This window comes from Mobula hypostoma, chromosome 3, assembly GCF_963921235.1.
Source record: "Mobula hypostoma chromosome 3, sMobHyp1.1, whole genome shotgun sequence".
NCBI lineage: Eukaryota > Metazoa > Chordata > Chondrichthyes > Myliobatiformes > Myliobatidae > Mobula > Mobula hypostoma.
Window position 1 is genome coordinate 30,911,996 of NC_086099.1, and position 144,179 is coordinate 31,056,174.

The following is a 144,179-nucleotide window of genomic DNA, read 5'->3' on the forward strand; positions in this document are numbered from 1 at the left end:
TTACCTCCTTCTTCTTGGATTCACTGCCTCACTATACAGACCTAGGATTCCTTTTGCCATCTTTTAAGCCATGATCTAATAGTGCCAGCTTTTTATTGACTTCTGCATCTGCGAGCCTCTAGTCTTCATGGGTTCTTAACTTGCCTTGAAATCTTATTGCTTCGGAAAAAGACCAGATTCAGATTAATTTATTTATCACATATACATTGATGCATAGAGCAAAATGTGTCATTTGAGCTAACAACTACGACAACCCAAGGATGTGCTGGGGGCAGCCAACAAGTTATGCCAGACATTTTGGCACAGACGTAGCATGCCGACAATGTTCGGCAGAACAACATAAGCGACAACATTAGGAGAACACCAGGAACAAAATAACAGCAAAGCAACACCCTTTTCTCTCACCCACCCACTCTCTTTCTCACATGCACACACACATACACACACAGTCCTCCATCCCCGGGACAGTCCAGTGGACTCATAGACGTTGGGTCTCTGACTCCCCCAGCAGACTCACAGACTCAAGTTCAGAACTGACTAATGATTGACACTGAACTCCAGGCTTCAACTCTGGACTCGGCGACTCATCATCACAGGCTACGGATGTCCTTTGTCGCACATCCACACCACAATGCACAATGTCCAAATAGGCAAGTGTAGGAAAGAAAGCATCACGCATAGTTTATATTTCATTGGATTTTGGGGCATGAGCTGGACAGGCTGCCTGTCTCTTTGAAAAGGGAGTACGAGTCTCTCACATCTAGCAATGAGAATGATGCTAGATAATAATGAACAGATTTCTGGATTTCAAGTTCACAACTTGCCACGGGGTGGATTTGATCTTGCAACCACTGGGTTGCTAAGCTACAGTCACCAATTACTACTATTTGCCCTTTGCTCACACTGTAAACAAACTTATAAAAACATTAACCAGGTATTCTTGGAAATGTATATTAAGTACTGTGACCGTGATCAGTCAAACTGAAAGCATGCAGGTTGACTAATGCTTACTGAGGAATTAACTCATTCAAAAAAGGGATTCATTATGAAAATGAAAATTAGGGTTTAAAGAAGAAATGGTCAAAGACATATGTAAGAAATTGAATAACAATTTTCTGTCATCCTTCACTCATGAGACTCATCTATATATTGCTGTAAATGACAGCTTAGATTTTTGTACTTAAGTATCTGGAATGGAATTTGAACACAAAGATAAATTAAGGCTGATTCTCCAATGAAGTAATGCAGTACTGGCAAACTTGGATTATGGATTTCCCCCCATTGTCCAATGAAAGTTGGGTCAAGCTGCAGTCCATGTTTGGTTGGGGGAGTAATTATATATAAAGTCTAAAACACCACTGCTGGTAAAACAAGACTCTGAAAATATTTAAAATAATGTAGATGTTGGAAACCTGAAAAGAAAATGCTAGAGTTGTTGCTGAAAGAGTGTCTATGAAAAAAGATACAGAGTTAGGTGACTGATCCATGTTCAGCAAATCAAAAGAAAGGTTAACACTGCAACTAGTACGGCCTAGACCGGCTAATATTCCCATTATTTTCTGGTTTCATTTCCTAGTTTTTTTTTAATGTGCATTTACAACAATGTTCCCTCTAATTTGTAATGACTAGTGCGCACAAAAATCTTGTCCTGTGCAATGTTTTGCACAGTGACAACAACATATGCACTCTGAATAACTTCTTCAATAAAAACAGTATAAATAAGCCAGTTCTAAAATCAGCAGACAAATCATTGTAAACTCCACTTCGTAAACACTGTCGCATCAGAAACTGGAAAAGGAAATGTGATTGTGCACAATCGTGAAATATACTTAACATGCCAACAAGGTACAGGGTGGCAACCTTTTGTGTGCAGTTTAAATTCCTTTGTGCACTAGTAGCAAAAGATGTGTGTGTGTGCACATGTGGACACCTTAGAGGAAACATTGATTTACAATGTATTGCATAGTCTTCAGCTAGCTGGACAAACATGTGCAAGTTGTGCATTTGGGAGAAAGTCAAGGAAATCCTATCATAGCTTGTCCCAATTTGCCACTCGTGTTGGTCAAAATTGGTAATTTAGATTACAAGTGTAAGATAATTTGAGGAAAATGTGTCCAAATCATTTTTTTTTAAAGTTTTCCTTAAAAGTAAAACCACTTTTGCAGTCCTTAGACCATAAGGCCATAAGACATAGGAACAGAATTGGGCCATTCAGCCCATCGAGTCTGCTCCACCATTCCATCATGGCTGATCCTGGATCCCACTCAACCCCATACATCTGCCTTCTCACCATATCCTTTGATGCCCTGATCAGGAAACAATCAACTTTCACCTTAGATATATGCATGAACTTGGATATGGCAGAGCACTGTCTGTGGCAGAGCATTCCACAGATTTAGTACTCTCTGGCTAAAAAAATTCCTCCTCACCTCTGTTCTAAAGGGTCATTCCTCTGTTTTGAGGCTGTGCCCTCTAGTTCTGGATACCTCCACCATAGGAAGCATCCTCTCCACATCCACCCAATCTAGTACTTTCAACAATCTGTAGATTTCAATGAGATCCCACCCCATCCCCCTGCCTTCTTCTAAATTCCATTGAATACAGGCCCAAAGCTTGTTAACCTGAACAATTTTATCAGAAACACTTGGCCCACCAGTATAACTATTTATGTAATACTGACTGTGTTTCCAATTTCTTCCAGCTTTTTTTGTGTGTTGCTCTGGATTTTCAACATCTGCAAACTCTCTTGTGTTTATGATTTGTAGCTCACTGTGAAGTCCCTTCAAGGTATGCTTACCCTGAAGAAGATAAAATCTTCTCTTTGACAGAAGTTCAGTGAAATCCCTATCTTACTGCTCCCCCTCTGGGATTTCTGCTGCCCTCTGACTCTTTGATCATTTGTTCAGGTTTTCCTCCTTCCCTTCCCCACACCTTTTTACTCTGCATCTTCCCCCTTCATTTCCAGTCCTGTTGAAGGGTCTCATCCCGAAACATCGATATTTATTCCTCTCCATAGATGCTGCCTGACCTGCTGAGATCCTTCAGCTTTTTCTGTGTGTTGCTCTACAGAATTTCTTGTGTTAATGATCATTTGTTCGATGAGACTGCCACATCGATGCAGACAATAATAGAAACATAGAAACATAGAAAATAGGTGCAGGAGTAGGCCATTCGGCCCTTCGAGCCTGCACCGCCATTTATTATGATCATGGCTGATCATCCAACTCAGAACCCAGCCTTCCCTCCATACCCCCTGACCCCTGTAGCCACAAGGGCCATATCTAACTTCCTTTTAAACATAGCTAATGAACTGGCCTCAACAGTTTGCTGTGGCAGAGAATTCCACAGATTCACCACTCTCTGTGTGAAGAAGTTTTTCCTAACCTCGGTCCTAAAAGACTTCCCCTCTATCCTCAAACTGTGACCCCTCGTTCTAGACCTCCCCAACATCGGGAACAATCTTCCTGCATCTAGCCTGTCCAATCCCTTTAGGATCTTATACGTTTCAATCAGATCCCCCCTCAATCTTCTAAATTCCAACGAGTACAAGCCCAGTTCATCCAGTCTTTCTTCATATGAAAGACCTGCCATCCCAGGAATCAATCTGGTGAACCTTCTTTGTACTCCCTCTATGGCAAAGATGTCTTTCCTCAGATTAGGGGACCAAAACTGCACACAATACTCCAGGTGTGGTCTCACCAAGGCCTTGTACAACTGCAGTAGTACCTCCCTGCTCCTGTACTCGAATCCTCTCGCTATAAATGCCAGCATACCGTTCGCCTTTTTCACCGCCTGCTGTACCTGCATGCCCACTTTCAATGACTGGTGTATAATGACACCCAGGTCTCGTTGCACCTCCCCTTTTCCTAATCGGCCACCATTCAGATAATAATCTGTTTTCCTATTTTTGCCACCAAAGTGGATAACTTCACATTTATCCACATTAAATTGCATCTGCCATGAGTTTGCCCACTCACCCAACCTATCCAAGTCACCCTGCATCCTCTTAGCATCCTCCTCACTGCTAACACTGCCACCCAGCTTCGTGTCATCCGCAAACTTGGAGATGCTGCATTTAATTCCCTCATCCAAGTCATTAATATATATTGTAAACAACTGGGGTCCCAGCACTGAGCCTTGCGGTACCCCACTAGTCACCGCCTGCCATTCTGAAAAGGTCCCGTTTATTCCCACTCTTTGCTTCTGAACTGTCTGAACTGTCAATGCAAAGTAGCTAGAAAGTTGAATAAATGGGCTACCTGCTTGTCACTTGACATTTTGATCTGGGGACATAAATCCAAAATCCATCTTGGTGATAATTAACTAAAACAAAAATAAAAAATGTGTTTATTTATTACTAAAAAATTACTTTATTATTAGAAAATAAATTTGTCTTCAATAACCTTTAAGCTTTCCATTACTCCATCCAAGACCTACTGCAGTATGGTTAATGGTAAACTCAAGCAAGCAGGTCCCTCAGTTGTACCAACATGACTATATACTGTGAGAGTATCTTTACCACATGGGGTGCATGGGCTAGAGAAGGCCACTCATAAATTTCCCGAATTGACAATAAACATCTGACTCAAAAATAATGTCTCAACACTGTGAATAAATTTAAAAAGTAATTTAAATTTTGTGCCATCAATCCTAATCATAAGTTAATTTGTCAGTGATTCTTATCAAAGATCATTGATCTAACACATTAATTCATTTCTCCCTAAACAGTTATGGCCTCCAACCTGATAGCATGAACATCAACTTCTCTAACTTTTGCCTGGTACAGAGATACATATGCAGAGAAGAGCTCCTACCAGTTTCAATTTGACTTCCCATTCCCATTCTGACATGGCCTCCTCTACTGCCATGATGAGTCAAAATCTGGTTAGAGAATGAACACATCATATACAGTCTGGGTTCCCTCAAACCTGATGGCATGAACATTGATTTCTCCAACCTTTGGTCATTTCTCCCACCCATCTCTCCTACTCTCTTTTTCTATTTCCCATTCTAGTCAATCTCCAACCCCTTCTCTTCTCCTCATCTACCCAACACCTCCCTCTGGTTCTCCTCCTCCTTCTCTTTCTTCCGTGGTCCATTGTTCTATCTTATTAGATTCCTTCTTCTTCACTCCATTACCTCTTCCACTTATCACCTCCCAGCCTCCAACCCACCCACCTTCCCACTCACCTATCACTTGCCAGCTTGTACTCCTTCCCCTCCCCAACCTTCTTATTTAGGCTTCTGCCCCCTTCATTTGCAGTCTTGGTGAAGGGTCTCAGCTGGAAACCTTGACTCTTTATTCTCCTCTAAAGATGCTGTCTGACTTCCTGAATTTCTCCAGTGTTCTTTGAGCATTGCTCACCTGGATCCACCCTTTGCTTGTCTGCTCTTGCCCCACTCATTCCCCCACCTCTTCATTTCGCCTATCTCCCCTCTTTCAGTCCAGATGAAGGGTCTTGACCTGAAACATCCATTGCCCATTTCCCTCCGCAGATGCTGCCTGACCTGCAGATTTTCTCCAGCACTTTTGTTTTTCCACACAAAACACCTTTTCTGTGGTCTCCATGTTCCTTCCGCCTATTGGCCTACTTTGGGGTTTCGAGGACAACCTGCATTTCGGGTTGTGGTATATACTGTGTTTCAATGTATTGAACTGGAACTCTGCTCAATGAACTGAGGCAATTTTAAAGCGTGTGGTTTGCTTTACTAATGAAATGATGTGTTGCTTCCAGCCAAAGTTCTGTGACGATATGTGGGGGCTTTCCTGCATCTGGTGACTCTCAATACCGTCACTGTGTGTGACAGCACCATACTTCATGTGTCAGTCCTTCGTAAGGTTAGTTCAGAATTTGTTTCATTTTCTGCGATGAAGTGCTTTAAGGTCAGCACCCTTTCAATAAAAATGTACAATCGCGGATCGGGGAGAGCAGCATTTACAAGCTCCAGGCTGGCGGAGGAACAGATTCCATCTGTTTGCAGACGTCGGTTTATGCTGCAGGGAACTGGAGGTCGCCTGAGGGAACGCGTGTAGAGCAGCGGTGACTGAAACCCTGTGCCACACACATCGACAGATGGCGGTGTTCTGAATTCATCCACGCTGCGGTTTACTCTAAGGACTGGATTTTGCATAAACGGGAACTTTGTCACTGATCGTGTCACAAAATTTTCTGAATTCTTCTCACTTTACTGAAGAAATTTCCTCTAGAGAGGGAAAAAAAGTTTTCGTCTCTGAAACAATAAAATAGAGTAAATTTAAACTAGGCAGAGGAATTTAAACCTTTCATGTCGAACACACTCCCACCCTCAAAAGTCAAGCCGCCAATACTTTAATTCTTTTGGCTGTGAGAATAGATGTTGCACTGTAAACAAAAAAAAAGCCTTTGAACAGGGAGATGAATCCGGGCTGACGCAGGGAACCAATTGGAACATCAAGCCCTCCTCCCTGTGGCTCCCTGTGGTACAGTCTTGGCTAACCCGCTATTTAAACGGCGGCTTTGCCACTCTCAACACGAAAAGCAACCCGTTTTTCCGCGGTGTGCGATCGTGTTCAAGAGAACAGATCCCAACCACCTCCTCTCAACTTCTGCAAACTTTCGTTTTCCTCCCCCGTTCAACTTTCTGGCTTGCTTTTGGCTCGCCCCCTCTCCTCTCCCCATCTCTCGCACGAGTAAACCACTCAACTGCTCCCAAAGATGATATTTGCTTCAACCGGTCGAGCCTTGCTGTACTCGACATGGGTCTCCCTCGTCCTTGGCAGCACGGTGGATGTCAGCGTGCTGGTGCTGTTGCCCGTGGAGAGCACGTACCTCTTCTCCATGAACAGAATCAAACCTGCCATCGACTACGCCATCCAGAACCTGGCGCAGTCCAAGCTGAACTTCAGCGTGCGCTACCTGGACTCTGAGTGTGGCAACAAGGCTCTGTTTCATCTGGTGGACATCAGCCTGCTACAGAAACCCGATGTCATCGTGGGTCCCGTGTGCGACTACGCGGCGGCGCCGGTCGCCCGGCTGGCTTCCCACTGGAACATCCCAATGGTGTCAGCCGGTCCTTTGGCGTCCGGCTTCGCTCACAAAGTCCCCGAGTACTCGCATCTCACGCGGGTCTCCCCGTCCTATTCCAAGATGGGCGAGATGTTCCTGGCCATGTTCCAGCGCTACAGGTGGAAGAGGGTATCCCTGGTGTACGCCGAAGATTTCGAGGAGAGGACCTGCTTCTTCACAGTGGAAGGGGTCCATGTCGCTTTCCTCGGTGCAGACTATCACATGCATTCTGTTAGCTTCTTTGATAAGGACGATCAGTTTGACGACATCGTGCAGGATATCCGGAACCATGCCAGGAGTGAGTGTACTTTTAAATAACAACTTTACGAAATCCATTCATTCCTATCTTTTCACTCCTATCACCTGACCGCTGCTAAGAGAAAGATTAATTCGGGCGTAAATTCAACAGGTTAAACCCAATGTTAGATTCTGATCTGAACAGTACGTTCTGTTCGTATAGGTGAGTCTGGTGAGAGAAGAGAAGATCGGCTTGTACATAGTTGTAGATAATAAAGAACCGATAAATTAGGATACTGACTGGTTAGATGGGCAACATGAACGAAGCTCGTATACCCGGAAGGAGGACCACCCTACTCCTTTTAAACACCCATTTTTAAAAAAACTTTATATTCGGTTTCTGAGATATAAAATTATCGGGGGGCGTATTTAAAAAAAACTCAGATGAGAGAGACGGAAAGAGAGCGAGCGAGCAAAAGAGAGAGAGGGGAAGGAGAGAGGGAGAGAGAGAGGGGAGAGAGAGGAGAGGGGAGATACTGAGAGAGAGAAAGGGGGAGAGGAAGAAAGAGGGGAGAGAAGGGGAGGGAGAGAGAGGGGAGAGAGGAGAGACTGAGAGAGAGAGAGAGAGAGACACACACAGACAGACAGACAGACAGACAGACAGAGACAGAGAGTTTCTCCTGCTAGGTTGCAGTACTCAAGCGGTTCCATTACAGCATAGCAAAGTAAACAAGTTTAGACTCGTTTCTTTAATGTAATGAATATCTGTTTTGCCATAAAAGAGCGTGGGAGAAGTAATTAAGAATTTGTCCAAAGTGCCTACTCCGACGAACCTGTCTACATTTTGTTTGAATACGCATAAGTCACGGAACATTAACTTTTGCCAGCGATGGGTGATTTTGATATCCCTGGGTCCAATTTATTCCAGTGTCTTAAGTTAATGGAGATTTATTGAATGATTTCATCCGTGTTGAGTTTGAAATCTATAACCAGTTAAAATAATAAACCCTGTAAAATACTTGGGAGTGTTTTGAAGGCTTCCACTCCAATCTTCGATATCTGTGGTACAGGCATCGCAAAACTTTCAAGGTAGCACTAGACGCCCCTGTCGCTTCATGTATCAAGAATGACAATACATTAAACCAGATCAATAGAATGCGGCAACGTGATCGTAGAAATTTACTGAATCCGACGTAATTTAGTAAGTGCATGTTAAAAAATAAGCCTTGTAAGACCCAGCGATCTGGATAAAACTGCTTGCCAGAACAGATAGGCGCATAATGATCTGACTTCGTTCAATTTACTGAATGAAAATAATCTGAATATGAATTTCTGGGCCACGCAACAGTTTGTAAGCGATGTAGCACCGTCTTAGGCGGAAGCATCTGAGTCCACACTGCACGGTTACAAAGCAGGATTCGAAGTACCTGGACTGGAAAGGGATCATGAGAACAAGGCAGGGTAGAGTGCAGATTATGCAGGTTTGGGCAAGAGAGAATCTGACTGAGCAAATCTTCTGTTAAAATTGCTCTCTTAGTTTCAATGGCTAAAGCAAACTTAGATATTTTCCACAGTGCCTTGTCAATTTTCATTGTTTTTCACTCATTACCTAAGATGAATTGCATATCAGTATAACTTCTATTCGAGAGATGTCCATTCTGCATCATGACAAATATCAAGTTCTTCTGAAAATCCATCTTTGTAACATAATACTTGCCTTCAACTCTTTCTCAACTGTCCACAGTAAGGATGTAACTGTTTTATTTTCGAATTGCATAAGGTGTAAGGGAGTATGTAACATCCAACCACAGCATCCAGTTGCTTTGTTATGAAGAGTTGTGCTTTCATAAGCACAAGAGATTCTGCAGATACTGGAAATCCAGAGTAACATACACAAAATGCTGGAGGAACCTAGCAAGTCAGGCAGCATTTATGGAGAGGAATGACAGTTGATATTTCAGGACTAGTCCCTTTTCACGACCTGATGAAGAGGCTTGTCCTGAAACATTGACTGTTTATTCCTTTCCATAGATGCTGCTTGACCTGCTGAGTTCCTCCAGCATTTTGTTTGTGTGTGTTACTCTGTATTTTCATAAATTAGCTTAATTATACAAACCAAATCTTTCTATGGCACATCAATAAGAAATGGTAAGTATCAAAGGGCCCTGTTTTTTCCTGTTCCAACAGTGTCTCGATTTTAACATAGAAACATAGAAAATCTACAGCACATTACAGGCCCTTCGGCCCACAATGTTCTCATGTTATATCTCAAATTTCTTTGTGGTCTTGCTCTCCCCTCTCTCTGTGATCTGTCCAGTCTTAAGACATTCTGAAATCTGTCCATTTTCCCAAATTTGGACCTATGCCCTTTCCTAATATTCACTGTTCTACCATCCATAATCATACCTCCTGGTGCCCAAAATCTGTTATTTTAAGCTGATAACTCCTGAACTGTCTCAGTATTAGATTCTGTTTGATATTGTTGCTGTGACATACCAATTGAATGTAAGTTGTGCTTGAAACGAAAGCTAACTTCTGCAGTATTACTGACACTACTAATTCTGTTAAGGGATGACAATCAGGTGGGCTCGTATAAAATTTAATTGCCTCTTTAATTGTTCTGTTTGCTGACCAAGGTGTAGTGACAGCTGCACTGGACTTTGAGTCCGGTCGTCCTGGATTCAAATCCAGCCAGATCCTTGCACGCTTTCCATCTGTGCTGGGTTGAGTGTTGAGCTGACAACTCGGCCTCATAAAAAAACAGACAAAATTGGTAGAGAAATGGCAAGGTTGCCACCTGATATGCCAGTAGGCGTGGAGAGGAGCAATGTTAACTTCTTGAGGAAGGGAATACTACTGCCATTGCTTCATAGACAATAGGTGCAGGAGTAGGCCATTCGGCCCTTCGAGCCAGCACCGCCATTCACTGTGATCATGGCTGATCATCCACAATCAGTATCCAGTTCCTGCCTTATCCTCATAACCTTTGATTCTGCTATCTTTAAAAGCTCTATCCATCTCTTTCTTGAAAGCATCCAGAGACTTGGTCTCCACAGCCTTCTGGGGCAGAGCATTCTATATATCCACCACTCTCTGGGTGAAAAAGTTTTTCCTCAACTCCGTTCTAAATGGCCTACCCCTTATTCTTAAACTGTGGCCTCTGGTTCTGGACTCGCCCATCAGCAGGAACATGCTTCCTGCCTCCAGCGTGTCCAATACCTTAATAATTTTATATGTTTCAATAAGATCCCCTCTCAGCCTTCTAAATTCCAGAGTATACAAGCCCAGTTGCTCCAATCTTTCGACATATGACAGTCCTGCCATCCCGGGAATTAACCTTGTGAACCTGCGCTGCACTCCCTCAATAGCAAGAATATCCTTCCTCAAATTTGGAGACCAAAACTGCACACAGTACTCCAGGTGTGTTCTCACCAGGGCCCTGTACAGCTGCAGAAGGACCTCTTTGCTCTTATACTCAATTCCCCCTGTTATGAAGGCCAGCATGCCATTAGCTTTCTTCACTGCCTGCTGTACTTGCATGCTTGCTTTCAGTGACTGATGTACAAGAACACCTAGATCTCATTGTGCTTCCCCTTTTCCTAACTTGACTCCATTTAGATAATAATCTGCCTTCCTGTTCTTACCACCAAAGTGGATAACCTCACATTTATCCACATTAAACTGCATTTGCCCACTCACCCAGCCTGTCCAAGTCACCCTGCATTCTCATAACATCCTCCTCACATTTCACACTGCCACCCAGCTTTGTGTCATCGGCAAATTTGCTAATGTTACTTTTAATTCCCTCATCTAAATCATTAATATATATTGTAAACAGCTGCGGTCCCAGCACTGAACACTACGGTACCCCACTGGTCACCGCCTGCCATTCCGAAAGGGACCCGTTAATCGCTACTCTTTGTTTTCTGTCAGCCAGCCAATTTTCAATCCATGTCAGTACTCTGCCCCCAATACCATATGCCCTAATTTTGCCCACTAATCTCCTATGTGGGACTTTATCAAAGGCTTTCTGAAAGTCCAGGTACACTACATCCACTGGCTCTCCCTTGTCCATTTTCATAGTTACATCCTCAAAAAATTCCAGAAGATTAGTCAAGCATGATTTCCCCTTCGTAATTCCATGCTGACTCGGACCGATCCTGTTACTGCTATCCAGATGTATTGTAATATCATCTTTTATAATTGACTCCAGCATCTTTCCCACCACCGACATCAGGCTAACTGGTCTATAATTCCCTGTTTTCTCTTTTCCTCCCTTCTTGAAGAGAGGGACAACATTAGCCACCCTCCAAGCCACAGGAACTGATCCTGAATCTCCATGTGGCTAATTTGGGACTCTGATCCAAGCATTGTGGTTGCCACTGTTTCGCCTTCTGAAGCGGCCAAGCAAGCTCCTCAGCTGTCAGAGGACAGCTAATTCTGGGCAGTAAATCCCAGTTTTGCCAGTGAGACTGAATATGTGGAACATCCTAAAGGTTCAGTTGTATTGTTTAGACCCTGCTGTAAATATCATACAGAGCTTTATTCATTCACCTTATCTCAATGTGGTTTCTATCTATGTTTGGCATAATTAGTAGTATCTCAATTCTGAGCGAAATGGTTCAAAGCTAAATGTTAGATTCAATTCCCTCTCCAGCATTAGCAATCATATTCTCAGCAATTACAGGGAGTCAATAATGCTGCAATATCTAAGATGCAGAATTTAAATCAAATATTTAATTTGACTGTCAAATAGATATTGATATTTTATTTCATCATTTAAAATGCATGACATACATAGGAGCAGAATTTGGGTATTTGGCCCATCGAGTTTGCTCCACTGTTTCATCACAGCTGATTTATTAACCCTCTCAACCCCATTCTCCTGCTGCCTTCTCCCGTAACATTCAACCTCCTTATCAATCAAGAATCTATCAGCCTTCGCTTCACTTATACACAATGACTTGGCCTCCACAACTTTCTGTGGTAATAAATTCCACACGTTCATGACATGCTGGCTAAAGAAATTTCTCCTCATCTCTGTTCTAAATGGACATCCTTCTATTCTGAGGCTGTGCCCTCTGGTCCTCATCTCTCCCACAACAGGAAACATCCTCTCCACATCCACTCTATCTAAGCCTTTCAGTATCCAATTTCAATGAGATCCCCTCCCCCCCCATTCTTCTAACTCCAATGTGTTTACAGGAAGGAGTTCTGATGTACTTACAAAACTTCGATGCTAACAAATCAAAATAAGCACTGATATATGTATATTTTTATCTCATTGTTGAGGATGTTGCATTCGCTTACATAACTACTCTGGCTGCAGTTCGCAATTATTACATGCAAAGTTCTTTGAAACATGATAACATCCCACAAAAGTTTAATCCTTTTGATCCCGCTTCCTTTATTGCATCTAAAATTATTTGCCAAGTTCCAATCTGCCTCAAAAAATTGCCCTCATTATTGATTTACACAACATTGGCTGTCCATCCATTTCCAGCAGATTGTGGCTCCTGTCTCATTCACTGATAACAGATTGATTCTATTTGTTGTGGTGCTGAGCAATTAGCCCTGTATTGGGTACCAAGCGAAGTTTTTCTCAAAACTAATTCCAAACTAACTATCCATGATTTGACAATGTTGTAAGATTTCTTCCTAATTTTAATTCTGTTTCCTGTGAATGTTATACTCTTATGGCTTGATTTCACAATACTTTGCTTCAATGAATAACAGGCTTTATTTTAACCTCAAGCATTAAAGTTGGAGCCAGAGTCAGGCATATGGTCCTTCAAAATTGTTTTACTCTTCATTAAAAATTTGTAATGAGATAACCATCAAGATTGGTAGGCCCAGGCCCAGGCCCAGGCCCAGGACCCAAACAGTAGTACTAGAAATGGAACTCCTACAATTGAGCACTGAGTGCTCACCGTGAGGCCTTTAAGTACAGACTTTCCATGAAGGAATGTCGCAGGCAATAATTGGCAGTCTGAGTCTAAAAGGGACAGCAATAGCAGTTCCCCATACTCTGGGGAATTGGAGTGCTGAAACCAGGATGCCTGCCACTTTTCAGTGGGAACCATGACAAAAAAGTCATGTCCACAAAATATTTCATTCCTGCTTGCCTCCATTATCCATGCCTCACTTGTAGTCTAAAAGTCTTTATCTTAGTTTTGAATTTATCAGTGACTTGGCCTCCAAAGTTCCAAGGTACTAGCTTGTTCCACACTTGCTCCACCCTCCGAGTGAAGTAGTTCCCCCTCAGATTCCCTTAAGTATTTCACCTTTCATGCTAAACCTGTGACCTCATGTCTAGTCTCACCCAACCTGAGGGGAAAATGCCTGTATGTATTCACCCTATGTATACCCCTCATAACTTTATCAAATCTCCCTTCATTCTCCCATTTCAACATTTAAGACAAGTTTGGATAGGTACATGGAAAGTAGGAGTATGGAGGGCTATGGTTCCAGTGCAGGTCGATGGGAGTAGGCTGTTTAAATGGTTTGCCACAGACTAGCTGGCTGAAAGGCCTCTTTTTGTGCTGTACTTTTCTATAACTTTGTCTCTAGTGCAACAAAGGTCAGGGAGGAGGTTCAGGAACTTGAAGATGCACCTTCAACTTTTTAGAACAGCTTCTTCCCCTCTGCTGTCAGATTTCTGAATGGTCCATGAGCCTTTGAATAATACCTCACTATGCTTACTCTCTTTTTGCACGACTTATTTTTTATATTTCTTATTGTAGCTTATAATTTTTAAAAAATTCTGCAGCAGAACAGCAAATTTCACAACGTATCTCAGTGATAATAAACCTGATTCTGAAAGTGTTCATGAGCCCATGGACGATTCCGAATACCGATGGCGGAAGGGAAAAAACTGTATACAGGAAGCTCCTGTATCTCCTCTCTGATGGTAGTATTGAAAAGGGGGACATGTCCCAGATGCTGTGAGTCCTTAATGATAGATGCCACCTTCTTGAAGCGCCACCGTTTGAAGATGACCTCAGTAGTGGAGAGGGTTGTTGCCATGATGGACCCTCTTCAGTCTCTTTCAATCTTGCACACTCAAATTATCTTGCAATAAAGGTCATCATACCATTTGTTTTCTTAATTGCTTACTGTAGCTGCACTTTGGTATGGCCATCAGGAGATCTACCTCGGTGAAGTGCCATGGCGTCTTCTATGTCTACTTGAGCATAATCCCTCATCAAAAAATGGTTGTCGGTGATAACTCAATATATAAAAAAGTTGTTTTTTCATGAGATTTATTGAGGCATTCACCCCTTTTTTGATCCTTAATCTGAATTTATTAGGGATGAAATTTGCCTCAGGCAGTGGAGCAAACGAGCAATGGAGGAAAGCTGTCTTTGTCACAGGTGGGTGGATTTTAATGGAGAAGAAAATCAGGCAGAGTATAAATCCATTTGCCGAAACACTGTCATTAATTTTCTTCTGCCACATCAACTTCCTACTACTCTGTCAGTATCTTGTATTTCCTCCTAAAGAGTAAATACTTGCAGCTGTCAAATATATTTTGGGCACCACAGTAGCATCGCAGTTAGTGAAATAATATTACAACTCGGGGCGTTCTTTCAGAGTTCAATTCCAACACTGCCTATAAGAAGTTTGTGCATTCTCCATGTGAACAGCATGGGTTTCCAAAGATGTACTAATTAGTAGGTTAATTAGTCATTGTAAATTGTCCTTTGATTAGACCAACGTTAAATAGGTAGGTGCAGCTCATTGGACGTGTTCTCCACTTTATCTTTAAATAAATAAAAAATAAAAACAAATAAAATATTGTCCGAATAATCTTGTCCTTTAGATTTCATTTGATCCACATTGCATCGTATTCAAATTGATAGAAGTCATCCAGTATCTAGGAGACAGAGTTTTAAGAATTAGGAGGAGGACAGAAGGGAAGTTGAAGAGAAAATTATTTCAGTCAATAGGGAATGGAAGTCTAGAACTTACTGCTCGAATGCGTGATTGAGGCTGAAACCTCAATTACCTATAAAAAATACCTGAATGAGGATCTAACAAGCCATGACCCATTGATGAGGAGGAGAACTTGGCTGAGCCTTCAGCCAAAGGAGAACAGAGATTAGAACTGGCCCTCAAATCTCAGTTGTGGACCAAAAGTACCACAGTAGGTCCTGAGATGGAAGGTTTTGGATTGATCTCTTAGATATTTGAGCACAAAGTTCAGTTTAATCTCCCACGTGGACTGAGGGAATGCTTCAGTGGTGGAGATTTTTTTAAAAATTTATCCATTTGGGCATTGCTGGAAAGGCAACGTTTGTTTCCCAGCTCTAACTGCACAGGAAAAAGTAGTGGTGAGTCACTTCAAAGTACATTGCTAGGGTATTTAAGAGTCAACAGTATGGGTTGGCTCTGGAGATGCATTGCGCCAGACCAGGTAAGGAGGGCTGAGTTCCTCCCAGGAAGGACAGTAGTTGTTCAGTTAGGTTCTGACTTTTAATATGAGACTTTAAATTAAGGCTCAGTTGCTCACTTCGTTGCATGTAAAAAAGGCAAAATGTCTACATTTTAATCTAATATCCTAGTCAATATTTACCTGTTGACTCCTTAAAGTTGTCATAGCTGGAGGTGCTATAGTGGGGAAAAGCTCCCACCACCTATTAAATGCTCTATATTGCTTGCACCTCAAATAGTCTCCGATAACCAGGTATAGCTTCTGGCCTTGACATGTAGCTTAGCTACTAAGTCCGGCAGAAGCGTTTCTACTAAAAGGAGAGGGGGCAAAGGAAGGTTACAGGTGTCTTAAAACCAGTCATTTTGGGCACATGAGGTTCATCAGCTCACCTGGGAGAAAGAAAACTCGGATCCCAAACCTCCGCCAACTTGCGGCTATACCCACTCGTGGGGAAGGCTCCGAGAGTAAGCCCTGAGGAAAAATCCAAAGGTGGAATCCATAAGGCAGCCCTACACTGAGTACAATACTGACTGGTTTTCCCTGCAATGCCACTGGTGCCAGACTGTATTGGTCTTTGCTGTCGCTTTGAATTCATCAGCTGTAGGGAGGGGGGAGCCTGCGGCATGGGCAACAGCTTGCTCTCCATATTGTACTGCCCTGTCTTGCATACTGGCCTGCGTATCGCATAGACAGCTAGGATGCAACACTCATGGTTGACCCCGACCAACAGAGGCAATCGTTTACCTGTCAGTCAACATATCTGAAAGAAGGCTTTCTCACCACATCACCACTAATAGCAAGGTCGGCTGCTATGTTCCTCACTTAAGTAACTGAAGAAGCATGTTGGCTACAAAGCACTTTGGAACGTTCTGAAAAAGAAGTCACAGATAAAGGACATTTACCATTTGGTGCAATTAATCATGGTTTGTCAAGCCTTCTAATCTGCAACATAACAATGTAATTCATTACTTATAGTGTCCAAAGAGAGTCCAAAGAAGATTTACAATGATGGTGCCAGGCACATTAATCGGACTGGGTTTCCTTTCTCTCAAGAGGGAGAAAAAAGTGATTGGTGGACATCTTAAAACCCATGAATATTTTGATAGACTGGACAGAACAATGTGGGGAAAGAGCACCACCAGAAGGCAGAGAGAAAAGATAGCCATCAATAGATCCAATGGGGAATCCGGAAGAAAATTCCCTATCCATAGGGTGATGAGAACGTGAAACTCACAATCTCAGGGAGTAGTTGGAAGCTAGCTACATAGATGTAGTACAAGCATATGAGGGAGAACAGAATAAACAACTACGCTGGCAGATTTAGATAATGAAAGATGAGAAAGAACTTGCATAATGCCAGCATGAACTGGCTGGGCTGAATGGCCTGTTTCTGGACTGTATACTTTATGTATAGTACTTGCATCACCTGGAAACTAACAGTATGGAATTATTGGATACTTGCTGAAGATGCAAAGTAGTAAGAACATGGTCGTCTATAAGATTCAGAATATATCCTGGCAAATCACTCTGAAAGGCAAAATGTATATGTTTAATAGCTGAAGTTTATTAAAGAAGGAAATAATTTGCTTCTATATCTTCATTACTTTCAAAGGAATTTCCCTGTAAGTTAATTGAAGCAAATATGAAATGTTGCTAACAGTTCAGGAACATTTAATCTGTTCACATTGAATGACATCTAAAATTAAATAGAATCTTTCCAAATTATTACCATGCATTTCTCTTAAAACTGAACAAATAAATTACTGATACTTAACTTTAATCACTCAATAGAACACATTTGTTACCAAAACAGACTTAAATGTTTAATATACAGGAAAAATGGCTCACTAATTGTTTCCATCAAACCTATAGCTTAAAATCAGGTCCAAATTATTATGCAGATTATCCAACACATTATTAGCAAGAAAGGCAATTTGTTACAGCAATGGTCTTTGCATGGTTCAGTGATATCAGGAGAGAAATGGAAGTTATGTTATTCTCCATTTATACTACTTCACTATATAAATATATATATAGTGGCCACTTTATTAGGTACACCTGTATGCCTGCTTGTTAATGCAATTATCTAATCAGCCATTCATATAGCAGCAACTCAATGCATAAAAACATGCAGATATGGACAAGAGGATCAATTATTGTTCAGATCAAACATCAGAATGGAGCAGAAATATGATCTAAGTAACTTTGACCATTGGTGCCGGAGTGATTTGAGTAATTCAGAAACTGCTGATCTGGGATTTTCACGCACAGTGACCTTTATAGTTTATAGAGAATAGTCGAAAAAACAAACAAAAAGAATCAGTTCTATGGGTGAAAATGCTTTGTTAATGAGAGAGGTCAGAGGACAACGGGCAGACTGGCTCAAGCTGACAGGAAGGCGACAGGAAGTCAAATAACCAAGTGCTACAACAGTGTTGTGTAGAAGAGCATCTCTCAATGCACCACACGTTGGACCTTGAAGTGGAAGGGCTACAGCAGCAGAAGATCACACATATACACTCATGGCACTTTATTAGGTACAGGAGATATCACAGAAAGTAATTATCTTGGTTCTTGTTAAGCTCCATTGAGCAACACTTCTTTATGACCCAACACCAGGATCTTAATTGTCAAGTTCAAATACACCCATAGCTGTGTCTTCAAAGAATCCACCCCTTAAAAAAATCCACTTAAAAAAAGAAGGAACTGAATGAGATATTTTAAATCATAAAAAGTATAGACGAAAAGGTAGAGCGAAACTGTTCCCCTAGGTAGAAGTTGTTTCTTGATGCTGATGCCATAAATTCAAGGTTTGATTTGATTTTCTTTATTATTATAATCAAATATATCAAGATGCAATGAAAAGCTTGTATAGCATTTTGTTAAAACAGATTAAATCATTATAAGTGTGCAATAGTAAGTATCGAGTTAGAATAATGTAGTAGGCCCTCTGTTGATTGGAGTTGCCTATGGATGGTGCATCCTAGCTATGTACGCAAGCCATATCAGTACAATATAGAGAACAAATTGTTGCCCATGCAGCAGGTTCCCCCTCTCTATACATCTGATGAATCCAAAAGCATGGCAGAGACTGATATAGTTTAGCACCAGAGGTGTTGCAGGAGTTGCCAGTCAGCATTGAACTCAATGTAGGACTGCCTCCAGCTTTGGATTTTTCCTCAGGGTTTACTCCTGAAACCTTCCCCAAGAGTGGATATGACCTCAAGGCAGCAGACGTTTGAATTCAAAGTTTTCCTTCTAGATGAGCTGGCAACTGCAGCTAATGAGCCCCACCTGTCTGAAGTGACTACTGGTTTTAGGACACCAGTAACCTACCTTTGCCCTTTCTCATGTCAGTAGAAACAGTGCTGCTGGGCTTAGTAACTAAGTCAATGTGAAGACCAGGAGCTGGACTTGGTTGTCAGAGGCTATTTGAGATACACACCATTGGGTGCATTTAATATGAAGTGGAAACTAATGACTAATCCCCACTACCGTCCCCCACCCCCGGCTATGACAACCTTAAGGAACCAGTAAGGTAGAACAAAAACAATGTAAAATTAAGTCCAAACGATACTGAAAAAGTGCAGTGCAGGTAAACAATAAAATGTAAGATCATAATGTGGTAGATTCTGAGGCTTAGAGTTTATCTTATCGTAGAGAGGTCTATTCAGGAGTCTGATTACAGTGGGATAGAAGCCGTCTTTGGGCTTGGTAGTACGTGCTTCTTGGTTTTTGTACCAGTGAACTTGTTCCCTGGTATTGTACCATATGAAAAATGTGTATTCGGACCTTAAAATTACTGAGCATGGTAGAGGGTCAGATCAATGCTACTTCAAATTTGCTGCTAAATAAGTGTAATTGTATTTATCTGGCACCTCCCACAACTTTAGAATTGCACAAGGTGCTCTGCAAGCAAGTAACCTCTTTCCAATAAGTTTGCTCTATTGGTGCAGAATGTAATATGCTCTTAACTGTATAGTACAATCTGACTCTGATGTTATTTTGCAAGTGCATAATGCATTTTTGGATAAATACAAATGTAAAACGTATGCTGTATTTTAAATAGAATGCAGACTCATGGTACATGATGATTGTATCAGGTCCATGTTCAGAAAATGATTTTTATCTTGTCCTGTAATCTGTACAGTTGGTCTTTAAACACCTTCTACTTGTCAGATGTGAACTTGATCATAATCAACTGTTCTCAATTAACTCTCCGTAGTCCCTACCTAATACAATTATTATTTGCTCTGCTCCAATTTAATGCTTTCCTGTAAGTCCAACATTTATCCTTATCTAAATGCATCTTAATATTTGAGGAATCGTGGGCGCAGTTTCCTAACTGTTCTCCCACTGAAAGCTCTGTCACCTGGTCAAACTCATTACCCAACACCAGGTCCAGTATGGCTCCTTCTCTAATTGGGTTATTTACATATTGATTTAAGAAACTCACCTTAGAGGGAACATTGATCGAGAGGGATAATAAGTCAGCCATGATGGAATAGTGGAGCAGACTCAATGGGCTAAGTGGCCTAATTTTGCTCCTGTGTCTTATTTTACGAACTCTAGAACGAAGTACTGTGGAGGCTGGAAACAAAATGAAAATAGAAACACCTAGCAGGCAAGGTAGTATTTTTGGCAAAAGAAGCAACAAAATTTCTGGGTTTCTTATGAAATGGAAAAAGGTAGCCAAGGGCAATGATGAAATGTTATCTGTTAACTCTGTTATGAAATTTTAATTCTGTTAGCACCTTTTGTCAATAGTTTTGGGCCCCATATCTCAGAAAGGTCATTGGAGAGAGTCCAAAGGAGGTTCACGAGGATGGTTTTGGCAATGAAAGAGGTTAACATATGAAGAGCATTTGGCAGCTTTGGGCCTGTACTCACTGGAATTTAGAAGAATGCAGGGGGATCTCATTGAAGCTTACCAAATGTTGAAAGAACTAAATAGGGTAGATGTAGAGAGGATGCATTCTGTGATGGGGATATCCAGAACCAGAGGGCACAACTTCAAAATTGAGGGGTGACCTTTTAGAAGAGAGGTAAGAGGGATTTTTTTTTTAGCCAGAGAGTAGTAAATCTGTGGAATGCTCTGCCACAGACTGCGGTGGAGGCCAAGCTCATGGGTATCTTTAAGGTGGAAGTTGATTGTTTCCTGTTCAGTCAGGGCATCAAAGGATATGGTGAGAAGGCAGGTGTATGGAGATAAGTGGGATTCAGGAAATGCCATGATAGAATGACGGAGCAGACTCAATGGACTGGATAGCCTAATTCTGCTCCTATGTCTTATGGTCTTATGCACGTAACAAATTCTTCTCCAACAAAACCCGTAGCAGTCTATAGTTAGGGAAGTTCATGAGCTTCAGCCACAGTGCTATTGACTTGGCTGCTGCTGCTGCTGTGCCCTGACATGACATTAACCCAAAGGGGCAAGCTTATTGCTAAGGGGAATAGCCACCGGGTAACCCTGCACTGACTGCCTATTCCCGTTACTTACCTGGTTTGGCATGGACTAGATGGGCTGAAGGGCCTGTTTCTGTGCTGTACTTTACTACGACTATAACTCTATGAAGCTTTCAGCTTCCTGGATGATCCAGAGATTTGCCAAGCTGTCAGATTTGTCAATCTGACGTTTCATTTACTGAAACCACAGAATCTCCTTAAAATGTATCATTTCAACTCGGGTACTGATCAGTTCTAACAATCTCAGTTTAGCTTAGTGTAAATTCCCAGTTGCTGGCACTTTGAGGCATTTTGGAATGTCTCACCAGTTTAAAGTAATTGTTGAAAACTATTTCATAACAAATAACAGGCAGGTAGAGTAGAAAATTGAATGAGTGTGGATTGCTTCAAAACAAGGGTAGTACAAATATCTTGGGGTAAACATAAACTTCTGTTCTGAAATTGTAATGGTTTTTAGTCATCTGGACAATATATGTACCCAAGATACAATTTTTGACCTCAATTCTGACCATAGCTGGTAGATGGTGAAGGTCAGCCTGGTTATGAGTATTATGCTTCATTGTCCTTATAATTATTCAGAGACCATCCTTGAAAAGGTGCAGAGGCATTGAGGGAGAAGACATTCAGGCTTGCTGTGGTAGTTACCTTGATTGACATCTTCCTCTACCTATCTCTTCATGTGAAGATTGTTGTTTGCAGGAGCTATCAGCATCTGTGGCAAGAGTTAGCACCATCAAGGTGAATGTTGCTTCACTTGGTATTTTCCAACCTAACTTTGTGGTGGCATTCTCTTTGTTTCCACAGTTGTGATTATGTGTGCAAGTAGCCACACTATCCGCAAAATCATGCTTGCAGCACACCGCCAGGGAATGACCAATGGAGACTATGTATTCTTCAACATCGAGCTCTTCAACAGCAGCCTATATGGTATGTAACTATTTCCCCTAAGAATTCCTGTTCATCTATATTTACTGATTTGCTGTGGTAACTCAATCCTCTCTTACCTCATTCCTTGCAAAACTAAAGAAAGAAAAGCAATAAATGTGAACTAAATATTATAATGCTGTTTTTCCTTAATGACTTTTCACTTTTTACTTGGATATATTGTGACCGATCCAATCCATGCTAGCATTTCCAACTTTCCTCTTTAAATTATACTTTCACTGATATGTCTATTTAGTCTTCCCTTAAGTACACTTATAAAATTTGTTTCAACCACTTTCTTGTGCTACTGAATTCTTGATCGTTATCACTCAATGTATAAAATGATTTTCTCAGAATCCCCTATTTGATGTTTCTTTTATGACTGACTTACCGTTTTGCTAATAGTTTCTGTGTTCTTCACAATTCTTAGCATTCTCTCTGGACGGACAGTGATTATCTGGATCAGAGTGATGGAATTACATTCAATAATGGCTTTTGAAGGAAAGTTGGATAAATATTTGAGGTGGAAAATATTACAGGAAGAAGCCAGACCAGATGTTTTTGCAGAGAAACATTGTGAACTCAATGGGATAACTAGTATTCTTCAAAACTTAAACAATTCTGTGCCTCAAGATTCGGGATGACATGTTAACCTTCCCCTTTTCAGTGAAAGGAGTTGTAAACTTTTCATCTCATCCTCTAATTTCTGATTTACCCATTTAAATCAGCTTTGTACTTACTGCTTCCATATTGTTTATTCCTGATTGAGACTGTGTAAGACAATCTATGTCTTACCAGAGTTTAATATTCTGTAAGTTTATCATAAATTCTTTCTTTAGCAATTCACAGCCTTTAGAAATAAATTGCTCTTAATAACTTAATTACTTAAAGGTTTAATAATTTAAACCTTTACATTAATAGATGGAGAAATAGTAAAAAAAATCACTAAATATTGTAACTTACTGGAATATCTCCAAATGAAATAATTTACAATATGCACCTTGATAGTGAAGCACTAAGCAATGGATTTTTTATTCAGATGGCAGGTTGCAGCCATTCACTCACTTCCTGAAAATGTCTACAGACAATGGTCTGCTTTCTCTTCCTCCTCCCATCTTCAGGTAGTGGCTGTAATTTCTTTGCAGCCCCATCTTGTGGAGGAAGAAATCCTTTGCTCTCTCAAAAATTCAAAAGTAAATTTTTTACCAAAGTACATAACTGTGACCATACCCTACCCTAAGATTTATTTTCTTGCAAGCATTTACAGGAAAATAAAAAATACAATAGAATTTATGAAAAAATCCTATACATAAACAATGACCGACAAACAAGAGCATATTCGCAATTTGCGAACAGATTTCAGGAGCATAATCTATTTGTACATTGTGGAGATCCTGTATTATCTTGTGGTGATTTTCATAGCACTCCTCAATTTCATTATTGTCCACAGGCATGAATATTTTATTGATTGCAAAACTGTAATTTAAATGGCTAATACAATTGTAAATTGTCCCAGTACCGTGGTTTCAGGAAATTCTTATTCCACCTTTAGCTCCCCTCTCACCTCTTTTCACTTTGATATGGACCTATTTTGTTAGTTATAGAGCATAGAACATAGAATAGTACAGCACAGTACTGGCCCTTCGGCCCACATTGTCGTGCCGACCCTCAAACCCTGCCTCCCATATAACCCCCCACCTTATTATTATCATCCACGTCATTGCTATAGATAATAAACAACAATGGACTTAGCACCAATCCCAGTGGCACTCCACTAGTCACAGGCCTCCAGTCAGAGAGACAATTATCTCCTACCACTCTCTGGCTTCTCTCACGAAGCCAATATCTAGTCTAATTAACTACCTCATCTTGAATGCTGAGCAATTGAACCTTCTTGACCAACGTCCCATGTAAAACCTTATCAAATGCCTTGTTAAAGTCCATATAGACAAAATCCATTGCCTTGCTTGTTGTCTTCCCATGTTGTCTGCTCTGTTAATCCTAATTTTCTGAAAACATAGTGCAAGCTTTTGAGTTCCTTATTCAAATGCCTTTTCTCAAAGTATGAATTTAAATAACATGTACATGTTCATGTATCATCTATTTTGGAGTGAGGAAGACTACCTGAGAGCAAAATATTAAGTGCATTAAAGAAGCTATTTAGTTGAACCTTCCAAACAGAAGCAATTGTCTCTTTTGATGCACACTGGAAGCCCATTCAATCTCATACAATAGATGTCCAGCAGGCAATAGACAACTCCTTCAATTTAAATCCAGTTTATGTCTACACACTTGTGTACATTGTGGAAGGAACTGATGAGAAGGTTAGAGTCAGAATCAGATTTAATATCAATGCAAAAAATTGTTGTATTGTGGCAGCACTACAATGCAATACATAAAAAAACTATAAATTACAAGAAGTATATTTACAGATAATTCAATAAATAGTGCAAAAATAGTGAGGTAGTGTTTAAGGATTGGTTCATTCTCCATTCGGAAATATGATGGTGGAGGGGAAAAAGCTGTTTCTAAAACAGTGTGTGTCTTCAGGCTTCTGTAATGAGAACAGGGCATATCCTGGGTGTGGCTGAAGCAGAAATTATATTCAGTATCTGCAAGGAACTTGTAATGATAATCATCTGTATTGAAAGTTCTATATGGGTATTTTAATAGAAGGGCCAAAATTTTAATTCTATCCAATAAATGACAGTACAGGTATAGACAAAACTAGGTATTAAGCTGTTAATCAGCCTTCACAAAAAGCATCTCTTCTCTATATGCTCAAATGGGTCTAATTATAGACTAGTTATTGCACTGGGCTTATAGTCAAGGGATCTGGACTAATGATCTGGAGGTAGAAATTTATGGCAGCAGAGGAATTTCAAATTTATCAGTGAATTAAATCTGGGATTAAAAAGCTTGGACCAGTAAAAACAAACTCATCTGGTTTATTACTGTATTTTATTTCATCTGGCATATAACTGCTCTCCATTCAGTTCAAAGACAACTGCAGAAGAGCAATAAAAACTGCTCTTGCCAAAGTTACCCTCATTCCACAAATCAATAAAAAAACTCATTTCCAGATCTACAAAATATTGTCATAATATATGTCTGTAGCAGTAGAGCGCTACTGTGCAGTCAGTATCTCTGTTTAATGCATTGCCTGCTAATTTTAGTATACTCTGGACTCCATATTTAAGCAGATTGATGTGAGTTACCAAGTTGCTCCTTCTAGACTCCTGATGACTGTATGATAAAAAGACATTGCAGCAGAATTAAGCCATTCAACCCATTAAGGCTGCTCTGCCATTTCATTATGGATGATTTATTATCCTTCTCGAACCCTATTCTCTTGCCTTCTCCCCATAACCATTGACACCCTTAATCATCAAGGACCTATAAACCTCCACTTTAAATATAAAATTCTAAGAGTTCAAGGTTCAAAGTCAAATTTATTATCAGAGTACATACATATGTGTCACCACATACAACCATGAGATTCTTTTTATATGGGCATACTTAGCAAATCTATAGAACAGTAGCTGTAAACAGGATCTGTAAACTGCAAAGATCAGAAACTATAAACTGTAAACAAACTGTGCCAATGTAGATAATAAATAAATAGCAATAAATAATGAGCATGAAAAGACAAGATAAAAGAGTTCTTAAATGAGTGTAGTTATCTCCTCTTGTTCAAGAGCCTGATGGTTGAGGGGTAGTAGCTGTTCTTGAACCTGATGGTGCGATACCCAATATATTAAATGACTTGACCTCCATAGCTCTTTGTGGGGATGAATTTCACAGATTTACCACTCTCTGGCTAAAAATTCCTTTCCAAATCTGTTTTAAAGGGACTGATGCTAGCAGATAACATAAGCAACAAATTGATGTGGTACTCTCAAGCTGCAGCTTTTGTCAGTGAAGGCATTATGCTAATAGATCATGAGGCGCAAATTTGTCATTGGAAAAGCAGCAAATGCAGTAATATGATTAGCACCAGGAAATAGTTGACACTGATTCCCAGTAGGTTCTGTTTCACCTGGAAGTGATTTCAAGCTGGCATTAACCTATTGTGGTCAATTTGATTCTTGAGCAATTTGCACAAAAAAAGACACAAATTGATCTAGTTCTCCATTACAATAACCAAGGTTTTGGTTCATTATTGTCACAGATACCAAGATATAGTGAAGTTTGTCTTGTGTACTATTAATACAGAATAAATCATACACAATGCATTATGCTAGGATAAGTTAATACAATAACGAAGCAGAATAAACTGTAATTTTTTTAACCAAAGAAGTACAGTGCAGGTCAATGATAATGTGCAAGATGATAACGAGGTAGATTGTAAGGCCAAGAGGAAGATTCTGAAGCTCAGAGTTCATCTTATTGTACAGGAGGTCTTTTTAATAGTCTGCTAACAGTGGGATAGAAGCTGCCCTTGAACCTGCTGGTATTGGCTTTCAGGCTTTTGTACCTTCTGCTTGATGGGAGATGGGGGAAGAGAGAATGGGTGAGAGGGTGGGTAAGGTCTTTGATTATGCTGGTTACATCACTCAGGCAGAATCCACAGAGGGGAAGCTGGTTCCTGTGATGTGCTGAGCTGTGTCCACTTCTCTCTCTGCAGTTTCTTGTGGTCATGTGCAGAGCAGTTGCCATGCCAACTGACCTTCTGTAAGATAATGTGATACACAGAAGCCTTGTTATTACCTTCTATGTCTATTCTATACCATTAAAGTAAAACATTTACTTATTGTAATTTTGTTGCTAGCAGTAATAGTAATATCACATTTATAGTTAATCAATTTCTTGCACTTTTTTTGCCAGCTTTAGGTGTAACACAAAGCTGATTTTAAATAAATTAGTATTTATATTAATTAATTGTTTTAAGTAACTGAAGTAGATAATTATATTCAAACAGTAAAATAAGATTGTATTATTATAAAGTAAAATCTTTTATTTTCTTCTTAGGAAATGGCTCATGGAAACAAGGAGATAAATTTGATCTTGAAGCAAAACAAGCTTACCAGTCACTTCAGACTGTGACTCTACTAAAGACGGCAAAGCCAGAGTTTGACAAGTTTGCTGCCGATATGAAAAACAGATCTCTCCATCAGTATGATTTGACATATGAAGATGATAATGTACGTAAGTCTGTCATTTAATTTAAAGAAATTTAATTGTTCTATTGTTCTAACAGACACTTGGTTCTGGAAGGTGAATGATAGAATCAATTTAGGTTGATTTGTGAATGTATCCAGCGGCAGACTAGGACAGTGAACCAGACAAAACAATATCTGAGAGTTACTTCATCATTTTTTAGCACAGTGAAATAATTTCTTTAATAAATTAAATGTAGGGCAGAGTGTATGGTGACTGCAAAAACAATGCTGATTTATATTATAAATATATACTTTGGAAAAATGATGAGTGTAATCTTGAAAATTTTTGATAACTGGCAAGAAAACTTAGTTGTCCAAGACCCTCAAATTTAAAATATGTCTATTAAGGCCATCAAGAATGGAAAGCTAGAAAATAGTGTATGATTTTAGAAAATTGCCTGTTTGCAAGTTATAATTGTCTGTTTGAAGATTGATTCTATCTCAGGTGATTGATACAGACTGTTGTTTGCTCAGAGTCATAGAGTCTTTCCTCATAGATTCTCCAGATGATTGATATCACCCCACATATGTAAAAAATTCATTTTATTAAAACAAAAATAAAATAATCAGTAATAACTTGTGCTGTTCATGGAAGATTTTATGTTTGAGTATGTGGGTGAATTTTGACTGGAAACTGAAGAGCATGCTGACTTTTTTTAAGAATAGCTAAAGCAGAAATGTTATGTCAGTTTGTAAAGGATACCCTCTGAGCTTCATCTTGCAGTGTACATGGGGTTAGTGCTAAAGCTCTTCACCACGGAGCTGGATTTAGACTTAGTTATTTTTTAAGATTTATTGCTCCTGCTATCTTTCGTTTCTTTCTTGCTTTCATGGCTACCCAGAGAAGAAGAATTCAAAGTTGTATACTTTGATAATGAATGAACCATTGAAATACTGCACAGAATGACCCCTTCGAGCCATGCCGTCCAGCAATACTTGATATAACCCTAGCCTAATCACAGGACAATTTATAATGTCCAATTAACCTACCAACTGGTACATCATTGGACTGTAGGAGGAAACTGGAGCACCCAGAGGAATCCCATACAGTCACAGGAGGTGCAAACTCCTTACAGACAACAGCAGGAATTGAACCCAGATCACTGGCATAGTAAAGTGTTGTGCTAACCACTATGCTACCATGCTACCCTATGTAATTCCAATGAAATTCTTATGTTGGATCTTTTCCAACGATTGGAGGGGCATTCAAATTAAGCACTAATTTAGGGCTATGTACGAGGGGTTAGATTAATCTTACAGTAGGTTGTAAGATCAGCTCAACATCAAAGACCAGAGGGCTTTTAATGTGCTGTAGTAGTCTATGTTCTAATTAGAACATCCAGAATGAGAATCAGGTTTAATATCATTGGCATATGTCATGAAATTAGCTGTTTTGCTGCAGCAGTACAATGTAATACATAATAAAAATAACTATAAATTTATGACTATAAATAAATTATGTATATCTGCTTATCAGAAGTTTGCTTAACAGAATACAGACTGATAAGCAGGCACTGGTCAACCAAACAGACATAGTAATACTGGACAAGGAACAGTAATAGATGAGGCAATCCCAAATGACAGTAACTTCAGGAAGAAAGAATATGAGAAGCTGGAGAAATACCAGGGCTTGAAAGAGCAGATAGAAAGGATGTGGATGGTTAAAGCCAGAGTAATCCTGGTGGTGATAGGAACACTTGGAGCTGTGACACCTGGACTGGGAGAGTGATTCCAACAAATCGCAGGAACAACATCTGAGATCTCGGCCCAGAAGAGCACACTACTAGGAACTGCAAGGGTACTGCATTGACTCCTCAAGCTCCCAGGCCTCTGGTTGAGGACCTGAGATTGAAGAAAAAAAATACACCTACACACCACCCATAAGGGATGAGAAAAGAATATATAAATTAAATAAGTAGTTCAAAAAGAGAGAGATAAAACTTTGAGGCAGTGTACATTGGTTCATTATCCATTCAGAAATCTGATGGCAGAGAGGAAGCAGCTGTTCCTAAAATGTTGAGTGTGTATCTTCAGGCTTTTGTTCCTTGTCCCTGTTGATAGCAATGAGAAAAGGGCATGTCCCAGGATAAATCTTCAAAAATATTGACACCAGGAACTTGAGACTACTTCCCCCGCATTCCAAAGCTGATCCCTCGGTGTGTGATCTCTTGACTTCCCCTTCTTGAAGTCCACAATCAATTTTTTTGGTCTTACTGATGTTGAGTGCAACACTCACAACGCGCTGGAGGAACTCAGCAGGTCGGGCAGCATCCGTGGAAAAGATCGGTCGACGTTTCGGGCAGGAACACTTCGTCAGGACTGAGGTTGAGTGCAAGTTTGTGTTGTGACACCACTCAACCCACTGATGTATCTCTCTCCTGTACACCTCTTCATCACCATCTGAAATTCTGTCAACAATATTCTGTTAACATTGGCAAATTTATATCTGGTGTTTGAGCTGTGCCTAGCCACAAAGTGTAGAGGGACCAGTGCAGTGGATCCTTGCGGTATGCCACTGTTGATTGTCAGCAAGGAGGAGATGTTATTTCCAATCTGCACAGACTGTGGTCTCCTGATGAGGAAATCAAGGATCTAGTTGCAGAGAGAGGTACAGAGGTCCAGGTTTTGGAGCTTGTTGATTAGTACTGAGGGTGGGATGGTGTTGAACGCTGAACTGTGTTCAATAAACAGCAGCCTGATGTAGGTATTGTTGTTTTGAGGTGGTGAAAGGCTGAGTGGAGAGCCACTGATATTGCATCCATAGTAAACCTATTGTGGTGACAGGCAAATTGTAGTGGATCCATGTCCTTACTTAGGCAGGAGTTGATTTTAGCCTTGACCAACCACTCATCACGGTAATTGTACGTGCAGCTGGGCAATAGTTGTTGAGGCAGCTCACCCTGCTCTTCTTAGGAACTGGTATGATTGTTGCCCCAATGAAACAGTTGGGAACCTCCCATTGCAGCAGTGAGAGATTGAGGGAAAGGAAATTATTGGCCAGTTAGCCTGACCTCAGTGGCTGGGAAGATGTTGGACTCTATTATTAAAGCTTAAAGTAAACTTATTATCAAAATACATATATGTCAGCATATACAACATTGACATTAATTTCCTTGTGGGCATACTCAATAAATCTAATAACCATAATATAATCAGTGAAAGGCTGCACCAACTGGGTGCACAACCAGTGTGCAAAAGACAACAAACTATGAAAATGCAAAAGAAGAAAAAATAATAATAAATAAATAAGCAATAAATATTGAGAACATGAGATGAAGAGTCCTTGAAAATGAGTCCATAGATTGCAGGTACATTTCAGAGATGGGGCAAATGAAGTTATCCCCTTTGTTTCAAAAGCTTGAAGGTTGATGGCTAATAACTATTCCTGAGCTTGCTGGTGTGATCCATGAGGCTTCTGTACCTTGTTCCTGATGGCAGCAGCGACAAGAGAGGATGACCTAGGTGGTAGGGGTCCCTGATGATAGATGCTGCTTTTCTGTGACAACGCTACGTGTAGATGTGGTCAATGGTGGGGAGGGACTTACCTGTTATGGACTGGGCCGTTTCCATTACTTATTGTGGGATTTTCTGTTCAAGGGCATTGGTGTTTCCATACCAGGCTGTGATGCAGCCAGTCAATACACTCTTCACCACACACGTACAGAGGTTTGTCAAAGTTTTAGATATCATGCTGAACCTTCACAAACTCCTCAGGAAGTAGAGGTGCTTCCATGCTTTTTTCAAAATTGCACCTACGTTGTTGGGCGAGTACAGGTCTTCTGCAATAATAACACCACGGAACTTAAAGTTGCTGAGCTTCTTTACCTCTGATCCCCGATGAGGACTGGCTCATGGACCTCTGGATTCCTCCTCCTGGAGTCAATAATCATCTCCTTGGTCTTGCTGACATCGGGTGACGGCACCATTCAGCCAGATTTTCAGTCTCCCTCCTATACGCTGACTCGTCACTACTTTAGATTCGGCCTACGATAGTGGTGTTGTCAGCAAACTTGAATATGCCATACAGTCATAGGTGTAAAGCAAGCAGAGCAGGGGGCTAAGCACATATCCTCACGGAGGAACACCTGTGCTGATGGAGATTGTGGAGGAGATGTTGCCAATCCAAACTGACTGGTGTCTGCAGGTGAGGAAATTGAGGACCCGAGGAGATATTGAATCTGTGGAATGCTCAGACTGCAGTGGAAGCCAAGTCTATGGGTATATTTAAAGTGGAAGTTGATAGTTTCCTGATTGGTCAGGGCATCAAAGGATATGGTGAGAATGCAGGTGTATAGGGTTGAGTGGGGTCCAGCGTCAGCCTTAATGGAATGGTGGAGCAGACTTGATGGGCTGAATGGCCCAATTCTGCTCCTGTGTCTTATGGTCTAAAGGATGTGCCGGCCTTGGGAAGAGTCCAGAGGAGGTTCATGAGAGTAATCCCTGGATTATTCGCTGTTGGCTCTGGGCCTGTACTCACTGGAGTTTAGAGGAATGAGGGTGGAATCTAATAGAAGCATATTGAATATTGTAAGGCATTAGTAGATTGGATATGGAAAAGATGTTTCCTATAGCAGGGGAGTCTAGGACCAGCATATGCAGCCTCAGAATAGAGGGTTGTCCATTTAGAACAGATAGGGGAAAAAATTCCTTTAGCCAGAAGGTGGTGATTCTGAGGAACTTATTGCCACAGACGGCTGTGTAGGCCAGGTCATTGGGTGTACTTAAGATGGAGGTTGATAGGTTCTTGATTAATCAGGGTGTCAAAGACAGGAGAATGGGATGGAGAGGGATAATAAATCAACCATGATGGAATGGCAGAGCATACTCAATGGACCAAATGGCCTAATGCTGCTCCTTTGTCTTCTGGTCTTATAGACTGGAAAATTGCAAATGTCACTGACTCCATCCTTCAAGAAGGGAGGGAGGCAGAAGAAAGAAAATTATAGGCCATTTAGAATGACCTCAGTTGTTGGGAAGATGTTGGAGTCAATTGCGAAGTATGAGGTTTCAGGGTACTTGGAAGCAGATGATAAAATAGGCCAAAGCCAGCATGGTTTCCTAAAGGGAAAATCTTGCCTGACAAAATCTGTTGGAATTCTTTGAGGAAATAACAAGCAGGAGAAACAAAAGAGAATTGTGTACTTAGATTTTCAAAAGGCCTTTGCCAAGGTGCCACAAGGTGCCAGATTGTCTGGCTGGTTATTAGAAGAAAAACTATAACATGGATAGAGCAAGAGGCAAAGAGTTGGAATAAAGGGAGTCTTTTCTGATTGGCTGCTGGTGACTTGTGGGGTTCCGCAGGGGTCAGTATTGGGACCGCTTCTTTTTATATTAGAACATAATAAGAACATAAGAAATATGAGCAGGAGTAGGCCATCTGGCCCGTCGAGCCTGTTCTGCCATTCAATAAGGTCATGGCTGATCTGGCCACGGAATTATCTCCACCTACCTACCTTTTCCACATAACCTTTAATTCCCCTACTATGCAAAAATCTATCGAACCTTGTCTGAAATATTTTTACTGAGAAAGCCTCACTGCTTCATTGGACTGAGAATTTCACAGATTCACCACTGTCTGGGAAAAGCAGTTCCTCTTCAACTCTGTCCTAAGTCGACTCCACCAAATCTTGTGTCTATGTCCCCTGGTTCTAGTCTCACCTACAAGTGGAAACAACTTTCCTGCCTCTATCTTATCTATCCCTTTCATAATTTTATATGTTTCTATAAGATCTCCTCTCCTTCTTCTGAATTCCAGCAAGTACAGTCCCAGGTGACTCAACCTCTCCTCATAGTCTAACCCCCTCATCCCTGGAATCAACCTGGTGAACCTCCTCTGTAACGCCTCCAAAGCCAGTATACCCTTCCTATGTTGCATGTTAAGGATCTGGATGACTGAATTGATGACTCTGTGGCCAACTTTGCAGGTGATACGAAGATAGGTGGAGGGGCAGGTAGTGTTGAGGAAGCTGTGGGGGGGGGAGCTGCAGAACGACTTGGACAGATTAGGAGAATGGGCAAAGAAATGGCAGATGGAATACAGTGTCGAAATGTATTGTCACGTAGTTTGGTAGAAGGAATAAAAGCCTAGACTATTCTGTAAGCGGGGAGAAAATTCAAATATCTGAGGTGCAAAGGAACTTGGAAGTCCTTGTGCAAAATTCCCTGAAAGTTAATTTACACGTTGAGACGGTGGTGAGGAAGGTAGATACAATGTTAGAATTCTTTTTGAGATGACTAAAATATAATAACAAGGATGTAATGCTGAGGTTTTAGAAGGCACTGGTGAGGCCTCACTTGGAGTATAGTGATCAGTTTTGGGCCCCTTATCTAAGAAAGAATCTGCTAATATTGGAGAGTGTTCAAAGGAAGCTCACAAAAATGATTCAGAGATTGAAAGTCTTATCATATGAGGAGTGTTTGATTGCTCTGGGCCTGTACTCACTGGAATTTAGAAGAACATGGGGGGGGGGGTGGGATCTCATTGAAACCTATTGAATGCTGAAAGGCCTGGAAAGAGTGGCCTAGACAGATTATTTAGCCAGAGGGCAGTGAATCTCTGGAATTCATTGCCACAGGCGGCTGTGGAGATCAAGTCATTGAGTGTAGTTGAGGTGGAGGTTGATAGATTCTTGATAAATCAGGGTATGAAAGGCAGGAGAATGGGGTGGAGAGGGAAATGGATCAGCCATGATCAAATGGTGGAACAGGCTCAATGGGCTGAATGGCCTAATTCTGCTCCATTGTCTTGTGGTCGAAATTACACAACAATTTTTCTTTGGAAATGTTTGTTTACACTATCGTAAAAATGGTCAATAAGAAACAAATCTGTTGCAAATGTTTTAAGCCTGTGGACTGGTTTTGCTATAGATGTGGCAGTACAGTGGTGTAGTGGTTAGCATGACACTTACTGTACCAGCAACCCGGGTTTGACTCTACTAGTGTCCATAAGGAGATTATACATTCTGCCCGTGACCATGTGTTCCTCGCGGTCTCTGGTTTCTTACCACATTCCAAAGGCATACGGGTTAGTAGTTTATTGAGTCTGTAGGTGAGTAGGTTACATGGATGTAATTGGGCGTTTGCAAGCTCTTTGGCCCAGAAAGATCTGCTGCCATGCTGTATTTCTAAATAGATAAAAAAAGTGAAGGACCTCTGGAAAACTGAGTGTGTGGTAGCTTACATTTTTTTTCCCATCTATGTAAATTGATAGCAAATAATGGCACAGCAAGGATAGAATTTCACAGTCTTCTATCCCATGTGTTTGTAGGGGAGAGATTAGAAGATTTCTTCATGTGGAAGGTAGTGACGTAGAAAATATTTTGCATTTGGGTAGTAATGGAGTCATAGATCATTATTAATTTGAAGTAAAAAAGTTAAATGAACGTCTGAAGTTCAGCTCTGTCTGGGGAATTTACTTCATTCTAGTTTTCATCGCTGAAGTTTAGAATTAAGTGCACATTTATAACTGAGCCTGCTTTTGACATATGTAATGCAATGTCTGCATTAATAAAGTCTATTAATATGAGTGTAATATACATTCAAGTACAAAAAAGATTACAAAGATAGTGTAAACTTTCTTAGTTCTTTGGAGCTTGACATATTCAGCACAAAGTTAATTTTTCAGATTATAAGGCAATTGTCAAAAATTCCAGTGAACAATAAAGAGTGTTTATTTTTAATATAGTGAATTCATTCATCATCTGGATGGAATCATTGCCTGAAAAGTTAATGCAAGCAGATCACATGGTGACTTTCAAAGAGAGTTGGAACTAAGTTTGAAATAGAGAAATTTGCAAGGCCACTGGGCAAGAGAGAACAAGGGACCCATTGGATATTGCTTTCAAAGACTACATAGACACAATGATCAAATAATGTCCTTCGACCCTTTATGACTGTGCACATGGAATTTTGTAATTGTATATGCAGATCTTTAAATCAAGCCGTTTAAAATACATAAAGTAAAATAACTGTTTGAGTGGTCTAGGGATACTGTACGTTTCGTAAGTCCAGAGAGACTACATGCAGGTTAATATTGACAAGGGGTTAGCAACCCCTTGTGTACAACTGTGTGGTTGGGAGTTCAAACAGCTAGAACTGTTCACTTTATCAGCAAAAAAGCATTAGTACGTCTCACTATGTTTGCCTATTTAGGGTCATTCTACCCATTACTGTATTAGTTTGTGAGGTTATCTGTGCAACTACTCACAGTTATAACTCTCCGGCTCCAGATGATGAGTCATCAAGACTGGCTAATCATTAATGGTGACCTGAAGTGCTGCAGAACTGCCGAGTTTTGATAACAGATCATCGAGTTTGCCAGAGCTCAGTGGCGTAGCGGTTACAGCACCAGTTGAAAGGTCGGGGTTCGATGCCTGCTGCTGCCTGTGAGGGGCTTGTACAATCTCCCCGCGACTGCATAGGTTTCCTCTCACATTCCAAAGAAATAAAGGTTAGGTTTAGAGAGCTGAGGGCCTACTATGTTGGCACTGGAAGCGTGGCAACGCGTGAGACCGCCCAATGCAGTCCTTGCTGATTTCATTTGACCCAAGCGACACATTGATGTACATGTGACAAGTACAGCAAATCTTAAAAAGAGAAAATTTATAGAATTACATAGAATTACACAGAAGTTACACTCGGGGAACAAATCATTCAACCCAAGTAGTCAAAGCACCATACAAGCCTTCCTCCCAACCTGCTTCATCTAGCCTTGTTATTATCATCAAAAAAAAGTACAACAAATACTGGGAATCTGTTGGGAACTAGTGTATGACTCTATGGGCTCCGGTCCAGGTGCTGGTCAATGGGACTAGGGAGAATAATAGACTCACACAGAATAGATGGGCCAGAAGACTTGTTTGTGTGATGTAGTGCTCTGCGACTCTCTGCTGGAAATATCTAGCTCCATAAGCAGTAGCAGCAAAGAAAGACGTTTAATTACTGTTTCAGGCTGATCAGAACTTTTGAACATGTCCTTCCATTATAAAAGTAGACTATGCAAGGAACACTCAGCAGGTCAGGCGCCATTGGTTGAGGACAAAGGTTGAGGTGTGTGGGGGGTTTGGTTGAGAGAAGCAGGGCCAATGATTTTGTTCAAGGACCCTTCACCTGAAATGCAGAAGTGAAAAAAAAAAGATTTCATAATCAATTCATAAAATCTGTAGATGCTGGAAATTTGTGCAACGCACACAAAATGCTGGAGGAACTTGGCAGGCTAGGCAGCATCTAGGAAAAGAGTACAGTCAACGTTTTGGGCCAAAACGGTTCAAGGTTTGATTTTAGTTTGCTGGAAGGCAGAGCAGTGGAGCGAATGGAGGGAATTCCTGTGACTTCCTGTCAACTTTGGTCTCATCCGAACTGGAAATGGGATAACCAATGAAGAGTTTTACAGAGCACAATTCATTTTTAATATCAAGAGATTGCCTTCAGTGTGAGAGAGTTTATTTATTGCGGGAGGAGCCTATGCCATTTCAAGAAAGCTTTGGAGCACAATGCTACATTTTTGACGGTAGAACAGTGGGCTGTCACATTCTACCCGCATGTCGCATGGTTTTTACTCGGCAGGTCAGGACATGAATATCTTTGTGATATTGACATTTACATATGTTGTGACTCACACAGTTCAGACAGACTATCCTGGTAAGCTGTTAGATGGATCTCCTGCAGAGAAAACTGGTAAAAGCTTCCCTGATTGGTAATTAGTTTCCTCGAGCCCCTGAATCATGCTTCAGTATGGCAGTCACTCTTGCTTTTATTTAGTCAGTGATGTAATAGCTTTTATACTCTATTCTGTTGTTATTTTGTTCATATCTGTGTCCCTCTTCTACTTTCTTCCCATCACAAAGTAGCCACTGATGCTGGATGGACCTCACCTTCTGTCTTTATTAACTACAGCAATCTGGGATCTTAAATTTTTTAGGTTTCTGAATAAATAAAGAGATACTTAGAGCCAAATAAACTTGAAATTACACTCAGTAGCCACTTGTACCAAATAAATGGCAACTGAGTGTATTTTGTGGTCATCTGTTGTTGTGGCCCATCGGCTTCAAGGTTCAGTATGCTGTGCATTCAGAGATGCTCTCTGCACACCTCTATTGTAACCCATGGCCATTTCAATTACTTTCACCTTCCTGTCAACTCGACCCAATCTGACCATTCTCCTCTGACCTCTCTCATTAATGAAGGTGTTTTTGTCCACAAAACTGCTGCTCACTGCATTTTTCTTTGTGTTATTTGCCCCATTGTCTGAAAACTCGAGAGATTGTTATGCATGAAAATCTCAGGAGACCATCATTCTTACCTGATCGGTATTCAAAATTGTTTAATTTAATTTCCTACACACAAATGTAAAGGGAAATGAAATAATTGTTACTCCAGATCTGATGCAGTGCAAAAAAACCCACACAAGATAAAGTAGTGGAGTTTGGGGGTGTGGCGGTGTGGGTTAGTGGGTGGAGGTATTGATCACATTACTGCTTGGGGAAAGTAACTGTTTTTGAGTCTGATGGTCCTCCCTGATGGGAGTGGGACAAATAGTCCATGAGCAGGGTGGGTGGGATCCTTTATGACATTACTGACCCTTTTCTCCGGCACCTTTCTGTATGTGGGTCCTTGATGGCAGGTTGGCTGAGGTCAGTGATGCGTTGGGCAGTTTTGACTGTCCATTGTAGAGCCTTCCTGTTTGCCACAGAGGGGTGAATATGTGCCGCCGTATTCACCAATTCAGGGGAAATTAGTGATGTACAATAAACAATTAATAAAAGAAAGCCTTTGATGCTACCTAGAGATACAGTAATGAGTTTATCAGGTTTGATAGTATCAAGGAAGGGCAGTACAAATGAAGTGCTGAAGTAAGGAGTATTGATACAGTAAACACGACGGCTTTTTCCGCTGAAGTGAGGCGAGACCAAACCTGGAGATCATAGGTTAAGGGTGAAAGATGAAATATTTAAGTGGAAGCTGAGGGGGAATTTCTTCACACGGTGGGTAGTGCAAGTGTGGAATGAGCTTCCAACAGAAGCAGTGAATGTGGTCTTCAACATTTAAGAGAAGTTAGGAGAGGTACGCTGGTGAGAGGGGTATGGAGAGCTGGAGTCCAGGTGTGGGTAGATGGGACTAGGCAGAATAATATTGACATGGACTAGATGGTCTGAAGGGCCTGTTTCTGTGCTGTAGTGCTCTATGGCCTTATGACTGTATCAGTTAGGGTCAGTCCAGCAATTTGGATTTGAACCAGTTAAGAAAGGAATAATCTCTTTGTTTTCAGGGAACTCAAACATTTCACTACAAATGATGCACTTTTCATTTGCAAATATTGTTGTAACAAATAAGAAGTCAGTAATGATCAGACGTAATCTATTTCAATGTCAATGATTAAAGAACTAAATTGGCTAAGATGTGTGGTGATGAATTTCCTCCATTTTTCCAAAAGATTATCTACCTAAGTTGAATCTACCCAAGTTGACAAGCATTTAATTTACTGTCATATCCTAAAGTCAGCATCTCAGCAATGTAAAACTGAACTGACAGCTGAGATTTTAATATCCAAGCTTTGCCATGAGGTTTGAGAACATTTTCTTCTGACTCATGGGTGATCATGTTACCATTTACACCACAGCTGACATATTAAAACCCACAGTACTATAGCTTGTTTGACCAGAATCAAAAGTTCAAAAAACTATTACCACTCAGTGAAATGGAATAAAACTCATTCATTCTATGATTTGGTCCAGAATTGCAAACCTGTGCTGCCTCCTTTTTCTTTAGCTGTGGGCCACGCAGAACCATTTGATTTGTAACTTTGTTTTAATTCAGCAAAACTCAGTAGCTGAAGTAAGTACTTAGAAAAAGAGCAATATGGCAAGGATTAATTAAGACCATTTAGAATGTACATTTCAATTACACTCGGAATTCTTTAAAGAAGTACAGTTTAACTGATACATCCAGCCATTTCATTTCAATTCGATTTAAGTGCATTAGCACACAGATGGAGGGGGTTTGTGACTGCCTGCAGCCCTGCAGTTGACGCATGACAATGACAATTATATCAGAATTATTCAATATAACCTTTACTTATCTAACATCCCACAGATGTCACAAAGCAATATGCTGGCTGGCACAAATGGAAGAGCTGAAATATTCTCAACCATAGAAAAATGCTTTTCTTTTTTTCATTGCACATAAAAAAATTGTGCTTTGGAGGCTAACGTCAGGTGGCTTCCAAAGACAAATGGGTAACACTCACAACACGCTGGAGGAACTCAGCAGGTCAGGCAGCATCCGTGGAGATGATCAGTCGACGTTTCGGGCCGGAACCCTTCGTAAGGACTGTAGCGGGAAGGGGCAGAGGCCCTATAAAGAAGGTGGGGGGAGGGTGGGAAGGAGAAGGCTGGTAGGTACCAGGTGAGAAACCAGTAAGGGAAAAGATAAAGGGGTGGGGGAGGGGAAGCAGGGAAGGGATAGGCAGGAATGATGAAGGAGGAATAGGGGAAAGCACAATGGGTAGTAGAAGGAGGCGGAACCATGAGGGAGGTGATAGGCAGCTGAGGGAGGGGGCAGAGTGACATAGGGATAGGGGAAGGGAGGGGGAGGGAATTACCGGAAGTTGGAGAATTCTATGTATATACCAAGGGGCTGGAGACTACCTAGACGGTATATGAGGTGTTGCTCCTCCAACCTGAGTTTAGCCTCATCATGGCAGTAGAGGAGGCCATGTATGGACATATCTGAATGGGAATGGGAAGCAGAATTGAAGTGGGTGGCTACTGGGAGATTCTGTCTGTTGTGGCGGACGGACCGGAGACAAATGGGTGACTTTTCAGAAGGACTTCTGTTTCTTGCAGAAACATGTCTCCAGGACATCATTCCATGCACCACTAATTTTCTGGTCATACCAGTCAGGGACCTGTGCTAATATTATTTTGTGACTGTATGTGCCAGCATAACAATATGTGCTGTGTGACTGTATTTGCCTGTGTGTACGGCGTTTCGCACCTTGGCCCTGAAGGAACACCGTTTCATTTAGCTGTATACATGTAATGGTTGAACGATGATTAAACTTGAACTTGAAATATGGTGAGAGCTCAAGAAAATCAGGTATATTTTAAGGATTAAATTAGCATTCAGATAGCAAATATAAGTGGCCAGATATGGCTGGATTTTAATAAGAGGTGTTGTGATGGTAAGCATTTATACTACTCATTTGCAGTAGAGAATAAGTTCATAAAAGAATGACATTATGTTGTCGATAGTGTTTGACATTACAAATATTAAGTTATAAGTGCCTTTAAATACATGCCAAGCTAAAGGATGCAAAAGCCGTGAGATCCAGGATGTGAGGAAGAGGCTGCACTTATTCAAGTGTTTAGCTAAGTGAGTCGTTAATCTTAGTAATGTGCAAGTTGTTGAGGCTCAAGAGAAGGCCAATTACTTTCAGACAGGAAAAGAGGAAATGTCAGATGGCCAATAAATCATAAGCAGCCTGGCTTGACTCCCGTTGGCTGTGATAAGGTCCTCAATATGGTGAAGGTGCATGTACGGATATAAACTAGAACAATAAACAAAGCTAACCAAGAAAAAAAAGTTACACAAATTCCTTTTAATCTGACTGCAATAGGTAATTTTATCAAAAATTCCTTGATTGGTTCAAGTGCTTGTCTACTTGGGCTTGTACATTGGAAACTACAACAGCAACTCCCAAAAGCTTCCATCTAATGATTTCATTTAAAAGTAATGAGTGGAAAATGAGCAGAATGGTTTGGTCGTTCTTTTGCACATTGGTTATTTGTCAGTTATTATGTGTAGTTTTCATTGATTCTGTTATATTTTTTGTTCATCTGTAAATACCTGCAAGAAAATGAATCTCAGGGTATACACATATGTACTTTGATCATATAATTACTTTGAACATGAACTTTTTGAACTTTCGGAGTGCTAGATTTATCTAAAGCTTCTGATTGGCGCATCCAGTGAATGATTCACCAGTACAAGTGAGAACATGAAGTTCTGTAGGTGTTACATCACACAACCCTTTTTCAATCAACATAAGTCAAAATAGATTAACTGGGAATGTCATCTGTGGGACCACATCACGCAAAATAGCTGTAATTGCCTTAAGTGGTAATACATCATAAATTGAAGGACAGTTTTTGCAGACGGTATGAATTTCAGAGTTAGAGTATAATTCTCCGATGCATTTATATACTACATTTTGTGCTAATGAATTTCTAAGAAAATGATACTGCCTGTGGTACAAAGTCTGAATCTCACAAAGGTCGGGTAAATTTCATTCTTGAACTATTTGGGTTTAATAGCTGTCCAGCAGCTTTCATGGTCAGCAGATGTATTTTTAACTTCTCTTGGTGAAGTAGGAATTCAATTTTTTTTGGAACTTGCTCACAAGTTCTCCTTAACCACTCCATTACTTTTGTACCTGTGCTTAGAAGCATGATAAAAAAAAAACAAGATTAAAAAAATTAGTCTGACATGCTGGGCCCTGGCTACACCACTTTCCCCATCAACAGAGATATGCATATACAACTCAGCAAATTTAGTTAATCAAATTTGTGTCGGCAACACAAACAGAATCTGGAGGAACTCAGCAGGCCCGGCAGTATCTGTGAGAAAGAGGAAGCAGTCGATGTTTTGGTTCGAGACCCTTCATCAGGACTGGAAAAAAAGATGAAAAGTTAGAGCCAGAAAATGGGGTGAGGAGAGGGAGATGTACAAGGTTGTAGGTGATAGGTGAAACTAGGAGAGGGGAGGGGTTGAAGTAAAGAGCTGGGAAGCTGATAGGCGAAAGAGATAAAAGAAGGGCTGGAGAAGAGGGAATCTGATAGGAGAGGGTAGAAGACCACGGAAGAAGGGAAGAGGGAGGGGCAGCAGAGGGAGGTGATAGGCAGGTTAAGGAGATGAGGTGGAGAGGGAAATGGGAATGGTGAAGGTGGGGCATTACCGCAAGTTTGAGAAATTAATGTTCATGCCATCAGGTTGGAGGCTATCCAAATGGAACATAGGTTTTGCCCATCCAACCTGAGAGTGGCCTCACTGTGCTTTGGCGAAGCGGTTTGTATGTTCAGTTTTAAAACAAAAAAGTAAGGTAAATCAAAGCAGAAAGAAAATGTAAATCAGAAATCATTTTACTATTGAAGCACATGTTTTCTTTCAAGAAAAGGTTAGCTGTAAATGTACCCAAGTTTGGGATGTGACTTCCGTCATTCAGCAATGAAACTCTCTGGAATCTGTGGAAAACATTACATCATGCTGATCTCTTGTTGCCCTCTGTGATAAATGGGGATTTTACAGGTATGCTAATAAGTTACAACCCCATTTGTAACTAATTTGCTGCAAAGAATGTCGAAACATATCAAATCATAAATGCGTGACTTGTTCTTTCATATATTTAAGGCAAGTGCTGACTACTGATAGACAGGCTTTTGTGCCTCCTGCAATTATAATAGGAAGGAATTCTTCAGAATGACATTGGATAATTTGTCACAGTGAATAGCTCCTTTCAGTGGTCAGAGTGCCATTGAAGCAGGATTATACCAAATTAACTGAACAAAGTATGGTGCTGCCTAAACTGCATTTTCAAGAGCATAGTCTAAGATGATTATTCTCATCCTTTCATCCATAACTTAAGCAGAACGCTTGAGTTAAGCATTTGCATTGAAGCACAGAAAAGTGTCCTAAGGGTTGGAGCGATTTCTTGTATTAAAGCATGGTTAAGGAATGCAGAATTTTAATTTTTATTTAACCATGCAATACTGTAAGGAAAGCATCATAAAAACATAAGGCGAAGAATGAAATAAAGCGGAGAATCTTGGAAACACTCAGCAGGATAAAGAGCAGCGGTGGAGCGAAAAACAGAGTCTACATTTCAGTGAACTTAAAACAAAACAGTCATTTCACAGATGATAAGTGCTTTCAGAATTTTGTATTTTCACTTCTGAAGTTGTGGTAGTTTGTTTAGGAGGACCATTAATTTTTGCATCACATCTACATGGAGCTCTCAGCGCAACCATCCAGAATCTATGCAGGATTTTGTATGTATGCTGAAGGGCCCCATCACTTTCTCACCATCTCAACACATCAACATTGACACTTAAAATTTGTTGTGTATGTCAGTGAGAAGTTCCTATGCACCTCAGTTTAAAATGACGGTAACTATTGTATGTCTCTTTGTTCAAGACTTTCTCACTAATAGAAACATTTTACATCTACCCTCATCCAGGATCTTACTGTATATGTTTCTGTAAGATCATTCCTCATTCTTCTAACCTCCAAAGAATCTAAATCAAATTTTTCACCACTTTTGAAAGGACAATTCTAAAACCCAAACTTGTGAATCTAAACTGCCTCTGGCACCAGTATATCGCAGTGATACTCTTGGCAGTTTTTACTATCCGCTGTAGGGTCTTGAGGCAGCTTCTTGATCACATAATGATGCAGCCATACAGGACACACTCGATGGTGCTCCTGGAAAAAGTTGTTAGAATGGGGGCAGGGCAGCCTTGCACACCTCAATTTCCTCAAAAAGTGTAGTTGCTGCTGTGCCTTCTTGACTAATGAGGAGGTGTTGTGGCACCAGATTAGATAGTTTGCTATGTGCACACCAAGGAACTTTGTGATCTTCACTCTCTCCGTGGCAGAGCCATTGATGTGCAATTGAGAGAGGTCGACCTCCACCTTCCTGAAGTCCATAATCAACTCGCTTTTGTCTTGTCCACATTGAGACACAGGTTGTTACTCTCACACCATTTGACAAGCCTCTCTGTATGCGACTCATCGCTGTTGCCAATGAGGCCAACCACTGTTATATCATCAAATGAACTTAATGATGCAGTTTGAGCTGGATGTATTAGTGGAGTCATGAGTCAGTAGCATGAAAAGTAGTGGGCTGAGCACAGAGCCCTGGGGACACCAGTGCTCAGTGTGACAAAGCTTGAGGTATTGCTGCAAACTCAGAATGACTGGGGTCTTTCTGTCAAGATGTCCAAGATCCAGTTGCAGAGAGGAGGATTGAGTCCTAGATTGGAAAATTTCCCTATCAACCTCTGAGGGATGATCCTGTTAACTGCTGAGCTAAAGTCGATGAACAACATCCGAGCATATGAGGCATCATTTAGGAGGGACAGGACCAAATGGAGGGCTGAGGCTACAGTTTCATCAGTGGATCTGTTTGAGCAATAGGCAAACTGGAAAGGGTCCAATGTAACTGCAAACAAGAGAAAATCTGCAGATGCTGGAAATCCAAGTGGCACACAGCAGATGCTGGAGGAACTCAGCAGGCCAGGCAGCATCTATGGTAAAAGGTATAGTTGATATTTCGGGCCGAGACCCTTCAAAGCTCTTTCCCACTGAAGTGTCTTGGCTCGAAATGTCGACTGTACTTTTTTCCATAGATGCTGCCTGGCCTGCTGAGTTCTTCCAGCATTTTGTCTGTGTTGCAAGGTAACTGGAAGGTAGGATTTTATAAGATCCTTTACCAGCCGCTCAAAACACTTCATGGTTGTTGTTGAGGTCAGTGATTCTGGGTGGTAATCGTGTAGGCCAGTTACTGTTGCTCTCTTTGGCACCAGAATGATGGTGGCTGCCTTGAAGTCTGCAGGGGCAGTGGATGGCTGCAAAGAGATGTTAAAGGTTTTCGTTAAGGCCCCTGTTAGCTGGGCCACAGTCCCTCAGCACCTGACCAGTTACGGGATGTTGTCTGGTTCCACAGCTTTACGTGAGTTTACCCTGGCTTAGATTCTCCTCACCTCAGCTGTGGCCTCATATGATGCCTGCTTCTCATAGGAGAGAGGACTTTCCTCAACGTCGCAACATTTATTGCGTCAAATCTTGCATAGAAGGCATTCAGCCTTTCAGGAAGGGAGGCTTTGTTGTTGTTGATGCCTAGGGTGGAATTGTCATCTTTTGTGGTTTGTATGTTTGTACGTGCACCGCGTGTCACAAAATTTGCTGTGAATTTTGGGTGAGTACCCACACTTTGCCTTCCTGATGGCACAGACCAGCACGGCTCTTGCTGGCCTTACAGTCATCTTATCCCCAACCTGAAGAAAGCACGCTGATCCCTAAGCAGTGCACGAACCTGTGCAGTCAGCCGTGCTTTCTGATTTGCACCGACAACGCAGTATTTAATCAGGGTAATGTCCTCAATGCATTTTCCTTTGTGGGCAATCCCTGATCTGACATATTCACAAGAGAACCTGCAGATGCTGGATTTCCAGAGCAACACTTGCAAAATGTTGGAGGAACTCAGCAGGTCAGGCAGCGTCTATGGAAATGAATAAACGACTGGCGTTTTGGGCCGCAACACTTTATCAGGACTAGGTCTGATTAATGAAGTGTCTCCTCCTGAAATGTCAACTGTAAATTAATTTCCATAGATGTTGCCCGGCCTGTTAAGTTCCTCCACTATTTTATGTGTGTTATCCATCGATGTTGAGGTGCTGATCATAGGTAGCTGCCTCCATGAATATGCGCCATCCATGTGTTTGAAACGATCCTGCAGAACTGAGGTGGCACCTTCTGGCCAGGTCCTGATCTCTCTGTGAACTGGTTTGGCTCGTTTAGTCAGTGGTCTGTAGGCAGGGATGGTAAGAAAATAGTTATGTAGTTTGAGTATCTTAGTGGGGGCAGGGGGCAGTCTTGAAGTCAACATTCTCCACGAATGTTGGTATAGACCAGATCTAATATATTCTCTCCTCTGGTTGTGAAGATGACATGCTAGTAGAACTTTGGCAGGACTGTTTTTAAGTTGGCATGATTGAATTGACCAGCAGCCATAAAGAAACCACCAAGGTGAGAGGCTTGGAGGTCGCAGATGGTGCTGTGGAGCTCCTGCAGTGCTTCCCAGCACTAGCATGGGTGTGGGAGGGATGTTAACAGCAACAGTCACAATGGCAGCGAACTCCCTCAGTAAGTCAAGGAGACTGCACTTCACTATTGAAGATTCTGTCTGCGGTGAGCAGTGGGACGTTACTACCAAGGCATTCACACACTAGCTGTTATTGATGTAGACACACAGACCTCCTCTACAGGTCTTATCGGAGGTCTGCACTGACACATTCAAACTCCCTTCATAAATTTCTCCATTCATGGATTTCCTTTCATGATTCCAATAGTTTTCTCAAAAGCCACTATTTTGTTTTGACTTTTAATAGTTTTTCTTAACATTTTCTCCAGTGGATGATGTGCACTAATTACATTACATTTTACAGTTCATAATCAATATAAAGATTTCAAAAACTCAGAATCAGAATCACGTTTAATGTCACTGGCATATGTGGTGAGATTTGTTAACTTTGCAGTAGCGGTACAATGCAATACATGATAATACAGGAAAAAAACTGAATTACATTAAGTACATATATGTATATTAAAAAGTTAAATTAAGATAAATAGTTCAAAAACAGAAATTTGAAAAGAAGTAGAGAGGTAGCGTACAATGTCCATTCAGAAGTCGGATAGCTGTTCCTGAACTGCTGAGAGTGTGCGTACAGACTTCTGTACCTCCTTCCTGATGGTAACAATGTCCTGGGTAGTGGGGGTCCTTGATGATGGAAACCGCTTTTCTGAGACTGTGGTTAATTTTGATGAATTAGGGTTTATTTTAAAGAGCTCTTGGGAGAGATGCCCTGGCTATGACTCTGACAAGTGCAGCAAGCTGTATGTATATTGCTGAATCATAAAGCCCAGCATAACAGAGTTGAACCCAGTGATGTCTTTGATGTACAATGACTTTTGAAGTGTTATTGCTTCTCTCAGCACTCTGCCCAAGGAAAGTGTTCTCATTCACAAATACTGTACAATAGCTATTACGGAAAATGTGTAGGGACACGGGGTGAGGAAGAGGAGAGTTTGGCGGTTCTCTCTGCTCAGCCTGTTAACTTCAATTGTCCTCATTTGTACTTGAAGAATACCACTTGGATATAGATCTACACCTGCTAATTTCATGCAATCATGATTCAAACTGAGCACAGGCTTATTTTTTTATTTATCCGACATATAGTGAAAAAGATGCAGAAAAGCAACAGAATTAAAATAAAAATTGTGTGGAGCATTTTGGCATACAATTTTGAAAACAGAGTAATTTCACATAATTTGAGCTATTAGCTTGTGCTCTTTAATCTTCCATAAGTCACATACAAACTAAATATAAAACTTCCAAGATTTAACAGATGTGAAATGTTTTCTGTTGTCTTCTGTTTGTTTGTTTAATCAGGGCCAAAAACAGCAAGGATAGAGTTCACTAAAGCAAGGAGTTCGAGTTCAAGTTCAGGTTTAATCGGCATTCAGCATACACATAACTACAGCCAAACAAAACAAGTGTTCCTCTGGGGCCAAGGTGCAAAATACAGTACTCCCCATCAGACAAAGCACACAACACATAGCACATGTAGTTACAATAGCAGAAAAACAGACATTCCCAAGAAATAATATAGCCCCAGTCCTTGAGTGGCACAGCCTGTAGATTGATGGTGCATGGGATGTTGTCCGGGAGCTACAATTCTGCAAGAACAAGCGCACAGCAGTTCCTCATCACACGTTAGTGCAGTTAGTGCAGATGAACACAATCCAACTTGTCTTCCACTGACTGAACACTAGGGGGCAGCACCAGTGAGAGGGGCCACCCTATAATCAGGCAGATTCCAGTATGCCCGCAGAGCCCTCTGCTCTCACCCACACTGCCTCTGGTGTCTCCTCTCCTGGGTGGCAGCAACAGGCTACATTCATTGCAGCATGAGGGCCTGGGCCACTGTGGTAAACCATGTATATATGTTGTAACTGGGTTAACTGTCTGGACACGCCCCTCGGCTGACTGCCCCTGTGGCTCCTCCCACATTCCTGTATAAAGGTGTTTCGCCTTGCCCCCCCCCCACCCCCCTCAGTCCGGGGGCAGACACTCACCATGGAGGTCGTATTGTACAGCGAATAAAAGCCTTTCAGTATTTTACCAAACCTCAGTCTTTTGGAGTTATTGAAGGTACTTCAGCTGCACTGCAACCAAGGCAATGCAGCTCCCCTATCATTGGTCTGGTCTCGTGAACCAGACTTGCAGTATTCTACGTTGCCAATGTCTAACCGTGTCCTTACATCAGAATAAAAATGCCTTAGACCATCAATTGCACCATTTCTTGAACCGGGTGCCGTCTCCGCACAACTGTACGCAGCAAGTCCAGGCGCCTCAACGAGCCCAGCTCCATTGCTATCCGGCTACTGGCTAGTGGGGTAGGCCTGATGTTCTGAATATCCAGCAGTGTCTTGTGATTGTAAAAAAAGATGTAAAGGATAAACAATTACACCCTTGGTTGGACCCGGTGAAGCTGCGGCAGCCGTGTGTGCTGCCATCTTAGAAATGAGCGTTACAGAGCGGTTACACAAACTTTCAGTAGTATTGACATCAAACTAAATCCAGACTATTTTGGCATGCTCTTGCTAAAATTACAATGGAATATTGAGTCAGGACTGAATGTTATGTATGAAGATGAACATCTTTTTATTGGCAGTATGATTTTCAACAAGGAGATACAGATGTTTTGGGAAAAGACACGAAGAACAGTAAATGCAGATGCAGGAAATGCTAAATTAAACCAGACAGAGGTCAACAGTCTGAAAGTTGAATTCATTTTCTCCCTCTACAGATGCTGCCTGACCTGCTGAGTATTTCCTGCAGGTTCTGTTTTCATTTCACAGACATCCCACCTTGCAAAAACTCATTTCAGGGAGGTAGCACCCCCAACCCCCCGCAATAACCATATCCCCCCCCCCACCTCCAAGGGTGTATGTAATACTTTGTTAGTGATTTTGTCTAATCTGTAAACCAAGTTGGGTATATGCAGCAAAGGTGACATTAAAATATGTACTTATATTATATCATATTATCATGTTTATTCTATTACAACTTTAAGCAAGTCTTCAGGGAGTTTGGCCTCATCATGTAGGACATCAGTAGCGTAGCTCCTTAGCAGCCAGCCAGCTAGTTTAAATAACGTTAGCTATGCTGTAATGACACCTGTTAAACTCACCTCAACATGTCTTTTACATTTTAACCCACCATGGCAATAGAAAAGTCACTGTTGCAAACAATTCAGCAAGCAACACTGTCATTATTTTTGAGGTCGACTGTAAAGCCCGTCCACAGAGAAAACTGATAGGTCTACTTAGCAGGGGTCCCCAACATTTTTTGCACTGCAGACCGGTTTAATATTGACAATATTCTTGCAGCCCGGCCGACCGGGGGTGGGGGTGTGTTGTTAATCACAACCGGAATATAGGTGATAAGTCAATAGCATCATAACATTTTAAGTAACATTTGGATATTAAACACACAGCGCATATTTTCCCCGTATGAACATATAAAATCATTGCAACACGCCAATATCAGTGGGAGCCCTGGGCTTGTTTTCCTGCAACAAGATGGTCCCATCGAGGGGTGATGGGAGACAGCGATACTCGAAGGGGGTTCCTTATGTCCAGTCTATTCCGCAATTTAGTTTTCGTTGCATTCATTGCAGAAAACTCCGCTTCGCAGCGATATGATGTTGGAAATGGAAGCAACGTTTTCAGTGCTTTCATGACTATCTCAGGATATTTAGCCTTGACTTTGATGCGGAATGCTGGCAGAGATGTTATGTCAAACATACTTTTCAGCCCACCGTCATTTGCAAGCTTAAGGAGTTGATCTTTTTCCCACGTTGACATGGATGACCCGTGGGTAATGACCTCGCGTGCATTCAGTTCAACAGTGAGCGTGACAGGGAATGAGGAAAGGTGCAAATGACTCATATCGTTTCATATCGCCAAATCATATTGTTTCCTCATGGCCCGGTGGTTGGGGACCACTCTTAGCACGAAGGGAGACCAATCAGGACGCTCGCTCTCCCTCTCCCTCTCAAAAAAAAATCTATTTCCGGGATATTGTATATAATTTCCGGGCATCAGGGAGCCACTATCGATATGCGGGAGACTCCCAGATCTTGCGGGAGAGGTGGGATGTCTGATTTCACTGCTTGACCTCTTCTGGCTATGACATGTATTTTGAAGGGTTGGTTTAAATTGCATGTGTTGACTGTGAGTTATTTGGCGGGTGCTAAAAGATTTCAGGATTTCTGGTTTCTTTATACATGGAGCATTCCCAGCTGTGAGCAATTGCAGGCATTCTTCTGGAAAATTTAACTGGGGAAGTGAAGAAAGGCTATGAAGAGCAGGACAAGCTTCCACGAGGAGAAGGGCGGAGAGAAACCTCTCCTGATATCTGTACAAAGGCTTCAGGAATCATATCTACTGCCTGAACTTTGTGGAAGAACAATGTGTGAGATGCCTTAAAAAGGACTACCACACTGAAAAATGACAGCTGCTGCAGTCACAATTGCAAGCTCAGAGCTGGGCAGGAACCAGTTGCCAGGGGTTGCTAAGAAACCTTGCCAATGTAGTTTCGTGCATCTTGTTGAAGCTGAAAATATTTGCAGCATCTCACAGTTTGATATCTACTGTTATGCAAGGGAAGTCACTCTGTTTCAAGAAGCCCGACTACACTTCATCTCTCTTGCCAAAGACACGGCGTAGGATTTGACACATTCCAGGCTTTCACGTGACGCTAAGAATGGACTGCTGGAGGAACTCTGTGTCGAGTAGCATCTGTGGAAGCAAAAGGATAGTTGGGATTTTGGGTCAAAATCTTGCACAAGATACGATGCAGGGTCTTGATCCAAAATGCTGATCATCCCCTTGCCTCCACAAGCGCTGCCTGATCCACGGAGTTAGTATGAGCGTTTGGTGTAATGGTCTAGACTGCAGCATTCTTGAGTCTCTATTTCTTATGATGCTCATTGTCTCCTGTCAGTGGACTATGCTGAATGGCCCCTACTCAAGGAGCAGGCTAGCATTTAGATCTAGCACTCACTATATGCACACCTGTTCTATGTAAGTCCTCACCTGTGACCTTATCACCTGAGAAACTGACATTCGAGGCAATTTCTTCCAGGCTCCTGTCTAACCCCGCCCAACCCTGCCCAGCTTCTCACTATTCGTTGATCTCAATTACAACGAAGTGCTGGATCCTAACTTCTTGCCTGTGATAATAATGTTATGTAACAGTTTGTATTTCTCATTGTTATCTTTTTGTTCCTCTTTTGGCTCTTGTGGAGGGGCAAGAAATGAAATGTGATTTCTTTTGGATGGGGAGGTGGGTTGCGAGGAAGTTGATTAGGAAACCGTTATCTTGACTGGTGAGCTCCACTGATCGTCCCAGTCTTGGCAATGACATCCCAAAAAATGGTGAACGATGTCTTCTCTATAAGAATGTTGAACTGTGGGTAAGATTATTATTCTCCAGTTAGCTCTTTTAGCCTTCAGTTTACGACCACCTTTCCCCTCAGGAAAGGGAAGTTTGCCAATGAGTATTATGCCATGTGTTCTGGTGTTGTGTTTTCATTGTTTAATAGATGAAGCGGGTGTACATTGTGAGGTGTGAGGCCTGAGATGGTGTCTGTATATTTGAGGGTGATACAACTCTCCTCACCCTTAGAAATTATTCTTTTGGCAAGTGAGTGATGGACGTGTGATGAATTGCAACACACATCAAAGTTGCTGGTGAACGCAGCAGGCCAGGCAGCATCTCTAGGAAGAGGTACAGTCGACGTTTCAGGCCGAGACCCTTCGTCAGGACTAACGCTGCCTGGCCTGCTGCGTTCACCAGCAACTTGGATGTGTGTTGCTTGAATTTCCAGCATCTACAGATTTCCTCATGTTTGTGTGCTGAATTGAGCAGTTTGAGTTTGATGATACAATTGATAGGCAGTGGCTTCAATTGAGTAAGGTCAGTAAACTTCTAGAGGCACTGCAGACTGGTCCACAGAACTGGGTTGTGTTTATTGATCTCTTTATCTATGAAGCTCAACTCCTTCCAGAGCATGTATCTAGGAACCCTGACGATGTCCCACAGTTTTAAATATTCCTTCATTTCTTCATCCCCTCCACCAAGCCCTCCAAGTGGAGTCTGTGAATCCTTGAGACATTTATCTCTTATGTTCTGCCATTCTTCAATGTCTGTCAGCAGATCTTCTTCCTGCCCGACTGACACCAGCAGCTCATTCTAGAGCTGCAGACCCGCTTGAATCAGTGTGGACAATGCCCAAAATGCTAGTCAGGGAGCATCTGCGTAGGGGAATAAACAGTCGATGTTTTGAGCCTAGATCCTTTATCGGGACTGAAAAGGAAGGGGGCAGAACTGAGTACTGACAAAGGGTCTCGGCCCAAAATATCGACTGTTTATTCTCCTCCATAGATGCTGCCTGACCTGCTGAGTTCCTCCATCATGTTGTGTGTGTTGCTCTAGAATTCCAGGATCTGCAGAATCTCGTGTTTTTGAATTATTGTGGAATGGCTTTCACTTGAGTTCACTATTCAGATTTGTATCGTCAGTGACAGAATATTAGCGTATGTGTTTGCCCATCGTCTAAGTGCACATTAAAAAAAATCACACATAAAATTAAGGTTAATACTCCTGCATTTTAGTCACTGAACTACAGGTGTATGCATTTACATAGTTCATAGAAAATATTGGTCATCTCATTTACCTGACTCGGCAGCTATGGTCTGCAGCAATCAGGCTCCTGGACCGCCTGCAGTGCTGAACTGGCTCCATTGGCTGTGGATTCACTGTTGGGGAGTCTGAGTGTCCTGTTCTGTGTATTATTTGCTTACTTTTCTTTTTTTTTGCACATTGGATGTTATGGCTGTCTTTGTGGTGTGGGGATTTTCATAATTCTGTTGTGTTTCTTTGTTTTATGACTGCCTCTCAAATTGTATATGGTATAGATACTTTGATACTAAATGTACTTTGAACTTTGTATTTTGATTGTAAAGTGAGGGCTTGTGATTTTAAATTAGAAATGGGGAAAATGATGGCTGTGCATGTTGGTTCTATTCACATCCAATTAGGGATTCATTCATAAAGCTGACAAATTAGTTTTTATAGGGAAACATCTTTAACCCACTGACTGCCCATATTTATTGTGGTTGCGTGAATTAAGTCACTGGAGTAAAGTACTGGTAGATATGAAGCAGCCTCGTTGTTTGACAAAACAAGATACAGCAAGCGTCATATTGAGACCCTTTCTGGAAAAAGGTCTGCTTGGCCCAGCAGTACATGTCATTTATGTGCTAAAGATCAAAGAAAAATCCAGGGCAATTCAAACTAATCCTGTTCCCAAGAAAGTAGCTGGAGAGATTGTGGAGGCATTAACAATGATCTTTCAAGAACTGATAGTTTCTGGCATTGTACCGGATGACTGGAAAATTGCAAATGTTACTCTGCTATTTAAGAAGGGTGGGAGGCAGCAGAAAGGAAATTATAGACCTGTTAACCTGACATTAGTGGCAGGGAAGTTGTTGGAATCGATTGTTAGGGGTGAGATTATGGAGTACCTCGGGGCACAGGACAAGACAGGCCAAAGCCAGCATGGTTTCCTGAAAGGAAAATCCTGCCTGACTGACCTACTGCAATTTTTTGAGGAAAATACAAGCAGGGTAGACAAAGGAGATGTAGTAGATGTTGTGTACTTGGATTTTCAGAAGGCCTTTGACTAGGTGCCACACGTGAGGCTGCTTTGCAAGATAAGAGCCCATGGAATTATAGGGGAGTTACTAGCATGGGTGGAGCATTGGCTGATCTGCAGAAAACAGAGAGTGGGAATAAAGGGATCCTATTCTGCCGGTTACCAGTGGAGTTCCACAGGGGTCGGTGTTGGGATGGCTTTTTATGATGTATGTCAATGATTTTGACTATGGGATTAATGGATATGTGGCTAAATTTGCTGATGATACAAAGATAGGTGGAGGAGCACGTAGTGTTGAGGAAACAGAGAGCCTACAGAGAGACTTGGATAGTTTAGGGGAATGGGCAAAGAAATGGCAAATGAAATACAATTTTGGAAAGTGTATGGTCATGCACTTTGGTGGAAGAAATAAATGAGCAGACTATTATTTAGATGGGAAGAGGATTCAAAATGCAGAGGTGCAAAGGGACTTGGGAGTCCTTGTGAAGGATACCCTAAAGGTTAACCTCCAGGTTGAGTCGGTGGTGAAGGGGAATGCAATGTTGGCATTCATTTCCAAAGGTATAGAATATAAGAGCAGGGATGTGATGTTGAGGCTCTCTAAGGCACTCGTGAGACCACACTTGGAGTATTGTGTGCATTTTTGGGTTCCTTGTTTTAGAAAGGATATACTAACATTGGAGAGGGTTCAGAGAAGATTCACGAGAATGATTCCAGGAATGAAAGGGTTACCATATGAGGAACTCTTGGACTACATTCCCTGGAGTTCAGGAGAATGAGGGGGGATCTCATAGAAACATTCCAAATGTTAAAAGGCCTGAACAGATTAGATATGGCAAAATTATTTCCCATAGTAGGGGACCCTAGTACAAGAGGGCTTGACTTCAGGAATGAAGGACCTCTATTTAGAACAGAGACACGGAGAAATTACTTTAGTCAGAGGGTGGTAAATCTGTGGAATTTGTTGCCATGAGTGGCTGTGGAGGCCAAGTTACTGGGTGCATTTAAGGCAGAGATAGATAGGTTCGTGATTAGCCAGGGCATCAAAGGGTATGGGGAGAAGGCAGGGGAGTGGGGATGACTGGAAGAATTGGATCAGCCCATGATTGAATGGCAGAGCAGACTCGATGGGCCGAATGTCCTACTTCTACTATATCTTATGTTCTTATGGATTATTTACAATGCTTCCTTTGAAATACACATCCCTTTCACACCTCCCTCCTTCACACCCATACTACAGACACCAAATGCACACAAATAATGAATTTAAATCAACATTGTCTACGCATTGTTCGGAGTTGCATTTTAGATTTAATCTTCAATGCATATTCAGATCTGAAGGTTTGGTCACTGAAATCAATATTCGCTTTATGTCCTAACCCCAAATCTGCCCTATCATTTATAGCCATCAGTCTCCTCCATCATTCGCCTCAACACATTGTCTCTGAAAGTCAACCTTAAGCAGCAGCTGGGAATTTCTCTCTCACCTGAAGCTGTGCGACTGAAGGAAGCACTCATTCTCTGCTCAAAGCTTACTGATTAAATGGGCCAAAGATTTGGTCTGTCTCCTGATCCAGGTATTGAGATATAGGGTGGAACTAATTCTGTATGTCCCATAACCAGATAAACTTGTCCTCTGTTGACTGCTATGAAAAGCACTGGTTTAGAATAGTGTCTGACATTACTGTTAAACCCAGCCTTAGCCACAGAGAACAGGCTTTGTGGAAGAACTAGGTAAAGGGTAGTATTTGTGTTAGTCTCTATTGCTTCATTACACATTTTTACATGTTTCTTCTTGTTTGACAGACTCATGCCATTACAAAATACAATGGTGTGGAAGGAAATGAAAATAAAAAAAATGTATAATGTATTTTTCTCGATGAAATAATTCTATAGAGTTCTCAGGTTTGAATTTGGCATGAAAGTTGCACAAATGTGGAGACCATGTGAAAAGAATGTGCGCAATGTCATTGTAGATGTTCAACATAATTGCTAAGACCTAGATTTATTGTAAGAGGCTTCCATGTTGGCCATTTTTCTCTGTGATTTGTGATTAGAATCAGCATTATGAGCAGCCAGGGAATTAAAGGTATTCCACCAATTTCCAACTGAGAGACTTTACTTCATAAAACTGAATGAATTTCCCTAGATTATATTATTATAAAAATATTGGAGGAAAGCCTGGCTTTAGTAATAAAAAAAACTACCCCAAACACATTAAAACAATTCTTGGATTCTCTGTTGCCTTGATTTTTAAGAATAAACTCAGTGGTAGGTTTTTCACACATTATTGATCCCTCTAATGTTTGGCTAGTGGTTTGTGGATTTACAAGAACGTAAGACCCTAAGAGATAGGGAGCAGAATTAGGTCATTCAGTCTATTGAGTCTGCAGGAGCAGGGAGGTACTACTGCAGTTGTACAAGGCCTTGGTGAGACCACACCTGGAGTATTGTGTGCAGTTTTGGTCCCCTAATTTGAGGAAAGACATCCTTGCCATAGAGGGAGTACAAAGAAGGTTCACCAGATTGATTCCTGGGATGGCAGGACTTTCATATGAAGAAAGACTGGATGAACTAGGCTTGTACTCGTTGGAATTTAGAAGATTGAGGGGGGATCTGATTGAAACGTATAAAATCCTAAAGGGATTGGACAGGCTAGATACAGGAAGATTGTTCCCGATGTTGGGGAAGTCCAGAACGAGGGGTCACAGTCTGAGGATAAAGGGGAAGCCTTTTAGGACTGAGATTAGGAAAAACTTCTTCACACAGAGAGTGGTGAATCTGTGGAATTCTCTGCCACAGGAAACAGTTGAGGCCAGTTCATTGGCTATGTTTAAGAGGGAGTTAGATATGGCCCTTGTGGCTACGGGGATCAGGGGGTATGGAGGGAAGGCTGGTGCAGGGTTCTGAGTTGGATGATCAGCCATGATCATAATAAATGGTGGTGCAGGCTCGAAGGGCCGAATGGCCTACTCCTGCACCTATTTTCTATGTTTCTATGTTTCCATCACGGCTGATTTATTATCCCTCTCAACTCTGTTCTCCTGCCTTCTCCCTGTAACTTTTGACACCATTACTATTCAAGAACTTATCAAGCTCCTCTTTAAATACACCCAAGGACTTGGCCGCCACAGCTGTTGGTGGCAATGTATTCCCCAGATTTACCACCCTCTCACCAAAGAAATTACTCTCATTCCTGTCCTAAAGGGATGTTCTCCAGTGCCCTCTAGTCCTAGACTTCCTACAATAGGAAACATCCTCTCCACTTCCACTCTATTTAGGCCTTTCAATATTCGATGGGTTTCAAAGAGATCCCGCCTCATTCTTCTCCTGACTGACCTCTTGCTGATGTGTGTCTTTTAGTGAACTGATCTCTTGTTCATTCAACTCTTTATTTTACTGACAGATTAGCTGGTCATGAAAAACTAACGAGTACCATGAATCCTCCCCATAAGATCACTTGTCAGTGAATGTGCTCCATTTAGAGAGAGTGGATTCGGTTCAGTTCTCAAGACTCAGTTTTTCTGTGCAAATTGGCATTGGCATTCCATACTGAAATGTAAAAACTTGTGGCACGTCATGACCTGCGATGAACATCATAAGTAGATGATAAAAGATGGAGAAAGCCATCAATAAACTTTTAATTTAGTAATCCAGGAGATCCTACCTTCTTGTCTCTTATTGTTTGCCCATTGATTCATTTTTTCCGTGTTTTTTGTATGATCTACAATTCTTATGGTAATTACTCTTTGTGATTGTAAGAAAAAAAAGATTAGCTCAAATGCAGTCATTAGCAGTTTTTACCCATATTTCCTTGTTCCACAGTATAAATATTTTTTAAAATCAATTTTAATCAACCATTGGCAGATTTATATATTTCTTTAAAGCAAGATCTGTTTTAACATAAGCTCTTAGCAGTTTTTACCCATATCCTCTAGCACCACAGTTTGTAGTTCTAAATCAAATTCTTACCTCTGGCAGTTTTATATACTTCGTTTAGGCACTTTTTTTCCCGGATTCCAAATGGAAAAAGCCCCCTGCTATTCTTCCTTTGTAAATCAACACTAGGGGTCAGCCTTGCGACTTTTCTCCGCAAAGCCTCCAGTGCTAGAATGAGAACAAAAGGAAAAGAAGGCCTCTTATCTTCATGACCTTGTATTCCCATTCAATCAGGTATTGACTGATCTGCACCTCAGATCCTTTCTTCCTTATTCCCTTGATACCTTTACTCAACAAAAGGTGACTCATCTTAGTTTTAAACATTTCATTTTATCTCCCAGCCATAGTCTTCTAGCCTTTCACTGCTCTTAAATGTGAAAAAGTATGTCCTTATTTCACTCTGAGATAGAAATTTTCTGCGTTCACCAAGCATGCGGTACTGCTGTAGAACATTCCTGAAATTCATTTCCCTTGACTTCAACGACTTCCCGATTTCCTTACAATGTAGGGGACGCCATTTGGCCTATCGAGTCCATGCCAACTCCTGTCAGTTCAATTCCCTAACTTATTTCCCTGTACCCTACTCTCTCACACATGTCCATTATTATCACCTCCACCTATTTACAACCCCCCCCCCCATGCTTATTCCCCCAAGAGCCAAGTATACTTGTGGTAATATGTAGCTGCAGTTAACCTAGCATCTGTCACATCTTGTGGTGTGAGACAGAACACCCAAGGAAAGCAGGCAGCCGCAGCAAAAGCATGCAAGCTGCACAAAAATAGCTCTAGAGATCAGGCCAGAGCCCTGGTTGTTGGAGCTGCAAGACAGCTGCACTACCTGCACCAATTCACATCCTACTGACCATGAGACATAGCAGCAGAATTAGGCCATTCCGCCCACTGCTCTGCCACTCCATCATGGCTGCGTTATTATCCCTCTCAAACCATTTTTCAGCTTTATCCCCATAACCTTTGGCATCCTTACTAATCAAGAACCTATCAATTTTAAATATACATCAAAACTTGACCTCCTCAGCCATCTGTGACAATGTATTCCATAGATTCATCATGCTTGGCTAAAGAAATTCCTCCTCATCTCTGTTCTAAAAGGGCATCCTTGTATTCTGAGGCTATGCCCTCTGGGCCTAGATTCCATCATGATAGGAAACATCCTCTTCACGTCCACTGTATCTAGACCTTTCAACATTCGATAGGTTTCTTTGGCTGGAACATTCGATATTCGATAGGTTACTGCTTTGGCTGAATAATACAACGTGTTGTTAATTCTTGGGTTAATTTTATCACTGAAGCCACTTTTCTCTTCCAGAATCATCATAAATTGTTGTACAGCTGTATTGTCACTCATGGACTGTATACATACTGTACATGATTTCCTTCCTACATGGGTTACATTTCAAGTGCCTTCTTACACATTTCATCTTACCCAATCTATAACTGTCTGCCCCAGCTAATTCTTCTTAGTGAATTAGAATAGTCCCTTTGAACCCTGTGTAAATGGAATCATTGCAGGAGCTTTGATGCTTGAAAGAAAATCTTCAAAGCACAGAATCCTCTGATGGTTGCATTTCAGAAAGTCATGTTACAATAATATTCCCAAACCAGGAAAAAGAAACTCTTATTGATCTCATTCATATAACCCCAGCACTGTTTCATTTTAAGGATTGATGACAGGATATTGTATATTATTATGATAACCCATAAGAACTTCAGAAATTAACCTTAATCACAGATCATAGCCATCTCTGCTCTATTCTAATATATTTCCTATGACCATTTTTATAACACTCTTGACTGTGTTGCTTTAATACTTCTATTGTGTCAGTTAAAGTAAAAGGTCAGAATTTCTAACCTTCATTTTGAGGAAGTTCCTCATTTAGATAAATCCCTTGAATGGCAGACAACATTAGTGCAGCCTGCTGGAACTGGGCCCATGTGATAACTGGAAAAGTAGAGGTTTTCATGCTTGCTGTTGGATAATCAGAATCAGAATTAGGTTTATTCTCACTGACGTGTTATGAAAGTTGTATTGTGACAGCATATATAGTGCAAAGACAGACAATTGCTACAAGCTACAAAAATAAATAGATTAGATTAGATTATGAGAACACTCAGTCCTCTTTTTATTGTCATTTAGAAATGTATACATGCATTAAGAAATGATACAATGTTTCTCCGGAGTGGTATCACAGAAAACAGGACAAACCAAAGACTAACACTGACAGAATCACATAATTATAACATATAGTTACAGCAGTGCAAAGCAATACCATAATTTGATGAGTTATGGTACGGGCACGGTCTAAGTAAAGTCTCAAAAGTCCCCAAGTCAATCGACTCCCGAGTCCCCGATAGCAGGCGGCAAAAGGGAGAAACTCCCGTATTGTTAATCTGTGTAATTTTGGGACGTCTACTAACTATGTGTTACCTGACTGTATACTTTTATAATATAATTATTATTAATTAATACAATCCCAATTGCTCTGTACTTATTTTTTGTAACGTGTATGATGTTGAAGCTAATAAAAAGATTGAAAGGAAACTCCCTGCCATAAACCTCCAGGCACTGTCAACTTGCCAATGCCTTGTAAGCAGCCGACCACAGCCGACACTGCGTCCATCCGTCCGAAAACTACGAGCTTCCGACCAGCCTCTCCGATACAGCTTCCCGAGCGCCATCCTCTGCCGAGCGCCTTCGACTTCGCCGTGGCTGTTGAAACACGCAAAGCCGAGGATTTCGGGGCCTTCAGCTCCAGAGATTCCGGTTACCACACAGTAGCAGCGGCAGCGAAGCGGGCATTTCAGAAGTTTTCCAGATGTTCCTCCGTGCTCTCACGTCTGCCTCCATCAAAACAGAATTGTGCATGGTCCCCTACTTGACAGATAACAGATACTCATCACCGGAGAGGCCTCCCGCACTGCCGTCACACCGCCATCTTCTCCTCCCATAATAGTGCAAAAAAAAAACAAGTTAGTGTTCATAAATTCATGGATCATTCAAAAATCTGATAACATGGAGGCTAAAGCTATTCCTAAAAGCCGTGTGGACCTTCAGGCTCCTGTACATTCTCCCCAGTGGTAGTAATGCAAAGAGGGCATGTCCTAGATGGAGAATGTTAGATGCCACCTTCTCGAGGCCCCGCTTCTTGAAGATGGCCGAGATGGTGGTGTGGGTCGAGCCTGATGAAACTGGCAGAGTCTTCAATGCTAAGCAACTTCTTGCAATCCTGGGCATTGGAGACTACAAACCAGGCTGTGATTCAGCCAGTCAGCGTGTTCTCGAATGTACATCTGCAGAAAATTACACTGAGGTGTTGATACCCAGGAAACTGAAGATGCCCATTCTTAACACTGCTGACCTCCAGATGAAGACTGGTGTGTGTTCTCTGAACTTTCTCTTCCTGAAGTCCACAATCAATTCCTTGGTCTTGCTGATGTTGAGTGCAAGTTTCTTGTTGCAACACCACCCAAGCAGCTGATCTATTTTATTCTTGCGTGCCTCCTCGCTGCCATCTGTGATTTGGTCAATGACAGTGGTATCATCAGCAAATTTACAGATACGTAGTGCTTAAACTGTGCCTATCCACACAGTCATGAGTGTAGAGAGAGTGGATTACTGGGCTAGGCACACATCCAGATTGCTCTTGTATGTCCTGTTCCTCCTACCTTTCCAAAATCGTGAGGATCAGTTCAGATTTATCAGCTGCGAAGTTAGTTGGAGCTTTTATAACACCGATTTCTATATATTGCAATCATTCCTCAGAGTAAGCCACTGAAGTATATGTGCAGATAATCTGATCATACCAGTATCACTTTGAAGGGTGAGGCTGAATATTTATCTGGAAATATTATGCATTCACACCGAGAAATTCAATCATGTGATATTGCCTCCTTTGGTATTATATATAAATAGCTTGTTTCCTGGAATTAAACACAATTTTGATGTCTTTTGGGTTGCATTTTTCCACACTGAACATTCAGCTGGACATATTGCTGTTACAAAAAACTCCTAAATAGATGATAATTTTATGATTTAACACATATAATAGACAAGCAAATCACAGAGAAAGCAATCCCTTCCTCTTTACCTTCCCTCCCATTCTCTGCTTTCTGCAGAGATTGCTCTCTTCATGATTCCCTCCCAATTTATCTTCCTACTGGCACTTATCCCTAACAAGTAGAGGAACTGCTACACCTACCCATTCACCTCCTCCCTCACCCCCATTCAGGGTCCCAAATAGTCCTTCCAGGTGGGTCAACACTTCACCTGCAAATCTGTTGGGGTCATCTACTGTACCGATGCTTCCAATTCAGCCTCCTCTACAGTGGTGAGACCCAAAGTAGACTGGGAGGGACCACTTGGTCAAACACCTTCGTTCCACCCAGAATAAGCAGAGTTTTCCAATGGCCAGTTATTTTAACTACAATCCCCACTCCCATTCCGATATTTTGGTTCATAGCCTACTCTACTGCCACAGAGAGTTTAAACTAGTTTTGCAGTGGGCTGGGAACTGGAGCCCCAGGTCAGTAAGGGAAGGTAGATGTCAGGAAAAGTATTGAAAGGCAAAATCGATGGGTCAGATAGTTTGAAGTGTGCATATTTTTAATGCTAGGAGTATTATGGGTAAGGGTGATGAACTTCGAACATGGATCAGTAAACGGAACTACAATGTTGTAGCCGTTACTGAAACTTGGTTGAGAGAGAGCAGGAATGGGTGATTAACATACCAGGTTATTGAAGTTTTAGAAAAGATAGAGGAGGAGGTAAAAGAGGGGGTGGAGTTGCACCACTAATCAGTGACAATATTACAGCTGCACTCAGGGGAGACATAGTGGTGACATAAAAGGATTAGTGTAGAGAGGCAATAAGATCACCAGAGACAATGTGGCCCATTAAACTGCTCTAAAGCTCTTTGACTCTAAACAGTGAAAATAACATTCAAATTAACAAATTGTCATGTAACTTCTGATGTTTTGATAAAGTATATTCCAAAAAGGACTGTAAATTAATTTGGCTGATGGTATTAGTTTTCAAATATTTCTTTATGCATCATTATTTTACTCCTTTGGGTTGAGTTTGCATTTAATTCACCCTGTTCCATTTCATCAACTGCTTCTGTCTTCTGCAGGTAAACATGTTTGTTGAGGGGTTCCATGATGCCATTGTACTTTATGCCAATGCACTTCAAAAGGCTCTGAAGCAAGGATACAGTAAAAGCAATGGATCAGAAATTGTACAGATGATGTGGAATACAACCTTTGAAGGTAAGGAAGTATACATTTCCGAGGACCTATGTCTATCTCAGTACACCAAGCACACAATTTTAAAGACGTCATCTGTATTCTAAAAGCTAGAACTTTGGTAAAAAGCAAACACGAGGAAATCTGCAGATGCTGGAATTTCAAGCAAAACACATAAAAGTTGCTGGTGAACGCAGCAGGCCAGGCAGCATCTCTAGGAAGAGGTACAGTCGACGTTTCGGGCCGAGACCCTTCGTCAGGACTAAATGATCAGTTAGTCCTGACGAAGGGTCTCGGCCCGAAACGTCCACTGTACCTCTTCCTAGAGATGTTGCCTGGCCTGCTGCGTTCACTAGCAACTTTTATGTGTTTTACTTTGGTAAAAAGTACTTAATAACCTGACCAAATCAGACATGTAAATTGAAACAAGCATAATATAAGTATATCTGGTTGAAATTAGACAATTAAAATGCATTGAATTAGTTTGGTAGCAATGTGGCACTGATTATTTCTGAATTCAGATTAAAATACATATTCAAATAGCAAATTGAAAGTTCAAATCTGTTCAATTTCTTTCCCCTCCCCCCAGTTTATAACTCATGTCTGAATTCAACTCTTTTGGATGTGTAATAAATGGTGAAACAACAACTGAAAATATTTAAATAGTGTGTCATACCGTAATATATATGTCATTTCACAGTATGATGTACTCCCACAGAGTAAGTTCGTAAATAGATAGCAACTAGATTTAAGAAAATACTTAGTCTATTAGAATACTAAAAAAGTGTAAATGATGACAGTAATTTCAGTTTAATAATAGAACCACAGAATTGTACAGCTCAGAACTAGACTTTTGAGCTCAACTCATCCATGCTCATTGTGGTATCTTTCTACGCTAATCACCTTTACTTGGATTTGTCCCATATCCCTCTTCACTTTTCAGATCCAAATACCTGTCCAAGTTTCTTTTAAGTGTAGTAATTATATCTGCTTCTGCCACCTCCTTCAGTGGCTTATTCCATATAACCACCATCTTCTGTGAAAAATTGCCCCTCAGAACTCCATTAAGTTTGTCCTCTTCCCACCCCCTCACTCACTTTAAAACTATATCCTTAGTTTTAGACTCCTCTACACTGGGGAAAAAGACTCAAAATATCGGCCCTATCTTTACCTCATAATCTTAGAAGCCTCTGTAAGCTTACCCCTCAGTCTCCCAGAGTCCATTGAGAACAAACACAGGTTATCCGGTTTCTCCTTGCAACCAAAGCCCTTCATTCCAGGCAACACCTTGGTGAATCTCCAACGTACTCTCTCTAATGCTACCACAGCATTTCTGTAGTGTAGCAAACAGAAATTACACAGAGCCACAGGAGATCCTGCAGGTGCTGGAAACCTTCAGCAGCACACACAAAATGCTGGCAGAATTCAACAGGTCAGGAGGCATCTGTGAAGGGGAATAAACAACTGACATTTTGTACAGAGACCCTCCATCAGTACACACTTCTCCAAGTGGTCCCTAACCCATAATTTTTGGGTAGCTGCTCCCAGACATCCTGACTCTTTTAATCAATGTTTCTGTTTATGAAGGCATGATACCAAATGAGTACTTGCCTACTCTATCCATCTATGTTGTCATTTTCAGCAAACTCTGAGCCTGTGGACGGCATGATAGTGTAGCGGTTATTGTAACACTTAAAGAGCACCAGTGATCACCATTGTTGCTGTCTGAAAGGAACTTATACATTCTCCCTGTGGCTGCATGGGTTTCCTCCTGGTGCTCTCTTTTCCTCCCACATTCCAAATCCATACAGGTTAGCGTTAGTATGTTAGGGCATGTTATGCTGGCACCAGGAGCATGGCAACACTTACGGGCCAGCTCCAGCATATCCTCGGATGCGTCTCACTGTATGTTTCAATGTTTTGATTTACACGTGACAAATGAAGCCAATCTTTACTTGCACCCCAAATTCGCTCTGTACATCAATATGGCTAAAGTCTCTACCATTTGCTGCAGAAGTCACAGCACAATTTGACCTCCAAAATGCATCACTTCACACTTGTATGGATTAAATTCCATCTACAACTACTCTGCCAAAATTTCCAACTGACCTATATTCTCATGCACGCCATGTGTGTGTGTGTATATATATATATGCCAAAAAGCAAAGTTTCCAGGACCTACCCCCGTGGTACACCACAGAGTGAAGCCAGAAAAATAACTCTCCACCATAACCTTCTGCCTCCTATCACCAAGCCAATTCTGAATCCTGTTTGCCAACACATCTCAGACACCATTTGCTTAAATCATCTGGACCATGCTTCTGTGTGGGACCTTGTCAAATGTCTTGCTAAAGTCGAAGTGTATCACATCAAATGCCATGCTTTCAAAGATTTTCTTAGCTACTTCCTCAAAAGAAAACTTGATCAGATTTGTGAGACAGGATTTTCTAAGTGAACATGAACTCTGTCCCTTAGGTTTTATTTTCAATGATTTTCCTACTACTCGTACAAGAGGGTGGCAAGGTAGAGATATAACTCTACCAGAGGAAGTGTAATGTGCTCCTTCCCTGTGCTATCCTGCAGGTCACTTTGGGCAAGGTTTAACACCTTCTTAGCCCCACCGCCCACTGTACCCCTGATCAGGGTCACATGAAGCCATGGTTGTTTGAGCAACTGGTGCATTTCACAGGTCCTAGTTATGTGACAACTGACATCAGGCAGACAATCTCTGAAAAGTATGGCTGGGGTCATCTGTCTTGTAAAGACACTGGTCAGAAGAAGGCATTGGCAAACCACTTCTGTTGAAAACTTTGTCAAGAACAATCATAGCCATGGAAAGACCATGATCACCTACATCATATGAGACAATACACAATGAACAAACCCATGGAAGGTTCTCAAGTTTCTAGGCCTATCCCTACTTCCCTTTTTTAACATAGGGGCATTTGCTATCCTCTGGTCTTCTGAAGCATCATTCAAGGTTAACAAAGATAGAATGTCTATGCCAGAGCCCCAGCAAATAACTCCCTCGAGAGGGGAATTAAATACCCACAATAAGTGTACACAATTTTACACACAAAGTCTCTTGGCAGCCTGGTGAACGATTTTCAGTATGGAAACTTATAGGAAAGTCACAGCCCTTATCTTAAAAAGCAGTTCATGACACTCTGTACATGTAACCTACAGCATTTTACTACTGGTTGAAGAAAAAGTTTATTGATTAATATCATTTACACTCTTTTAAACTTAACACAGTAACAGACATACAATGGAAGAGAAAGATTTCAAGCAATTCCTTTCTTGAGTGATAGCAATCAAGGTGGTACAAAATACAGAAAAAAAAATGTGCATAAATGCGAGTAAAGATGTTTATAATTGCCATCCCATAACAACAGTAAGAAAAGTGAGTTTAATGTTTCTACTCCATAAAATATAAGTTCAAATATTTCAATAGGAGTGTTTCATCTTTGACTAAAAATCCTTAGACATCCTTATCCGACAATATGTTAACAAATGTTTTAAATTGGGATTCAGCAGGTCAAGTTGCAAGTTAGAATCAGAATCAGTGTTATCGGATAAATAGTGCAAAAGAGGAAAAGCGACTGGACTGTTCAGAAAGCTGATGGCAGAAGGGAGGAAGCTGTTCCTATAAAATTGGTTGTGGGTCTTTGGCTCCTGTACCTCCTCCCTATGGTAGCAATAAGAGGACATGTCCCGGATAATAAGGATCCATAATAATGGATGCCACCTTATCCTCAGTAAAGCAATTACTAATACTTGTTTCTTAAGCTTCTTGTTCTGTTGCCCTAGCAATGTTTTGGTCCTCCTTTTCTGAATTCTGAAACCATATGGATATCTGTGCTTTCTTCTCTTTTGGAAACAATTTATATCTTTTCTTATGAGCTAATACTACCTTCAGTTTCTTACGTTCTAACCTATTATAATCACTGTTTCCTGAAGGCCTGTATTTATTAATTAACTCCCACTTATTGCACAATTAAATAGCCAGTTCCCCTTTTGGTTCTTTAAAATCATTCCAGCGCTGAGATCCATTTTTGTTGGATATAAAAATCAGATGGAATGGACCTTTTGAGGCTAATGTCAATAGTGATCTAATTGAAATGCTAAGGAGTTAATGGTGCAGAACTCCTTCTAAAGCTTGCATATGGCTGTGTATGCACCAGATTCTTCTTGCAGGGAAGTTGGGTGAAGTTCTATGGTGCTAATGAGCTACACAAATACGAAAAGAGGCAAATATTACTGTGATTTAGGCATTTGGAAAAGAAATATCATCTGGCCGATCTGGCGACATGGAAGTAACCAAGTTGTTGAGTTGTTCTGTGTAGCTCTTGGTGAACTCTTCAACAAATGAACTTTGGAAGGGACACAGTTCATGGCCTGTTTGAGAAACACATCACGGTGCACCAGAGGGAGTGGTGTGGAATTTTCTCTGTCTGTCCAAACACATTTCAGACAAATCTATGTTTGAATTGGCCCATATTCAGAGTCCCTTTGCCTTAAAAAAAAGCAAAACCAAAATTATTTTAATGACTCTAATATTAATTGCTGTTAGGAAAAGTCATGTATTCTAATAGCTGGAATTATCCAGCATTCTATTAACTAAATTAGAAAATAATATGGCAGCCAGAGTGAACACAGACATTAGAAAACAATGGCAATTTATTTGGGAACGCCAACAAAAATGTTGGAAGAAGAATGGGATTTCCTGTTCTATATTTCTTCATGAATCCATTGAATCATCTCTTGTTTCATTTGGAATTGAAGAGCTTTCCTTAGTTAATTGATTTCATCATTTGGCGCATTCCATTTATCAGGCATAGCAGGCCAGGTGTCAATTGATGCCCATGGAGACCGATATGGAGATTTCTCTGTGATCGCAATGACTGATCCTGTAACTGGCACACAAGAGGTAATTAAAATAGCTGCTTTTCAATGAAATTTTTTGTGATATTATCATAAATATTTGCATAGGAATGAATTAGCAATTTATTGTGAATTGCTGAATATGCCTTTCAATGGTGTAATAATCAAACTTTATTATTATTGTATTCAGTTGTATTTATCTGTGCATGATTTTATTTAAATACTTGAAAGCTAAAGGTTGAGGAATGCAAATTTGCATTTCGTTGTCTTTGCATGTAACCAACAACATTTCAGACATAGACCTAATCTGGATGAAAGGAGTAAATACACATTAATCTTTAATATTGCCATCAAAAAAGAGGTTTTGCAAGGTGGTCAGAAAGTGTGCAAATTGTGTATTATCTTATATAAGTTATTGCAGCAGCTGTAACAAAACACATTCTTTTCATCTCTTGGGTATCATGCTCCTTTGGTTCCAAAAGCACTGAGTTCTTTCCAATAATATCCACTGTGTGCCATAGGAGAGATTTACTTTTCTGCTTCCTGATACTTGGTAAATAACAGTTAATCTTACATTACTAAATTTATGAATTGTTTTTTGAGTTACTATATACACTGAAGGATTGCACATGCTTTCAAACCACTTACAGACTTTTAATTATTTTATCTCACTGTGTATGTAGCTTATAGTACGTATCTTTGAGATAGAGGTTACTGAAATTGGTACCATGTGCCAAATGGTACCCTTCTTTATTGAAACATACAATGACTCTACAGAGAGTGATGAAATCAGTTGTCTTTCCCAAACCTAACAATTATATATTGCTCTCCAAAATTCCTGAGTCCTTTCATTGGTTTAATTTTCAATGGTCCCAACCTTTCCCAACACAGCCACTTTTCCCAATCTAGTGGGCAATACTTCTTCTGAAAACAAATAGTAACAAGTAACATCTGAGGTTGCTTATGGCACTGAAGTTGGGCTTGTTGGTTTTTAACTCCAGATAATAAAACAAGGAAATTATTGATAAAGTGATTTGAGGAAATGCACAGAATCTGTCTCAAAGGGGCGAAGAAACTTTCAATTGTACATATTCTTAATCTTCCTGTGTTTACTTGATTACAGGTAATTGCTGATTACTATGGCTTGAATGGAACCTTTCAGCTTAGGCCAAACGTGAGACTTCCCTGGGCAAATGGAATTCCACCTCCAGATGAACCAAGCTGTGGTTTTTCCAAGGACAAACCTGCCACCTGTAAATCATGTAATTTTTCTTTCAATATTAAACTTTCTCTCATTTCAGAAAGACTTGGGAGAATATAAATGAGTAAGTTATACTGTATGTACAGATGCTGGTCCTTAGGTTCATCGTATCTATACTTGGTCTAAGCAACGCATATTCCCATCAACTTGCCTTAGACTTTTTCCACTCCTCGAAGAAATTTAAAGTTTACAATTAACCTGCCAAACAAGAAAGCTTTGGAATGTGAGACGCCAGTACTAAACTTGGGCTGCTGAAGATCTGAGCTGCTGTGCCACCTAATATAACTAGTAACACTAATCATTGCAATCTGACATGGTCATTCACTACCAATGAGCAAAGTAACAATAATGGAAAAAATGTGTACTAGCAACTAAACAGTGGCCAGCACCAGATAGTTTTAAATCTAAGTAGGCATAACTATAATCTTAATAAGATCTTGTGGCTTGCAAGCCATTCCTTTGGATTTAAAAAGCTGCAAATGTCACAGTTAATTAAGAATGACAAGTAAGGAAAACAGGGAAATTACAGATGATAGCCCCACATTTGTTGTTGGGAAACTAGTCTTCACTTAAGAGTGACTGAACACTTCAGAATTTACTAAAATGACAGTAAATAATTTCGGCAGTCAACAAACATGCAAATCCCAGTGAAACATTCTGCACTTAAAAGTCATAGACAGAGTTTATTGTTATATGCACAAGTACATGTATGCACAGGTGCAATGAAAAACTTCAGCAGCATCACCAATAAGCAACATTCATGAGAAGAAAACATAGATTAGACAAAAGTTATATATAATCTTTCCATGAAAAATATAGACAGAAGATCCATTCTAGTGCAAATTGATCCAAATAGAGCTCACCTATCTTCTCCATTTCCATTGTCAGTGTCATTTATATTGCATTTCACAGCTTTTGTTTACTATGGGCACCACAGTAGTGTAGTAGTTATCACGACGCTAATACAGTTTGGGGCATCAGAGTTTGGAGTTCAATCCAAGTGTCCCCTGGAAGGAGTGGGTTTTCTCTGGGCCTTCTGGTTTCCTCCCATAGTCCAAAGAGTCGGTTAATTGGTCATTGTAAATCCTCCCACGATTAGATTAGGGATAAACTGAGGTTAGTGGGGCTTGCTGGGTGGTGTGGCTCAAAGGGTCGGAAAGGCCTATTCTGCACTGTATCTCTAAATAAAATTTCAAGAATATCAAAACTGGGTTCCAAGGATTAAATTAGAAAGCTTATTTATACATAGTCAGAGTTATAGTCTCTGGGAAAATTGAGTTATCTTGTGGAAATAAGAATTGAAGCTGAATGCAAATGGGTAAGGGGGAGATGGTGGAAGATCAGGGTCTACAAATTAGTGTACAACTGACAAGTATTTATGGAAGAAATTTTTAATAATTCCATAACAGGCAGTTGTTAATAATAAATCTGTGACTGTTACATTTTTTTTTAACCAGGTATGATTAGCTGATGATTTCATTGCAGAATTTAAATTGGAGTCGAGGTAGTTATTAAACAGGTTTATTAAAAAGTAGTTATGGAAAAATCAATTTTAAAATGGCAAAGTTTAGTTAGGGAGGTGCACCTTCTGAATATTGGCATTATTTAATCTGAATAACTAATCGGTACGGACAATAATGGCTTGTCTTGTTCTGTGTAGGTGGTCTTGGAGAGTCCGCGATCACAGGCATTGTGGTTGGCTCACTGCTGGGGTGTGCCCTACTGCTCGCTTTTTACCTGTTCAGGTAGGAATCACCGTTTGGGGAATTCAGCCTGAGTGAAGAAAATAAACGACATTTTCTTCCACTGGGTATTTGCACAGTTTATTCTTCAACTTCAATAGAATGGACATTTTAAGAAACAAGTCTTTTACTCGGTTTTAAAAAAATGCTGTCAGTATGCATCTTGGCATTTTGTTAGATTCTATGTGTCTAGGGTTCACAACTAGTAGGACATTGACAGGGCTCATGGGGCTCTACGCGGGCTACTAGCTTGATACAAATTAATGAATAAAATGACTGCAGCATGCAGAGGTCCTCCCTGACACCACTAACATCAAGCAGTTGGTCTCACAGCCTCTAACTGAGGTAAATAATCAGCTGTTGTCGAAAGAAACTCAAGGCATATTTTAAGAACCAACTCATATATCACTGCACAAAAAAGTCAAATTGAAAAATACAGCATGAAACGCCTCACTCTCCCTGGAGCCTTTTTTCTTGGTAATAGGTTATTTCCTAAGTTTTATTTAAAGCTTTAACAGCAAAAGAATTTTTCAGCAGAATTGTTTCTGTGACCTTTCAGAGGTTCTGTTTCACACATAGGTTTGACTGTATGATTTCATTTCCCCTGTGGATATCACATTCTAGTGCTAATGGTAGAAGATAAACTGTATTGGAATGCAGCATAGCTGACTGAGGTCAGAGTACTGTAGCCCAAGGCAGGGTCTATAATTTTGAGTGCAAAGGGTAATACAAGGGCAGCACTAAAAACCAAAGGTTGCCTGTTCCCATTTATCATAACTACTTCATAAGTTTTCTATGCCTTTATTCTTCCTTCAATAATGTAGGCGTCATATAATCACCCATATCCATCGGAAGTAGGGGCCCATGTCTCCTGACCTGATCAGTAAATGTGCTACTGTTGGTGGCTGTTATCCTCTCAAGAAGCCTGAATTTAATGCCATTTCCAAATCTATCTGTCTAATCCTTTCAGTGACAGTGGTTGGGGGCGGGGGAGCCGGCGATAGCGATGTTGATGCATGGGCATTGTTTCAGAATGACACCTCTGACTTCGAAGTCACCAAAATATTTTCACATTGATATTATTCCCACAAATTTAAAGAATACAGAAAACACAAGGTAAGAAAGATGGTAAATATTGTGGCATTGAAGCGCATGGATAAATCTCTGGAGTCTGACCAAGTGCATTGTAGAATATTGTCAAAAGCAAACAAAGAAATTGCTGGCAGAGATTTTTGTATCGTTCTCAGCTACAAGTGAAATAGTAGAGGACTGGAGGTTGGTTCATGTTAATGTTGGGCCCTTATTTAAGGAGAGCAGCAAAATAAGAACACTATAGGCTGGTGAGCCTTAGAATCACCTCCAGTAACGTTTCCACCTCTATAAGAGATAGGATCTATCTCCATTTAGAATGGCAAGGGCTGTTTAGGGATAATCAGCATGGCTTTGCTCATGGGAAATTATGTTTTCTGAATTCCAGTGAAGATTTTGAAGAGGTGGCCATAAGGATTGACAAGGGCAGGGTAGTAGATGTTGTCTACATGGATGTTTGTAAAGCTTTTGGCAAACTCCGACATGGTAGGCTGGTCCAGAGAGTGAGATCTTATGGGGTTCTGTGTAATCTAGCCAACTGCATATTTATTGGCCTGGTGTAATGAGACAGAGTGTGGTAGTGGAAGGTAGTTTCTCAGGCCCATGATCGGTAGTGTCTTGCAGGGATCTGTGCTGGATCTACTGTTGTTCATCAAACTTATTAATGATTTGAACGGGAATGTTAGTGGAATGAATGTTAAGTTTGCAGAAGGCACCAAAGTGAAGGTTGTCTAAGGTTACAACAGGATATAGCTCAAGTGGAAAAGTGGACAAAGGAACGGTGGATGGAATTTGATTCAGACAAATATGAAGAGATGTATATTTGGAAATTAAAGCTTCCATTCACTGGCAGAAGATTCACAGTAAATGACAAGACTCTGGAGAGCATAATGGAACAGAGAGGCCTTCATGTATAAGTACAGAGTTCCCTGAAAGTGGTGACACAAGTAGACAAGGTGGCGAAGAAGATGTCTGGCGTGCCAGCCTTCATCAGATGAGACACTGAATTCAAGAGTTTTTATTATTAGATTAGATTATGAGGGCACACAGTCCCCTTTTATTGTCATTTAGTAATGCATGCATTAAGAAATAATACAATGTTTTTCCAGAATGATATCACAGAAACACATGACAAAGTGACTTAAAAACTAACAAAAACCATATAATTATAACATATAGTTACAACAGTGCAAAGCAATACCATAATTTGATAAGAACAGACCATAGCACAGTAAAAGTCTGAAAGTCTCTCGAAAGTCCCATCATCTCATGCAGACGGTGAACCTCCAGCGCCGCCAACTTGCCAATGTAGCATCCTGGAAGCATCCGACCACAGTCCGACTCCGAGTCCATCCGAAAACTCCGAGCCTTCGACGAGCTCTCCAACACCAAACACCAAGCACCATCTCTGCCGAGCGCTTCGACCCTGGCCCTGGCAACAGGCAATAGGCAAAGCCGAGGATCTGGGACCTTCCCCTCCGGAGATTTTCGATCGCACAGTAGCAGCGGAAGTGAAGTGGGCATTTCAGAAGTTTCTCCAGGTGTTCCTTCGTGCTTCCCACGGCTGTCTCCATCAAATCCGGATTGTGTACGGCCCCCTAGTTAACACATGCAATATTTATTCGGAACGGCTGTGCGCACTGCGTCGTGCCGCCATCTTCTCCTCCCTCCTTGTTGGGACATCATGTAACAGCTGTATTGGACATTAATGGGATCTGGGCTGTACCCTCCAAATATCCAGACCTGCCTCTCATCTTTTTTTGCACTACCTTACTTTCCATTTTTCTATTTTCTATTTATAATTTATAATTTAAATTGTTAATTTTACTAATTTTTACTATTTTCAATATTTAGTATTTGTAATCCAAGGAGCGGGAAGCTCAGAAACAAATATCGCTGTGATGATTGTACGTTCTAGTATCAATTGTTTGGCGACAATAAAGTATAAAGTATAAAGTAATGTCTCAACACTTGGAGAACGGTGTGCATTTCTGGTCACCATACAATAGAAAAGGAGGATGTGTCTAAGCTAGACAAGATGCAGAAAGGGCAAAAAGGGGTGTTGCCAGGGGTCAAGAGCTTCAGTTATAAGAAAAGAATGGATAGGCTGGATTGATCGAGGCTGTGGGGTGACTTTATAGATGTTTTATAAAATCATGAAAGGTGGATGGTCACGGTCTTTTTCCCAGGATAGGGGAGTCGAAAATTAGAGGCATGGGTTTAAGATGAAAGGGGAAAAATTAAAGGGTAACTGGGTGTCAGGTTTTTCACAGAGAGGGTGGTGAGAATATGGAATGATCTGCCAAAGGAGATGGTAAAGATTGGTACAATAACAATTAAAGTCATATTGCCAGGTTCATGGAAAGAAAAGGTTTAGAGGGATATAAAACCAGTACAGGCAAATGGGACTAGCTCAGGAAAGAACTTCAGTCAGCAAAGACAAGTTGGGTTGAAGGGCCTGTTTCTATGCAGTATAACTCTATGTCTTCATTACTAGAAATCCTCTGGAACAGGAAAGAATTTATTTGATCACTTCCTCTGTCTGTGACTAGCCAGAAGGATGGAGTAGACGGAATGGGAAATCTTAACTTCGATGACTACAGTAGTGTTGAAAGGTTACGCTTTGATCTCCAGATGTGCTTAAAAGTTAGAAATTGACAGGGTACTTATTCGATTTTGCACACACAGGTGGGAGGCAGTCTCACCCTTTGAATGTACAATCAGAAACTTACCTCTTAGAAGCATTAATTCCTTTATTCACAGAAGAAGGCCCATTTAGATTCTTCAAAGTGTTTAAAGGAGATGGAAACCTAAAAGGAGCTCATTGAAAATAAATCTTTTCTGTGAATGAGACCATTGAAGTGTATGAGAGGTGGAACAAAATGCAATATTTTAACTTTTTCTGACAGGCCAGATGGGCTGCACTGGTTGGTTCCAGTACTGCCAATGAAATTTAGAATGTCACGGCCAAGAACAAGGTCATACAGCCCATACCTGTATCGGCTTTACCGTAGAACCATTGAATTAATGCCACCTGGCTGTTTGTTCCTCATATCTCTGTAATACCCACTGAGTCTGTTTCCATCAGCTGTAGATTATTAACATAAAAGGGCCTGTGACTCCCAAGTCTCAATTATCCCAATTGCAGAAATGCTGGACAAACTCAACCAGACAGGCAGCACAGGTAGAACAAGAGGGAAGTCAGTGATTCTTTGCATTGACTGGTTTTCTTTTCCACATGCTGCTTTACTGGCTGAGTTCTTTTGATTCAGATTACCAATATCTGCTGTGTTTTCTGTTTTGTGTGATTAACCCCTGTTCAATTTCATCACAACAATGCACAAGGTTCATCTAGATTAACTATTATACTGCTTCTGTCAAGTAGCCAGAGATAACTACCTTGCCCTTTGGCTTATTAGGAATGATCATTTGGCTTTAGACCATAGTCATAGTCATAGTCATACTTTATTGATCCCGAGGGAAATTGGTTTTCGTTACAGTTGCACCATAAATAGTTAAATAGTAATATGTGAATTATGCCAGGAAATAAGTCCAGGATCAGCCTATTGGCTCAGGGTGTCTGACCCTCCAAGGGAGGAGTTGTGAAGTTTGATGGCCACAGGCAGGAATGACTTCCGTTGACGCTCTGTGCTGCATCTCGGTGGAATGAGTCTCTGGCTGAATGTACTCCTGTGCCCAACCAGTCCATTATGTAGTAGATGGGAGACATTGTCCAAAATGGCATGCAACTTGGACAGTATCCTCTTTTCAGACACCACCGTCAGAGACTCCAGTTCCATCCCCACAACATCACGGGCCTTATGAATGAGTTTGTTGATTCTGTTGGTGTCTGCTGCCCCAGCACACAACAGCAAACATGATAGCACTGGCCACCATAGACTCGTAGAACATCCTTAGCATCGTCCGACAGATGTTAAAGGACCTCAGTCTCCTCAGGAAATAGAGATGGCTCTGACCCTTCTTGTAGACAGCCTCAGTGTTCTTTGACCAGTCCAGTTTATTGTCAATTCATATCCTCAGGTATTTGTAATCATCCACCATGTTCACACTGATCCCCTGGATGGAAACAGGGGTCAGCGGTACCTTTTTTATTGCTGTTTTATTCAGCACGACCAGGCCCAGTCTACTGACAGGAGGTCAACTCACAATCAATGAGTTTCCAGTTATGAATGGCCAATTCCATCCCTGAATGAATGAGACCAATGGATTTTAAAAAAATATATTAATGAATTAAAGGACAGAAAGTAGTAGACACAGCCCAGCGCATCACAACCTATAGGCTCACTTTAGAAGATTCTTTACTATTCATGTTCTCACTATGTTTTTCTTTAAATGCACAGTTTGCCACCTTTTCCCCATGATGGTTTGTCAGCCTTAGTCTGTTTATGTGTATTTTTCATAGATTCTATTGCATTCCTTTATTCCCTGTAAATGCCTGCAAGGAAATATATCTTAAGGCAGTACACGGCAACATATACATACTTTGCTGAAACTTTACTTTGAACTTTGATTAAGGGATCTGAGATTACTGCAGGAAGATGGTGCTGACGTAAAACATCTTAATAAATAATGGAGCATGCATGAGAGGTTGAATGGCCTTGTCCCACCTCTAATGCTAATTTTGATTGCCAAGTGTTGTTGGCCTATGTTAAATTTCAAGTTAACATTTCTAATGAACAGGAATATTTTATGGAATGCTGCGGACTGGTGAGATATAATTCATGCCATGATGTCATGCTTTTAGAAATAAGATTATAAGTGTCAAAACAAAATGGAATCAACTAAGAGGGAAATATTTAATCTTGGGTATATCATGCTGGAATGTTCTAATTCAAGGGTTTAATTCAGATTCTCAATTTCTATATTACTTCTCCAGCATTGCTTCAGCCAACAAACATACGCTCTGAATGCCCACTGATGTATTCCCAATTATTCATGCTTAACTACTCAGCAGTCTTAATGTTACAATGCTGAGGAATGCTTGCTGTTTTGAAAAATGCAGACTTGTAAGTGGACTTTCTGTAGGTGAACAGTTGAGTGAGATACCCTGTATTTTAGCAAACTTGTTCATTATAATTGAACTAATCCATCTCAGTGTAGCCAAAGAGGTTATTAGCAATGAACCCACGATTTGGTTATATGATCATTGGTTCAATGTCTCCAACAGTGCCAAAAATATTTGATGAACCAGATTAAGACCAATGGCAATTATCATGCATTGCATTTGAGTATTAGGTTGGTCCAGCTGAGATATGGCTGTTTAAGTGTACCAAGCAGTTGAGTCATCAGGTAGGATGCAATGGACAGGTGTTGGGAAATGGAGGCATCCACTTGCCTTCCCACTCTCCTGGTCCTGCAGTTGTGCTGATTTAGGCCAAGGGCCTAAAAATGGAAGTGACAGGGACAGCCTAAAGGCTACAATATTACACAGCCACACAAGCTCTATAAAATGCCAGGAAGCGGAGGCTGTTTTGCAGTTGTAACTATGAAGGCATCACGACTACTGCCGGGGCAAGAATCAGAGACCAGCATGATGCATTATGTATGGGTACACACATCGACTAGATAGTGAAGGCATGGAATCCCTTCTGGTTCTATGCCGGCAGGTGCAGTCTCGAAATTGATATTCAATGACAAATTACATCAAAATCAAGACATTAAAGGTAACTTTTATGAATAATGATTTGGAATCTTTACACTCATCTGAAGGATGACACTATGACTTGTTTTAAAATAGTATCCCCAGTATACTGTACATGTATGACCATTCTACAGTGAAGTGAATTAGGTGTAAACCACAGCCCCTCTCACTTGTATTCCTGTATCTAATGTGATTATAGCTGATCTGATTGTAACCATATCCTTACCTACTCTAGCTAATCATTCGCTTCTTTGCTTCTCAAGAATTTGTCCACCTCTTCCTGAAAAATATACAAAGACTCTGATTCCACTGGCCTTTGAGGAAGAACATTCCAAAGATTCACCATCCCCATAGAGGATAAATTTCACTTCACTGGTTCGATTCCCGCCACTCTCTGTAAGGAGTTTGTACATTTTCCCTGTCATCGTGTGGGTTTCCTCAGATTGCTCCAGTTTCATCACATATTAAAAAGATGTACAGTTAGGTTTAATACATTGTGGGCATGCTATGTTGGTACCAGAAATATGGTGACACTTGTGGGTTGCTCCCAGCACATACTTGGACTTTGTTGATGCAAATGAAGCATTTCACTGTATGTTTCAATATGCATGTGACAAATAAATTTAATCTGCAAACTCCCACTGCTCCTATTTATTCATATCTCTTTCCTTGACTTGCACTTTCTCCAGATCTCACTCGTTCACTCTCTTGTAGCTTCATTCTCTCTCTCTCACTCTCTCACTCTCTCTCTCCCACCCCCCCCTCACTCTCTCGCTCTCTTCCCCTCTCTCTCTCCCCCCCCACTTCTCTTTCTCCCTGCCATCATATTCTGCATGAACAGGAACTGAAGATGCACGTTAATATGTGCAGCTGCTGGGTTTAGCCAGACTAAATGCACAGGCTGTTTGTGCCTTAAGGTTGTGAGGTATAGAGAGAGACAGAATGGAGAATACCATTTTGACAGCAGGAGCTCGGTGAAGTGGCGGGAGCAATCAGATTGTTTTAAACAATGAAAAAGTTGGGGATCAGATGTCCATGGTAATGTGGCAGGCAGAATATTGTCTGCTGAGTGGGGCACAATCAGTTAATCCTGTGAACCTATTTGGTGTTGTGACCCACAATTCAGGAAGCCTCCACTTTAAGCCAGGAGAAAACTGGAAATCTTTGGAAAGCTATTGATTTGCTTCAGACACTGCAAGAAAGAGTTGCAATGGCTAGCTCTCTTAAATAGAGTTGTTCAGTGACCTCCCTTGCATAGCATCAGATGACAACTGTGAGATGGTTGCAAATATCACTCAGTAAGAAATTTGGAGTTGTAGTAGCAGCAGCTAAGACCTTCCTACTGCAATGGGTACACTTTACCAGGAGAATGCTGACTAATGCATGCAGATCTGTGATCAACCATTTCAAAGATCAAAGTGAATTTATTATCTAAGTATGTTTGTGTCACCATAAACTATTTTGAGATTTATTTTTTGCAGGTCTTCACAATATAAACAAAGAAGTACAATAGAATTAATGAAAAAATACGCAAACAAAGTCTGGCAAACAATCAATGTAACAACCAATGTGCAAAAGAAGACAAACAATGCAAATAATTTTTTAAAAAGTAAATAAATAATACCTCGATCCTAAATTGCAGATTACTTGAAAATGAGCCCATAGATTTTGGAACCAGTTCAGAGTTGAAGTGAGTGAAGTCGGCTGCTCTAGTTCAGAAGCCTGATAGTCGAAGGGTAATAACTGTTCCTGAACCTGGTGGTGTGTGTTCTGAGGCTCCTGTACCTTCTTCCTGATGGCAGCAGTGAGAAGAGAGCATGGCCTAGATGGTGGGGGTCCTTGATGAAGGATGCTGCTTTCTTGTTTTGCAGATCGATCATTTATCATGATATGTCTTCTGGAAAGCAACATCAATTATGATGTTTCCAACACAATATATAAATTCAATTTCTTTAACTTGGTAACATGATTAATTCACTGATCAAAACTGGACGTTCAGCTTGTGGCAAGAGCTTTACAATCATTTTCACCTATCTCCTTGCATTTGGAGTGAGGATAGCTTTATAAGAGACCTGTGACTTGATTATAAGCCATCCACTTAGTCAGGTTATAATATGCAGAATCAAAAGATAGAGTTATGGAAGAGAGGGGAATGAGAAATGTTTTCCTCAAGACTTGTTCTGCAAAATTATAAGTACATTTCAAAGGGACGTGCTTTGTAATCTGTTGGGAATAATGTGCAGAGTACATCTAAGTGAATGCAGTTAACAATGTTACCACACTTAATGACCAAAGAAACTATACTGTGGAGAAAAGAGAAACACTCTTCTTGTTTTCATTAATCTTTATTTGAAATGGCAATAAATATTTCACTATAGTAAATCATTTTGTTATTGAGTATCAAGAAGTAATTCTCCTAACGTGATTGTGACAGATAATCCTGACTATACCATAATACAATGAACCAGACAGCGTGTTTCAACATGTGTTAGTGGCGAGTTCCCTGCAACAAGTTTTCACAGGAAAATTACCCTATTATTTGAAAAATGTGGAAAAAAAAGAAACCACACAATTTGAAACGTCTCTATAAATTAGGCATGTCCTGTAGCATTCCTTACTGACTTTGGAAGTGTTCTAGTAAAGAAGTCTAGCACATCAGAAACAAACACTGTCAAATATTTGTTCTGGAATGTTCTCTGAAGCCATTTCAAATTCAGATTGATCTGAAAAGAAACTAAGATGGATCTGTTTAGAATTATTCCAATTTGTCCAGTTTGGACTTCTGACAATTGTAGACACAAATCACTGTCTGGTTCAGCTAAATGCAGCTTCACATTTTTATAGCACAGATGTTAAACCCAAACAATCTGAAACTGGCTGCAGAAAGCTGATCAGAATCTGAAATCTGACCAGATTTGAATCGAACTTACAGGTTTAAATTGTTTAAAATCATAATTTGATTTGTCCTTCAGTTCAAATTTTCATTTACTCCTCAATTAAACATTCATGACTCCACCTTCTGAAATAGTGGCACTTTGCAGTAGATTGTGCCGGAGAAGTTCATTAGAATAACGTGCAAAGAAGCGTACTCTACTTTCCTTGAAAAGAAATGTTAGACTTTGAATTGCCTAAAAAATAGTTGCTCAGCATTGTTGAGTAAAACACATCTTTAAAACCTAGATGTTTTGGTGCAAATTTTCATTCTGAATAATCTTGTATAAGTCATCAAGTTTTTTGTCACAGAGTGAGCACCCACTAATCTTTGCCATGTTTCTTCAGGGATACATGTAGAATTTTTAGATAAATCAAGATATTTATTTTAAGATATTTCTTTCAAAGCTTTTTAGACTTCAGGCATAGGATTCTTATTAACTTCAGACGTACTGTCAGTTTCACAAAATTGACAACGATCATCTGAAGCTGTATGCTTCACTGTCATTAATGCCTCAAAGTTGGGCTAGTACGTCGCCAGGTGTATTTTCAGTAACTGGACATGAGACAGAAGAGCATGAAGATGAAATGGCGAATTTAGATCTGCATTTATAGGCATAATTATTATCTATTAAAATATTAGATGATGCTCATTGTATCTGGGACAATGCTGAAAGTATACAACCTGAAAGAGAATGTGATCCTTTATCATCAGCCGTGCTGAGACACGAGGGACCACAGTTGCTGAATTCTGGAGCAACAAGCAATCTGCTGGAGCATCTCAGTAGATCGAACAGCATGTGTGGATGGAATAAGAATTGTTGACATTTCAGATGATGCAGATCTTCAACCCGAAACATTGACAATTTACTTTCACGCACAGATACCACTCAGCCTGCTGAGTTCCTCCTGCAGATTGTTTGTTGTTGCCAATATCTCCTAGTTAAGATGCAAAATAAACCACTTGTGCATAAAGTAAACTTTGTAACCTTGCTACCCTTTCTTTGCAGGAAGAAATATAGGATAACTGTTGAGAGACGAGCTCCAGTGCATGAAGCTGAACCTGGTAAGCACCACCACTTGCGAGAAGATTCTGTTCGATCCAGTCTATCAGCAGCTTAAACAGTAGAACCAAATGTTCCTTTATAAACTTTCAGTCTTAGGGGAGTTTACCAAAGGTGTCACTGCAAAAAAGAATGGCTAATATGAAATTAATTCTTTTGAAGCATAAGCTATTAATTTGTCACAGTTCCTTTAGCTTTGGAAAACTCAGGAAAATATCATTTATTACATTGCTGCATGCTACTGGAAGCGGGATCTCTGTGAAGCTTATAAAATGTGATTCAGCCTGTTCCATTAGGTCAACAGTGACTCACACTGGCAACTGAAGAGAACCTTCGAAAGAAGATATTTTGTATATGATCATTTATCCTAATATACATTTAATGGGATCTGTCCCATTTGCCTAAAAATGGAAATATTTGAACACTACAGAGATAGGGATTAATCTTAGAGGTGTGGTATTAAACATTACTGTTTCATGGTAACAGTTGTAAATTTTTTAAAAAGCTGTGGTGAATTAAATCAGTAGGTTAAAAATTACATTTGCTGATGCTATTCTGTGAACGTCTGATGCATTTCACATAGCTGTTCATCAATCTGTTTGCTTTAATTTGGTACATGTCTTCATTGAAATAGTAGTAGAAGAATTTGGTACAAGCATTAACATTCATTCACTACTGTTATGAAAGAAAATTTGACCCCCTGGCTGCATAAGCATCTGTGCATGACTGTTTGTTTCCTATTTCACTTGTACAACACCGCAGTTTGAATTTTCCAATTACTGCTTACACTAGAGAATGCTACCTGGAACTGTGCTGCTCCTAGCTGCTTTAAAACAACTTGCTTTTTTTTTTCAGAGATAATTTTTAAAGCTTCAGTGATAGAATACTGACAATAGCTTGCATTTATGTAATGATTTTAATCACCAAAGCTCTTCAAAATTATTAATCTTGGAAAGTTATTGCCATGTTATATTCTTAAGACTATAAACAGTGATTTGCTCACTGATAAGCTCAGATAATTTTTCTTACACACAAATTGTTGGCATTATGAACACTCCACCTTTGAAAGCAGTAGTGAAATGTTAGGGCTCAGTTGGAATTAAACTACATAAACTATACAGTGAATTAAGTCTTTCATCTTGGACCAGCAAAAATTATGTATCTATAAAACTTTTAGGATATTGTTTTCAAATAAAGGACTGCAAATAAGTCAACTTTTTTTCTAAAATATAATTGTTAAGGAATTGCTAATATTTTAAACAAATCATGTACATATTAAATATAATAAATATACCTGTACAGTATTTGATCAATTAAGACTTTCGGGCCTGTTTTAAAAAGGTTCTTGAAAATAATATGTTATTATGCAAATTGATTATTTAGATGCTGCTATTTGTATTTTAGTCGGCACCTGAGAATATAAAATCATATAGGAATGTTCCCAGTAAAGCTTGTGTAAAATCGGAAATTGGTAACACATGTTGACAAAAGAAATGAATATACATATTATATATGTATATATATGTGTGTGTGTGTATATATATATGTGTGTGTATATATATATATATACTCATAACAGTGGAAAAAACATTGAATATTTTAAATTAATTGTGCCTTGTAATTTCCTCATTAGATAATAGTTGCAGCAGCAAGATTAGAGCACATTGTTACATTAACTCATGTGCCGTATATTAACATCTTCTGCCCCCATTAATGTGATTAAATTTATTCACTTAGTAGTGAAAGACTTAGTCATTTTTTTCCTGGTGTATTTCTACACACAAATAATATTGCAGTTGCCATGGGAATACTCTATACCAGTGTAAATATGTATGTGAGTTTATTGATGGATTATGTAATGTATTTTCTGCCATCTGATTATGGCTCAGAATGTATTACATAACTCCCAACCCAGCTGTAAGAGAATTAAAACTGCCTTTTTAAAATGGAAGCTCATTATGAAAAAACACAATGAGACGTCCTCTTAATATTTGATATGTGTGATACTGCAATTGAATAACGAATTCGTTGTATGAACTTTTGCAACAGACTTTCTTCAAGCAAGATCATTGTTTTGAAATGAGTAAATATTTACTGAACTGACTTTTTTTTGTTTTTTTATATATATTTCTGTCACTTCTAGCATGTACCACTAGAGACAATGTTAACAACTGATGCTATGAATAGTTAATTATCCATTTGCCAGTGCTGTCAATGTTTAGATTGTAAGCTGCTGTTTCAGTATGTAATTAAAGATGGAAGTAATGTGTGTTTTAAGGTGGAATGATATGAGAATACTGGGAAAAATGAGATTTGATAGATATGGTTCTTAAGTGCAAATGCAAGGTGCCATATAGTATGACGGTAAATACTGGCGTAAGTTAGAAATATCTGCATATAATGTGATATTTATTTAAAGGTCATCTTGAGTTAATATTCATAAACTGTAGATAGTTTTTAAATACATTTTATTCAGAATGAATTGGTCAGTTTTATATTATCTATATACTGCATTGTTGCATTTTTCATATCTGTGGACCTTGAAGATGTGTAAATGTCTTGTAAACGATTTTATTTTCTGTAAACTGATGTCATATTCTTCACAGAATATTAAATCAAGGCAGATACTGGCAATAAAATAATGAACAATAAAACCCTTTGCTCCTTTTCTGTGTAATTCTGTTAAGTACCTGATGCACACACTTGATGTTTGCAGAATGCTTAGCATGCTACCTCTGTTACTATATCTAAGTAAGCTCCTTGGCCAGATGAGTAATGCTCATGAACAAGCAAAATTTAATCAGCCAAGCATGTTTACCAGGTTTTGTGGTGCACTCTGGGATAGCAGTACCTACACCCCTTTTAACTGCATGGACAAGTATGCTGTTTTGTATTTAATTTACACCTAAATTTTCGACTGCAAGTAACCAATATTATTATGATTTTTTTTTAACTTCTTTACTGATGATCGTCCATCAGAAATCTCTCTTTGAAATGTGATAGTTTTTGCAATATCTGTCACTTGTAGGAAGGGAGTTAACACATGCTTCCCATTTTATCCCTCAGGTCCCCACTGCTGCCACCCACTGCTATGCTTCCTCCTTCAGCTGAGAGCACGGGATGACCTGGGTCACAATCTACTCCATTGTCACCATTAATGCCACACTATACATGGTCAACGGGAAGTGCACGCCTGCAGGACAGGGCTGGTCCTGCCAGTTCGTCCTCGAGCTGAGACGGAATATACTATTGCTTCCAAGCCTTGGCCTACTCAAGCACCCACTGATGTATAACTTTCATTATTTTGTTTTCATGTAGAATGTGAATATTTTTTAGAAGAGAAGTGTAACTTCTCCCATGCATTAACATATTTGCTGTGGCTTCCTACATTACAAAACAACCTACCCATATCTTTCAATTGAAAAGATGCCCTCCATTAGTAGCATCACAGATATTATGCACAATATTAGGTTGAACAAAAATGTACGAACAAATTCTGGAGATTTTAAGAACATATATCTTTAGCTAAACCTCTTTTCAAGAAGTACTTTATTAAGAACCTTGCTCCAGTTCTTTAACAGGATTTGGTAACTAATTGTTGACAGGACTCTTGGTAAATGTTAATGTACTGATAATTTCTACAAGCCAATTCCCATTGATTTACATGATGTTAATTAAAGACTTGCATGAAAAACAACCCATGTTTGGGCAGTAGTACACTATGCAAGCTGTAAATAAAGGCAGATGTCTAATACATTAGTGATCACTGACATCATAATTACAGGAATAAATTATCAAAATAAACTAGATTCAATTAAATATCAATTGACTGAAAGCTTTAAAAGGTTCTGAATAAAGTATCTTGATTTTCAGTGTATTCCAAAGGGCATTAAGTGAGTTAAAGTTTACATTAAAGGGAGGTCTGAGATGAAAGCATCTGAATCCAATTGTCAGTAATTAAATCTAGAAACAGCAAAGGCATGGATGAAGGTATCAGCAGGAGGCAGAGGTCCCCAACCTTTTTTGCATCACGGACTGGTTTAATATTGACAATATTCTAGCGGACCGGCCGACTGGGGGTGGGGGGTGGGGAGGTGTTCAAGTTCAACAGTGCGTGACAGGGAATGAGGAAAGGTGCAGCTTGACTCATATCGTTTCATATCGCCAAATCATATTGTTTCCTCGTGGCCCGGTAGCACATGCTTTGCATGCTTTACCCGGTGGTTGGGGACCACTGATCTAAGGGACTGGATGTAGCTGATAGTGAGGAGAGGAGATCAGAGGTGAACTGAGCATCAGATGCCATGACTGAGAGCAACGCTGATGATTTCATTTAATCATTAGGAAGAGGGATAAAAATACAGAACAGAAGGAAAAAGAGGTGCTGTTCGTAAACACCTCTGATCCATTTTCCAGTAAAATTATGATTGATCTGATATTTAATCTCACTTTCTTGCCCAATTCCAATATCCTTGATTCCATTCTCATCAACTTTCTTCCACCTGGATCTCAGACTTTGTAGATGGAAGACAAAGGTTTTGGCCCTCACAGTTTTGAACAATGAATACTAGATGTGTTATACCACCAGCATGGTCAACTGGAGGCAACTGAAAGTTTGCGACTGGTAATAAAGTAGAATGGGGAATAGTTAGTGTATACAGGGAAGTTGCCAATGTGATTTTCAATGAAATTCCTGGGAGATGAGATATAAAAATCTAGGACTAAATCTTCAGTTGTAATTATTACATGTGTTTTCAATACTTTTCATTAGGTTTGACATTCTTCTAATTGTCATTGATTTTTTTTTACTAAACTTGTGTGACTCTCTGGCTCTATCTTATTTATCTTCGTTCTTTCAGAATGTATTCCTTTTAGGATATCAGAGAACTTCCTCTGATGTGGGAATGAAGAGCTGCAATTTATGCATGTTTTGACCAACATTTAATAACCCTAGAATTTGTTCTCATCCTCTGTTTTCTCTCCTGTCTCCTTCATGCTAAATCTAAACCCAATTTGTGAACAAGGCACGCTGCCTGCCACTCAACACTGCTTCCATTATACTAGTCATCACCCAACTCCCTTTCAGAATGTCAGGTTAAATAATCTCATAGAATATAGACAGGACAGTACAGAGCAGGCTATTTGCCTCCCAATGTTGTGCTGACCTTTTAACCTACTCCAAGATTAACCTAACCCTTCCCTCCTACATAGCTGTCCATTTTTCTTTCTTCAATTTGCCAATCCAAGAATCTCTTAAATTTTCCTATTGCATCCGCCTCTACCACCCTCACTGTGTGGTTGGTATCTCCCGCCTTGAACATTCTGATGCTTGCCCCACTGGCTTCCAACTTTGAATGAGTGGATGCTACTTAAAATGACTGCAGCTCTCATCAGAACTTGCTCCTGGCCTCGTTCACCTATATGTATTTAGTCAGGTTTACTCCTGCTCCAACTTTATTTATTTATTTAGAGATACTGAGCAGAACAGGCCCTTCTGGCCCAACTCAGCAACCCACCTATTTAACAATGACCAACTAAACTACCAATCGGTATGTCTTTGGACTGCGGGAAGAAACCAGCGCAGCTGACGGAAACCCATGCAGTTTATCAGGAGAACATACAAATTCCTTACAGATGGTACTGGAATTGAACTCTGAACTCTGAAACACCTTGAGCTGTAATAGCGTTGTGCTAATGCTACCGTGGTGCCCTATGATTTGAAAATTTCATCCTTGCTTTCAAATATCTCAATAGACCCAGACACTTCAAACACTCCACCCTGGCAACCTCATGTCTCCTGGATTTCATTGATCCCCAAGCTCTGGCCACTTATCTCCTCTTTATATTAATTGTTACAGAGTTTGGGGCCAAGCCAAGTGCACATGTATTGGCTTTGGTCCCAAACTCTACAAATGTCCACCTTTTGCTTTCCATCTATCTTCTGTAAAAGGCTGCTTATTCTCTCCGACTGAGCCTTTGGCAATTTACCCTGATGGTCCTCTCTCCTCTGTAGCTCAATGTAAAGTTTAGAACATAGAACACTACAGCACAGTACAGGCCCTTCAGCCCAAGATGTTGTACTGATCTTATAACCGACTTTAAGATCTAACCCTTCCATCCGACTTTGCCCTCTATTTTTGTATCAGCTTTGTGCAATGTTCCCCTCACAAACCTTCACTTTTCCTCATCTGCCCATCTCCTCCCTCTGGTACCCCTCCTCGTCCCTTTCTTTCATGCTTGATATCACTGTTATACTCCTTGAGCCCTTTCACTGTGCTGGAGTGCTACATAAATGCAGTTGGTACTCGTTGTGATGAGGTAGTTGTAAATTGGAGTGGAAACTAAAACAAGGATTGACAAAGCACGTGATGGCACTTCGGTAGTCTATCAAAAGCATTAGGTGTCAAGCTGCCCTGCTGCAAAAGCCCCTGATAAAATCTTGCTCACACAAACTATGTGCACCTTCTGTATAGGTGTAAGTGAACACTGCAACAGGTTTCATGTTCTTCTTGGTTTCCTCAAGAACTTTGGCTCCCTCTCTTCAAACTCTGCCTCAGGATGTTTTATCTTCTTTGGCTGAAGTGTGTCTATGAAGATCTACCGATGCATTAAGTAGGTCAATGCCTCAGATTTGGGATAGGATTTCTGTTATATCTTCCATATGAATGAAGTTTGGCTGTGCCACAATTTCATTGTGTGATAGAATCTCATACTTGCATAATTATTCATAAACTGTAAGGAATTTTGCAATTCGAACAAATCTATGTGGCTGTTGCCCTGTCTGAAACGTGAGCAGCTGCAGGGTGTGAGTAAATAAATCTCGTGATATGTTTGATATCTGTCATTTTATGAATATTCTAAGAGAATATTAGTAGCATGAGTTTTCCCATGTGTACGGACGGAAAGCTTGGATGGATTTTTTTTCAGAAAAGAAAATTATGCAAACAAGGCATTTGAAGATTATCAATAACAATGTGTACTGGTGAAGCTTTGTTTTTGACTTTTAAAAATGAAAGACATCCATGCATTTTCTGTTGCTAATATTGTAAATAAAAAAGCTTTTACTTTGGGGCAATCACTTTAAGCACTGTTGGTTCAATGTATGATTTTTACACTTCAGAAATACCCTTACTTTCAGACCAAGATCCTACAATAGCCTGAGTAATATGCATAAAATGCTGGAGGAACTCAGCAAGTCATGCAGCATCTATGAAGAGGAGTAAACAATTGACATTTCAATCCGAAACCCTTCATCAGGACTGGAAGGGAAGGGGACAGAAGCCAAAGTAAGGTGTTAGGGGGAGGGGGAAGGAGCACTGTACAAACTGACAGATGATAGGGGAAAACAGATGAGGGAGGAAGTTAGGTGGTGTGAGGGGGGTGTGAAGTAAGAAACTGGGAGGTGATAAGTGGAAGGGGATTGGAAAAAGAGAAGGGGGAAGGGGAGAAATTTCTGAAAATTGGAGAAATCAATACTCATTCCATCAGGTTGGGGACAACTGGACGGAATATGAGGTGCTGTTTCTCCAACCTGAGTATGGCCTTATTGTGGCAGTAGAGGAGGCCATGGCTATAAACATCGAAATGGGAATAGGAAGTTGAATTGAAATGAGCAGCCACCGGAAGATCCTGCATTTCGTGGTGGATGGAGTAAAAGGGCACAACAAAACAGTCCCCCAATCTACATTGGATCTCACTGATGTGGAGGAGGTGCACTGGGAGCACCAGATACTGAACAGGTTCACATGTGAACTGCCCCTCACCTGAAAGAACTGTTTAGGGCCATGAATGTTGGTGAGGGAGGGGGTGTAGGTATAGCAGTTGTCCAGTTTGCAGGGATAAGTGCAAGGAGGGAGAACAGTGGAGAAGCATGAATGGACAAGGAGTAATCCCCACAGAAAGTGGAGAATAGGGGTGGGGGAGGGAAGGATGTTATCAGTGGTAGGATAGGTGACAGACATTATGGAGAATGTTATTCTACATACAAAGGCTTGGGGGGTGGTAAGGACAAGGGGACACTACAAGACCATAAGACATACAGTAGGAGCAGAATTAGGCCATTCAGCCCATTGAGTCTTCTCTGTCATTCCATCATGGCTGATTTATTATCTCTCTCAACCCCATTCTCCTCCCTTCTCACTGTAACGTTTGATGCCCTGATTAATCAAGGACCTCAAACTCTGCCTTAAATATACTGTATCCAGCAACATAGACTGCAAAGCCATCTGTGACAGTAAATTCCATGGACTTGCCACCCTCTGGCTAAAGAAATTTTTCCTCACCCTTGTTCTAAATGGCAGTCCCTCAATTTTGAGGCTGTGCCCTTTAATCAGACATTTCTATATTTGATAGGTTTGAATGACATCCCCTTTGATTCTTCTAAACTCTGGCGGGAACGGGCTCAGAGCTAAATGCTCCTCATGTATTAACCCTTTTATTCCCTGGATAACTCTCATGAACATAGAACATAGAGAATAGTACAGCACAGTACAGGCCCTTCGGCCCACAATGTTGTGCCGACCCTCAAACCCTGCCTCCCATATAAGCCCCCACCTTAAATTCCTCCATATACCTGTCTAGTAGTCTCTTAAACTTCACTAATGTATCTGCCTCCACCACTGACTCAGGCAATGCATTCCACGCACCAACCACTCTCTGAGTTAAAAACCTTCCTCTAATATCCCCCTTGAATTTCCCACCCCTTAACTTAAAGCCATGTCCTCTTGTATTGAGCAGTGGTGCCCTGCAGAAGAGGCGCTGGCTATCCACTCTATCTATTCCTTTTAATATCTTGTACACCTCTATCATGTCTCCTCTCATCCTCCTTCTCTCCAAAGAGTAAAGCCCTAGATCCCTTAATCTCTGATCACAATGCATACTTTCTAAACCAAGCAGGATCCTGGTAAATCTCCTCTGTACCCTTTCCAATGCTTCCACATCCTTCCTATAGTGAGGTGACCAGAACTGGACACAGTACTCCAAGTGTAGCCTAACCAGAGTTTTATAGAGCTGCATCATTACATCGCGACTCTTAAACTCTATCCCTCGACTTATGAAAGCTAACACCCCATAAGCTTTCTTAACTACCCTATCCACCTGTGAGGCAACTTTCAGGGATCTGTGGACATGTACCCCGAGATCCCTCTGCTTCTCCACACTACCAAGAATCCTGCCATTTACTTTGTACTCTGCCTTGGAGTTTGTCCTTCGACAGTGTACCACCTCACACTTCTCCAGGTTGAACTCCATCTGCCACTTCTCAGCCCACTTCTGCATCCTATCAATGTCTCTCTGCAATCTTTGACAATCCTCTACACTATCTACAATACCACCAACTTTTGTGTCGTCTGCAAACTTGCCAACCCACCCTTCTACCCTCACATCCAGGTCGTTAATAAAAATCACGAAAAGTAGAGGTCCCAGAACAGATCCTTGTGGGACACCACTAGTCACAATCCTCCAATCTGAATGTACTCCCTCCACCACCACCTCTGCCTTCTGCAGGCAAGCCAATTCTGAATCCACCTGGCCAAACTTCCCTGGATCCCATGCCTTCTAACTTTCTGAATAAGCCTACCGTGTGGAACCTTGTCAAATGCCTTACTAAAATCCACATAGATCACATCCACTGCACTACCCTCAGCTATATGCCTGGTCACCTCCTCAAAGAACTCTATCAGGCTTGTTAGACACGATCTGCCCTTCACAAAGCCATGCTGACTGTCCCTGATCAGACCATGATTCTCTAAATGTCTATAGATCCTATCTCTAAGAATCTTTTCCAACAGCTTTCCCACCACAGACGTAAGGCTCACTGGTCTATAATTACCCGGACTATCCCTACTACCTTTTTTGAATAAGGGGACAACATTCGCCTCCCTCCAATCCTCCGGTACCATTCCTGTGAACATCTTCTGGTCCTTCTCCAATGACAGCATATCTTTTAGATGAGAAGCCCAAAACCCCTCGTGGTATTCCAAGTACAGTCTGACCAATGCCTTATAAAGTCTCAGCATTACACCCCTGCTTTTGTATTCTAGTCCTCCGGAAATGAATGCTAACATTGCATTTGCCTTCCTTACTACCAACTCAACTTGCAAGATAACTTTTAGGGAATCCTGCATGAGGACTTCCAAGTCCCTCAGTACTTCTGATTTTGACTTTTCTTCTCTTTTAGAAAATAGTCCACAACTTTATTCTTTGTGCCAAAGTTCATGACCATAATATGTCATCTGCCTCTTCTTTGCCCATTCCCCTATCTGTCTAAATTCTTCTGCAGACACCCTGTGTCCTCAGCACTATCTGCCTCTCCACTGTCTGCAAACATGGCCACAAAGCCATCAATTCCTTCATCCAAATCATTGACGTACAACATGAAAGGAAGCAGCCCTGTGACATGCCGCTAGTCACTGGCAGCCAACCAGAAAAGGCCCCGTTTATTTCTACTCTTTGCCTCATGTCAGTCAGCCAACCTTCTATCCACACAGGTACCTTTCTTGTAATACATGGACTCTTATCTTGTTAAGCTAACTGATGTGCTGCACCTTGTCAAAGATGTTTTGAACATCCAAATAAACAATATTGACTGACTCTCCTTTTTCTATTCTGCCTATTATTTCCTCAAAGAACTCCAACAAATTTGTCAGGCAAGCTTTCACTTCAGAAAATTATGCTGACTTTGGTGTATGTCATCATTTGCCTCCAAGTACCTCAAAGCTTCATCCTTAAAAATAGACTGCAACATCTTTCCAAACGCTGAAGTCAGGATAACTAGCATATACTTTATTTTTCTTCTGCCTCCTTCCCTTCTTAAAGACTGGAGTGACATTTGTAATGGTCCTCAAGAAGCATTCTAGAATCTAGTGATTCTTGAAAGATCATTACTAATGCCTCCAGCTACCTCTTTCAGAACCCTGGGGTATAGTCTATCTGGTCCAGGTGACTTAACTACATTCATAAACGTTGCTGGTGAATGCAGCAGGCCAAGCAGCATCTCTAGGAAGAGGTGCAGTCAACGTTTCAGGCCAAGACCCTGGCATCCTGACGAAGGGTCTTGGCCTGAAACGTCGACTGCACCTCTTCCTAGAGATGCTGCCTGGCCTGCTGCATTCACCAGCAACTTTTATGTGTGTTGCTTGAATTTCCAGCATCTGCAGAATTCCTGTTGTTAACTACATTCATGCTTTTTAACTTCCCAAGCAGCTGCTCCCTACTAAGAGAAAGAACACTAAATTCTGCCCCTGATATTCTTGCATTTCTGGCATCCTGGTAGTATTTTCCACAGTGAAGACTGATGCAAAATGCTTATTAAGTTCCTCCACCATCTCTTCCCCCCCCACCACTGCCTAATTTTCCATTGGTTTGATATCCGCTCTCACTCTCTTTTACTCTTTATATCTCTGAAAAAACGTTTTTGTATCCTCTTTTATATTATTGGCTTGCTTACCTTCATATTTTAGTTTTCTCTCTTAATGGTTTTATGGCTTATGTCTTCTGTTGGATTTTAAAGAGGTTCCCAATCCTCTACATTCCCATTAATTTTTGCTATATTATATGCCCTCTCTTTTGCTTTTATGCTACCTTTGACATCCCTTGTCAGCCTTGTTTGCCTCATCCTTACTTCAGGATACTTCTTCATTTTGGGATATATTTTTCCTGCACCCTCTGAATTTCCCCCATTGCTGTTCTGCTGTCCTCTTCCAAATAACTTTACCCAGCTCCTCTCTCATGCCTCTGCCATTCCCTTTACTCCACTGTAATAATGATACGTTCAATTTTATCCTCTCCCTCTCAAACTGCAGGGTGAATTCTATCATATCATGTTCATTCTCTTCTCAGGATTTACCTTAAGTTTTCTGAGCAAATCTGGGTCACTGCATAACACCCAATCTAGAATTTATGTTACCTCAAGGGCTCAGCCATAAACTGCTCTAAAAAGCCACCTCATAGCTATTCTACAAACTCCGTCTCCTGGGGTGCAGTATCAACTAAATTTTCCCAATCTACCTGTATATTGTAATCCCTCATACTTATTGCATCATTTCCCTTCTTACATGTCTTTTCTGTCTCCCATTTGTAGCCAACATCCTGCCTACTGATCGGAAACCTGTACATAACTCCCATCAGAGTCTTTTTACTCTGGCAGTTTCTATCCACAAGGATTCTTCCTTTCCAATTCTATGTACTTCTTATTTTGTTACTTTTAGTTTTAAAATTTGGTGATTGGTTATATAAAATGATAGTTTCACTGTGGCAAAATACTTTGAAATGCTGTAAATGATCAAATACAAATTTTTTGCAGCAAAATATTTTGATCCTTTAGAACTGTAATTTACCAAAAATGTATCAAGCACATTAAATAACACAAACATATCCTTGAGCATTTTGTATGATGCTTGAGATTTATTAACTTAACAATACAAATGCAGGTCTAGCAACATTCAAGATGCTCATGCAATAATGGACAGCACAAACTATCTGATCTTGTTCACCACTGGAGCACTGTCACAGTAGTGTGCACCATATCCGAAATGTGCAGCGCTTTTTACTAAAGTTAGTTGAACAATGTTCCTATACCTCTTATTCACAGCTCATAAAACAAAGTAAATTTATTATCGAAGTACATATATACCTCCATATTCTACCATGAAAATCATTTTCTTGCAGGCATTAACAGTAAATACAACAAAACACAATAGAATCAATGAAAAACTACACACAAAGATGAACAAACAACCAATCTGGAAAAGACAACTTGTCTTGTTACATACACCTATTAGGGCGCATTCTCCAGTTACCTTATAAGGTAACCGTAGCCTTCAGCTAAGAGCAGATGTCATCAGGTGGTTCCCAACCTTCACCGAGTGTTTCGACCCTTAACCACGACGCTCTCCAGTTGGTGGGCCGGCAGTGGTGGCCAAGTCACTGCCCATCTGCTCCTGGCTTCCAGCTCACCTCCATTCGCCTACTCCAAATCCAACAAGAGGCTCGTTCTGCCTCTTCCCCTATCCTACGAGCTGCTTGTTTTTTGTAAATACAAAATGTATATAATTAAATAAATATTGAGAACATGATTTACAGAGTCCTTGAATATGAGTTCATAGGTTATGGAATTAGCTTAGTGTTGGTGTGAGTGAAGTTATCCACTCTGGTTCAGAAGCCTGGTGGTTGAAGGGTAATAATTGCTTCTGAACCTGGTTGTGTGGGATCTCACACGCCTGCAGCACCATGAAGACAACATGGTCTGGATAGTAGGCTCCTTGATGATGAAAGAAGACAAAAGCAAGAAGGTCATGGAATATCATCACATTTAGGCTCCCATCTAAATCACATGATGTTCTGACTTGGAAAGATATTGCTGTTGCTTCATTGTTTAGAGGCCTAAATCCTGGATCTCACTACTCAAAGACTGGGGGAACAACTTGTCCTGAAAGTGCAAGAAACAGGGTCAACACCACCTTCATGAGGACAATCAGGGATTGTCAATAAATAGCAGTGATGCACTCAGCCAATGAATAAATAAAAATATATTTATTTTTCCACATTAAATTCCTAACAGCTGCTCAGTTTTAAATTTTGGTTTGAAAATTTAAAAAAAAATTGGCTTGACCGTGCTGTAGTTCTAATAGTCGCAGATTGACGCCAGTGCACCTGCAGTCAGACTGCAGATCCTGCACAACTATGAAAGGGGAATGACGTATGGATGACATTAAATGTCAGTAACACTATACAAATCACACCACATTTTACTTATTTTGACATGAGGCCAACTGATGCCAAGAGCCATTCTGTATAAAATTATGGAGATATGAATTCTTTTTCAAAATATTATAGGAATTGTTTTAGTTGCAAAAAAAACATTGTTTATTTCATTCTTCTGAAATGGACATCCATTTCACATTCCACATTAAGAAAGAATACTCCTATGGCAATAACTTAAGCCAATGATTGTGACTGAGAGTGGTGATTCTGCAGTTGAATGGTAAAATAACCCTCATTGCTTGTGCTTATAAAGAAATAAGAACCAGTTAAGTGGTGCACCATAGAATGGTCCACTAAGTGGATGCACGAGAGTGGAAGGAGAAAACAAGTAAATGATATCACTGTATAATACATATGCCTAAACTTAATTTGCAAATATATCTGACAGAATCTTTTCAACCAAACTTTATTAATTATTTTGGCAAAAATGATGGATTTTCCCCCTTTTTTATGTGATAACAACTTTCAATGGCTTATCATGGAATAAAATTGAAACCGTTCAATGTTTGCATCTCAAAAAATACCCAGAAGGCAAAGTTGTAATCGTGTACCAGAGTTGGAATATGAATGCACAGAGAAAATAATAATGAAGAGATGATTGGAGTTTGTACGGACTGCTGAGGTAATGCTACATTTAAAATTGCATGTGGATGTCAAATGATTAAAAATCACAATTCAAAATAATTTCTACCAATCTGCAAATAAGCTTCAGTAAGAATCTATAATTACGTTTTGAAAATCAAGCAACTCAGCGTAGAAAACTACAGCTATACATCAGTCGGAATATAAGATTTTGCTTAAGAATTCCTCACAGATTTACAGGCTGCTGTGGCAATAATTTAAGGGCTTTAAAACAGATTTATACCTATTGGCATACCAGGCTTGAGAGTGATAATTTGACAGAGCCAGTGTAACAAAGAAACTTCTTATCCAAAAGAGTGAACATTTCGTCACATAGCCGACTTGCTATCTGACACTCCTATGTGATGTTAACTGTTGCAGAGGAAGAATTAATCAATCTTGAACTGTGTTTGCATCAATCAATGTTTGTTGAGATAATTTAGATAGCACATTTAAAGTTGTTCAGAAAACTCTTACAAAGACACACTCTGTTTAATGAGATTTTCTGCTCTGGAATGGTTTCAATTAATTGGGATTAAATTTCAGTTTGGATTTGATGGAGTTATGCTTGCTGTCTATTGTGCCTCACAATTTTTTTGTTCTGGATTCCCAGGATTTGCATTTTTGTTTTGCTTTCTGACATTCTGAATTGATATCACCCATTTAACAGCATCTGCGAAGTTCAGTCTAAACCTTATTACTTAATAAATTTGGAATAAGTTTACATTACAATACAAAACAGTGCATAATTGATAACAGTTTCCAAGTAAAAGTCTGATACCATTTGGAACACAGGAAGAAAAAGTTTGGACAGTTCAGAAATGCAGGCTTTGGGAATTACATTGCAATATTTAGAGTCTATTATAAATTAATTTTAATTGTGAAAATAATCCAGCCTAGAAACACATTTGGTTTACAAATGAGCATCCCTCAGAAGTTTGTGCATAAACTGTCCTCGATAGGTCTCAACACTTCTCTCTGTAATTGGATCCTAGACTTCTTGACAGAAAGGCCACTACCAGCCTGTGTTGGCAGAGACATTTGTAGCTGTATCATGCTGAACACCAGTGCTCCCCAGGGCTGCGTGCTCAGCCTGCAGCTATTCACTCTGCTGAAGTATGACTACTCTGCAAGATCCAGTTCAAAGTGAATCATCAAGCTCACTGATGACACACTAGCGGTTAGCCTCATCAACAACGATGACAAGACAGCGTCAAGAGAGGAGGTAGAGTGGCTGGAAGAAAAGGGTGAGCACAATGAGTATCAATGTGGAGAAGAGCAAAGAGATGATGGTGGCTTTAAGAAGGTGCAGGCTGACTCCTCTCACTGTATATACTTGGCTCTTCCATGGAGAAAGTTAGGAGTACAAAGGGAGAGAACATAACGGATGATCACATCTGATCCGTCAACACCACCTCTTTGATCAAGAAAACACAATTGTGTCTCCATGTCCCAAGGAGATTGAGACAAATGAGGCTCCCACTACGCCTCATTTTAACCAATATTTACAGGAGCACCATCAAGAACGTCCTAACCAAACTTCAAATTTCAGAGTAAATTTATTATCAAAATACATATATGTTACCACATACAACCTTGAGATTCAATGTCTTGCAGGCATATTCAATCAGTCCATAGAATAATAACCATAAAAGACTCAATGAAAAACTGTATAGGTTGTGGGAACATTTCAATGATGGGACAAGTGAAGTTCAGTGAAATTATTCCCGGTGAACCATGACGACGTCCTACAGGCTGTGGACCACCTGCTTGGTACGGGAATCGCAAGGCATCTGAACACAAGTCCCTACAAAGGAGTTCAAGGACCCCATCCTCAGTACTATCACTCCGGTTCCCATCACCCTGCCTAATTAGTTTAAAACTTCCTGAAAACCTCCAGCAAACCAGCTCGCAAGGATATTGGTATTGGTCCCCATCAGGTTCAGATGTAATCCACTCCTTTTGCACAGGTCATATCTTCCCCAGAAGAGATCCCAATGATCCACAAATCTGAAAGCCTGCACACTGCACTGGTTCCTCAGCCACATATTCACCTGCCAAATCATCCTTTTCTTACCCTCAGTGGCGTGTGGAACAGGCAGCAATCCAGAGGAAGACATTATCCCAAAAGAATAAGAAATCCTCTACAGCATTTAATTCTTAAGGCCTGAATGGGGCAATTTAAAATTTACTTTGCTGCGGATGTCTGTAAATAGTAGTTGCATTAAATAATATACTATGTATGTACAGTATATATTTGGGATGCATTCTCTATTGAACTGGAGTTCATAGCTAAGCAGGGAGGAGTATTGTGTGTTTAATATTTCAATAATATTTGAGTATTCATGTATTAGATTAGATTAGATCATGAAGACTCGCAATCTTCTTTTATTGTCATTTAGTAATGCATGCATTAAGAAATGATACAATTTTTCCTCCGGTGTGATATCACAAAACACAGGACAGACCAAGACTGAAAAAAACCAACCAAAACCACATAATTATAACATATAGTTACAACAGTGCAACAATACCATAATTTAATGAAGAAGTCTATGAGCACAGTAAAAAGTTCAAAGTCTCTCAAATGTCCCATATCTCACGCAGACGGGAGAAGGAAGAAATACTCTCCCTGCCATGCCAACCACAGTCCGACTCTGAGTCATCCGAAAACTTCGAACCTGCAATCAACTCTCCGACACCGAGTACTGAGCGCCATCTCTGTCCGAACGATTTGACCTCAATCTCGGTTGCCAACAGCGGGCAAAGCCGGGGATTTTGAGGCCTTCCCTCCAGAAGATTCCTGACCGCGGAGTAACAACAGCAATGAACCAGCAATGAACTAGCGTTTCAGAAATTTCTCCAGATGTTCCTCTGTGCTTTCACGTCTGTCTCCATCAAATCAGAATTGTCCACGGCCCCTATTTAACGGATACAATATCTTATATATATATATGTATGTCAGTTGATTAAGCATTCTTGCTCATTTAAATAATTCATTATGGGTTATGTATAAGTAAACGAATTGCATACGTCATCACGCTACCAAGTGATACGTGCACACCTTGATAAGGTAAACATGAAGTTAGACCTGCATTCGCAGACTCCTGCATCTTCCTTTGAATAAGTTTAATATTTTGAAGTTATAAAACATAACAGCTTCTCTTGCTCATAATGGTTTTCTAGATTCTTTTGGAAGTTCACAGTGCATCAGATAATAAATGAACCACTTGGAGTTGAACTAAGCTGCAGAAGAGAGCATTGGCCTTTGATACATCTTTTGGTTGCCTGGGATATTTTCTTTCAATTGCTTTTGTGCTCCTAGCAACCATTAAAGAGATAAAGTATTTGTCTTAATTATAGTTACCTTTGGTGCAATATCTTTTGTCGTACTGAAATGCATTGTGAACTTGTCAGAATTAGATAAATTGTATCCATTAAATTAAAATTCTGATTCTCAATCTCTTTTAAAAAGAAATACAAATCTAACTCTGCTAATTCCCATAAGAACCAAAGGTTCTTCATCACATCTGATGGAAACCATACAGGATTCATTAGGCAAGTAGAAAAGTGAGACATGCGATTGAAGGCTGAGTTCTGAGTTGGATGATCAGCCATGATCATAATAAATGGCGGTGCAGGCTCGAAGGGCCGAATGGCCTACTCCTGCACCTATTTTCTATGTTTCTATGTTTCTATGAAATGCCACCTATGTATTATAAAAAAAAAGTAGGTACCTTGGTTACCATAGCTTCAGACACAGGTAGCAGCAGCTCATCTGCATGTGCACTGTAATTGCAAAGAAGCACAGCAAAATAGCCAAAATAATGGGAGCCAATACAGCTATAATTTAGCAAAATCTGCATGTTTACTTGGAAAGGAGCAATTTAACTCATTTTCTGTCATTGTCTTTGATGGCTGTACTTAGTGTTACATTTATTGAGGCAGCTAACTACGTTGACATTTTTATGATTCAGATTATTTTTTGTGGTAGCCTAGAAACCTGAAGGGCTATTTATTTCTGCATCTCATTACTAAATGTAACGTTTTTAGAAGTTGCAGTTCAATTTGCATATCTGAATCTCATTCTGTTGTTGGAAATATCAGATACTAATGCAAACATAAAATCATTTGAGGTCCATCAGTTTAAATCTGGACATTCATAATCCAGTGCAGGCCATCAGGACTTTATTTTATCAGAAGTTGCAACCAAACGTCCTCATACTTTCTTATGACATAAGAGGACAATACTGAGAAACAGCAGGTCTACATGCTGCACTACTGATCCAGGGACCATAGTTTCAAATTAAAAGGTCACTCATTTAAGATAGGAATGGAAAGGCATCTTAATTGCTCTAAAATGCAAAAAAACCTCAATTGCACAAGCTGAAAAGTTCAAATTCAAAGATCACAGTAAATTTATTATCCAAGTACATATACGTCACCATATACCACCCTGAGATTCATTTTCTTGTGGGCATACTCAATAAATCCAGTAACCATGAAAGAATATGTGCAAATACAAAAAAGATATAAATAAGCAATAAATATCAAGAGCACAAGATGAAGAGTCCTTGAAAGTTAGTCCATAGATTATGGGAACAGTTTAGTTATGGGGCAAGTGACTTTGAATGAAGTTATCCCTTCCGGTTCAGGAGTCTGATGGTTGAGGGGTAATAACTGTTCTTGAACTTGATGCTGTGAAACCCGAGGCTCCTGTTGTCACAATGTGCTGTCAGAGGACTTGACCCAAGTGTGGAGAAACGGCAGGTTTTCTCTGTCACAGGGGTCACTGGCACTGACTCAATTCAGGAGCTGTGGTCAGCAGGTTTATAACTCAACCCAGGAGCAGAGAAATGGCAGTATCCCCATAAAGAGACAGAAACAAGAGATGAGACATAGGAACATCCATAGAACCTCAGAGGAGTGACCGAGCAACACTGCAAGACAAATCATTCTCTCCAACACAATGACTCTGCTAAGTCACTAAATGAGAGTCCTCTTTAAATAATCATAGAATGCTGGAAACACATGTCAGTCACAATTAACTTAACAAGATTAAATTGAAGCACAAGAGCTTAACGGCTGTAGTTAAGATAATGATAAGTACGCTAAAGAACCCTCAAGCTCAGCGCTCTATGGGAAGCCACAGGGCTTATGGCAGTATATTGCCCCGACAGCCTTGGAAGCTCTCAAGGCAGGTCTGAAAATCTCAAGGCTGACCTGATGCTCTCTAGGCAGAGCTGGAAAATCCGGAACAGCTCTGATACTCCCGAGGCAGATCTGAAAAAAACTACAAGGCAGACATGATGCTCTCGGGGCACTTGGAACCTCTGCTGTGCCCATAGTTAGCAGTCATTCTGTCATGGTGAGTTCTTGAAGGACGATGCAAGTGCAGATGAACGGCAGGCTATCTCTGTCATGGGGTCGCTGCCACTACCTCAACCCAGGAGCTCTAGATGGCAGGCTCATGACTCAATTCAGGAGTGGAGAAATGGCAGAATCCCCTTGAAGAGATCGAAACAAGAGGTTAAACATACCAACAGAGTCTGAAGAGCAGCACCAAAGAAAAAAATTATTTTCTTCAACACAGTGACTCCACTAAGGCACTGAATGAGAGTCCTCTTTAAAGAATCATAGAGTGCCGGAAACCTGTGCCAGTCACGATTAGCTTGACAAGATTAAACAGATAGCTCAAGAGCTTAATGGTTCTAGTTAAGATAACAATTAGTAAATACGATGCTCAAGAATCCTAGAAGCTCAACACTTTACAGGAAGCTGCAGACCTCATAATGCTTGTACCTTCTTCCTGATTGCAGCAGTGAGAAGAAAGCTTGACCTGGTGGTGGGTATCCCTGATGATGCACGCTACCTTCTGTGGCATCACTCCATGTAGGTGTGGTTAATGGTGGAGAGGGCTATGCCCATGATGGACTGAGCTGTATCCACTACATTTTGCAGATCTTCCATTTCAGTGCATTAGTGATTCCATATTAGGCAGTAATGCAGCCAGTTAATATACTTTATACCACAAAGCTATGGAAGTTAGTCAAGGTTATAGATGCCATGCTGAATCTTTGCAAACTCCTAAGGAAGTAGAGAGGTTGTCTTACTTTCTTCATAATTGCACTTACATGCTGCACCCAGGACAGGTCTGTTGAAATGGTAACACCAAGGAATTTAAAGTTACTGACCCTATCCAGCTCTGATCTCCCCCGATGAGGACTGGCTCATGAACTTCCAGTTTTCTCCTCCTGAAGTCAATAATCATCTCCTTGGTCTTGCTGACAATGAATAAAAAGTTGTTGTTTTGGCACCACTCTGGCAGATTTTCAATCTGCCTCCTAAATGCTGATTACATCACTACCTGTGGTTCAACTTACGACAGTGGTATCATCAGCAAACTTAAATATGAGTTTGGATCTCTGCTTAGCCACACAGAGTGAGCAGAGCAGTGGGGTAAGCACACAGACTTGTGGTGCACATGTGCTGATGGAGATTTTGGGGAGGTTGTTGCCAATCTGGGGTCTGCAAGTGAGGTAATCAAGGAACCAATTACACAATGAGGTATTGAGGCCAAAGTCTTGAAGCTTATTTAGTTTTGAGGGGATGATGGTATTTGCAAAAGTTGATCTATATAGTTGCTAAAAGTGAATTATATCCATCTGTTGTCAAGGCAATGTCTAAATCCAGTAATCTTTATGAATTTGTCTTCACCTTCTCCACATCATTAGTAAGAAGTGAGGATATTTGCTGATAATCGCTCAGCATTTAATTTCCACTGCTAATGATGTTTTCATACCATGCCATTTATGAAAAAGAAAGCATTCTGCACCAATTCCTCAGCACCTAGGCTTAGGCTGTTGAGAGGCAAATAATGGTAAGCCGTCCTTTAGAATATTAGGCATATCTCCAGCAAGAGAGAATCAATTACATTCCTGATATCAAAACTCCCACTGTGAGAGGTCACTATTGACTGAAGCATAAATGAGTAGATTACATATATGATGAAGCTGAAAGATATGGTCAGAGTCTGGATTTTCTGTGGTACTGATTATTTTACCTCCTACCTCTTTAAAGCCTCACAATCATCTCTGAAATTAAATTTAAAACAATGTGTGCATACTTTGAATTATGATTTAAAATTCTTCAGAATTCCTGTTAGTTCACAGCAGGGATTATTTTAGTGACATTCAGATCAGTTTGAATGGACACACAGGAAAAGGATATTAAGTGTCACAATTTTGTGTCAATTGGTGCTCAAATAGCTGAATGCGGCCAAAGTGATAAATTTACATTTGTATCTTAAAATTGCTAAATGGTTGTATTATTGACTGGTGATGTCTGCTTTCAGACTTCAGTATCTTCTACCCAGTGACAGTGGAGAGAAGAGACAATGTCTGTATTGGAAGCAGTCTTTCAAAATGTTGGCTGAAGCATTACTGAAGCAGCAAGAAGTGTAGATGGTGTACAGAGGAAGCAGGATCTCCCAGTGGCCACACATTTTAATTCCACATCCCATTCCCATTCTGACATGTCTATCCACGGCCTCCTCTACTGTAAAGATGGAGCCACACTCAGGTTGGAGGAACAACACCTTATATTCCGTCTGGGTAGCCTCCAACCTGATGGCATGAATATTGACTTCTCTAACTTCCGCTAATGCCCCACCTCCCCCTCGTACCCCATCCGTTGCTTACTTATATACACACATTCTTTCTCTCACTCTCCTTTTTGTCCCTCTGACTATACCCCTTGCCCATCCTCTGGGTTTCCCCCCCTCCCCCTTTTCCTTCTCCCTGGGCCTCCTGTCCCATGATCCTCTCATATCGCTTTTGCCAATCAACTGTCCAGCTCTTGGCTACATCCCTCCCCCTCCTGTCTTCTCCTATCATTTTGGATCTCCCCCTCCCCATCCCACTTTCAAATCTCTTACTAGTTCTTCCTTCAGTTAGTCCTGACGAAAGGTCTCAGCCCGAAACGTCGACTGTACCTCTTCCTAGAGATGCTGCCTGGCCTGCTGCGTTCACCAGCAACTTTGATGTGTGTTCCATGGGGGAAGGCTTGTTTCTGTGATGTGTGACCCGTGCCCACAGGTCTACGGTTTCTTGCAGTCAAAGGCAGAGCAGTTACCATACTGAGCTGTAATTTATCCAGAAAGGATGTTTTCTATGGTGTGCCGATAAAAATTGGTGAGGGACAAAGGGGACATGACAAATTCCTTCAGTCTTTTGAGGGAGTGAGCTTTCTTGGCCATGGCATCTTTGTGGTTGGACCAGCACAGGCAATCGGTAATGATCCACTCCAAGGAACCTGAAGATTTCAATCCTCCCAACCTCAGCACCATTGAAGTAAACTGCACTGCACCCCCCCCCACCACCCAGACCCCCATTTCTGAAATCAAAGACCAGCTCTTTTATTGACATTGTTCTCAAGATACCATGTCACTTGACCCTCTATCTCATTCCTGTTGGCCGATTCCTCATTATTTCAGATTCTATGATGGTATCATCTGCAAAAGATCGGGCTAGAGCAGAATCTGGCCATGCAGTCACGAATATAGAGGAAGTAAAGAAGGGAGATGACGAAGGACGCAGCCCTATGGGGCATTAGTGTTGAGAATAACAGTGGCAGAAATGTTGATGCTTATATTTACTGATTGCAATCTGTTGGTCAGGATGTCAAGGATCCACATGTAAAGAGAGGTACACACACAGAATGCTGGAGGAACTCAGCAGGCCAGGCAGCATCCATGGAAAAAGGTTCAGTCAACATTTCGGGCTGAAGCTCTTTGGCAGGATTGGAGAAAAAAAGCTGAGGAGTAGATTTGAAAGGTTGGGAGAGGGGAGAGAGAAACACCAGGTGACAGGTGAAACCTGAAGGGGGAGGGATGAAGTAAAGAGCTGGGAAGGTGATTGGTGAAAGAGGCAGAAGGCCATGGAAGAAAGAAGACGGGGAGGACCACCAGAGGTAGGTGATGAGCATGCAAGGGGGTAAGGTGAGAGGAAAAAGGGGATGGGTGGGGGGCATTACCGGAAATTTGAGAAATCGGTGTTCATGCCATCAGGTTTTAAATCTACTCCTCAGCAATTTTTCTCCAGTCCTACTTAAGGGTTTTGGCCCCAAGTGTCAACTGTACTCTTTTCCATAGATGCTGCCTGGCCTGCTGAGTTCCTCCAGCATTTTGTGCGTGTTACTCGGATTTCCAGCATCTGCAGATTTTCCCTTGTTTGTAAAGAGAGGTGTTGATTCCCATATATAGGAGCCTGGAGATGAGTTTGCTTACAACTATAATATTTAAAGCAGTGCTATAGCCAAAAACAATAGTATAATGTGGATTTCTTTACCATCCAGAGGTGAGTGTAGGCCAGTGAGATGGTCTCTACTATATTCCTATTTCAGTGGTAGACAGATTGCCATTAGTCATGGATGTTTGAAGCATTTCATAGTAGTGGATCTTAGAGTCACCAGGTGGTAGTCATTAAGGCACGTTACCTTGTTTTGCTCAGGTACCTGCTAAGATATTCATCTTCTTAAAAGCAGGTGGTAACCTCAGATTGAAAGATGGAGCAGTTAAAAATGTGTGCTAAAGCCCCACCAGCTGATCTGCTCAGAAGCCTAGCTTATGGTGAGGGACATCATCTGGGCCAGGTTCTGTCCACAAGTTTTTACTCTCTGGAGAACTAATTTTGTGTCTGAAACTGCAACACTGACTGTGGGTTCAGGTGCATTGGAGGCTGTTGGGGTGGGTGGTGACATTCCAATCCCCATCATTTCAAAATAGTGGATAGAATATGTTAAGCTAATCAAGGAGGGAGGAATTGTTGTCAGCAATGCTGCTCAACCTCTCTTTGTAGCCCATTGTAACGTGTAAGCTCTGCCACAATTGACAGGTACTCTGGGTTCAATTTTAGACTGGTCTAGTTTCCTGGCATCCCTGATAGCTTTACAGAGGTCACATCTTGATTTCTTGAACAGGGCCAGATTTGAACATGTCCATCCAGGACATAACTGGTCTACAGGAAAGCTGTATACGAATTGCAACCTTACTGACAGACTAAATCCAAAAACAAAGATTTGAAAGCTATTTTGAATGTCATGGATTTTAAGAGTCCTCTTCTGTAATATCCAAAGCCTAAATGCCTGTGTATCATATATGGTTCAGCGCATAAAGAGTGATATTTTGGCAAGAAGGTGTGGATTTTAATCACTATTTCATGGAATTCCGCAAATTCCATTCTGTTATTCTGTCCAGATTTTTAAAACAATCTAATATTTCCTATTATTTATTGTCACCTACTTTGTGAATGATTTGGCTTAATATTTCATGTTTGTTGAATCTAGCCAACTGGGATTGGAATTTAAGAGATTTACATCATTTGTCATCACCAAATACAACTGTAACCCATTTACAGGTCCTTGAGCTGAACATCTGGAGTTAATTTACTGGGAAGAATAGTATGATTGTTGCTTTTCTCAATGTTTTGATTTTGCAAGATGATCACAGCCACGGTAAATGACAACGAATCTCTGGAATCTCCTTTCAAATTTTATTATCTTACTTTTAAAGCTTTCATTGGTTACCAATATTGGAGATAATAAATGCTGTTCATGCTCACATAAAAATATTAAAATTGAAATGCTTAAGCACACTGATATTACCCAGTAAATAAATACATTTAGAGATCATTTTAAAATACTGTACTTAGAAATTTTTACATGGAATGTAGAAATATATCTACAGTGTCACTTCTAGTTTGTTCTGATAAACTTAATAACTTATTGAAAACACTACATAGTAATTAAAAGTAGGATGTATTTTCCTTGCTTGATAATGCTTTCTTGCTTCAGGAGTATCTTGCTGCCTCTGTAAAATGGCAGATTCTTGTTAGTGTTCAATAGATAACTAGCATGACTGACAAAATATAAATCTGTAAGCATATATAAGAACACTTCACAGGCAACAAATGGACCAGAATATGCGAGTATCATGACAGATTTGGTAAATATAATTGTGGATTGTATGACAGGTAAAATATCAGCTCATCTGTGTACACCAAAAGAATGAATAGAAGAAATGCATAGAAATTGGAGGCATTTGTCATGTGTGCAAGTCGTACAACACAAAACTTTTTTGTGCAAGTTAGATTGTGCTAGCAATCATTTCCATGCTGATTTATGACCATTGGGAAATTGGCCCAGAGACCTCTGTGCGCACTTGACCTTCGTGTGGTTGACTTTTGCCCAGTGTCATCTGTGCAGCTGTTACAGTCAACTTTGCACAGCATGCTTCACCTTCACAGCCAACAGAAACTGAGCTTCATTAGAAACCTGCAACCTTCATCGTTAACTAACAAATAAACTTAAGACCTTATATTGAAAGTTTTGGGAATTATAAAGAAATTAAAGCAGAATTGCTGGAGGCAGTCAGCAGGTTAGGCAGCAAATGCAGAGAAAGAAACCTAGCTTATGTGTCATTAATTACCTGTAGCCCCCTCAGCGAGCTTGTATCAACACTTGGCTCGTTGACAGACCCACTAACAGCCACACGACTCAGCGATGAGAAGCCCACCTTCCATAAACAATAGGCGTCCAGGGTTGGGTTGATATGAGATTTGACCAAACAGGAACATCATGAGACATTTAAAGAAACCTTGGTATGAATGAATACTGTGTAAGTACTGCCCATACACAATTGTCGATCAGCAAGAAATAACAAATTGTACACCTCAAAATTATAAAGGAAGTGTTTTTACAAACTTCAGCTTTATTGAACAGTTAGTAGGAAAAGGAAAAGAAAAATCATATTAAAAGGCCCATTACAGTTGTATTACATTACAGCTACATCAAAATATTAAAATCTAAGTGCTCAAGTACAATAAATCAAGTAAATTTAGACATACCTTTAAAAATATTTAGACATTTTTATATGGAATCTGGAAAAATATCTACCGTGTCACCTCTAGTTCGTTCTAACAAACTTAATAACTTACTGAAAACACCGATGGAAATGTACACATAAAGTTGGAACTCATCTTGTTCTTTTCTCTCACGCGTTAGACCCACCGTTTGCATGAAAGTACACATTGCATCCCAAATGTCGCTCGAAGTCCATCACGAAGGAACGGCCTCTCCCATAGGAGTATCGGCCCTTCCTCCCTGGAGCTATTCATCTGCACAAAGCACTTTGCGCAACAGAGACGGCATCCTTTCGCCATCTTCCCTCCTGTCTTCTCCCAGCTCTTGCTAACAAAGACGACTGAACCAGACTGCTGTCCTTCAGGAAACTCTTCCCCACAATCCTGATTGGTTGACTCACATTCATGACTTGGACAACATGTGACCTTATCTTAGCCAAAGTCAAAACATGCTTTCCAGCGTAGCAAACTACTTTTACAGAAAACTGCTAATAATGAAATACCTACAGTATAACAGTAAAAATCTTAACCAGGGTATTACATATCTTTCAGCAGAAAGGTTGTTACGAATGATTATCAACCTGAAATCTTAAATATTTTTCTCCTCCTACAGACATTACTTCACCTTGTAATTATTTCTAGCTTTTTCCATTTTGATTTCAGCTTTCCTACATGTGCAGGATTTTGATTTTGCCAGATAAAGGATATGTTTTGTTACTTCAATGTCCAGCACAACAAACGTCCTCCCCCAAATTTACTTCTCAGTGGCCAACATTGTTAAATAGATTTCACTTAATTGACTGCATTCTTTCATTAAATGTGTTGAGCTTCATGCAGATATTACAGGTCCCTTAATTAGTTAGTAATGTGCAATGGCTTTGGGCTACTCCTGACACTGGAATCAATTGACCATGCGGTCAAGGGTTGAGGGAATGGTTGAAGACATATTAGACATCTCTGTGACCTTCTTCAACCATGTTTTTCATCATCTCTACATTAGCCTTTACTGTCACTATGATGTGGTTGCTGTGGAGAGAGAGCGGTTCTGACTGCTTGCCTCGCCATCAGAATGCCAGCTCTATATCTAGGACTTCATGAGATTTCCAGAGGTCCCTGTTTAATGCGTGAATTTGTGTGTTAAATGCCATGGCACTGCTTTCAATGTATTTTTATCCAATTTCTATAATACCATTAGATGCAGGAGAAGAGACTTCTCTTTTTTTTTGTGAGACTGGTGTAAGGTTTAACGCTATATTTATCAAAAGAAGGGCAGCAGCAATTTCTAGATTGGAGTGCATTCTCAATGATGTCAAGCAAGCAAGAGTTCAAAGAACTTTGGAGTACCTATAGAAAAAGACCAGGAAAGTAGTTTCAAAGAAAAATGGCGAAAGGACAGGTAGAGAGCTTGTATGGACAATGGACTTCTTCTTTATGTGATGTTTCTGTGATTCTATGATGAAGTATCAAGGATGGATGCAGAAAATAATTGGTATGACTCATGAAAAGAACGCCATTATATCTAGAAATCTGCTTTGCAAGGATATACTGTCTACCAATTTACACAATAACAAAGCTATACTTAGACCATAAGAAGAGAAATACTTTGTGCACTGCACCCTAGGAAGGGTACCTTTGCTCAGGAGAAAAGAACAGGTTAAATTACTAGAATGATATATGAATCTTACTAAATACCTTCAAAGTGGATAAATCATGAGCCAGTGTTTGTTCTGTTTTCTGAGAATGACTACAAATTCACAGAATTCTTTATTCATGTTGCATCTTGTTTCGGACTCTTGGGCAAGGTTAAGAAAGATCGTCTGATATATGCCAATTGTCACTGCATTTGATGAGACCACACGTCTAGACACCTATAAAAAAGACAATGGTTAATAGGGATAAGGGGAGGAGCAAGGGTTAAGAATGAGCAAAGTACATGCTTATAGAGATAGAAAACTGCTGTGTTTTTTGTGCTGTATTTGAGTAGAGTTTGGTAAAATAAACCATGTGGTCAGAGGGCATGTGTAGGGAGATTCCTGGTGTGGTAGAAAAAAGATTTGGTTTGATGCTCCTGCACTGTTCTAATTTAGTAATCTATCGGAGATCTGCTTTAGGATATATGGTACAGGTTTCCCCCGCCATCCGAAGGTAGAGCGTTCCTATGAAACGGTTTGTAAGCCGAAATGTCGTAAAGCGAAGAAGCAATTGCCATTTATTTATATGGGAAAATTTTGTGAGTGTTCGCAGACCCAAAAATAACCTACCAAATCATGACAAATAACACATAAAACCTAAAATAACATAGAAACATAGAAACATAGAAAATAGGTGCAGGAGTAGGCCATTCGGCCCTTCGAGCCTGCACCGCCATTTATTATGATCATGGCTGATCATCCAACTCAGAACCCAGCCTTCCCTCCATACCCCCTGACCCCTGTAGCCACAAGGGCCATATCTAACTTCCTTTTAAACATAGCTAATGAACTGGCCTCAACAGTTTGCTGTGGCAGAGAATTCCACAGATTCACCACTCTCTGTGTGAAGAAGTTTTTCCTAACCTCGGTCCTAAAAGGCTTCCCCTCTATCCTCAAACTGTGACCCCTCGTTCTAGACCTCCCCAACATCGGGAACAATCTTCCTGCATCTAGCCTGTCCAATCCCTTTAGGATCTTATACGTTTCAATCAGATCCCCCCTCAATCTTCTAAATTCCAACGAGTACAAGCCCAGTTCATCCAGTCTTTCTTCATATGAAAGACCTGCCATCCCAGGAACATATAGTAAAAGCAGGAATGATATGATAAATACATAGCCTATATAAAGTAGAAATACTTTTCCACAATCATTACTAAACTGTTCTCTATAGTGAAAATCTCAAGCAAGCGCCGTCGGCAGAAAATCTCACGCAAGCGCTGTTGGCAAGAACACTCTCTCCAGTAACCTTTAAGCTATGAAGCTGCCAAATCATACCAAATAACACTTAAAAATACACAACCTATATAAAGTAGAAATAATGTATGCACAGTGTAGTATCACGTACCGCAATCGGGACAGCGCCGAGCAGACTGATGATGGTGTGTTAGGCTGAGTCGTCACAGGCTGGGTGGTGCAGTGGTCCCCACCCTCTGGGCCACCAACTGATACCGATCCGCGAAGCATGCAGGGGTCCAGCGGTAGTCGGGAGGTACACAGCACATCTTTAAGAAAAAAGCGGAAACAAACATGCTAATTAATTAAGTGCTGCCCGTAATTGTCGGCCCAGATCAGTGCTGATTTCCGATTGCGTCGTCTCTGATCTGGGCCGACAATTACATGTCGGCGGCACCTAATTAATTAGCATGTTTATTTCGGCTTTTTTCTTAAAGATGTGCTGTGTGCCTCCCGGATACCGCTACATTCTCCGCGAATCGGTATCTGTCCGTGGCCTGGGGGTTGGGGTGGTGGGACACTGGGGTGTCATCTTGTCGCCTGTTTCCATTAGAGCAGGCAGCTCATTTTCTTCTATCTCAGCCCGCCTCGATGTCGAAGGTCGAGGTTCGTCGTCTGCTGTGGCTGATGTGGAAGGCTTGCTTGACTGCTGAGCCTCGCGCATTTTTCTATCACACAGTTCTTTAATAAGGACTCAAACCATCCTGCAAATATCTCCTAAACTGACGTACCATTTCAAAATTAAAGTCGTACTTTATCATTACTCATTCGGTTTTGATTGTTATCCTTTTTTCTTCCAATTGCATCAGCTCTTCATCTGTCAGTTCTTGGTGATGGGATACCAAAACCTCTTCAACATCATGTTCATCACCTTCCACAAGCCAAACTCATGTTGTCCTTACTTCGTTCACCATGATCAAAACGCTTAATTATTTCTAGTTTTACTGTAAGTGTAACACCCTTACGAGCTCTTTCAGGCTTTTCCGATACCATAGAACTCATCTTGCAAATGGCTGCTCACAGGCACGTGTTAAAGCAATGCCGTTCCAAATCCGAGGGAGATTGGCTGCTCGCGGTGCGCTGCCTTTTATCGTGCACTGAATTTTTTTTCGTAACAGTGAAAGCACCTTCTGAAAGCGAAAACAGGGTACTAATGTAGGTCTTTCATAACAGTGAAGTTTCGTAAAGCGAACGTTCGAAAAGCGGGGGACACCTGTACCCCTACTTTCAATGTTAGTTAGAAGCCTTTCCAGGATAGTTAACTGTGACAACAATTTAATTCACACACTTAACCCTTGGTTTACAAATCACTAACAGAGAACCACTGCAACTAAGAAAGGTAAGGATAGGTATGTCACATCCGGAGTTTCTCCAGTTAGCGGGCAATTTCCCATCATGTACGAGGCAAGTTACAGCAGTGGTTTGCCATTGCCTTCTGCCGGGTGAGTTTCCAAAGAGATCACCAGCTCGTAACCCAGCACGGATGGAAAGCATGCAGGGGAGACGGCCGGATTTGAACTCAGGACCTTTCTTCCCAAAGTCCGGCACTGATGCCACTATGCCACCAGCCGGGTCACTGCAACTAGGTGGCACACAAAAAACTTAGAAAGGACTATCCTCCCTCCAAGTAACCTTCTCCAACTGAAATAATTCACAAGGAGAACATGTACCATCATCAGGCTGACTGTAGGAATTCTAAAGCAGTCTTCTGCTGTATGTATGACCTTTTGACCACTTGAATTACGTGGCCCAGAGCTTCTTCAATCTGAGACATAAGAATGTAGATTGTGGAATCTGGAACATCCAACAACCGGCTGGCGGAACTCGACTGGGGTTAGCAGTCCTGATGTAAGGTTATGACCCAATGCATTGGTGATGCCTTCACTCTTATAGATGCTGCTGAACGTGTTGAGTTCCTCAACAAGATTTGTTTTTGTAACTGTATATTGCACAATCTAGTCGTAAAGAAGGTGTGTCTGCAGTGCTACTACTGGGTGAGTGAGTAGGAGCAGGAGGAAGATGAGGAGGAAAAAGAAGAGGATGAACAATGATCAATGATTGATCTACTTTGGTAAGAAAACTATTCAAATAATCTGTTTCAATTGTCAGTGAAAGAAGAGAGTTCCAAAGACTTGAGGCACTCTGAGAGAAGACTTGTATGGTCTCTGTCTCAAATGGGCAGCACCATAAATTTAAATAGATAGCCCTCACTGTTTATTCTTCTTCAAGAACAACGTTCTTTCCACATGTACCTGGTCAAGACCCTTAAGGATTTTATATGTTTAATCAACTCTACTTTCACAATTGGTGTCAAAATAGTTGGTGTGATGTGCCTAGTGTGGCGGGGTAGTGGGCAGTGCTTGTTGCTCTCACCACTGGCTAGCAGTCCTGTGAAAAGGAGAGCTGAATGTGCAAACCTCTTCCTGCCAACACAGAGCCTCTCCAACAGCGAGCCTCAAGTAGAGCCTCCTCACTGGCGACACACGGAAACTGAACTCCTTTCGGACTCGGGCTGAACTACAGAGGACAGGGAGAAGGTCTGGGCCCTGCACATGTAGCCCGAAGGCCCAGTGGTGTGTGGACATTCCCTGGTGCTTGTGAACCAGATTCCTGGCTATGGGTAAATAGCCCCACTGCCTTGTGGGCTGCCTTGGGTGAGATGATAGCTACAGGAATAAATCCAGAGAGAAAATCTGGAGTGGAGCCCCTCAAGTGGCTGGACGTCATTGCACATCCTTCCGGCAGCTCCTGCAGCTAAGCTGGTGCCAAACGTATTGCTTTATAAGCTTTCCTTTGAACTGTACTGGTGAGACCGAGAGGGGGATCTTGATGACTGGCATTTCAGAATCTCCATACCTTCTGCCCAGGCCTGTGATGATAATCATCGTTACCCATTGTCCTTTGAGACAGGTGGCTGCCAACAACTTTCACAATTTAAAATTTCAGCTATTGAAAGCTTAGCTGGTCAGTCTTTCTTCCTAAGACAACTCTCTCATTCAGGTTATCAGTTTGGTAAATCTTTTCGGAGCTGTTTTCTATGTATTAATGCTCGTCTTTGAATAAAAATACTAATATTGTACAGATTACTCCAGATAACAATATAACAGGTTATTGTGGTCACCCACTGTCCGAATCTTTTGGGGTTTTCCACCGTATCAAGTGCTCCCAGTGCAGCCTCCTCTACAATGGTGCTGTAGGTTTTCACAAATAAAATGGCAGAAGTGTCTTGTACTTAAGAAAAAACTGTAGCAACTTATATATTGAACAGCAAAGATTGAACACAAAGCGCGCTAAAAATCCTTTCCGTAATTACATCATTACGTCAGAGCAGCCTCTTAAAGTGAAATCCCAACTGAATGTCAGTGGTTGTGAATTATGTATTTTTCTAACAATTATGTTACTCTACGGTGTGACCCAATGTAGATTGAGGGACTGATTTGTCTAGCACCTGAGCTCCACCTGCAAAAAACAGAATTTCCTGTGAGCCAACCATTTCAAATCCTATCCCCATTCCCATTCTGACATGTTGTTCCATGGCCTTCTGTTCTGTCATGATGAGGCCAAACTCAGGTTGGCTGAGGATCACCTTGTAAATTCCTAATGCAAAATAAAGCTATTATGCAGGTGGAGTTTATGCTGTTCAGATTTATTTATAATTTAAAAGTAATTCTCAGATTTAAAAAAAAATAAAAAGCAAATTAGAAAAAAAAATAAAAAATTCAGAAAGCTGTCTACTTATCATTTTTGGGGATGGCGAATAGTATCGAAGGATCAAATTTTCTTCTTTGAACCTTGGTTCCCTTAGTAAGCCATGGAGAGGCAATGAGGAAGTGCATGTAGAAAAAGCTTTCAATAGACCCATCATTGACCTACTAATTTACAAAGTTTCTAAGCAAGTCAGTTTTACTGTGCAGGTGATGACTTTGAAGGGGTATTGATGAAAGTATGGACCGGAGCAATATGGTGAAAATAAAATGAAATTGTTAATTCTTTCTGGCCTGTGTACACCCCAGATCTAGCTTAGAATATTTCCTCAGAATTTTAGAGATATACACAGAATTTATTCATTGATTGATTTATTGAGATACTGTAAAGTATGCTCAAAGGCTCTTACATATCAGAACAAGTGAGCAGTTATTTTATCATTAGAGAAACCAGTCTACACCATTGCACAATGAAAGTAATGAGTGACATGATAATAACCAAAATTCTTTCGCTCTGTTTTAGATTTTTATAAGATCCTGGGATTCATTTACATGCTGTTGTCTGATATGTTTTGCTTTCTCCATTATTCTTTTCAGCCTTGGTGGTCTCCTGAGCTCTGGGCCATGACCTTTCATCTTGGTTTCTCATTAAGAAACAGCAGAGGCATTTGAATTATTTTCTTCACTTAGGTGAATGTTATCAATGCCCTCAAACCTCATTCCTTCACCTCAACCACAAATGAAATCTTATGAGTAAGTGCAGAGCAAATCTTTAACCTTCTAAGGTATGCATGGAAGGACTCATTTTTCTGTGGTAGTCAACTAATATAACAAAATTAGGAATGAGTCCTCTATTCCTGCATTGTCTGATTTTTAAATCATTATTTATCTTCTAAATATCTTGGGTTTCTCTGGCACTGCTTGACTCTGAACTATTGTGTAAAACTTCTGTTTAAACAGATGGAATGCATACCACAGTACCACAGACAACATAGCATTCAAACAGTAAAAGACTAATGGTACCATTGTCTACCTGCAGACAGTGGCCTTTGAGAATTTGATCATATACAAGGAACCAGTTCAGTATTGTTTCCTGTACATGCCCATGGTATTTCAAATAGCAGAGAAGACTGGATGCAAGCTGTAGGGGTTTGAGTCCAAATCACTGAAGATGAGCTGAAGGAATGTACAGGTGTCCCCCGCTTTTCGAATGTTTGCTTTACGAAACCTCACTGTTACAAAAGACCTACATTAGTACCGTGTTTTCGCTTTCAGAAGGTGTTTTCATTGTTACGAGAAAAATTCAGCGCGCGAAAAAAATCAGCGCACGATAAAAAGCAGCGCGCGCCCAGAGCAGCCGCTCTCCCCGGATTCGGAACGGAAATCTCGCCAGCATTGCTTTAACACGAGCCTGTGAGCAATTGTTTGCAAGATGAGTTCTATGGTGTCGGAAAAGCCTGAAAGAGCTTGTAAGGGTGTTACACTTAGCGTAAAGCTAAACATAATTAAGCGTTTCGATCTTGGTGAACGAAGCAAGGGCAAAATGAGTTTGGCTTGTGGAAGCTGAGGAAGATGATGTTGAAGAGGTTTTGGCATCCCATGACGAAGAACTGATAGATGAAGAGCTGATGCAATTGGAAGAGGAAAGTATAACAATCGAAACCGAATGAGTAATGATAAAGTACAACTTTAATTTTGAAAGGGTACGTAGGTTTAGGGGATATTTGCAAGATTCTTTGAGTCCTTACAAAGAACTGTGTGATAGAAAAATGTGCGAGGCTCAGCAGTCAAGCAAGCCTTCCACAGCAGACGACGAACCTCGACCTTCGACATCGAGGCGGGCAGTCATGAGAGAAGATGAGCTGCCTGCTCTGATCGATGATGAGATGACACACCCGTGTCCCACCACCCCAACACCCGGGCCCCGGACAGATACTGCACCGATTCGCGGAGGACGCAGCGGTAGCCGGGAGGCACACAGCACATCTTAAAGAAAAAAGACGAAATAAACATGCTAATTAATTAGGTGCTGCCCCACACGTAATTAATTAGCATGTTTATTTCAGCTTTTTTCTTAAAGATATGCTGGGTGCATCTGGGCTACCGCTGGACCCCTGCGTGTTTCGCGGCAATGTATCTGTCGGCGGCCTGGAGGGTAGGGGCCACTGCACCACCGAGCCTGCGATGACTCAGTCTAACACATTATCATCAGTGTGCTCGGCGCTGAACCAATTCCGGTAAGTGATACTACACTGTACATACATTATTTCTACTTTATATCGGCTGTGTATTTTTACGGGTTATTTGGTATGATTTGGCAGTTTCATAGTTTAAAGATTACTGGAGAGCTCTTGCGTCGTGTTTTTGCCAACAGCGCTTGCGTGAGATTTTCTGCCGATGGGGCTTGCATGAGATTTTCGCTACGGAGACCTGTGCCGGCAATGATTGTGGAAAAGTATTTCTACTTTATATAGGCTGTGTATTTATCATATCATTCCTGTTTTTACTATATGTTACTGTTATTTTAAGTTTTATGTGTTATTTGGCATGATTTGGTAGGTTATTTTTGGGTCTGCAAATGCTCACAAAATTTTCCCATATAAATAAATAGTAATTGCTTCTTCACTTTACGACAGTTCGGCTTACGAACCGTTTCATAGGAATGCACTACCTTCGGATGGCGGGGGAAACCTGTATTACAAATACTATCTCCCGCACGCGCACATACACAGGAGAAGTATTAATTTATTAAGACACAAATGACATCAAAATTTCAGTGAAAAAACATGCACATTCCTGCTTAGTTATCCACTGACCATTATCAGTTGCTGCTGGTGCAATGGAGCTATTTTCCAGTTACACCTGCTGGGTTCATAAAACTCTCTTCTCAAACTATGGCTCTATAGTATTCTATCAGTAAAGATTGCCAAAAGTCTGATATGGGAGAAAGATTAGGGTGAAGGATCGGAAAATTAAACAAAAAACTTGGGAAAGCTTCATTAAAAAGAAATCTTTATAGAACGATCCAGAAAGTAGGAGAATATATAACGAGAATGGGATGGAAACCAGTTTGTGGTCATCAGGTTGGAAATGGTGCTGTCACACTGAGTGCCCACATAGCGCTCCTGGCTTTCATCTCTATTTAACTTCAAAATGTTTCAGTGTAAATACAGACCATTCAGCCCAACAATATGTTGTTCTGCTTTAGTCACTAAGTTGAATCCTACCACGTTTCCCTCTTTCCTGTCCTAACACTATTAAATTCTTCATTTCAAACATTGGTCAAACCTATTTTAAAAGTGCCAGTTGACCAAGTTCAGATTCTTCCCATCACATATGAATTTTTTTTTCTTTTCCCAGCTTCTTTTTTTAAATATAATTATCCTAGATATTTCCCTCCTGTTAACAGAAAGTGACACTAAGTGAAATGGAGGGGAAGTGGATTTTGTGATAATAGTGGGTAGCAGTCCTGTGCCAGCTTTGTGAAGTGCTGGTACTGTATCTTTCCCTGTAGTTTAACTTTGATTCATTGGCTGTAGTGAGTATCATTTCTCAAGTGGATAACAGCAACTTGTAAAAGCTTTCTTCACACTAGAGAGAGAGGCCTCAATCTGAAAAACCTAAAATGTACTGAGGACTTAGTGGGGGTAGAGTTTGTTAAGAGAGAGAGGAAAGTTTTTTGAAATAATATATCGTATAATACAGTGGATTCTGGTTAATTGGGCCATCTATCAGGGCAGCTGCTTATTTGGACAACTTTTAAAGAACAAAAATGATTGAGAAAATAGCCAAGATTACCTTAGTTTATTAGGACACTATGCCACTTAATTGAATCAGGAAACTTTGCCACACAGTTTCTAACTAGCTTCTGTCCTGTGTACTTGCAAGACCCTACACTGTACTTCAGATGAACAATTTTTAAATAGCATTAGGTGCATGTATTTGTGTTCAAAAAGCAGGTGAGAAATAAGCAGTAAGACAATTCACAACTCTTTTGCTCACTGTGGTTTTAAGCATTCAGGCTTAGAGATGCCAGAAACAGCTGGGCAGTGAATATGAAACAACCTCACTATTTCAACAAGTTAGAAACTACAAAGAATCTGAAGGTATGGATAATCATCTTGAATGTTAAAATGAAAGTGAAAATTTGGGTGATGTAATCATTGATAGCATTGCATGAAGGAGGTCTATCACCTACACTAGGTGTCTACACTGATTTTGTTTATTTACAGTCAATTAAAAACATGTCAGCATACACTCATGAATTCCTCTGTCAATAACTATTAGGAACTAATATATGGTAGTTGTTTTGGTAGTGTCTAATTTGTTCAATGCTTAATTTAAATACTTGTTACATTGTTAAATGGTAGTTTGTATCATATACAGTACCTTATTAACTATTTTCATGAAACTTTGGCTAATTGGACCAAAATGTACTGGTTCCAACATGTCCAAATTAACTGCAATCCACTGTATATACATTCTGTGGCCACTTTAATGTTCCGTAGCCAATCGACTTCAATGTGTTGTGCATTCTCAAGTGCTCTTCTGCACACCACTGTTAAAATGCATGGTTATTTTAGTGTAGCCTTCCTGTCAGCTTGAACCAGTCTGGCCATTCTCCTCCAACCACTCATTAACAAGGCATTTTCGCCCAGGGAACTGCTGTTCACTGGATTTTTTTTTTGTTTTTTTTCTACAATTCTTTGGAAACTCTAGAGCCTGTTATGTGTAAAATTCCTAGGAGATCAGCTGTTTCTGTGATACTCAAACCACTTCGTCTGGCACCAGCCGTCATTCCACAGTCAACATCACTTAGATCATATTTCTTCCCCATTCTGATGGTCAGTCTGATCAACATCTGACCTCTTGACCATGTCTGCATGCTTTTATGCACTGGGTTTCTGCCCTTCCAGCTAAAGAAGCATACATCGCACAATTACACAGATGTGACCAATTAACCTACTAACCTGGACATCTTTGGAATGTGGGGGGAAGCTGGAGCACACAGAGGAAACACACAAGTTCATGCAGAGAATGTACAGACCGCAGTGGAATTGAACCTGGGTCACTGGCACTGTAAGAGCATTGCACTACCTGCCAGAGGGAGAAGGAGGATCATAAAAGTGAGATAGGAGGAGTTCAGCGCCAGCATATTCCTGTTAGAGTGAAAAGCAAGACTGGCAGGATTAAGGCAAAGTTGGTTGATGAATGATATTGGAAGTCTGGTCAGAAAAAGAAGGGATATATATCAGGTTTACACAGTTGGCATAAAGTGAGACCATTGAGGTGTACAAGGGATATAGAAGAAAAATCAAATGGCATAAAAGGGCCATGAGATATCCATGGACTTTAAGAAGAAGAAAAATCATAAACACTTTTATAAGTTATTAAGAATAAAAGGGTAGCTAAGCAGTAAGGATCAGTATGTAATAAAACAGTAAAACTATACGACCATGGAACAGAATTAGGCTGTTCAGCCCATCGAATCTGCTCTCCCAATCTACCAAGGCTGATCCCAGATCCAACTCAACCCCATACACCTGCCTTCTCACCATATCCTTTGATGCCCTGACCAATCAGGAAACAATCAACTTCTGTCTTAAAAATAGGCACGGACCTGGCCTCCACCGCAGTCTGTGGCAGAGCATTCCACAGATTTACTACTCTCTGGATAAAAAATATTCCTCTTTACCTGTGTTCTGAAGGGTTGCCCCTCAAACTGAGGCTGTGCCCTCTAGTTCTGGATACCCCCACCATAGGAAACATCCTCTCCACATCCACCCGATCTAGTCCTTTCAATATTCGGTAGATTTCAATGAGATTCCCCCCCCCCAACCCCCCATTCTTCTAAATTCCAGTGAGTACAGGCCCAAAGCTGCCAAACGGTCCTCATGTGTTAACCCCTTCATTCCTGAAATCATCTTTGTGAACCTCCTCTGGACGCCAATGACAACACATCCTTTGAGATATGGGGCCCAAAAATGTTGACAATACTCCAAGTGCAGCCTGACTAGTGTCTTATAAAGGCTCAGCATTATCTCCTTACTTTCATATTTTATTCCCTTGAAATAAATGTCAGCATTGCATTTGCCTTCTTTACCACAGACTCAGCCTGTAAATTAACCTTCGGAGAGTGTTGCACGAGGACTCCTAAGTCTGATGTTTGAACCTTCTCTCCATTTAGGTAATAATCCGCACTATTGTTCCTTTTATCAAAATGCATTGTCATACACCATTTCCCAACACTGTATTTTTATCTGCCACTTTTTTGCCCATTCTTCCAACTTGCCTAAGTCCTGCTGCAATCGTATTAGTTCCTCAGCACTACTTACCCTTCCACTTATCTTTGTATCATCTGCAAACTTTGCTACAAAGCCATCAATTCCATTATCTAAATCACTGATAAACAATGTGAAAAGGAATGGTCCCAATATTAACCCCTAAGGAATACCACTAGCCATAGGCAGCCAACCAGAAAAGCCCCTTTTATTTCCAGTCGCTGCCTCCTGCCTGTCAGCCATTCCGCTATTCATGCCAATATCTTTCCTGTAACACCATAGGAATTTATCATGTTAAGTAGTCTCATGTGTCACACTTTATCAATTGCCTTCTGAAAATCCAAGTAAATGACATCTACTACATCTCCTTTGTCCATTCTGATTGTTACTTCCTCGAAGAGGTCTAACAAATTTGTCAGTCAAGATTTCCCTTTACAGAAACCATGCTGATTTTGACTTATTTTATCATTAGTCTCCAAGTACCTTAAAACCTCATCCTTGATAATAGACTCCAAACTTTCCTAACCCACTGAGATTAGACTAACTGGCCTATAATTTCCTTTATTTTGCTTTCCTTCCTTCTTAAAGAGTTGAGAGACATTTGCAATCTTCCAGTCCTCCGGGACCATGCCAGAATCAAATGATTCTTGAAAGATCATGACCAATGCATCCATAATCTCTTTAGCAACCTCTCTTAGGACTCTGGGATGTAGTCCATTTGACCCAGTTAAAAATAAAGACATCCGTCAGTCTTGCTAGAACATAGATCTGAGCCTGGAAAGTCTTCACTCTCCAGGGCACAGGCCTGGGCAAGGTTGTATGGAAGACCAGCAGTTGCCCATGCTGCAAGTCTCCCCTTTTCACGACACCAATGTTGTCCAAGGGAAGGGCATTAGGACCCATACAGCTTGGCACCAGTGTCGTCACATGACAATGTGTGATTAAGTGCCTTGATCAAGGACACAACACGTTCCCTTGGCTGGGGCTCGAACTCACGACCTTCAGGTCGCTAGTCCAATGCCTTAACCACTTGGCCACGTTAACATCCATCTTAATGACTATGCTTCACCAGCGCCATCTTAAACCAGAAGCTTGGCAGACTTCCAAGGAAATAGAGGTACTGCCATGCTTTCTTTGTCATTGCACTAGACTGTTGTGCCCAGGAGAGACCCTCTGAAATAATAACATCGAGAAATTTAAAGTTGCTAACTCTCCCCACCTCTGATCTGATCCCCCAGTGAGGAATAGCTCATGGACCTCCAGTTTCCTTCTCCTGAAGTCAATAATCAGCTCTTTGGTTTTGCTGACATTGAGTAAGAGGTTGTTGTTGTGTCCTCACTCAGCCAGATTTTCAAGCTCCCTCTTATAAGCTGACTTGTCATAACTCTTGACTCAGCCTATGACAGTGGTGTCATCAGAAAACTTGAATAAGGCATTGGAGCTGTGCTTAGCCAATCAGTTATAAGTGTAAAGTGAATCGAGAAGAAGGCTAAACACACATCCTGTGGTGCACCTGTAATGATAGAGACTGTGGAAGAGATGTTGTTGCCAATCCATACTGACTGGGGTCTGCTAGTGAGGAAAATGACGATCCAATTGCACCAGGGTGTATTGGAGCCAAGGCTTTGGTGCTTATTGATCAGTTTTGAGGGAATAACGGTATTAAATGTCAAGCTGTAGTCAATAAAGAGCATCCTGATGGATGCATCTTTGCTGTCCAGATGTTCCAGGGTTGAGTGAAGAGCCAAAGAGATGATATCTGCTGTGGATCTATTGTGGCGGTAGGCAAATTAGAGCAGATCCAAGTATCTTCTTAGGCAGGAGTTGATATTTTTCATCATCAACCTTTCAAAGCACTTCATCACTGTGGATGTCAATGCAACCAGATGTTAGACATTGAGGTAAGTCACCACGTTCTTCATAGGCACCAGTATAATTGATGCCTGCTTGAAGCAGATGAGTACCTCAGACTACCAAAATGAAAGGTTAAAGATATTGGTGAACACTCCAGCCAGTTGGTCAGCACAGGTCCTTAGTACTTGACCAAGAACCCTATCTGGGCCCAATGCTTTACATGGGTTCATCCCACTGAAGGATGCTGTCATGTAGGCTTCAGAGAATGAAAACACAGGGTTACGAGGTCAGCAAGAGTTCATGAAGGTTCCTCCATATTTTGATGGTCAAGGTGAACATAAAAGGCATTGAGCTCAGCTGGAAGCAAAAGCCCATTGGCGCCTACATAATATTGTTTTACCTTGTAAGATATAATAGCATTCAAGCCCTTTCACAGCTGTTGAGCACCCTTCAGTGACTCAAGAATATAAGAGTAATACAAAAGAAATTGAAAGCATGTCTTTGAATGCATGACAGTGTATACAAATAATATACTTACCATGGTTGAATAGTTGTACAATATATGTAAGGTGCAAGATGCTCGATCCTGGACCAGCTTCACTCGACTCAGCAGTGAGCTGACTCGACAGCTGTGGACTCACTTTTCGGGACTCTGCAGCTCATGTTCTATGTAGTGTCTGTTCACTTTTTTTTAACTGTTTGTACAACTTGTCCTCTTTTGTACATTGGATCTTTGCTATGTGTGATTTTTATTTTGTGGATTTTTTGTTTTATCAGTGCCTGCAAGAAAATGAATCTCAAGATTATATATAGAAACATAGAAACATAGAAAATAGGTGCAGGAGTAGGCCATTCGGCCCTTCGAGCCTGCACCGCCATTTATTATGATCATGGCTGATCATCCAACTCAGAACCCAGCCTTCCCTCCATACCCCCTGACCCCTGTAGCCACAAGGGCCATATCTAACTTCCTTTTAAACATAGCTAATGAACTGGCCTCAACAGTTTGCTGTGGCAGAGAATTCCACAGATTCACCACTCTCTGTGTGAAGAAGTTTTTCCTAACCTCGGTCCTAAAAGGCTTCCCCTCTATCCTCAAACTGTGACCCCTCGTTCTAGACCTCCCCAACATCGGGAACAATCTTCCTGCATCTAGCCTGTCCAATCCCTTTAGGATCTTATACGTTTCAATCAGATCCCCCCTCAATCTTCTAAATTCCAACGAGTACAAGCCCAGTTCATCCAGTCTTTCTTCATATGAAAGACCTGCCATCCCAGGAATCAATCTGGTGAACCTTCTTTGTACTCCCTCTATGGCAAAGATGTCTTTCCTCAGATTAGGGGACCAAAACTGCACACAATACTCCAGGTGTGGTCTCACCAAGGCCTTGTACAACTGCAGTAGTACCTCCCTGCTCCTGTATGGTAAACATACTTTGATAATGAATTTTAACTTCGACCTTTGACTTTGATAGTGTTGGAGGAGTGTGACCACATGCAATCAAATTACTTTTAGCACAGAGATGAACCCCTAGAGACATCATTTCAGGCTTTGTCCTCTTCAGATTCAAGATTGTTTGTCATTCTTCAGTGCAAAGAGTATAAAGGAGAACAATGTGAATGTTACACTGGTTCTGATGCAAAATAGGTATGCCAAATACGCCCGCAGAAAAAGAAGCTCAGGGTTGAATGTGGGGACGTGTATGTACTCTGATTATATATTTTTATTTTGACTTTGACTTTGACAATAAGTAAACACAATAAGCATAAAGAGCACAAGAAAAACATAATAAATATAAATATAAAAACAATCCCATAAAACACAATGCACTGTTATATGCATACCTGTAAACTGAATCAATGTGCATAAACTGACCCTTGGTAGATACGAGTATCTAACGGCTGATCGCGAGATCTTCCTGGGTGCCAAATCTTACACTCCGCACTGAGTGTTTATTTCTTTACTGTGCTACCACATCTGCTTGGTCTGCTCCCCAAGCTGTACAATCATCTCCAGCATTTTACATTTAGTCATCACCTCCTTCCAAGGAGATGCTGGCACGTTGTCAATTGGTGCCGGTCATTTCCCATAGGTAATTAGGATCTCTGCAATGACTTGTAGCTAACTTGACCCATTGGGAGAATCATTTTGATTGATACCAGTGGACCTCACATCTTCTTGTGTAAAAATTGAGCAATAACAGAACCAGGATAGCAGATATGACATTTCAACAGATCCTTTTAATGGCCAAATAAACTTCTGACCCTTTATGGTTTAAAATTGTCACATTATGCTGATTAATGAGTTACACTGATTAATGTATCTAAACGCTGGAACAGCCTACTCAGCGGAACTGTGGGAGTACTATCCGTGCAAAGAATGAAGCCGATCAAATAGCTTGTCATCAATACCAAGGGGACTAAATGTTGCTTTTGTGAGTAATACTTGCACTTGGAAAGTGAATTTATACATATCTTTTCTACTCTATTTTGGTTAAAATAGATTAGTAATACAATTTTATTTAACTATTTATGTTAAACTATTGTGTCCTAATAACCTCACACTTTGAGATAATATGAAACCTTCTTGCCTTACAAAGGCAATGTCATTAAGACAGCAGAGTTAACTTTCAGAACCAGAAGGGAATGGTAGAACACATTCTTTTAAACTTCTTCTGTGGCTTCTGTAAAACTGGCAGTACTGCTAAAAATGTATAATTTATGAAAAATGCACTGGGGAAGCTGTTATCCTATCAGCATGTTGAATCTGATTAGCGCTGGGCTGACTGAATTAAAACATAGAAACATAGAATTATGCAAGAGTTTTCATTGTTATTTAACTAAATTGTTGCTGCAGGTCTATAACACAGAGATTATTTCCATAAGTCTTAAGAACACAATTATATAATGAAATATCAGTTAAATAATTAAAACATCTGATCTTTGTGATCCCAATAACAAAATCACTGTTAATAAAAGGACAATTACAAATTATGTCAGAATTATTAACATGCTCTATGACTCTATGACTATACTTGGAATTATCAAATGAACAAATTAAGGAGAAAGGAATTAATTTTAATACTTGTTAAGACTTTGTTGAGGTTTGCTCATAATGAATTCATAAAATAAGGGAGGTTCTTCCAATGTGAGTATTTACTCTGAGATTACAATGTACATTAGGTTTATGATCAAAATCAGAAACATAACCAGATTTAATATCACTGATGCAGCCATTTAGAATGTTCTCTATGATATATCGGTAGAAATTTTAAAGTGTTTTTTAGTGACATACCAAATCTTCACAAACTGTTAAAGAAATATAGTCACTGTTGTGTCTTCTTTGTAGCTGCATTGATATGTTGGGTCCAGGTTAGGTTCTCAGAGATGCTGACAGCCAGAAACTTGAAATTGCTCACTCTTTCCACTTCTGGTCCCTCTATGAGAGCTGGTGTGTGTTCTCTCGTGCACAATCCACAGTCCGCAATCAGTTCTTTAGTTTTACTGATGGTGAGTGTAAGGTTATTGCTGCAACACCACTCAACTAGCTGATATATCTCATTCCTGTATGCCCTCTTGTCATCATCTGAATTTCTGCCAACAATGGTTGCATCGTCAGCAAATTTATAGATGACATTTGAGCTATACCTGGCCACACAGTCATATGTTTAGAGAGAGTAGAGTGGTGGATGAAGCACAATGCCCTGACATGTGCCAGTGTTAATTGTCAGCGAGGTGGAGATGTTGTTTCCAATCCTCACAGGTTGTGGTCTTCCAGTTAGCTACCAATTAGAATTCCTTTTCATAATTTTGCACTAACTTTGTCCAATGCTATTAATGTTACTTAATGGTCCTCCTATCTCATCCTTGTTAATGGACACTAACATTGGTTAGCCTCACATCTGTATCTCTCTCTCTCTTATTATGATGATGAAGTTACACATGACACCTTCCAATCTATATGATTGTTACTCATGTCTTCTGTACTTTTTTGTTTTGTGCTGTTAATAATGTGTGGAATGCATTTACTGTTCTAGGAATAAATCACACTATTTTCAGTATTCTTATTTCAGGCTCCCATTATTCCCACTTTCACATACAAATCAGGACATAGATATGCCAAACAACCTGTGGATTCAAGCACAGTATGCAATGAAAACCAAAATCTACATTCATATAAAAGGCAGACAAGGAGGCAATAGGGATTATATGCTGAATTGTAATTAATGCGAAGTACTCTGTTCTTTGTATTAATTAATATTCAGCATATAATAATAGAGTATGAAATTTTAAGAAGTTGGAAAGTATGTATAATATGATTTAAATATGGCCCCAGGGACAGAAGGTGATCCTGGAACTAATTTCAAAGAAGGTGGATTGATGACATTTATATTTACAACATGGTACAATAAGAGTAAGATATTTTCTACCATCGTTGAACTAATATTGTGATAGGAAGAAGAGAAGAAGCTTTGAGAAGAGCTTTGAAAAGAGAGTAGAACAGGGAAATTGGTTTTCTTTTGCTTTAACAAATAGCTAGCACGGATAAAATGACTCCAATTTGAAGAAGAAGATAGCATATGGCATATGTGAGCCTTAAAAGGGCTAACATTTTTGGAATTTGCTGAAATGTAAGAGGGCTTTATTTAGAAATACTGCCAGGAGACTCCTTTACATCACTGAGTAAGTCAGAGATCTGGACTAATGACGTGGAAACCACAAGTCTGAGTCCCACCTCAGCAGCGGGTGATTCAATAATCTGGGATAAAAAGTTTAGTATCTGGAACAGTGGTTGGTAAAACATTGGTCAAAACCCAATCCCTTAACCTTTATTTTAAGGGAAGAACTCTAGTGACTCTAACTTGTCTGAATTATGTATGTCTCCAGATCTTTTCTCTAAAATGGCCCATTGGAAGCTCAGTTGTACAAAACCGCTGCTTTATAACATCATAATAATGTTGTACAGTATACATAACAGCAGCTTATTTCACTGAAGGGAAAGATATACCCAATCTTCCTTACCTCTGTCTGGGGAGTTGTGATGAGAATTCCAGTCCAGACAAGCTAGCAGGATAACAGAGACCAACGTGATGGCGTGGTGAAGTTTGTAACTGAGGAAGAGCAGTTTTGGGAAAGCTCATCATTGGCTCTGGATTCGATGAACTCTCATGAAATTGGAACAATAAACCTGGGCAGGGGTGGAGTTCTGTTGGTCCTCATCGACTAGGGCAGTAGATGTGGTCCAACAGAACTCAGCTCAATTCTGAAGAATCATACTTTCGGGAAATGACCTTCATGGTCAATTTGCCCTGGTTTTTGCATCTGGACCCTACACACAAATTGATTTCACTCTCAACAGTTCAGTAAATAAGTTAGCGTTGTGTTGTAGTGATATTTTTTAAACTTGTGCTTCATTCAGACTATGTTTAACTTCCTCTTGATCTTATGGAGGGTGCATTTTGCTGGCAATATTTCTATATCTCTGAAGCTAGTCTGACAATTTTGTCTCAGCCTTAAGTGATGAATTCCTGAAAGACAATAAGACTAGGTTTTGGCCTTCCTTTCTCTCTCTGTATTTGAGAAAGATCTTCGAGTCTTGTTTGGACGTGTTTCTCTATGATGTGCATCCTCTCACATTGTGAGGGTGGGATCATAATGGTGACCCTGCGTCACTCTGCAAACTCTCAAGATGAATCCGATTCTATTTTCACACACCATCTGCTCAGGAATTCCTTCAAACAGGTTTTGAGCTGCTGTGATAATATTTGTGCCTCTCAAATCTCTCTTCCTTCTACTTAATGGAAACAAAATAATAGGTTACTATTATGAGATACAATCCTTGATTCCATGTGAATAAATCAACTCCCAATGTTTTCTATTGTGGTTAATACCCCAGCAACCACCATTTCTTTTTATTATGCATTTCAGAAGTTCTGGCATACACAGCATGTTGGGGCCTTTCTCCATATCTTTGTATATGTCAATTTCCTTTGACTAAGGTGATCATGAATCCATCTAATAGAACAGCATCATCCAGTGAAATGTCTCTGGCATCCAATTGTTGTCTGCATTTAATTTAACTTTTTTAGACCATCTCTGATTTCCCTATTGGGAAAGCATCTGTAATTCATTGTCATTCAGTCTTATTCAGTTTTGTTGGTGTAACATAGAAAACCTACAGCACAATACAGGCCTTTCGGCCCACGAAGTGGGAACATGTCCCTATCTTAGAAATTACTAGGCTTACCTATAGCCCTCTATTTTCTAAGCTCCATGTACCTACCCAAAAGTCTCATAAAAGACCCTATCCACCTCCACCACCATTGCCGGCAGCCCATACCATGCACTCACCACTCAGAGTAAAAAACTTACCCCGACATCTCCTCTGTACCTACTCCCCAGCACCTTAAACCTGTGTCCTCTTGTGGCAACCATTTCAGCCCTTGGAAAAAGCCTCTGACTAAACACATGATCAATGCCTCTCATTATCTTATACACCTCTATCAGGTCACCTCTCATCCTCTGTTGCTCTAAAGAGAAAAGGCCAAGTTCACTCAACCCATTCTCATAAGGCATCCTCCCCAATCCAGGCAACATCCTTGAAAATCTCCTGTGCACCCTTTCTATGGCTTCCACATCCTTCCTGTAGTGAGGCTACCAGAACTGAGCACAGTACTTCAAGTGGGGTCTGACCAGGGTCCTATAGAGCTGCAACATTACCTCTCGGCTCTTAAACTCAATTCCACGATTGATGAAGGCCAATACACCGTACGCCTTCTTAACCACAGAGTCAACCTGCGCAGCTGCTTTGAGCGTCCAATGGACTCAGACCCCAAGATCCCTCTGATCCTCCACACTGCCAAGAGTCTTACCATTAATACTATATTCTGCCATCATATTTGACCTACCACTTCACATTTATCTGGGTTGAACTCCATCTGCCACTTCTCAGCCCAGTTTTGATAACATTACCAGGCAGTGTACCTTCATGGCTAGATCTTCCATCTCCTGATTTTCCTGTGATCATTGATGAAATAATAGGTCCAAGTGTATTTCAAAGTGAAACAGTAGCTCTGAAACCTAACCACTGCAGTTCAGCTGGCACACTTTTTGGATTGCTCTGAAATATCTGATCCAATGGTCATTGTTGCTTTGCACAATGTATTTCCATTGGTGGGCAAAAGACTATAAGACCACAGATATAGGAGAAGAATTAGACTGTTTGGTCTATTGAGTCTGCTCCACGCTCATTCATGGCTGATTTTTATTTTAACTCCATTCTCCTCATGCAATGTACTGCTGCCACAAGACAACATGTTTCATGACATAGGCCAGTGAATTTAAACCTGACCCTTAATTCCCTTACCAATCAAAAACCTATCAATCTTTGTGTTAAATACAATCAGTGACTAAACTCCACAGCTGTCTGTGGCAACAAATTCCACAGACTCACCACGATCTTGCTGAAAAAAGTCCTCATCATCTCAGTTTTAGAGACACATCCTGTTACTCTGAGACAGGCACCCAGATCTTAGACTTTCCTACTATTGGAAACATCCTCTCCACACCCACTCTATCCAGGCCTTTCAGTATCCAGTAGATTTCAATAAGAACACCCCCTTGAACTCCATTGATTACAGACCTAGAGATATCAAACATTCCTCATGTGTGAAGCATTTCATTCCTGGGATCATCCCTGGAATGGATGTGGAAATTTTTGCATCATACATGACTGCCATTAACTTGCTACTTGTGTTTGCACATCTTGTTTCTGTCAATGTGATGATATTGATATATGATGTATTCACCATCCATTCAAAAATCTGACGGCAGAGGGGAAGAAGTGTTTCCTGAAGTGTTTGCGTCTTCAGACTCCTGTACCTTCCCCTTGATGGTAGCAATGAGAAGACACCATGTCATGAGTGATGGGGGTCCTTAATAATGGATGCCACCTTTCTGAGGCATTATCTTTTGAAGTTGTCCTCAAAGCTGGGGAGGCTGGTGCCCATGATGGAGCTGACTGAGTTTATAACTTCCTGCAGCTTCTGCTTCTGTGCAGTGGTCCCTCCGTACCAGACGGTGATGCAGCCAGTTAGAATGCTCGTTGTGGCACACCTGTATATACTTGTGAGTGTCATTGGCTCACATGAAGTCTCTTCAAACTCCTAATGAAATACGGCCGCTGTTGTGCCTTCCTTTAAATTGTATCAATACGTTGGGCTTCAAAGATGTTGACAGCCAGGAACTTGAAACAGCTCACCCTTTCCACTGCTGATCCCTCAATGAGAACTGGTGTGTGTTGCCTTGACTCCCCTTTCCTGAAGTCCACAATTAATTCCTTAAATCTGGCATTTTCATTCATTGGTTCTCTCAGGTTTTCCAAACCTAACATGTGAGAAATAAGGGGAAAAAAAACACTGGAAAGCTGTTCTTTCTGTGTTTTTAATTTCAAGTGAACTTTGCTGTGTTATCAAACTAAAGAACTGTCATTCTTCTTCTTTATGATACCCTTGTCATATCTGGCTTGAAACTTATCTTCCTAGTTCCATCCATACGTGACAATTGAAGTCTTTCTCATCTGCTCCAAAGATGTAGATGTCATCTGTTACATCTACTGTTTCTTTGTAAGCTCACAAATTGTATCTATGTTCTGCTTAAGCACACCCTAGGGCCAGATGGTAGACACTGGAATTTGTGAAGTCCAAATGGTGTGTTGAATGTTGTCAACAGTAAAGATTCCTCATCAAGTTTCACATTCCAAACACATTTCTGGCATTAAGTTTGCTGAAAGTTTGGCTCCTCTCCTTGTTGGTGTGATTTTTCTCACAGTGGTTCGGCTCAATCCTCTGGCTTAATTTCAGAGTGAAATAATAACTCTGAAGTCGAAATGGTATTCCTTGCAGTCTGGAGACACAAACAACTGCAGCATGCTGGAATCTGGAGCAAAAATTAATCTTCTGGAAGAACTGCACCAGTCGAGCAGCATTTGTGGAAACAAAGGGATGGAAGGATAGACACCATATGGAATCGAGAGGGAGAGCTGAGAAAGAGGCTGGTAGATGATAGGCAGAGACAGATAAAGGAGGAATATTGAGCAGGTGGTTTTCCTATGGTTTCAGAGGAAAGCTCCAGGAGACAGGGAGTAGTGGATGGGAAGGGTGAGCAAACCAGTGAGAGCTTGAAGAAGTTGACTCTGCAGAAACAGGGAATGGGTTGTGGAGGGAGAGCTTCCCCATGAGGGCTGGAGAAGTATGTTTGTGGGTGGGACCCACTGGCAGTCCCGGAAGTGACAAAGGTTAATATGTTGCAGGCTAGAGGGGTAAAAGATAAGGATCAGAGGGTGTCTATCTATGTTTCTCTGGGGAGAAGGAGTGTGAGAGGAGATGCACTGGAAATGGAGGAAATGCATGTGAGGAAGCCATATTTCCTAAGGTGAAGTACAGTTTATTTCAGAAGTCCTGGAGCGAAAAATTTCATCCTGAGTCTGGAGTTTGAGGCCTGGAGTTCCAGGTCGATACCAAAGATTAAAGCCCAAAGGTAGATTGGAAATATGGAAGTTGAGGCCTGATGGCCAAAGCCCTGGCTCTGCAAGCTTGCACATCCACTGGGGAAGTTGGAAAACTGACATCCGCAAGCCGGCTGGAGGCTGGAGAACAGATGACAGCGTGTCCTGGGCTTGGAGAACTGTCAGTGAGTGTGACTGTGTAGGTGAATGGGAGGGCGGAAAGGGGCATCTTTTGCTGTTGTTGTTCTGCTACTGTTGATCTGCTGCATGTTGTGTGCTTGCTATGTTGGCACCAGAATATGTGGCAACACTTGTAGGCTGCCCTAGGAAGTTTTGGTTGTTAACAAAAAGGATGCATTTCACTGTATGTACACATGAAAAATAAATGAATCTGAATCTGAGAGCATGAACCCAGTTCTGCAGAATGTGCTGAAAAAATGAGAGTGAAGATGAGCAAATCAGGGAAATAAAGAGCTGATTAAATTATATTGGAAAATAAAATCAAGGAAAAATTGAACATTTTCTTGGCACATAAAAAGTAACTGTATAAAAAATGAAAGAGTGGGACCCATTGGAGAGGGTAAAAGTTAACTTCTGTGTGAAGGTGACAAACATGGGTATGCCTCTTTCTGAATAATCTGCTTTGTTCTTCACACAATAGAGGAAAACACAAACATTGCACTTAAGGAAATATGTGACATATAGAATAAGAAGACCATAGTGAGAAAGTAAACATCCTGTGGTTTAACATTCTGAAGTCATGAATCACGAAGCCCAATCCTGGGCGATTAAGAGAAAGAAGGAAAGCAATACAGATAGTTCTGTCTGCATAAATTACTGGAAAAATTGAGAGGGAGTATTAATTGTTATTTAGAAAAGCATGAATTAATCAAGGACAAAAGCAAAGTAGTAAAGATTCTGGAAGTCTGAAACATAAACAGAAGCTATTGGAGATATTCTGCAGGTTTGGCTACAATAGTGGATAGAGACACTGACTGAGAAAGAATGGTTATCACCATTCATCTATTCGTTAAAGGTCATGAATAAATACTTGCTGGACATTTTTGTGGAAGTAGTTTGGGACAGGGGAGATTCAACTGAGAGTGCATTTGATTTTAACAGGAGTTTTGACATGTTCTCATATGGTAAGCCTGTCATTTAAGTGAAAGTCCCAGGAATGTGATGGGGAATAGCAATTTGAGTCTTTAACTAACTTGGCAAGGACTAAAAGGTAATTGCTGGCTGATGATTTTGTGAGGGTAAGATTTTTTCAGTAGGGTTCTGTGAGGGTCAGTACTTGATACTTCAATAGCATATCCCAATACCACACATGGAGAGGCATAAGGCACTTGATGAAGACAAATGGAAAACAGAGAGCAGCATAATGAGGAGTCTAGAGGAGCTACTGGACCTTGGAATATAGGAACAGAGATGCTTGAAAGTAGCAAGGCAATTAGCTAAGGTGTTTAAATGACATATTTCATAGGCAAAGAATATAAGCGAATGAAGCCTATTTGAAAACTGTGAAATTCACTAGTCAAGACACAGATTCAGTACTCTGTACAGTTCTGGTCAACACATTTACAGGAATGATGTGATTGCACTCAAGAGGGTACAGAGGATATTTACAAGGACATTGCCAGGACTAGAGAATTTTAGTTATGAGGAAAAATTGGATAGGAAAACATTGTTTGCTTTGGAATAAAGAAGGCTGAAGGGAGATTTAGTTGGAGTGTGTAAAATTATGAGGAGCCTACTTAGCAGTGAGGTCAATAACCTTAGGGTGTAGATTGAAAGTATTTGGCAGAATGATCAGTGGGGTCTGCATCTCACTGCTTGAGAGGGTGATAGAGGCAGAAAAGCTTCTCACATTTAAGAAGTACTTGGAGGTGCACTTTAAGTGTTGTACTTTGAAGGCTGACGGACCAAAACCAGGCAAGTAGGATTAGCTGGATAAATTTATGGCTGGTGCAGACATGATAAATTAAATAATCTTGTTTTGTGCCATAAATTTCCATAGTTCTGTGCTTTTAGGTTCAATGTAGAAGCTAACTGAACAGCTGAATTTCTGCATAGTTATGTCTAATAGTGGTTACCATTATTTGCTGATATTTAGTTAATTGAACTGTTTATATTAAGCATGGAACTCATTATCCTGTGTACTTTGATGTCAAAATTAAGTAAAATATGCTTCAGGAAACATTAGATGGGTTCCAACATTCGCACAAAATATTTTAAAAATCTACCAATCATAGGTACTGATTACAAGGCAGTTTGTCATTTACAGTGTATCATGTGGATTTAATGCCTAAAGTAAGAAACTTGAGCTCTATCTTAGCATTCATTCCTCTTGCCAATATGTCCTTCCAATTTGAAGTGAAGCTTGTGAAGTATCTCTGGATTATACGGCATCCTTTAATCAAATTGGTAGAAGAAACTAAAATATTGTGAACATTTTGTTTTGAAGGACATTCATTTACTAATTCAGAAGAAGGATAGAAAGTCAGACGAGCAAAAGTGATGGGTAATGTATTAACTTTTCCGAACACGGCAGCCATCTCACCAACAATGTTCTTTGTCATGTTTTGTCACCATATGCAGTATGTATTTGCTTCATTACCTACAACTATTTGGCCCACTGCTTTACCTCAAGTAAGATCCTATTTTACCTCAGTGCTGCTTTCCTACGTTCTGTGCCTTGAATATATCCCATGACTGATTGTCTACCACCCACCGGAGCAGTGAATTCCAAAGCTTCACTCCAGCCATGAAAAGAAATACCTTCTCATCTCAGTCCTGAATGACCAACTTGTTATTTTGAGACTATAACTCCCAAGCAGGGGAAATTACAACTCTACTTCTATTCTGTCAAGTCGCATACTTGATAGCTTGAAGGGCTGTGTGGCAGTGTAGTGGTTAGCACGAAGCTATTACAGCTCAGGGCATTCTGGAGTTTGCTGATCAATTCTGGGACCGAATGCAAAGGGTGTGTACGTTCTCCCTATATGAATGCATGGAGTTCCTCCGGGTGCTCTGACTTCCTCCCACAGTCCAAAGATGTACATGTTATTAGGTTCATTGATCACTGTAAATTGTCCTCTGATTAGGCTAGTGTTAAACAGGTGGGTTGCTGGGCAGTGTGGCACGCTGGGTGGGAAGGCCTTTTCAGCACTGTATCTCTAAGTAAATAAATGTGAACTTTGTGCATTACAGTGAGATTATATCTCAATTTTGCAAACTAAACTGCTTAATTTCTCTGTACTGTGCTGTACTATTCTATGTTCAATGTTCTATGTACACATGATGCTATGAAATGAGGTCATAGCAGTGGCAGCTATTGCAGAACGTATTGTAAGGAGATTGATGAAACCACGAGAAGGCATGTTGTCTAACTCAACCAAGTATACTCAACAATCATTAACCATCAGACAACATGTTTTCGTCATCAGTTGATCTGTATATGGATCAAGAAATTCACTTCAAGTTGTGTCCTGAATAACTTGATCACATGAAATGGGATCAGAACTGAAATTTGATTTTTATTGGAATAAGACTGCAGTAAAACTCAGATTTATCTGCTGTCCAACTACTTGAAAGTCCTGATGGTTTGGCATCCGATTCACCAGATAACAGTTGCCATGTTTCCTTTCTAATCACCAAGACCCGCGTTCCCACACTTTCTTTCTTATTATTATACTAGGTAACATATAAAAATAATTAACTTAGAAGAGTATTGAGGTATTAAGTGAAATTACATCCAATAGATAAGAAAATCAGTGCGCTTGGTACCTTCAATTTTTGGAGCCTAAGGGAATCTGAGGATACACAGGAAAAGATTACTGAGATGACACCTGACTTGCTGAATATTTTCAGCACTGTCTATTTCTATTTCCAATTTCCAGAATCTGCACTGTTTTGATTTTCCAGTTTTACTCTTTTTTTCTTTCCTTTTTTCCCCTTTCCCTCTCTTCCATTTTCATTCATTTCCTCTGATTTACACCTCCTCCAAAAAGATCATTTGCAATCAACAAAGCATTACCATTCTCATTCAGCTGATCAAGCCACCATGTGTATCATTAGTCTTCACAGACATTAATTTAACTCTCTCCACTATCCCTCTTCTCTACAACTTCGACCTTTTATTGCTTTCTATCTTTTCTAGGTTCTGATGAAAATATAGTAGCAACCTGCAATATTAACTTTGTTTGACAGGTTATGTTTCCTTATAACAGGGATTCCCAACCTTTTCATACCATGGACCCCTACCACTAACCCAGGGGTCCATGGACTGCTGCCTTATAATAAAGAAGGTGGTCACTTATCCCTCAAACTTATGCTGGCAGCTAAAGAAATATTATCAATCCCACTCCTTAAGTTATTTCCTTGTATCCTATTTACATTTATATGCCTATCTTCTCCTCCCACTCAAATATTCCAAAGGTCATTTGCAGTGGCCAGTTAACTTAATGACCCCCACATCTCACAGGTGTGAGACATGGTGCATTGATGATAGGAGTTGGGATGTTTTGCTGACTTTGTTTCAGACATTGCTGAGGCTGAATTAGGAATATTGTGTGCTGTTCTGGTCATCAAACTGCAGGAAAGATATCAATAAGTTTGAAAGAGTCTAGAGAAAATTTAGAAGGATGTTGCCATGACTTGCGGTCCTGAGTTATAGGGAAAAGTTGAATTGGTTGGGATAGGAGATTGTACAGAGGCATGCACAATAAGATAGGGTAAAGGCAAGCAGGATTTTTCCACTGAGGTTGGATGTAATCCTATATCCTTTGTTTTATTCTCCTCACATTCTAGATAACTTTCCCCAGCTTCTACCACTCACCTACACAGTAGAGGCAACTTAAAACAGCCAACTAATCTACCAACCCACACATCTTTGTGATGTGGGAGGAAGCTGGGTCGCCCAGAGGAAACCCACATAGTCATAGGGGGAGTGTGCAGACTCCACATAGGCAGCACCTGTGGTCAACATTGAACCAGGGTGGCTGGCAATGTGAAGCTGTGGCTTTACATGCTCTGCTAATGTGTTGCATGTATAACTGTGTAGCCAGATGCAAGGTGTGTCGTGACACTCTGCTTTGACTGAGCAATTACCCCCTGAACTATTGCTGAGTCTAGTGGCAAAGTGGGGGTTGACAAACTGTCAGTAAACCCCGGCAGGTTCCTGATTTCCAAGTTCGAATGAGCAAGGGTGATAGTGGGCAATTGATTGGGCCATATACACCCTTCAGTTCAGTATGATCGAGGTCATTGTTTTCAGCGATAAAAACATAGGACCTTTTACAGAAAGAATAAAACAATTGCTCCATAAGCACAAGAGGTTCTACAGATGCTGGAAACACAGAGCAACACACACAGAGTGCTGGAGGAACTCAGCAGGTCAGGCAGCATCTATGGAGGGAAATAAAGAGTTGATGTTTTGGGCTGAGGCCCTTCATCAGGACTGTAAAGAAAGGGGGAAGAAGCCAAATTAAGATGGAGGGTGGGGAAGAGGAAGGAGTACACACTAGCAAGGGAAAGGTGAAATCAGATGAGGAGGAAGGTAGGTGGGAGTGGGAGGCGTTGGGTGTGAAATGAGAAGTTGGGAGGTGATGGGTGGAAGAGATAACAGGCTGAAGAAGAAAGAATCTGGTAAGAGAGGAGAGTGAACCAAGGGAGAAAGGGAAGAGAAGGGACACCAGTGGGAGATGGTGGCAGGTTCATAAGTACAACCCCTAAATCCCAAATGAAACATTTCAAATGTCTACATTTTTGTCCGCTTTAAATGTATATGCTATGAGATGTTGATTTTGTCTCATTTTGTTTACCTTTGACTCAATATTTGCAATTTCTAAGCCTGTGAAAATAAGTTATCTAGTATATTTTCTGTTCAGTTATAACACAGTTATGTTTAGCATAGAGCTAAATATATAGTATGTTCATGCTAATGGCAACAAAAGAACAACAATAGCAGTGCACATGATCATTGTTAAAGAATCTTTCTTTTTACGTGCAACTCATTTGCCATTCTTAATGTCATTTTGGCATCATCTTTGGATCACTAGTGGCAGCTCTAATGATTTCTCGATGTGCCTTTAAGATTTTAGCTTACATAATATGACAGAAACAAATTTCTTCTATTCCTAGAATAGTAATATTATAATTGAAATCAGGAATTGTACGAAGTAGCTTCTAACTTTAATATTAATGCTATCTTGCTGAAATTAAATTATAACCTTTTTCAAATATGTGAAATATGTGACTCTTAAGTATGTTCACCAGCTCTAGGGGAAAAGAGTGGATCTGGTTGCTTTGCATAGCAATGGTTGAAATACATTCTAAAAGAATGTGTGTGCATTGAAACTGCACCTGGGTTTAGGAACAATAATAAAGATAGATTATCATGTGCTTTAAGTGCCTGTCAAATTGTGCAGGCTTGAAATGCAAGGAGCTGTGCCATTATTTGAGTCAGACAATGGAACAAGAAGCTTGTAAGCATTAAAACAGGAATAGGAGGTCATAAAATCTAACTGAGGCTGTATCAAGTTGTGAGTTTCAATTGAATACATTTTGCAATTTGAAAAATGACAATAAAAGTGTTAGAAATAAAAGTTGGTAGTAAAATTAATGTTTTTGAGAGGTAGACATTCCTATATAGTCTGTGTGTAATTGATCCTGAGTGACCCTGAGCAGGAACGGGCTACTCTGTCGCTCAAAGCTGTTCCAATTCTATAAGATTGTGGCTGCTCTTCTCCCTTTACACCATTCCCTGAGGGATCTTCACCTGGTGGGTGTGTAGAGAATGTTTAATCTTCCAAAATGTTGCAAAAGAGTAACAATTCTTGTATCAAGGGCAATAATTTTAAAAATAAGGATTTGCAGACCTATTGGGGCATTAATTTTCCCTCAGGGGTCCCGAACGTTGGAACTCTTCCTTTAGTAGAGTGGAAGCGGGGCCCGAATATTTTTAAAGGCAGAGGTGGGTAGATTCCTGATGAGCAAAGAGGTGAAAGGTTGTCTCAGGAATGTTGCCTTGAGGTGAGAGTCAGATCAACCATGATCCAAAGGAATGATGGAGCAACTTACAGCACTAAGTAATCTTTCTTACTTCCAATGTGTATGTTTGAAAGTATTATCCTCAGATTCCTTAATCCCTCTTAAATCAAGAAATATATCAATTACTATTTTGTATGGACTCAATAACTAAGATCATTAAGGTAATGAATACTAAAGATAAATACACTTTGTTCAAAGTTCAAAGTAAATGTATTATCAATAAATCTCTCCTTAGATCAATCCTAAGTAGCTTTCCAGTTTTTTTTGAGACTGTGACCTCTTGTTACAGACTGCTGCAAAACAGGAAATATTCCTGCCATACAAATTCCTCGAAGGATATTGCATTTACTACTAATCAGAACCTTGCTGTCATAATCATTATCATTATTATGTGCCGTATCGTATGACATGGGCGATCATGGTCTTTCCATGATCATGATTCTTAGCGGCAGATTTTTTCTACAGAAGTGGTTAGCCATTGCCTTCTCCTGTGCAGCGACTTTACAAGATGGCTGACCCCACCCATTATCAATACTCTTTAGAGATTGGCTTCCTGGAATCAGTGGTTGCATAACCAAGACTTGTGATATGCACCAGCTGCTCATACGACAATCCACCACTTGCTCCTATGGCTTCATGTGACACTGATTGGGGGGCTACCAGGTGCTCCACCTTGCCCAAGGGTGACCTGCAGGCTAGCAGAAGGAAGGCATGCCTTACACCTCCTGTGGTAGAGACCTCTCCCCACCCTGCCACCCAGCTGTCATAACGCTAATTTTTCAAAAAACAAGATATGTATCTTTCAATAAGCCAGCAGTGGTACCTTGAATTGAATTGCTACTTGTTATATTATTTCATTTTTTTGAAGCTGACTTAATGCAAGTTTAAAAAAAATGACTTGGATGCTTCTGATAGCAATATGACGATAGAACGTGGGATTCTCAGATCTGCAAATCTTAATGAGTCCTAGATCAGAATAAAACCAAGAAAGTGAATAATATGAGAAATAGCAATTCGATTCAACATACATATGCTGGAGTTTTGGAAGATATACACCTCATGCATTTTCATCTGCTTCACCTTCCCTATAAGCCTACAGTATTTTATTTTACATTAGTTATTTGTTTTCAGAAACGAGGCATTGTTGATAGGGCCAGCAAATTTTGTCACAGCCTATTGACTCTTGAGGTGTGATGGTCAGCCACCCTTTTGAACTGCTGAAGTCTTTAAGACAAAGGTACCCCCACAAAGGGTATTCCAGGATTTAGACTGAATGATAATGACTAAACAGCAATATATTTCCAAAAGGAATGATATGAACCTAGAGAGGAACATTCACCTCTTGCCTTTGCTCAGTTTAGTGGTGCAGGTTGTAGATTTGGTGATACTGTTAGAGTTGCCTGGTTGAGTAGTAATTGTATGCAGTTGGTGGGATGAATACATACATAGGCTGCTGCATGAGTACAAGTCAAATACACTCAATGGTCACTTTATTAGTACCTCCTGTATCTAATAAAGTAGCCACTGAATGTAGCTTTGTGGTCTTCTGCTGCTGTAACCCATCCACTTCAAGGTTCGATGCATTGTGCATTCAGAGATGCTCTTCTGCACACCACAGTTGTAATGCGTGATTATTTGCATTACTTTCATCTTCCTGTCAGCTTGAATCAGTCTGGCCATTCTCCTCTAACCTCTCTCATTTACAAAGTGTTTTTACCCTCTGAAGTGCCACTCACTGGATGCTTTTGTTTTTCACGCCAATTCTCTGTAAAAGGAGTTCAGCAATTTCTGAAATAATCAAATCACCTCACCTGGCACCAACAATTAATCCAAGGGGCGAGGGGCGATCAGTCATTTAGATCACATTTTTCCCCATTGTGATGTTGGTCTTAACAACCACTGAATCTCTTGATCATGTCTGCATGCTTTTATGTATTGAGTTGCTGCCACATGATTGGCTGATTAGATATTTGCATTAATGTACAGGTGTAACTACAGTAATAAAGTGATCACTGAGTGTAAATTACTTTGTCCAGGACAATGCTGAGCTTCTTAAGGCATTGAAATATCTTCTGTATATATCCTATGAAACATATTATTTATATGTACATACTACCTTTTCAGGTATTGAATTCCTATTACTGCTTGCTGCTCAAGAAATGTTGCCCCATCTCCTTACTGTTTTTATTTTGCAATTTATTTTATCCTGTATAATATTTCAATCTTATCTCATCCACGCCCATCGTCAGGCAAACAGTGTCAGGCCTGCACAGGTAAGCATCTTCCAGTCTTCACCCGGCTAACAGGAGTCACCTGCCAGTTGTTTCCAACTCATCACCTGCAGCCTATTTAAACCCAGTTCTCATCCCCAGTCTTTGGTCACCCATCGAACTAGCCAGCCTCAACCACTTTCAGTTACCTTGTTGCCTTGTCATGTTCAATATATTTTCTCTTGTTTTGTTCCCCCCCCCGTGTTGTTTGTTATTTTGCAGTGTATTATTAAAGTGATTGCTCACTGCTAAATAGTCTCAACTGCTCTGTGTTTTGGTCAAGCCTTCTCTACATTTCATGACAGGATGCTGATCTATCTGGTGTTTGACCCAGCAGAATTTTCTCACCAAATACAAGTTGGCTGCTTTAATAAGTACAGAGTCTAGAACAGTGGTCCCCAACTTCTGGGCCGTGGACCGATACATTGCCGCGAAGAACGCAACGGTACAGCAGTGGCCGGAACGCACCCAGTACATCTTTAAGAGAAAAGCCGAAATAAACAAGCTAATTAATTAGGTGCCGCCCGGCACGTAAATATTGGCCCAGATCAGAGGCGACGTAATGTAACGGTCCGCGGCCTGGAGGTTGGGGACCACTGGTCTAGAAGCAGCACAAAACCATCAGCCATCTGCTCACCACTCTCAACCAACTCTCTGTCTCATTACAGCAACCCTGCACCATTCAGCCCCCTCCCTCAGAGCCTTGAATTCCAATGTCTGAACACTTTGATGGATCCCCAGCCCAACACGTAACTTGTTCCAGTGCAATCTGCACTTTGAACTGCAGCCACCACTGTATTCTTTGGACCGAGATTGCCAAGATTGCCTTTGTCATTTTTCTCTTGAGCTGCTGAGCTCTAACCAGGGCCGCTACTACCTTGGACAATAAAATCACCATCTGCAATAACTATGAGGAATTCACCGCTGAGGTGTGCCGGGCTTTTGGCCATCCAGGAATTGGAAGAGAGGCATTGGATTGGATACGTCGCTTGTCTCAAGTCTCGGGCTCAGTGCTGGATTAAACAGTGGAATTCAGGACCCTCGTGGCTGGAACGTGGAAGCACTGCTGGCCCATTACCATCACAGCCTCTTGGAGCACATGAAGGACGAGCTGTCTACCCAAAGATGCCCACTGAATTCAAAAGCCTCATCATTCTGGCCCACCATATTGACAACATTTTATGGAATGGCCCTCTAGATCATCAGCCAGATCCCCAGTTCCATTCCCAGAACTATTTTAGGCTGCAGGAACATCATCAGCAACATCTCCAGAGCCCATGCAGTTAGGGACATCTCCCTTAATCCCTCCAAGAACACAAGCGTTGGTGGAGAAACAACTTGTGCACTTACCACGGAGCTGCTGATGAGCTATGCATCCAATACCCACTGTTGCAAGGAAAAGGGTACTACCAGGTAGAGACAATGGGTCTTCTATCTGGTAGATTCCTTCTGTCCCTTGTTCCAGTGCTGTAGCCTAGCTCACTCCCTCTGTCCTCCTCCATACGCACAGAAGGCTCTGGTGGATTCTGGACCAGACTCTGTGTGTGCAGCTTGGACTCACTACTGGGCCTATCTTGCACCTTTTCTGCATCACACTCATTGATGGACACCCCTTGAGGTCTGGGATGGTCAGAGCATGCGAATGTCCTGTGCATGTGAGCATTAGACAGCACTGCAAATCCATTCATTTCTTCCTTCCCAACGCTCCTCTCATGTTGGGTTACCCCGGCCCTCCACTCATGACCCTCACTTCACCTGGCCATCTAATTCATTGCAGAGTTGGGGACCCACCTGCTGGATCACCTGCCTACAACCTCAGATGATTTCACTCCATAAATCTATGGAGATGGAAGAAACCCTCAACCTCATTAAATTCCCATAGGAATACCATGACTTAGCCATCATCTTCAGTAAGAAAGAAGTCAATACCCTGCTGTCTGACAAACCATATAACTGAGCGATTGACCTCCTCCCAGCCACAAGCCCTCCTTGAGGTTGTCTGCTCTCTCTCTCTCCCCTCCTGAGATGTAAGCCATGAATATTTACATTACTGATGCACTAGAACTAGCTTCACTCCACCATTCCAGTTCCCCAGCTGCTGAAGAATTCTTCCTTGTCAGAAAGAAATATGGGGGTCTCTGTCCCTGCATTGACCACCATGGACTCAACAAAATCACCATTAAGAAATGATGAGGGGGCGTGGAACAAGCATATAGCACATTCAAAATACTGCACAAGGCCCAGATATTCACCAAACTGGATCTATAGAAGGTGTACTACCTGATCCACGTCTGCTGGGGAACCAGTGGAAGTTGGCATCAATAACTCTTACTGGCCTCTATGAATACTTGGTGCAACACACATAAAAATTGCCCGAAATGTCGACTGTACTTTTTCCTATAGATGCTGCCTGTGTTCACCAGCAATTTTTATGTGTGTTGCTTGAAATTCCAGCATCTGTAGATTTCCTCGCGTTTACGAATACTTGGTGTTGCCTTTCGGAATTTCCACCAGTCCAGCCATTTCCTAAGCCTTCATTCATGAGATCCACCGAGACATATTACACTGGTATGTGCATGACTACCTCAACAACATCCTCATCTTCTCCAAGGACCACTAAGAAGACC

At 40.6% G+C, this 144,179-nt stretch overlaps 1 protein-coding gene across 3 annotated transcripts; it reads left to right on the forward strand.

Moving 5' to 3' along the window:
• The first annotated feature begins 6,358 nt into the window (after positions 1–6,358).
• On the forward strand, positions 6,359–88,738 carry npr3 (natriuretic peptide receptor 3). 3 transcript variants are annotated; one of them, XM_063042844.1, is made up of 9 exons: positions 6,359–7,344; positions 21,988–22,110; positions 27,079–27,251; positions 62,917–63,052; positions 67,864–67,958; positions 69,036–69,174; positions 70,834–70,918; positions 81,608–81,663; positions 84,728–88,738. In XM_063042844.1, exons 1-9 carry the CDS (start codon positions 6,696–6,698, stop codon positions 84,817–84,819), a joined length of 1,548 nt encoding a protein of 515 aa, XP_062898914.1. In that variant the 5' UTR covers positions 6,359–6,695; the 3' UTR covers positions 84,820–88,738. The 3 variants fall into 3 exon arrangements, with proteins under 3 accessions (XP_062898914.1, XP_062898915.1, XP_062898916.1); XM_063042845.1 differs by having other exon boundaries at positions 69,036–69,165; XM_063042846.1 differs by lacking the exon at positions 84,728–88,738 and having other exon boundaries at positions 81,608–84,294.
• The last annotated feature ends 55,441 nt before the right edge of the window (positions 88,739–144,179 follow it).

Bases quoted from the DNA above. Each gene is read 5' to 3' on its own strand.
- npr3 (XM_063042844.1), top strand. From the start codon at position 6,696: ATGATATTTGCTTCAACCGGTCGAGCCTTGCTGTACTCGACATGGGTC. The intron at 27,252-62,916 runs GTACGTAAGTCT...TGTCTTCTGCAG, and splicing joins TGACATATGAAGATGATAAT to GTAAACATGTTTGTTGAGGG. The intron at 70,919-81,607 runs GTAGGAATCACC...CTTTCTTTGCAG, and splicing joins CTCGCTTTTTACCTGTTCAG to GAAGAAATATAGGATAACTG.